The sequence below is a fragment of the Xenopus laevis genome, chromosome 2L (assembly GCF_017654675.1).
Source record: "Xenopus laevis strain J_2021 chromosome 2L, Xenopus_laevis_v10.1, whole genome shotgun sequence".
Lineage (NCBI taxonomy): Eukaryota > Metazoa > Chordata > Amphibia > Anura > Pipidae > Xenopus > Xenopus laevis.
Window position 1 is genome coordinate 143979839 of NC_054373.1, and position 122453 is coordinate 144102291.

The 122453-nt window shown below is 39.2% G+C and overlaps 4 protein-coding genes across 10 annotated transcripts; 3 read left to right on the forward strand and 1 right to left on the reverse strand.

Moving 5' to 3' along the window:
- Positions 1 to 2479: 2479 nt before the first annotated feature.
- Positions 2480 to 57487, forward strand: LOC108707547 (inactive dipeptidyl peptidase 10). The gene is made up of 26 exons (XM_041582496.1): positions 2480 to 2879; positions 20042 to 20156; positions 22946 to 23041; positions 24245 to 24339; positions 26291 to 26365; positions 33260 to 33312; positions 33844 to 33925; positions 35738 to 35858; positions 36221 to 36375; positions 38054 to 38151; positions 39357 to 39480; positions 40721 to 40759; positions 41195 to 41293; positions 41394 to 41485; positions 41721 to 41768; positions 42272 to 42390; positions 43973 to 44020; positions 44428 to 44526; positions 44961 to 45027; positions 45948 to 46142; positions 46369 to 46423; positions 47410 to 47509; positions 48698 to 48756; positions 48961 to 49033; positions 53671 to 53744; positions 56776 to 57487. The coding sequence occupies exons 1-26, from the start codon at positions 2841 to 2843 to the stop codon at positions 56896 to 56898; spliced, it is 2343 nt and encodes a 780-aa protein (XP_041438430.1). The 5' UTR covers positions 2480 to 2840; the 3' UTR covers positions 56899 to 57487.
- An 8172-nt stretch (positions 57488 to 65659) lies between these two features.
- wdr61.L (WD repeat domain 61 L homeolog) lies at positions 65660 to 74445 on the reverse strand. 3 transcript variants are annotated; one of them, XM_018245076.1, is made up of 11 exons: positions 74248 to 74445; positions 74101 to 74150; positions 73421 to 73448; positions 71027 to 71132; positions 70141 to 70313; positions 69241 to 69389; positions 69048 to 69141; positions 68680 to 68773; positions 67952 to 68044; positions 67152 to 67230; positions 65660 to 65987 (listed from the first exon to the last, which is right to left on the reverse strand). In XM_018245076.1, exons 2-11 carry the CDS (start codon positions 74110 to 74112, stop codon positions 65898 to 65900), a joined length of 918 nt encoding a protein of 305 aa, XP_018100565.1. In that variant the 5' UTR covers positions 74113 to 74150; positions 74248 to 74445; the 3' UTR covers positions 65660 to 65897.
- Positions 74446 to 74499: 54 nt separating this feature from the next.
- cnpy2.L (canopy FGF signaling regulator 2 L homeolog) lies at positions 74500 to 88373 on the forward strand. 5 transcript variants are annotated; one of them, XM_041581109.1, is made up of 7 exons: positions 74574 to 74781; positions 75520 to 75732; positions 77350 to 77470; positions 78047 to 78162; positions 81463 to 81660; positions 86985 to 87081; positions 87841 to 88373. In XM_041581109.1, the coding sequence occupies exons 2-7, from the start codon at positions 75673 to 75675 to the stop codon at positions 87882 to 87884; spliced, it is 636 nt and encodes a 211-aa protein (XP_041437043.1). In that variant the 5' UTR covers positions 74574 to 74781; positions 75520 to 75672; the 3' UTR covers positions 87885 to 88373.
- Positions 88374 to 95841: 7468 nt separating this feature from the next.
- cs.L (citrate synthase L homeolog) lies at positions 95842 to 117058 on the forward strand. Its single transcript, NM_001086725.1, is given in 12 exon segments — positions 95842 to 96008; positions 105106 to 105153; positions 105298 to 105405; positions 107881 to 107946; positions 108037 to 108168; positions 109632 to 109820; positions 113658 to 113857; positions 113943 to 114072; positions 114153 to 114254; positions 114338 to 114547; positions 115199 to 116222; positions 116257 to 117058. Coding segments are annotated over 11 exon segments (1407 nt in total). The 5' UTR covers positions 95842 to 95957; the 3' UTR covers positions 115370 to 116222; positions 116257 to 117058.
- The last annotated feature ends 5395 nt before the right edge of the window (positions 117059 to 122453 follow it).

Here is a 122453-nt window from a genome sequence, read left to right on the forward strand (position 1 = left end):
GATATCGACACTCTGAGGAGCGATGAACCCCTGGACTACTGGGTGCGCAGGCTTGATCTGTGGCCAGAGCTGTCACAATTTGCCATGAACCTCTTGTCTTGCCCAGCCTCAAGTGTGCTCTCAGAAAGGACCTTCAGTGCAGCAGGAGGGATTGTAACTGAGAAGAGAACTCGCCTAGGTCACAAAAGTGTCGATTACCTGACCTTTATTAAAATGAATGAGGGGTGGATCTCGGAGGGTTACTGCACGCCGGAAGACTTGTTCTGACTTCTATGCAGCTGTCCTTCTCTTCAAGCCTCATGACTCCACACACAGCTGTCCTTTAGCGTCCTCCTCCTCCCTCCGCCACCGTTACAAACTAGGGTGCAAACCCTACTGGTTTAATTTTTTCTGGCCTCTGTGCTTCAGTGGCTGCGACCAAAAAAATGCCTATTTTCTGCATTTATATGACATAATTTTTCTGGCCTCTGTGCTTCAGTGGCTGCAACCAAAAAAATTTATATTTTCAGCATTTATATGGCATAATTTTTCTGTCAACTGTGCTTCAGTGGCTGCGACCAAAAAAATGCATATTTTCTGCATTTATATGGCATAATTTTTCTGGCCTCTGTGCTTCAGTGGCTGCAACCAAAAAAATTACTATTTTCAGCATTTATATGGCATAATTTTTCTGGCAACTGTGCTTCAGTGGCTGCGACCAAAAAAATGCATATTTTCTGCATTTATATGGCATAATTTTTCTGGCCTCTGTGCTTCAGTGGCTGCAACCAAAAAAATTTATATTTTCAGCATTTATATGGCATAATTTTTCTGTCAACTGTGCTTCAGTGGCTGCGACCAAAAAAATGCATATTTTCTGCATTTATATGGCATAATTTTTCTGGCCTCTGTGCTTCAGTGGCTGCAACCAAAAAAATTACTATTTTCAGCATTTATATGGCATAATTTTTCTGGCAACTGTGCTTCAGTGGCTGCGACCAAAAAAATGCATATTTTCTGCATTTATATGGCATAATTTTTCTGGCCTCTGTGCTTCAGTGGCTGCAACCAAAAAAATTTATATTTTCAGCATTTATATGGCATAATTTTTCTGTCAACTGTGCTTCAGTGGCTGCGACCAAAAAAATGCATATTTTCTGCATTTATATGGCATAATTTTTCTGGCCTCTGTGCTTCAGTGGCTGCAACCAAAAAAATTACTATTTTCAGCATTTATATGGCATAATTTTTCTGGCAACTGTGCTTCAGTGGCTGCGACCAAAAAAATGACTATTTTCAGCATTTATATGGCATATTTTTTCTGGCCTCTGTGCTTCAGTGGCTGCAACCAAAAAAACTGGGCAAACAATGTCTACAAGGTCAACGTATGGCGAAAAATTACTATTTTCAGCATTTATATGGCATATTTTTTCTGGCAACTGTGCTTCAGTGGCTGCGTCCAAAAAAACTGGGCAAACAATGTCTACAAGGTCAACGTATGGCGAAAAATGACTATTTTCAGCATTTATATGGCATATTTTTTCTGGCAACTGTGCTTCAGTGGCTGCGTCCAAAAAAACTGGGCAAACAATGCCTACAAGGTCAACGTATGGCAGTTGTTTAAAGAGAACAGTAGATTACTAGCCAGCAAAGCTACCTAAGCTAAAATGTCCCTCAAATCCCTGCAGACTTCTGTCCCTCCAATACAGAGCAGTATCAAGCAGATTACTAGCCAGCAAACTTACTATCATCTGTCCCTGAAATCACTAACAGCTCTCCCCCTACATTATCTCTTCCAAGCACACACAGGCAGATTTTTCAGATACATTTTTGCCCTTGATCCCCCTCTGGCATGCCACTGTCCAGGTCGTTGCACCCTTTAAACAACTTTAAAATCATTTTTCTGGCCAGAAATGTCTTTTCTAGATGTTAAAGTTCGCCTTCCCATTGAAGTCTATGGGGTTCGCGAACCGTTCGCGAACCGCTCGCATTTTTGCGCAAGTTCGCGAATATGTTCGCGAACTTTTTTTCCGACGTTCGCTACATCCCTAATATGCAGTTGATATTTATTGCCAAAGGAGTGGATGAGATTTCCCAAAGACTAGCTATAAAGGTTGCATACATCTCCTCGTTGCTAATAAAAGTCAGGGGTATCTATCCTAGATGCCTCTAATTCAGAATTGTCTTTCTCATGTCCTCCTTCACTGCGTATAAGCTCAGTATAACTACTTTGTCTTCAGCTGGAGCTATGGTACATGGTGCAATAATTCTCTTTCTACAACCCCTCCTTTTTAATTCTCACCCTGATTCTGGAGCATTTAAGGAAGATAAGAGCCCCTTGACTTGCCCATCTTCAAAATTTATAGAAAAACAACTGCCTTCTGCTGGAGTCTTATATACAAATATATTCCATTTTGCTATCATAAGAATTTCCGTGGGCACATTTAGAATAATGTTGCTGCTGCTTTAAAAATAGCAAACCACTGTTCTTCAGCATGTCAATTTTACTACATTTTCTATTGAAAAAAAGTATTACTCTAGGGACTATTTATCAGTGGGGCATTCCCAGTAATATAAATCCTTCTGCAATAAGGCACTCCTGAGAGCTTCCCCTTACCCCCCTCCCTTCACTCCTTAGTATGGCAGTGCAGCTCCCCACCTCCTCCTCGCTATGGGTAATTTCGCTGAGAGTCAGGGTTTTGTGCTGTCTTTCTGATTAATTCCCTTGGTCAATATAAGATTGGCCTTCGCTAGTAGCGTGAGAGAGATACACACACACAGAGAGCTGTGAGGAGACATAACCGCTGCCTGCACTGCTGAGGGAGAGGAGACCAAGTCCAACTGCACTGCCTTCTGCCAGGATGATCGTCAGCACTCAGCAGAACCTGGGCACAGACCTGGTCAGTAAACTTCAACATTTGCTCACTTGCATGACTGTACAGAGTAGTGACTGGTGGGACCAACTGCAGTCATAGGAGGGCTACAATGGGGAGAATATAAAGTCTTTAAAGGGAACATTACTTGGATAATACTGATTGTGGTATCAAGACTAATGGGGGTTGGTATCAAGTTTAAAAATATTTACACTGGATGTGCTGAAACTGTGTTTTATTTATTTGACTGTCATTTCCATCCAACTTGTGTTGTTGTGTAATGCACAGTAATGACAAACGGATTTCTTGCTTGTTTGTTGCCCTTTTAGCCCGCTGGTATCTCGTAATTTCACTGAAATCTTGTAAGAAGTGCAGGTTATTGATTATGGATCTTCCCTGTCACTCAGTACCCTGTACATGTTTGACTCTATGACTGCTATTAGTATGCTGGGACACCGGCAGCTGTGCTTGGAAACATTTCAGCAGTGAATTGAAGTTCAGTGCTCTAGCGCAGGTTGACTAGCACCTATTATGTTGAAGATGTATAGCCACCACTTGTTCCGCAGCAGCCTCTCACTATAAATTATACAGCTTTCTGCCAGCCTTCAAGATGCATTTGCCTTGCTTTTTATTTTGCTCTCACTGCAAGGCACAATACATAACCACCTGCCTCTCCAATCTCTTTCCCTTGTGTGCAAACAGCCTGGCTGCGGCTCCCCAGAGAAAGGCAACGAAGATTGCCAGAGAATGCATTATTAGTGCTCCCAGTCATATACATTACAGCTTTGGAATGATATAAGTTAGTTATTTTGCTGCAGCCTCATGTATTTTGCTTGTGTATGCCTATCCCTGCACATGGTTCTTTGGTTCTTTTGGCAACAGAAAGCACACCAATTGTTGATCACAACTTACACATCCTTCTGACAGCCAAATGTCAGTTGAGAATAGTTGTTCAGCAGCATCTGGAGGTCCTCTGTTTGTCCATTCTGTTATTAGTTTTTTAGTATTTGTTATACCTACTAATACCTACATACATTGTGTATTAATTAACAGATATTATTTACTTTAGCAATGTCCAGCCTGCAGCTTTTGTGCAACTAAAACTGGTAGCTAACTGCAGGCAAACAAAGGTTATTATGGATGTGAGAGTTACTCCAACAGGACTGACTCAACAGAGAAGGAAACCTTAGAACAAAGGTCCCCAACCAGTGGTACATGAGCAACATGATGCTCCCCAACCCCTTGGATGTTGCTCCCAGTGGCCTCAAAGCAGGTGCTTATTTTTCACTTTCAGGCTTGGAGGCAAGTTTTGTATAAAAAACAGATGTACTGCCAAACAGAGCCTCCTGTTGGCTGCCAATCCACATAGGAGCTACCAGATAGGTAATCAATTTGGTACCCCAGAAAGTACTTTCATGCTTGTGTTGCTCCTTATTTCTTTTTACTTTTGAATGTGGCTCATGGGTAAAAAAAAATTGGGACCCCTAATTTAGAACAACCTGATGTTTTGCTTTGATGTCTACATTGTCTAGCTATCTGGATTACAGGCCAATTTATGACACTTGTGTCTTTTGTAACTGCTTTTAATTTTAAGTGTAGCCTGAGGGAGCCAAAACAACAATGGTTTCAGCACATTAAGTGTACCACAACCAGTGTCGGACTGGGATACCAGGGGCCCACACAAAACCTTAGGTTGAGGGCCCACTTTCCAAACTATTATACCTCCTCTGCTCACTCAACCACTTTATTCTCCTAGTCTCTTTTCTCTACATACTATTCTCTATTCTTCGATTATTAAGCCTCTTTATTCCCATAAAGAAATAGAGAATGACCATGAAATAGGCCAAAAGGTTAGAAGCAGGAGGGCCCACTGATACCTTGGCCCACCGGGAGTTTTCCTGGTATCCCGGTGGGCCAGTCCGACACTGACCACAACAATCTGTAGGGTTGCCACCTGTTTGAAAACCAAACTGTCCAGGTCAAAACTGCCTGCCTGGTTTTCCGAATTAGGAAAACTGGGCAGGACTCTCCTAGATTGACATGGCGGTCGTCCTATCATCACCCCCCGTCCCATGATGTTATCATCCCATCCCATGTTGTCAATGCCCATCCCCCTACCTGGCAACCTCAACAACCTGGCAGATTTATTGTACTCCCGGCAGTCACATCTCCAGACCCCATGGCAGTTTGGCAAATGATATGATAGCTAATACTTGTGTGAACACATTTAAACAATGCAAAGCACTTCTAGTGTACATCACTTCCAAATAATTACAGTTCTTGCACCATTCTACACATTTTTACACTCAATCCATCATAATACCGGTGGAAGTTTTTTTTTTATACATCTCACCCTTTCTTCCCTCAAGTATAATATGGCTTCTTTCTAGCAGTATCCTCTGAAAGTTATTCTCATGTATATTATATTGCACCAAAATATTACAGACATATACAGACATTGTTCATCATTCAATCCTTGCGCCAGTGCAGTTCATAATGTATGTTTCCTACCACTCCCACTATGGTATGATTGATCAATAGCCAATTCATCTGCCTGTATGTTTTTGGGGTGTAGGTGGAAACTGAGGAACAGGCCAACATGGGGGGAACATGCAGAGAGTCCCCTAGATCGAACTGAATTCCAGATGCCAGTGCAGTATGACAACCATACCACTAATGTGTAAATATGTTCTCCCCCACTTTTCCCCTCTTCCATCTATTTTTTCTGCAGATGAGGTGTAGATATTCTTTTCTTAGCTGTTTTATATGCAATTGCTATTTATCTCTCACAATGTTCTTTTCCATATACAGCAGGTCATAAATACACATGTACTGTATAAAATTGCTTACTGTGCATTTTCTGTAGATTTCTCTCAGATCATTTTTTTAATTTTAATTTGGATATGTAGATGTTCTTTAATAAAAGATGGATAAAAAAGAAGATTTAATTACTGTGCGGAATTGTTTTTAGAGTAAACACTTCCATGAGTTATTATGGAGTAGAATATTGGAAATGTATTGAACCTATAATTGTAAAATAACAGTGTTGTGATGCAAACCATTCCATTATCCAGTCTATTTCCTCCATCCTTCTGGTTTAATCCTTGCGCTTATGTCTCGCTTTCCTCTTTTTGTCTCCATTACACCCATCAAACTTCCAGCAGTTATCTGTTTTCCTTTACCCATTTTCCCTGTGTTTCTGGTGTCCTCTTACTTACCCCCTATCCCTTGCTCTAAATCCCCTATCATGTCATTTTATCAAAATCATTTTTTTTTGTTTTGGATAATATTTTTGGAGAAGTTTCTCTTTACCATTTGCAAAAAATAAGCTATCCTTCCTTTCAACCCTGCCTTACTGATAAAGCCTTCTCATTGCCTTCTTCAGCCCAGTGTAGCTGTCTCCTCCATGACTTTCTTTTTCATTTAATTTCTCTTTGCCATGCTTCGCCAATCCTTACACTCTCTTCACATCTATCATTATTCCCCATATTCTGTCCTACTCCCTAATTTTCAGATTTTATAACTCCCACCTCTTCTTTCCTCGGCCATTCTTTCTCTGCCCATTAGATCTGTCAATTTAACCACCCTTGTATTCCCAAAACAAAATGTATTTTCTTCTCTGTGTTATAGCCTTTTATGCTTTTATGCAGCAGTGGCTTCAATTTTTTTTTGGAACTTTGGCAAATATGTATGTAATAAAGTAGATGGACACATTTCTTAAATAGCTTTTTAAAATGGTATAGTTGTTTTTGTAAATAGTATGCACAAATCTCTGCACATTGCTACCAAGAGTTCTCCTTAAACGTATTTCTTAGTAAGCTAAAACATTTGTGCCATATTACTTTGGTGCCATCCATGTAAATATGATGTCCATGGTCTCTTATCAGGTTCATCATGCTTGGTTACTGCTGGCTGGGGGTGACTAGGACTAGATTGAAAATATATACTTTACATTAAAAAGAATGAACCTCAGTTGTCTTCATTGAGAATGTACAGTAGCCTTATATTTTTATTCAGACAATTTACTGTGTTTGGGCAGAACAAGGAAAGCTGAGTAAGGTAAGGATGATTTAATAGTTATCAGTAACTCCTACGCTCTCTGGCAGTCTATCAATAAACAGTAAATTCAACTGAACACAATGCAGAGTCCCCTGTGATAGACCTGACAGGTGCTTATAATGACCGGCACACTCCTGAGCAATAATATATACCACCCCTACATTTAACCATTAAATTATATGTGTGGCTGGTTTCTCATTGCAGTCTCAGCATGCAAAGGGGTCTTAGGAATAAGAAATCTTTGGTACTGACTACATGTCCCACTATGAAAAAGACTACTGGGCAGTTCAAGATCTGAATTGCAACATTCCATCATCGTCATTTTCATAAATAGTTGCAACAGGTAAAGGTAGGCTTGGAAGTAACACCTTCTCAAAGCAAGCTCCCTTGCATTCATGTGCCTTATACTTTGTACCTTTACCCTATTGTGAATAGCACTGCAATGTTTGCAAAATAGCATGTAATTTGCAATTTGCATTTATGCCTGCATTCATAAACGAGTCCTCACTACTCTAAAGGGCACCTTTTCGGATGCATAACATGTGCTTGCCGTGATGGAAAGCGTTGGCATACAATTCCTGCAAGTTGGTTACATGTGTATTACAACACGACATGGGAGCGATACAAGGGTTGCCTTCTCAAGCCAAGTGTTAATCATTGCATCTCTGTGTCTTGTTCTGTGCACCTTGCACTATTTTTCACTATTTTTGGTGCCTGTTTTTGATACATGGGGTTATATTTATGAAAGAGTGAAGTTAGAGGTTGCCACAATCCTTTAAAGTGACATTCCACCACTCTCCATTCATTTCTATGGGATTTTTAAAAGAGTATTTATCAATGGGTGTAAGTGAAAGTTTATCCCTGATAAATAAACCTTTCAAAATCAAAATCTCATAAAAATTAATGGAGAGTGGCAGAATTTCACTCTAGAGGACTGTGGTGATCTAACTAACTTCATTCTTTAATAAATATACCCCTTGGTTGGTAATTTACAAGTAAATTACTATGATAATATATATAAATAAAGAGTAGAGGAGGTATGGTCTTTCTCCCCCCAAGGAAAATACTCTCTTTTTTCACTTAGTTAGGACGGACACATGATGGACACTGCCTTGATGGGGCACATCAGCTTATGCATATTTTGTGCAGGCCCGGATTTGTGGCAAGGTCACAAAGGCGCTGGCCTAGGGCAGCAGAATTTCAGGGGCGACATGCCATCCAGCCAAATCCAAATGAGTGCACTGGAGATTGGCGTGCAGTTCTACACGTACATGTGCAATGGGGAGGACTAGGAGACTGGGAAGGGGAGGGGACGGGGAGGAGATGGGGATGGGACTGGGAAGCGGAGGGGACGGGGAGGAGATGAAGAAGGTGAAGGGGAGGGGACGGATAGGAGAAGGAGATGGGGATGATAAGGAGATGGGGAAGGGGAGGGGACAGGGTGGAGAAGGGGACAGGCAGGAGAAGGAGACAGGGAAGGGGAGGGGTCAGGGAGAAGAAGGAGACAGGATGGGGGAGGAGAAGGAGATGGGGAAGGGGAGGGGTCAACCTTAAAATTGTCTAAAGGCAGCAAAGCACACCACGGATCATAACAGTATTTGTTTTGTTTATGGTACATGGGACCTGTACACTTATGTCTGCTTGGACCAACAAAACAGCAGTTCCTGCTCAAGTAAACAAGCAGTAGTATCCATTCTAGGAATTTCTTAGGGGAAAGTTGTCAACAACAAACACTGTTACGATGCAATTTTTATATTTTATATGCCTGCATGTGGGTTGTAACAAGACAAGGGAACCAGAGTGCTTTACAGGTTTCGACCATCTTCCCATCTGTCTAGGTTTGCTAACTACCAACACTACAAGCTTATTAAGGTGGCAACTAGAAAAGATATTCTGTTGGACTTAGTACTGTCCAAGGTAGGACAACTGATCTTATCGTTAATTGTCAAAGAATTGTTTGTAAGGTAACTAAAAATAATGAAATGTCAGAATGCTGCGTAGAACCCTAACAAAAGAGCTTTGGATGGAAGGTGCTTTGGAGGGGTCACCACGATCCACCACGATCCACCTAAATACAATGACATTGGGGACAGACATTGCCATAACCTTGGTAGAAAATCACAGATATTGCACACATTTACAGTTCAAGTTGTATATCACTTAGTTTACATTCAGTGATTCGTTGCAGCCCCACTTGTCACAGTGCAGTGCAATCTTAATCTGCAACCCTATCCCCTATGGTCATTCATAGAAAACAACCGCACTGCTTCTAGTGATAGTCTCTGACGATGCACAGCCATAAGGAAACTCAAAAGGATTTCCTTGCTGTACTAAAGAAGTGATCCTACAGAAGCAGCACAAAAAGAGTATACCCCACGAGCTGGGTACATACATAGGTATGTACCTACAGTAACGTGCCAGTCACACTGGAGCAGGAGCAATAGTACAAGTTGTGTTGCTAATTTTCTTTATCAAGTCATGCAATTGAAAGTATTTATCGTGCCTGACATTATTTAATGATTGGGACTTTCATTATTTATAATTTGTCATTATTATTTATAAATCATTATTTATAACTGTATTTATTGTGTTTGCTATAAAAAAAATTCTCTGGTCTAAGAAAAGCATTAATTAAATGACATTTGAAAAAAATGCATGTTCTTAATTGATACCTAAATTGGATTAAGATATGATGTTCCAAGGACATAAAAAAACTTAATTTACATTTAAAGGGCTTTTGTCATGATTTTTATTGTGTAGTTTTTATTTCTACATTACACTGTTTACACTGCAAATAAAAATTAATTCCTGAAAAGATAGACTACAAAGAGTGGTGGTAAATGGAACATTTTCTAATTGGACCAGTGTTGTTAGTGGAGTACCGCAGGGCTCTGTACTAGGTCCCTTGCTTTTCAACTTGTTTATTAATGACCTGGAGGTGGGCATTGAAAGTAATGTTTCTATTTTTGCAGATGATACTAAATTGTGCAGAACTATAGGTTCCATGCAGGATGCTGCCACTCTGCAGAGTGATTTGTCTAAGTTGGAAAACTGGGCAGCAAACTGGAAAATGAGGTTCAATGTTGATAAATGCAAGGTTATGCACTTTGGCAAAAATAATATAAATGCAAGTTATACACTAAATGGCAGTGTGTTGGGAGTTTCCTTAAATGAGAAGGATCTAGGGATTTTTGTAGATAACAAGTTGTCTAATTCTGGGCAGTGTCATTCTGTGGCTACTAAAGCAAATAAAGTTCTGTCTTGCATAAAAAAGGGCATTAAGTCAAGGGATGAAAACATAATTATGCCTCTTTATAGGTCCCTGGTGAGGCCTCATCTGGAGTATGCAGTGCAGTTTTGGACTCCAGTCCTTAAGAGGATATAAATGAGCTGGAGAGAGTGCAGAGACGTGCAACTAAATTGGTTAGAGGGACGGAAGACTTAAATTATGAGGGTAGATTGTCAAGGTTGGGGTTGTTTTCTCTGGAAAAAAGGCACTTGCGAGGGGACATGATTACACTTTACAAGTACATTAGAGGACATTATAGACAAATGGCAGGGGACCTTTTTACCCATAAAGAGGATCACCGTACCAGAGGCCACCCCTTTAGACTAGAAGAAAAGAACTTTCATTTGAAGCAACCTAGCGGGTTCTTCACAGTCAGGACAGTGAGGTTGTGGAATACACTGCCGGGTGATGTTGTGATACTGATTCAGTTAATGCCTTTAAGAATGGCTTGGATGATTTTTTGGACAGACATAATATCAAAGGCTATTGTGATACTAAGCTCTATAGTTAGTATAGGTATGGGTATATAGAATTTAATTAAAAGTAGAGAGGGGTGTGTGTATGGATGCTGGGTTTTCATTTGGAGGGGTTGAACTTGATGGACTTTGTCTTTTTTCAACACAATTTAACTATGTAACTATGTAACCAGCAGTTCAGTTGTAATATTGGTGTGTAGGCAGCCATCTCAGGTCATTTTGCCTGGTCATGTGTTTTCAGAAAGAGCCAGCACTTTAGGATGGAACCATTTTCTGTCAGGCTGTTGTTTCTACTTCTCAATGTAACTGAATGTGTCTCAGTGGGACCTGGATTTTACTATTGAGTTTTGTTCTTAGATCTACCAGGCAGCTATCTTATGTTAGGGAGGTGTTATCTGGTTACCTTCCGATTGTTCTGTTGTTAGGCTGTTGGGGAGGATAGGGAGGGGGTGATATCACTCCAACTTGCAGTACAGCTGTAAAGAGTGACTTAAGTTTATCAGAGCACGTGACTGGGGGCAGCTGGGAAACTGAAAATATGTCTAGCCCCATGTCAGATTTCAAAATTAAATATAAAACAATCTGTTTGCTCTTTTGAGAAACTGATTTCAGTGCAGAATTCTGCTGGAGTAGCACTATTAACTGATGCATTTAGAAAAAAACATGTTTTCCCATGACAGTATCCCTTTAAATATAAGTACTCTTACCCTGTGTTTCATTATAAAACAAAAAACAGGTATATCTGCTTCAGCAGATACAAGGCTAATGGCACGTGGACAGCGATTTTCTCCACTTGCATTATTTATTCAGGCAGAGAAAAGCCAATCAGCTCTCATCAGTTCCTGTATGTACTGTATGAAGTGACAGGCACTGCGTCAGCCTGTGTGAACATGAGGCAGATTTTGCGGTAAAAGCTGTCAAGCAATCTGTTGCCTTTATACTTTGAGACCTTCTGTACCTACGATTGTATTGCCTGATTTGGTTGAGAATGGTCACTGGTGATGTTACTTATTTCCACCATTCTTAATGAGTTTGCTGATAGTAGATCAGTATTTATTATTCTCTCTGAGGTTTTGATTGTTCTTTTTAACATCTTAACCACACCACCATATTGCTGTACACCTTCAGCATCTGTGTTAAATGGCAAGTCAACCCCAAAATAACAATTTGCCTAATAAAAGAAAACATAATTCTAAGCAACTTTCTAATATACATTTATTATATATGTTCAGTGCTTTTAGTTCTTTGTAAAAACAATTGCTATTGAAAGCAGTTCTGTTAATTAGCTGCCTTGTCTAACATTGTATTAACAGAGCAGAGAATAGAAAGGAACACTCCTTTCAATAGCAATACATATAAAAATTACTTACGAACCATAAAAAATATGTAATGAATGTATATCGCAAAATTGCTTAGGATTATGTTTTCTTTTATTAGGCAAAATATTTTGTAGGGTTGACTTTCCCTTTAAAGGGATCCTGTCGTCGGAAAACATGTTTTTTTCAAAACGCATCAGTTAATAGTGCTACTCCCTCAGAATTCTGCTCTGAAATCCATTTCTCAAAAGAGCAAACCAATTTTTTTATATTCAATTTTGAAATCTGACATGGGGCTAGACATTTTTTCAATTTCCCAGCTGCCCCAAGTCATGTGACTTGTGCCTGCACTTTAGGAGAGAAATGCTTTCTGGCAGGCTGCTGTTTTTCCTTCTCAATGTAACTGAATGTATCTCAGTGGGACATTGGTTTTTACTATTGAGTGTTGTTCTTAGATCTACCAGGCAGCTGTTATCTTGTGTTAGGGAGCTGTTATTTGGTTACCTTCCCATTGTTCTTTTGTTTGGCTGCTGGGGGGGAAAAGGGAGGGGGGGTGATATCATTCTAACTTGCAGTACAGCAGTAAATAGTGATTGAAGTTTATCAGAGCACAAGTCACATGACTTGGGGCAGCTGGGAAATTAACAACATGTCAGATTTCAAAATTGAATATAAAAACATCTGTATGGATTTCAGTGCAGAATTCTGCTGGAGCAGCACTATTAACTGATTCATTTTGAAAATATTTTTTTTTCCTATGACAGTATCCCTTTATGCACCATAATACTTTAGTCTTCAAAGCAGGCGAAGATGCTGATGGGCTTTCATTAATTACAAATTCCTTTATTAATTAAAATGACTTTATTTCTTTCCATTTGAGTGAGTTGGAGTCCAGGGTACTTTATGATGTCAACCTGCTCAGTCTCTGTATCTTCAATCTTTCCTAACAACTTGGGATGGACAGTCATATGTGTGCTGGGATAAGCGTAGGCAGCATCCCAGATTGTGGAGAAGGTGAACCCCTCAAACAGACTGCGGTCTATTGGTGATGAAATAAAATAAACAGTTGGGCAGTAGTTTAGCCACATCAGTATCTGCACGATTAACAGTAATGTTGATAGGATCAAAACAAAACCAAGTTAAAGGCAGAACTATAATCTAGGACAAGGATTTAAATATGAGTATTTGGGTCTTCTATGGCTGAATGCAAAACTTGGGTTACTACATAATCTCTGCATCTATTGCAACGGTTAGTGAATTGCAGTGCAATCACAGAGTTTGGAATGATAGTGTTGATAAAGCTGTGAAACAGCTTTTCGAAATCAATTATTGATAAGAATTCTCAGTTTGGCTTTCCTTGAGACTGGCTTTCGTTGGGTCTTAAATGATTGTTGAGCATTTAACACAGGAGGGTACAATGTTTTTTTTAATATTTATTAACTCTTGTTACTATGTCCTTGTTCAAATGTTGCATAAAAATAGTTACAGTCTTATGTAAAGGTGGCACTTACTTTGATGTCAGTTAATTTGTTTTCTCTCTTTGTAAGAGATGATGTGCGTTTTTTGAGTATTTCTTATCCAGCTTATTTAGTAGGTTTTTCTTTACCTTCTGTTAGGTTACTGGTCGTACCTGCCAATGACATTACTTAGGGGTATTACCCCATTTTTAATAAAAGGCACTAAGTTTGCCCAGGAGCAGTAACCCATTGCAACCAATAAAATGTTTGCTTTTAAACAGGTGGCCAGTAAATTCTACCTGCTGATTGGCTGCTCAAGTGAAAAAGATGACTATTGTAGTCAATCCATTCTTTTATTGCAGTCTTCACCTCCTAACCATCTGAAACTGCTCAGGAAGAGTTGTCATACAAGCCAAAGTCACACAAACAGAGAGTAAAATATATGTAATATAAATTAATTTCTTCCAGCAAATTAAAACAAGGAGATTTGCTTCTATCAATAGATCTTTAATTTCAAATATCTATGCCTAATCCACAGAACAAGCCAGCCTTTGGCATCATTCTATTGCACCATCTATTCGTTTAGAAATCTCTAGATCTATTTTTCATGGTTTTAGTTACTTTTATGTGCAAGAACATTTGAAGTAATCATCTCCCAGAAAGGTCATGACTCTTGTTTTAATCAGTTAAATGAGTTCTAAAACATGTGCGTTTTGAGAATTTTGTTCAGCTCTGCCAAATACAGTTGCAGTATGACCCGTCTGTGGCGACAAATCTATCATAGACTGATGATATAGGCAAGCTACCATATCCTTACTGGCTAATGGCTGTCACTATCTGTCAGTGGCTGAGTTGCACCTAATCCATTTCTCACATATAGAGGCATATTTATTGAGGGTCGAATTTCAAATTCATGTGAGTTTTTTTAAACTCCATTAAATTCGAATATATATTTGAAATTCAACTGGGGGTTATTTAATAAAAAAATTGTATATCTAAATATGCTAAATTTTACCGACCCAAAAAACTCGAATTGAATTTGATTATAATTAGAACAAACTCGCTTCAAGTTTTTTCTCAGAGAAAAACTCGAAGATCAGGAAGGCTATAAACATCTCCAAATTGGTCAATGAACCTCTCCCATTGACTTATACAGTAATTAGGCAGGTTTTAGGTGGCGAATAGTTGAATAGTTGATAAATCTTAAAAATCTAATTTTTTTAAAAAGCTCGAATCGAGTTTGGATAATTCCCTAGTCAAATTTGAGTTTTGACAATAAAAAAAATTCGACCCTTAATAAATCTGCCCCTTAGAGTAAACTAGTAGGAATTATAAATGGTTTGACTACTTTCTCAACCTCATGCTAAGTCCCTACATCAGCAAAGCCCACTGTATATCATTGCCCTATAGATGTATTGCATTTGTTGCTGGACAGCTCCTGCAGAACACAGTACATATTATACACATACAGCCTGCAAACTTTCCACCATCTAAATAGACAGGTTCTGAATTATTGTTCCACCCTGATATTACATAATAAGCACAATAGGCAAACAAAGTAGCACACAATAAATGCTCTCAGATATAGTATCCAGCACATAATACCTGGTTTCAGTTGAATATACAAACACTTGACCTGTAAAGTAGCCCGTTAAAGTCACTCCATAAAGTGAGTGCACAGCTTCTGTAATGTTCTGGGAAGTTATCCAGCCCTTTTTATTGTGGAGAATTTATGACTGTGTGCAGCTTGCAGCATATTCCTTCTTTTTATTTTATGAGTTCCAAGTGAAAGACACATGCATTATGCATTATGTGTATCCAGTCTAAATATTATTAAGCAAATAACTGACCCTACCTGTAATGCAAATTGCATATAAAAATGCAGACTCAGATATTATTTTACTAGAACGATTCACTGATAAAACCATCAATGATAAATGAACAGCAAGTACATTCTTCTGCACTGTACTGTAGTTCAATAAATAACAAGGGAAAATACAAATACACTTACTTAAAAACAATGGGGCCATTACATGCTATTGTGAGGTTACAGTTCTTCTCCAATAATAACCATTTAGTTAAACAGAGCCAGCTGTACGTTTGCATCTGCATCGGTCAAGGTGCTGTCTATAAGTTAGAAGAAACCACATAATTCTTGATGATTCTTTGCTATATAACTGCTCTTTGGGGCAAATTCATTAAGGTGCAAAGTGGTGAACGCTGGCTAAAATTCGCCAGCATTAAGTAAGTTTCATACTTCACCTATTTACTAATAGGCGCTGGCGAAAATATGTGAAGGAGATAGACTCTAGCGCAACTTCACACTTTAACGCCAGGCGAATCTTCGCCAGGGCTAAAAATCGTTACTACACAAATTCACTAAGAAGTTGATTTTACTGAACGTTACCTCTTACGCCAGACTTGCCTTCGCCAGCTCAGACCTGGTGAAGTGCAATAGAGTAGATAGGCCTCAAAAAAAAGTCCCAAAAAACGCTGGTGTCTTTTCCATTTTCATGGGTGATAGGCTGCAAAAGGACGAAAAAATCTTTTGGGGGTACCCTGCTTCCCCCCTACTTTTCATAACATATGGCAAATACTCTGGGCACATGTGTAGGGCAATAAAACATCTCTATTTGCATTTATTAAGGTTCCCTGGGCTTGTGTAGTTTTATGTATGTGCTGTAACATATACGTCCATTCAGACTTTAAGATCCCAAATAGATATGCAAATTCCCCTTCGCTAGTGCAACTTCGCTTTGCCTGGCGAATTTTCACTAGTGCAACTTCGCTACCTTTCGCTTCGCTGAGCGCAGCTTCGCATTTTAGTAGGGATGCACCGAATCCAGGATTCAGTTCGGGATTCGGCCAGGATTCGGCCTTTTTCAGCAAGATTCGGATTCGGCCGAATCCTTCTGCCCAGCCGAACCAAATCCTAATTTGCCTATGCAAATAATTTGCCTATGCAAATAATTTGCCTATGCAAATAATTTGCCTATGCAAATAATTTGCCTATGCAAATAATTTGCCTATGCAAATAATTTGCCTATGCAAATAATTTGCCTATGCAAATAATTTGCCTATGCAAATTAGGGGCTGGGAGGGAAAACAGGTGACTTTTTGTCAGAAAGCAAGGAAGTAAAAAATATTTTCCCCTTCCCACCCCTAATTTGCATATGCAAATTAGGGTTCGGATTCGGTTCGGTATTCGGCCGAATCATTCGCAAAGGATTCGGGGGTTCGGCCAAATCCAAAATAGTGGATTCGGTGCATCCATACATTTTAGTGAATTTATGGAGCATTGGCGAAAATTCGCCAGGCGAAGTGCGGCGAAGCCATCGCTGGCGCAAGTCCGCAGGTTTGTGAATTTGCCCCTTTGACTTGCAGCCTGTACACATGAAATATTGTTTTGAGCAACTGAGCCTATGTGTAATGTGTGTGTGTGGGAAGGATGGGTCAGAATAAATATTATAACATAACTGCCCATCATTCTGCATAGGGTACATATAATGAACATTGTGTGAATCCCTAATTCAATCAGTGTGAATCATTTTATAACATGCAAGATCATAGTACTTTTCTATGCATGCTACAGAACAGGAATCTCTCTTTTTTGTTGTTGTTGTTAGGACAGGGTCCGGCTAACTAATTAGTATCAGGACCAATAATGATTTCTGATGGTGGCACTATCTACCTCTTTTGGTCATGTAGATTTGGCAGCTCAGTTTTTTTCACTTTGATTTTCAGGGAGAGAAAGCAGTCCCTGTGACTGCTGGGGAGAAGTTAAGGAGGTATACGGTCCAGAGCAATACAGATTCAACATATCAATTGCTGTGTGGCCCAGTAAATGGGGACATACATGGTTTATGCCCAATAATGGACAAATTATTGTCATACAACAAGTGGGAATACCCAGGAAGTAAAAGGGGGCTGCAATTCTACCATTTCCTCCTACTGATGGGGACAAACAGCTAACAGGGCACTTAAGTCCCAAAATATACTGGAAAACAGAATGGTAGGCCAAGGGCCCTGCACCAGAACAGAGAAGCAGCAAATCTGCATAGGGACAGTTTTGGATGCAGTTCAAACACCCAGTGTGCCAAGCTAGATCTTTTGCCTGCCTCTTCACCTCTTTTTTATTTGTATCCATCCATTAAGAGTTTTACATTTCCCCAAGAATTATAAAAGATAAACAATTACAGGATGCTCAGGAAACAGCCCAATAATCCGTCTAATAATAAAACCTAATAAGCGCCAGATTGTTTCCAAAGATCTGTTTTATTCTAATGGTGATGGATGTTATCAGCACTCTTAATTAGAAGTAACAATGTAATGGATTTCCCCTAAGAGTCCCATAGATTTACATTCCCAAACACTTTCACAGCCATTTATTCTTGCCGTATTCGAGCCTTTCCATTAGTCATGGCAGTACGAAGATAAAAATGTCTGTGCTGTAATTGTGCGCTTTAGAGGGAAATCAAGCAGTGAGATTTAAAAAAAAAACAATAAAAATAAATCTAAAAAAAGCAGCGAGTAGGCAATTTTCTTTAGTGTATTTTGATGTGGAAAAAAATGCAATTGGATTTAATATGATACAGGGTCTCAGAGAGAGAGAGATGGGCACCAACATTGAGAAAAAATACTAAGATGATGGATGTGTAGCCTGCAGCCCTCCTTCTGGGGCTCAGAACCCACAACACCAAACCAGCCCTGCAGCACTGAATAATACAAAAATGTCTCTTTATTTTATTTTTATACTTTTGTTTCTTATATTTTTTTATTTTCCTCTTCATAAACAAAGATGTCCAAGGTGCAAAAAAATTGGAACCCACTAGGCAACATTCTTCCCCAGAATTCCACCACAAATGTGTGCCAGGCAACAGAGGCACGATGATTTGTAATGGTTAGTAAATAGCATGCAAATGGACACACCTGGCAGATGTAAGGGGCTGCTCAGTCCAGACAGGTGAGAGCCTCCATTAGTTTTCATGGGACCCCATGCTACTAAAGTTCACAGAGCCTCCCTCTAGAGGTCCCAACTGGTCACTTGGGTCCATAGGTGGTGAGCCCTGCCAACAAGTAAGCTGGTTCAAATGAAAAAAGCACCCACAAATGCATACTCAAAGCTCTGATCTGCCCATCCATCATTATGCCAAACCCCCACCTATGATGCTCCCAAATCCTGCACAGACCTGCACCTTTCGATCTGCAATCCTCATCTTTGCATCAATTCTGGCCCCCTCTGCAATGGAGCCCCTAACTAGAGTGCCCTGCACCCCTCTAATGGATGGATGGATGCATACAGACCCTTCAATTCAGTGGCACAACATCAAGTATCTACAAATGTATATTTGTACATAGATTTCCTTTTTGCCAGTACATACTGGGCCATGCACCTCATCCACCAAAGTAAGCCCAAGTGGGAAACTGGTAAATGGCACAAATACAGATAAGAGCAAACAAGTGAAAGCAGTTTGCGGATGTTGCTTTAATGAGTGCAATTCTGCGCCAATGTTCTCATCTTTTATCGCACTTTTAAGTAACTATAGAAGACATAACAATAAAAACAAAATATTCTTTGTCAAGTCTCCGTATTTAGTCACATTTAGTCATAAGCAAAACTTTTCATTTGAAAAACCATGGAAAAATTGGTGAAATGGCGAAATTTTGACAAAAACACTCCAATGGGTGTTTCTTTTTGTGTTTTTTCTCACACCAGTTGGAGTCCATGGACTTTTTATTCTCTCACTAAATGCATTGGTGTCAATGGGTGTTTTTTCTCGAGTTTTTCAGGCAAAAATATTTGCTCATTTATACCCATATTATTTGATAAGTACCTAAAGTCAAATCTTTCCAATGCAGCTACAAGGAATGTTTGTTACCTGTTATAACCTAGCAATCAGTACCCCACAATGTCTTGCATGTCTCTTTCAAAAGTTTGATTCTGATACATATATTGCCAATCAATTGTGGCATTCTTAAGAAGGCCTTCTCAATACCTTCATAATATCCAGGGGTGGACAAGCACAGGCATAGGTCTCATATTTAAAAGACACTATTTATAGCCTATTTTTACAATTCTTTATTGTTACCCAACTTTGCACATCTAATCTGAACAGTTTTCATACCCAATAAAAACTGATGAAAGTCATTCAACTTTTGATTCCGAACAATTTTAAGAAAAAACTGGCACAGTTGCCATGGTATATTTTCCTTCTGAGCTAGGGCACAATGATCAAACTGCAACCTTGGAGTCCTCTGGGATTTGCAATGGTCCTAAACCTGCTTAAGGGCTCTACAGATGACTCTGTATGGCATGAACATTAAAATTGGGCCCCAGAACAAAAGCTGGATAAGGCTTCCAATATTTGTTTTCCTTTACCCTATTGATACCATTGGCATAAAGAATCCATTTTTACTGACTGGATAACATACTGTCCAGATGGCAACCATGCCCAGAACATGTAGTTTATTGCATGAATGGGCACTATATGAAAAATGTTTATAATATTTATATGTATGTAATAGAGAGGCCCAGTACTTTATACTTACATTACTACATGATATTAATTATTTTTGTTCTCTCTTTATTTAGGATATAGGAGGCTCAGACGCGCCCCCTCGAAACTGGCGTGGGATTGGCCTGGCAGTGCTGGTCATAACAATAGTAATGTCACTGGTGCTATTGGCCATTTTTCTGCTCTCTCCCGGTGAGTATTTGCACATTTTTATGCACTGTATCACAGTGTTTTCCTAGGCCACAGAGGTGACTTTTGTAGTAAAGAGAATCTTGTCTGACTCTCATCCATAGAACAGCAGCCATAGACTGCAGTGCAAATTATTTCACAGATTTTCTAGCATCATTTAAATGTTAATAGCCAGCTTTATCCAGGCTAATCACTCACTGAAATATGAGATAATATCTTTTACATCAGTAGGCTCTTTAGTAGCTGTGAAACCGGCCATATTGGAACTTCCAGTGCTCACTTTGCAAATATCTGATACTCTACTTGAGCACTTCTCCACTGGCTGAAATCTGTACAGGAACCCTTTGCTTTCTAATATTTATGCAAAGGTTTGGTTAGTGTTTCTGCAAACACTACAATGGCCAAATGAGACCTGCTTCTTTGTATCAAATAGATTATAATGAAAAATATACCCATAACTAAAATTGATAAATATATATATATAAATATATATATATATATATATATATATATATATATATATATATATATATATATATATATATATATATATATAGACAAACACTCGCACTCTGATCCAGTCTTGGAGATATTGTGGGTGCTGGGTCAAAGCTCCAGCATACAATCATTGGATAAGGACCCGCACTCCAATGTTTCGTGGAAAAAAAGGTTTTTATTTCAACTTGTGCATCCAACGTTTCGGCCCATGCCTGGGCCTTTATCAAGGATAAAATACAAGTGTTAGTAGGTGCATATTTATACACATGGCCCAACCCAAGAGGGGGCGCTCAATTAACGTCATAATTGAGCGCCCCCTGTGTATAAATATGCACCTACTAACACTTGTATTTTATCCTTGATAAAGGCCCAGGCATGGGCCGAAACGTTGGATGCACAAGTTGAAATAAAAACCTTTTTTCCACGAAACATTGGAGTGCGGGTCCTTATCCAATGATTATATATATATATATATATATATATATATATATATATATATATATATATATATATATAGGGCTGCCACCTGTCTGGTTTTTACCCAAACACCCAAAAGAGCTGCCTGGGTGAAAACTGACTGTCTGGATTTCTAGATTAGAAAATCTGGACAGGACTTGGAAGTGAATGGTGTGGCAATAAGCCAATCAGTGATCGGCATGTCATAACCCTGCCCTTGATGTCATAGACCCACCCCCAAACAGGATTGTGGGCCCCGCCGACCCAAACTCGCTCCTGATGAAACTCTGGATGCTGCCCCCGACCTCCCCCAAGGCCCGATTGCACCGCAATAAGCGACAAGGTATGCACAGGGGGAGAGTGGGGTCAGAGGGGGGTGGCGGCACCAAGTGGAGCTCATGGCTGGGGCATGGAGCTCAGGAAGGCCTCTAAGGTGTGAGCCCATTGGGCCTGGACCCCCCAGTCCAATGATACCCCTAAAACATTATGCACTTCATCCCTGACATCATCCACCCCTCCTCTTATCCAGGCTCCCCAGCTGCAAAAGATGGCAAACCTATATAAATTTAATTTTCTTGATAAATGTCAGTAGGGGGTTCATTATGCACTAAATATTTGCCAGAGGTTTTAGTCATGCCCTATACTACTTATTAATGACCATTGCATGAAGTGACCCAACCTACGCTGAACAGCCAAGCAGTGGTGAGCATGATTTCACTATGTATGTAACACATAATATTGGACGTCCATGAAACAGACTTTAGGCGTCCTCAGTGAGGTATATCTGTATCAAAGATGAGAGAATCATCTGCAAATTAAATCCTTAAGATTTACCACTCAAGGCCATCACAAAAGTTACTAATAAAATATTATTATCTGAAGTTCTATGTATTACATCAAGAATCCCCCTGTAAAAGTACCATGGAAATGTGTAGTGCTGGTGAGGCCAATGGCCTGGAGATGAAAAAAGCAGAAAGATCTCATAATTCCCTAGAAAGCAAGATATTAGCCCCCCTGAAGGCCACTTTTAAAACACCACTTATTAATATTCTGCAGAACTAATTGGGATCAAAGAAAAGTTAGTGAAATTTTTCAGGATAATTAATCTGCAACACAACTTGTCCCAGCCTATGACTAATGAAGTGCAATGCTCAGAGACAAAAATGTATTCCCAGTGTAGGCAATTAATTATGAGCTCTATGAAATGGATATAGTGCTACATGTCTGAAAAAGGTTCCACAAACTTGTGGGGGGGGGGTTAAAAAAGCTACACAGTGAGGCTTAATATAATATGTAAAGCTTTATTTTACCTAGATGTAATAATTATGATAATGTTATAATAATAAGGTTTTTATCTAAAATTATTGAGTTAGAATCACATGAAAATATGGTCACAGACAGGATATATCCAAGCAGAAATGTTTTTTTCTTTCATTAAAACCATGTAGATTTTTAGTTTTTAGTTTTATTTAGTCCCTGTACAACCACATAGCACACCTGTATCATGTGAGATATGTAATTTGCACCGAGTACTATGATGATAATATCAAGTAGCAATGTATACACTGTCCTTATCATATAAAGTATTACTCCCAAATCCCACAACAGTGATGACCATACCTATAAATTATTACTGCAGATAACCAAGCCATTGTATTTGTAAACCTTACTCCTGTGATCTTACACCTGTGTCTAGTTGAGTTGTTGCAGAACTAAAACTGCCAGGATCACGGCAATCATTGGCTGGAGAGTATTATAGCTCGTCGGCAACAGTCGAGACATTGGTTGTAGATCACAACCGTAGGTATTAATAAAAATATTGTCATTTTCCTTAACAGAGGATTCAAAGCAGCCTGTGAAATCATTCCTGACACTGTCTGATCTGGAGAATATGGATTATCAGGTCCATGTGCCCAGTTTGTCTTGGGCAAGTGGTAAGTGTAAAGCAGATTAAGTTTTCATACTCTGAGGCAGTGATCCCCAACCAGTAGCTCGCGAGCAACATGTTGCTCTCCAACCCCTTGGATGTTGCTCCCAGTGGCCTCAAAGCAGGAGCTTTTTTTTGAATTCCAGGCTTAGAGGCAAGTTTTGGTTGTATAAAAACCAGGTGCACTGCCAAACAAAGCCTCATTGTAGGTTGACAATCCACATAAGGGCTACAAAATGGCCAATCACAGCACATATTTGGCACCCCAAGAACATTTTTCATGCTAGCGTTGCTCCCCAACTCCTTGTACTTCTGAATGTTGCTCACGGGTTCAAAAGGTTGGGGATCCCTGCTCTGAGGTTATCTGAGCAGCAGTGATCTTCAATAGGAGGGGCAGTTACAGGCACATGCTGACATCACACACACAGATTACTAATCTGCTATCTGTAGTTTGCTTAAAATTGCCTTTTTGCAACTAGAGGTAAGAATTGATATCCACTTTACCCAGCAGCCACATATCTCCCTGAGGCTGATGCTAAACTGCACAAGTCTAGTTACCAATAGCAACCAATTAGATCTTTAGAATTTGATGCTGCTTTAATTTCAGTTGAAATCCACTAAAATGTCTTACTTTAATTTCCCTTTACCTGACTTTGTGTAGTACTCATTGGACTAGGCTGATTAGGGCTAAATGCTAATTGCTTGCTGCTGGCACTGTATGAGAATAACTTGAAAATGCCATATTGCTCTTTGGTGGGGTCATATAATAATAGGTGCAACGTTTGCAACTGGTATAGATAACTAAAGTAATTAATAGTGGTGTAAATACAAGAGGCCAGGCTCCCCCCCCACACACACAAAAATATCCTCTTGGGGGCCCGGTGCTTAGCCACCTGTATGCAAACTACCCCCACCCTGCAACTGGCTGTCGGCTTGCAACATACTTACTTGTGGTGAGCAGCAAACTTCAGTGGCATCAATGAGGGGTCTGCTGTATTGTAGCTACGTCTCTGAATACACACATAGCATTTACTGATAACCCTTTAAAAAAAGGTTTACAAAGGTTTACAGGACTTGGGCAAACTTTGTATCATTTATTACATGCCCCCATAAATATTAAATACGTAATAAATTAAACATTAGACCTGTCCCTGATTTGAAAGTGGAATTAACAATGCATGGCTATTTTATTTTATTCTTATTTGTATAGACTTTGAAATAATCCTGAAAACCAGAGAAGGAAATCTAATTCAACAGAATGTGAAGACAAAGGCGTTCAGTATCCTGCTGAGTAACACCACACTTGTGAGGATTTCTCCAACTTTATTAATCCTGATAACAAGACGTATCCTAGGATACATTTGGGTTACGTGCTCAGCATATATAATCATATTTAGGAAAGAGCATTAGACACTTAATTTAGGAACCTTCAGGATATATCATGTATGAAATGGTTTGAGGAAAAGATTTTTGGGGAATGTAATAAGGCTGTTTTGCCAATTGTGTCATGGGCAGCTCTGCAGCCAAATTTCGCTAGCAGTGTCCAGTGGTGGGATAAGGGGAATTTTCTTTTTGGTAGAGGTTGCCCAATAGGGCTGCTACGAAACATTCAGATGTAGTAAGAGGTCAACCAGCAGTAAAGCAGTAGCCAAAACTATTTTTATAAAAGTAAAAAAATCTTTATTAGGACATATGTAGGCCTGACGTGTTTCGTGCCTGAGATGGGCACTTAGTATGAGTATGAGGCACGAAACATATCAGGCCTATATATGTCCTAATAAAGATTTTTTTTTCTTTACTGTTGGATGACTTCTTACTACATCTGAATGCTTTGTATTTTCCCAAAAATTTGGCAAACCCTTGGACTGGGTTAACCCTAGTAAGAGACCATCTTTCAAAAATAATTTTGTGTTTTTTGTTTTTGAACTTTTTTTATCATTCATTATCTTAATTTTTAATTTTTTTGACTTCTGTCAAAAAAATGGAGCCATACACCAGTACTAGTATGACTTTAATAGGGCTGCTGCCCTAATCACACATCTCTATGTCTGTATAAACATACAGGGTGGTCATGTATTGGTCGACCATTCAACCAATCAGCTCACAGGCTGGAAGGACAGCTATCACTGACCATACACATGGATGGCCTTGTTGTATTTTGCTAAGCCTTTGCATTGCTGTTGTTGACAAGGAGAGTTTGTCTGTGTAGATGGGAAACTTGTACTGCATATGATTATTTATTTTATGTATAGATTGCTTCTTGACTGAAAAAGAATGTTGATGAGAAACATAAATTCACGATCTGTTGCATTAATATAAAACATTTATCAAAACACATTAAATCTTCACACTGTCTTCCAATTCCAGCCTTGATAAGGACCAAAGAGCCCAGCAAAGTTGAAAAGTTATTTTCTAATCAAAATATCTCCATTTCAAGACATTATGCCAAATATATCTTTTTGTGTATATTACTGGCAGCAGTGATATCTAAATGCCATCTATGGAGAAAGCCTCTGCTAAGGCCATCAATATGTCAGGCCTACCGGAGTGTATAAATTCTATTAGTATTAATGCAAATATATGCACACAGTAAAGCCGTGGCTTCATCCTTTCCTGTCTAAGTAAAAACACATGGATGATGAACAGTACTTAGCAATATCATCTGTTTTTCCTATAAATAACCTAAATACTGTAATATATAAAGGAACAGTGTCAGATGATATTAAATTCAGACAGCGGAGATGTTTCATTCATTTTTATGCAGAGAGCCTTTAATTCTCCTGAGAGCTACATGATGTACATTTATTTTGCAAATATAATTTCACAGCAATTTTTGGGCTACTTGTGGGTTTTGCCTCTAATACATATGTACAATTTAATTTCAATGGTGTCTGACTTTTTATATACATGAAATGATCCGTGTAGAAAAAAAGAATTCTTGTTACCAAGGTCATGGTAACTTAACCTCTCTTTGCTTTTTATATCGTCTTCCTTTAAGAGGGGCTCAGATGATTTCTTGGACATGCATAGGCTATGGTTATATTAAAATCTACAATAAGTATAGATATTGGTATGCATAGTTTATGTGAGTGTATAGATAGGGTGGTATGAGTGTGTTTACTGTATGCTTGGATGCTGGGTTTCATTTGGAAGGGTTGAACTTGATGGAGTTTGGCCTTTTTTTATGTAACTATGTAACTACCCCCTGCGGTATTTCAGAACTATTCCTTTATCGCTTTGCCTCCTGTTTTGGCAGATGTCTCTAAGAGCATCCCATGCAGAGCTGTCTCCAGACCTACAATATGTCCTTCTCATCTTCAACAAGCAGCAGGTAATATGGCGTTTTATACAGCCAAATTTCTTTTCATGTTTGTGAAATGTAAGTTCTGATTTCAGAAGGTCATTAAAGCAATTGAATTCGGATAAACAATAAGGCTATGAACAGTTTCTAACCTAGATTACGCTGTCAAGAATTTAATAATCGTAATTAAAAGAGGCTTGAATGACTGCGAATATGGACAGTTTTATGTTAGATGTGGGCACCTGGAAAGAGGTCATGTCTGTACATAATTAATACCTTTTAAGGGGTTTTATTGTGTTGTGATATTTTTTCACATAGAGTTTCAGATTTCATATCTTTATATATTATATAGTTATATCTTTGCTGCTTAGGCTGCAGAACCTATTTGTAGCCTCATTATATATATATATATATATATATATATATATATATATATATATATATATATATATATATATATATATATATATATATATACAGTATATATATATATAGTACGATGGATCAGCACACACTGTTTTTTATCCAACGTTTCGCTCCCACCTGAAAAAGGTCCCCAGGTGGGACCGAAACGTCGGATAAAAATGTGTTTTGCTTGAAATAAACACTACTACTTCAAAATCAAAACAGTGTGTGCTGATCCATTGTACTACATACATGCTTTATTGATACATCTGTTTGAGTGCTGGTACTGTGGGATTTTATATATATATATATATATTTTTTTTTTTTTATTATTATTATTTTTTTTTTATTATTATTATATATTTTATATAAAATTATATATTATATAATTTTTTTAATTTTAACCAGTAAAATACCAAGGCTACTTCTACAACTTAAAAATCCGTAGAAAATCCAAGTAGAAGGGCTGAAATGATTGCACTGCCATTAAAGTCAGTAGCAGGCAAAAGTGTGTCATTAGCCTTCTGCCTACTTTGCCTCAGCCGACCTTCATCCCTTTTCATCCTCATTGTTAAATAGGCCAGATACAGTATTTAGGATGGAAGCTGAGCATTTTTAGATAAGCACACAACCAATTGTGGGTCACACAGAAAATGCACATCATACAGAATTTACATGCCATAATAATATAACACAAATTTAACCCTCACACACGCTTTGCATCTTGCGCTTAAAGGATTGTTCAGCTTTAGATTAACTTTTAGTATGAAGTAGAGAGTGAAATTCTGAGATAATGTGCAATTGGTTTTTATTTTTGTTTGCTATTTGTGTTTTTAGATATCTAGCTTTTCATTCAGAAGCTCTCCAGAAGCTCTCCATTCCGACAATCTGTAATTTGGACCCTAGCAACTGACAGTGAAATTTGATGTCTGGAATGGTCTAAATCCTAAGACGGACGAATGGCTAGTGTCAGAGGGTTGATAGTTGTCACCCCCGCCCTCTATGACGCTATAACGCTATATGGCCCAAGGCAGGATGGACTAAAAAGGGCTAAATGGTCTACTGTGGACAATGGTCACTAATATAGCTTATACTAGGCCATACAAATAAAAGATCACCACTCTGTTACTTAAATTCCAGAGTGTCAGCACAATGCCAGCTTGCCTTTTGCATAAGTGTTGCTCAAACTTACTGGAAATAACCACAAAGGCTATGTTTAGCCAATAGCTGATTGCGAGACCGTGGACCGTTGGAGCTAAGAACAATATGTTGCAATATTGTCTGAAATACTTGTAAGACTAAGCAAATTATCTAGACATTAATCGTACAAGGAGGAGTCAGACCATGTATGGTATTGGCATACCCCCATTTGTTATCACCCCCATCTATGACATCAAGATGGGTATATAAACTTATGTTATGTGGGAGTATCTTTGGAAAGCATTCGGGTACCACCCAGGTGACACACGACCGCTTCCCCAGGCAAAATCTATTGTCTTATATTTTGGACACAATAAACTACCTCATTGTATTTGAACTTGCACTATTTCGTGGTTTTGCTTTACGTACGAGGTCATAGAGGTACAAATATAACAACACAACCAAGCATTGAATTAAAAAAGAGACTGGAATGTGAATAAGGAGGGGCCTGAATAGAAAGATGAGTAATTAAAAAGTAGCAATAACAATAAAACAGTATCCTCACAGAGCATTTGGTTTTTAGATTGGAAAGAGTCAAAAGAAGTAGGCAAATAATTCAAAAACTATAAAAACCAAAGAAAAAGTGAAGGCCAGTTGAAACGTTGCTTAGAATTAGCCATTCTATAACATACTACAAGTTAGTTTAAAGGTAAACCATCCCTTTAATCAGTGACATCTCTATGGGTTTATTTCTAAAAGTACCAAAGAGACCCTTTACCTATACTGTCTGCTCCCAAATGCTAAATGTGTTGGCTGTTTTATTATGGTAAGGGCAGCCATCTTGTTCTCATGGGGGTATAGTTGTTAGTTATATAGGCATATTTTTAGTTATAGTTAGGTGAGCCTGAATTGGATTTCGTAAAATGCAAATACAAAACCAACAGACTGCATGCTTCAACAGTATCCATATTATGAGTTGGCAACCCAGAGTAATGGGATAAAGAGATGCACAGTGCACAGTGGAATAGAAGATGTTGCCCTACAGAACGTACAGTGTAACTCGCACCAGGCAGATTTATAGTACCTGGAGGGCATGAATGTTGAGGTGTTCAACCTAGATAATTGTTTTTGCTCGTTTACCTTCTGCCAGAGTTATAGAGACAGGCTATGTGCAAACTTACTGCCGTCTTGGTGATTTATGAATAGGAGATGTAGCCGCAAGCACAGGGCAAATTGTATATACTCTGCAGGATAATAATTGATGGAACTTGCAGCAGTGAGAGCCAAGCCTGGACTCTGTTATCTGATCATTAATCCCACAAACAATCCCCTTCCTTTTGTAATGGTTCTAATATATTGTATCAATAAATGAGATTGCCTGTGTGTACTGCATGCATCCAGGAAAATCATCTCCTCTCATTTAATCAGTTGTGATCCAGCAAAGCACAAACCAATGTTAGATGTTCTTATACTAATAGCACGTGGAATGTATTCTCTGCTGGCAAAGAAGCTCCTTATTTTGGCAGAGGGGTTTTTCATTAGTATTAATAGAAACTGCCTGTTATATTTTTCAAATGCTGAGCTTTAGATGCTGCACATTGTAACAAGCTCCACTGTGGCCTTCCACCTGCTGTATTATATAAAGTAAATGAATACAATGCTGTTGCTGTGAATGTAATTGATTAATCAGTTGATTGTGGTTAGTTACACTTGAGTACTCTTTGTGTGTTTTCTCCAGATCCAGATGGGTTAATTGACTTCTAAGGGCAGAGACACGCTCAGATTCGGGGAGATTAGTCGCCCAGCGACAAATCTCCTCTTCTTTGGGCGACTAATCTTCCCTAACTGCCTCCCGCCGGCTAGAATGTTAATCGCCAGCGGGATGGCAATCGGAGCGCTTCTAATAATTAAGCCATTGTTGTCTCTAAAGAAGAATTGGTGACAAATGAAAGTGGAAAACTTACAGGATTCTGGTTCTTTAGACCACAAGCAATTAACTGGGTTACAAGTAATCTGCAAACAATATAGGGCTCCTGGCATTTCTTGTGTAAAGCTATAGTAAGGGAGGCTACCAGGGCTCTCAAATTACTAGGGATGCACCAAATCCAGGATTCAGTTCAGGATTTTGCCTTTTTCTGCAGGATTCAGATTCAGCCAAATCCTTGTGCCTGGCCAATACGAATCCTAATTTGCATATGTACATTATGGTAGGAAGGGAAATTGTATGACTTTTGTCACAAAGCAAGTAAGTAAATAAAGTTTCCACTTGTTCCTTTACTGCCATTAATTTGCAAATGCAAATTAGGATTCTGATTCAGTTCGGTATTCAGCCAAATCTTTCACGAAGGATTCGGGGATTCTAAATAGTGGATTCAGTACATCCCTACAAATTACCATGAGCTCTATGAATACATTTCCAAATGAAACTTTCCGTCTATAGTGAGAGCCCTCTGTATTTTGGAGGCAGGGTGCTTTTAAATTGTGATTACCTAGTATTACAGTATTATTACAGTAGAAATGGGTGCCAGTGGTTCTTATAACTTAACCAGAACTTGTTTTATTGAGAACAATGCACAAAGAAGATCACAGAAATACATAGAATACATAGGTGGGCATAAGTTGTAGGTTTATAAATACTCGTGATACTGCTCTGTGAGAATAGTATTCACACTTATAAAGCAATCAAGGGTAAGCAAATCAATTCACTTAAGATTTTCTCCCCTTCTCTTGTAACCCAAATGGAACTATATAGCTCCTTAAGCCTATATGCTGGCTCCCTCTATGAGCAACAATGTCAACAGGAACCTAGTCCCTCTAACACTCCTTGATGGAGCTCAAACTGCTCAGCTATATAGCAATGAGATTAATTGTCTCTCCTATATAGGAAATAGCTGACCACTCACTAGATCCTGCACTTATCTGGTATACACAAGTCCAGTAGGTACCCGCACTCTGACTCCAATATTCACGTATCCTTGATAAAGGTCCCAACGAGGGCCAAAACGTTGGGTGCACGAGTGATGAATTAATAAAAATTGTGTGGGTCCTTCTATAAGAATTATATATAATATATATATATATATATATATATATATATATATATATATATATATATATATATATATACACACACCAAGGTTTGACACATGAAAAGGAGCCTTTTTCCTTCTATGGTCAAACTTTAGGGGACTACACAATAAAAAGGGAAAACTATTTAATAGTCTGCATACACTGGGTTGATAAATGACATACACATGTACCACTATAAATCAATGGCTACCCAGATTATCTGTTCTGATCAGCCAGATATGATCCTAAGGCAACCCAAAACAGTCACAGCACAGATATGTTATGACAAGTTAACTCGGAAATAACAAATGACCAACGTACAACTGGCCAAATTAAGGTTAGCAAAATAGTACTGAAAGCATTAAAGTAAGACCAAGCAGAGAGAAAGCTAAAGTGCAGGGCTTATATCCAGATACAGGCTTATGAGTATATCACCCAGGAAAATGGGCTTTCAGAATGTATTCTCTGAACTATGTCACTTCTACTAACTTGTCCATCGAAGATGCCACATTTTAACAAACATATACATAGGTCATGCCAGCAGAAGGCACATAGATGAGTTGTACCAACCCAAATAGAAAAGGTAAATTACACAGAAAGCTGTTTATCAGAGAATAGGGGGTTCAGTGAAAGTGTGTTACATCCTACATTTGAACTGGGGACCTGCTGTCTTCTATGCAGCCTACACTCCACTGCTCTATCTGAGCAGCAGGCAGACTCTCAGTTAAGCTTTGGTCACCTTTAGTTTCTAGGTAAGGCATAGTGTATTCACCTGTTGTCAATTTGGAATTATGTGTTCAGAGTTTGCCATGAGCATAGCTATAAAAACCCCTGTTCTGAACTTACACATTGCCTGTCAAGCTTGCCTGTTCCTCTGTCCTAATTTCCTGGTCCTGATTCTTGCTTCTGGTGGTACTTTCTGGTTCTGACCTCGGCCTGTTTTTGAGCTAGCATTTGTCTCACGTCTCAGTCGTCGTTTTCCTGGTACTGACCCGGCCTGTCTGACTACAGTTATTAGTTCTCTACTGGCTCTTACCCTGCCGTAATGCTTGGCTCCCTTACTTGCCCCTATGGGAGTACTGGATTGTCGTGAGGTAAGACCTAGCGGCACCTGAGTAGCTAAGGGCTAGACCCAAGGCCAAACGTGGTTGTTATAGGCAGAAGATCACGCCTAGGACAGAATTCAGTGACTCCCCCTGGGGTTTGGGTTTGCCAAATGTGACAAAGTGCTGATTTGAAACCGTTCTCCTGTTTAGTCAGTGTTTCTGTTTCCCCATAGATGAAGCTCCTCTTGGCTGAATTAAAGCAGTGTAAGCTGTAAGGGGAATCCAAACTTTTTAACTACTTCTTTTCAAACTTTATTTGCAAAAGAAAATGTATTTTTATATTTACAGTATGGGAGGTGCTAAATGCAGGCCATGCTGCAAATAGAATGCCTTCTTGTATGCAAACTCCACTCAATGCTTCTGCAAAAATCGAAAACGCTTCTTTATTTAAGTGAGATCCCAGCAAATGTTTCGGGGACAAGCCCCTTCAAGTGTGTTTTCGATTTTTGCAGAAGCATTAAGTGGAGTAAGCTGTAAGGGACTTTAAAGTCAAATTAGTCATAATATAACTTTAAAATGTATTTTGTAAATGTTTCAGAAACCATGTTTGCAAACACTACAAAAGTCCTTAAGAAGCAACTAGTACATAATGGGCTTCCATTCATAAACACAAGTGTCTTTGCACTTGGCTTTCAGTGTTTTCATTCGTATTTTTATGTTTTCTTGCCTTGTTCTACTTTTATTTTTGATTCTGGTTAAAATCTATGTTTTCATTTTAATTAAATGTACCACAAGCCTTTATTTATACCAGAAGCGTAGTAACGGACATAGATTTGCTTCACTAATAGCTCATTGTAGATTCTAGGAAGAGACACCACAATATTTCTGAGACTGCAATAATTGGAAAGAACATAGTTTGATCCAACAGTAATGAGTTGGAATCACAGGCAAAACCTTGTGTTCTGTTCTAATAAATCAAGTTGAATGCTGCAGCAATTCCCAAATTCACTGACTCATTAATGAAATGGATATCCAGGAATCCCACCCCTCTAGGAATCATTCATTCTTGCAGTGCTTCCCGCAGAACTAGAATTAAATCCGCTGAGCACAGCTTGTATCTGTGGCAGAAACTGCAAGCAGTATCTTTTCCTTTGACCCTGATTGCAATTGTGTATTTTTCAAATAACAATTTCTGTGCAATGAAGCCTGAAAGTTCTGACATCTGACGGGCAGTTGTTCTTTTTGTTCCCTGGTCATGCTGCAGATTTCAGGAGTAGCCGCTACTGCTTCCTACTCTGTGTACAATATCCGGACAAGGTGAGATACTCCGGCTATGCACGAGCACCCTGTTTCATGGAAAGAAAATGACATTTCCAGTTTATGAGCTGTGCTAGGGACCATGCCACTTCTAATGCATTCTTCTTGCTGCCAGTGCATAAAACATGTTCTTACAAGTGTCATAATTGTGAGTAAATGAATCATGTCCACTCTATCGTGTTAGCTATGTGTCTTTTCTAATGGTTACTGGGCCATGACAGTTCTTCGTTCTTTGCCAACAAGTCCATTGTCATTGAGTTGTCTCTGAGACCTTGTAAATATGTGCTATTAATTCAATTCCAGCAGAGTTTAGAATTTCTAAGAGTACCCCCTCTTGTTCCCCTGCCAAAATTCTGTATATCTATTATTATTATTATTATTTGCAGGCAGATATGTAGCTCATTGACAGAATAACAGTGCTAATTGATTCACAGGCAATGGGATGATATGTATTATAATATGGCAGCTTTGTCCTTTCTGGATATAGTAATCCAATTATCTATTAATAATGCTACATCTTTCCTTTTACAGAGAAGTTTGGGACTTGAAGCCTCCTGGAAAAAATGGAACCTTACTGCAGTATGCATCATGGGGACCACATGGGAGTCAAGTGGTAGGTCAATAAGAATGTATAGTGTATACATATATATATCTATATAGATAGACATGTCCCAAAAGTGCACTCCGTTTCCTGTGTAAATGCCCGGGTGCCAGCAAACATGTAATAGTATATCTGCAGGAATAGCGACACTCACAGGACTCCTCTGAAGCTTTGTTCTGTATTCTCCTGACGAAGATCCCTGTGGGGGATCGAAACGTTGAGTCTCCAATAAAGTATCACATTTGTTAAGCTTCAGAGGAGTCCCTTGAGTGTCGCTATTCCTGCAGCAAAAAGAGTTTTGGGGCCTACTGCGCTTTGTATTATTGATAATGACCTGCCCCTCTCGGTAGGGTATAAGGTCACCTGTACTACACAGGCACAGCACCCCTGATTTTGAATGTGTGATATATGTGTATATAAATATATATATATATATATATATATATATATATATATATATATATATATATATATATATATATATACATATTTATATACACATATATCACACATTCAAAATCAGGGGTGCTGTGCCTGTGTAGTACAGGTGACCTTATACCCTACCGAGAGGGGCAGGTCATTATCAATAATACAAAGCGCAGTGGGCCCCAAAACTCTTTTTGCTGTGGGGCTCTGGTTGACTCACATTATGCCACTGGGGAAAACAAAGCTCCTTAATATTTTTAATAGGCTAATCCATAGAGATAATATCAAATGAAGTTAAAGTTGCACTTTACAATCATTTCCTTATGAATAACTGTCATTAAATGGGCAGATTTATAGCTCTATTGGGAGATATCTGTGAAGTTTTTCTTTTCCTTCCTCTCATGGAGAGAATAGCCTGCAGACAAACTTTGACAATGTGGCCATAAATAATTGTCCCCTGTGTGATTTATTGCTAACGTACATTGGGATCTGTCTCTCCTTTTCACCCAGCTGTAATGCATCATAGGAAGAACTGCCAAAATATTTAAGTGAATTGCATTAATTGGATCCAATGCTTTTCATTAGTTTTTCCTTTTATTCTGCAATGTTCAGCAGTTTTGTTAAACTGACAACTAACAATAGTTTAGGCATGTGAGAATTTTTATCAATGCTGGTGTCAGGGAGCTGGTATCTTGTTCCCTTTATATTGATCTGTTGATAGGCTCCTGGGGGGAAGGAGGGGGGTAAAATCACTCCAACTTGCAATTCAGCAGTAAAGGGTGATGGAAGCTTATCAGAGCTCAAGTCACATGACTGAGGGATCCGATGAAGTAAGAGCACATCAAATTTCAAAATTAAATATTTTTTGCTCTTTTGAAAAATTTTTTTTTTTTTTTTGGAGGAGCTCTATTAGCTGATGTGTTTTGTAATAATGAAAATAAGTTGTGTCCAATGTAATTTAAAAAATTCAAAGTTTGCTGCAGGTCTAGTTATTTATAGCAACCAATCGGGTGCCTGTTTTGTGAGTTTGTAATTAATGTAATTGCCCCACGCCCTCACCTAAAGCGCACAAGCCCTGAATAGGCGCTGGGTCCCCTGTTCCTGCATTGTAACTGCAGCTGTTCTTATTGCAGATGTAGTGGGAAGGCTGTATTCTACCCCTAAAATCTTGCTGCCCTAGACCTTTGTGGCCTTCCCACAAATCTAGGCCTCAGGCCTGCCTGCAATCCAATTCATTGACAATTTATTACATCTATGCTTTATTACATTCAGTCTGTGTTGGTCAATGATTACTCATTGTGTGGGGGCTGTAAACTACTTTTCTTCTAATTTAAGAAATAATGATATGCAAAAATCTGTACCAAATATGTCCAATAACTTTAGGCTTCTTTCACCCAGATATTCATCTTTCAAAATGATATTTACTATCAGCAGTCCGCTTCATCCCCTGCTCTCCGGCTCACTTCATCTGGAGACCCAGAGACTGTCCTCAATGGCATCGCTGACTGGACTTATCAAGGTTAGGGATAAGGTGAAGAAGCATTAACTGCTGGCTCTACAGGTGTTGCCAAACTACAGCTTCATTAGCTTCACTGGAACGCTGGGAGGTGTCTTTTCCATAACATTTGCAGAGCAATGTGATACTTGGATTAGTTGGAAAAGTTTAATTCTTAAATGCTGACATAATTAGATGGAAATGTATATGCCAGACAGTATGTTACACATATTTCATGTTATATGTGTTACGCTTAACACATTACAGAGCTTATTTACAGCCACAAGTGCAGTGAGCAAAATGTTATTCCAAACACAGTTGTTGTGTTTATTTCCCATAATGCAGAGTGTTTGTAGTTCAGAATATATTTGTGATGTTTATCGCAGAGGAGGTGTTACATTCTTATGCTGTTCACTGGTGGTCTCCGGATGGAACAAGACTTGCCTATCTCTCTATCAACAACACCCTTGTACCTAAAATGGAACTGACATATTTCTTGGGTTCTGACTACCCCACCAGCAGGAAATACGCCTACCCTAAGGTCTGTCATTTCTTTGTCTAATATATATAATAGCTCTTTATTTTCTTCTTTTAGCATTCAGCAGTCTATGCAATATTCCAACTGAAAATGCCCCCATGTAACTTTGTTATTTCAAAGATTCATGGACTTAGGAACGTCAGTTCAGTTAAACTGTGGAACACCCTTTTCTTATGCTGACTGCACTTTTATACTACTTAACTGGAAACAATTAGTTCAGCACAATGTTGCCATTTACTGTATAACATGAGGGGCCTCCTCACATAATATTTAAGCTTTTACATTATCACTTTTATGGCCAGTAAAGTATGTCTCAGGGGAGCTACATATAAGAGGTGATTTCTCTTAAAGGTGTTGTTCACTTTTAAATTAATTTTTATTATGATGTAGAGAGTGATATTCTGAGACAATTTGCAACTGGTTTTAATTTTTTATTATTTGTGGGTTTTGGGCTCCGCAAATTACCTCTTTCGCCAGAGTTTCCTTCGCCAGCTTAGACCTGGCAAACTGATAAAAGTAAGCTACATCCTCCTCAATCTTATGTCAGTGACATCATATCCTGTTTGCTGGAAAGTAGGGATGCACCGAATCCAGGATTCAGTTCGGGATTCGGCCAGGATTCGCCTTTTTCAGCAGGATTCGGATTCGGCCGAATCCTTCTGCCTGGCCGAACCGAATCCGAATCCTAATTTGCATATGCAAATTAGGGGCGGGAGGGAAATTGTGTGACTTTTTGTCAGAAAACAAGGAAGTAAAAAATGTTTTCCCCTTCCCACCCCTAATTTGCATATGCAAATTAGGGTTCGGATTTGGTTCGGTATTCGGCCGAATCTTTCGTGAAGGATTCGGGGGTTCGGACGAATCCAAAAAAGTGGATTCGGTGCATCCCTACTGGAAAGTAAAAAACGCTGATGAAAAAGGCTGAATCCTGGCCAAATCCCGAATCTAATCCTGGATTCGGTGCATCTCTAATTTTTTGTAACCAATTTGAGGGGCATACCACAATTGTTTTAGGGTGGGCTCATGTCTAGGGTATTAGAGGATCTCTTTTGTCTTTATTTTTCTTGGAAATTTGTAATAAGTGGCCACTTCAAGCATTTGCACCAACATCTCTAATAAAGACAAATATAAGACCTATATGTACCTGCCCTATTCAAATTGACCTAAGCGTAAGAGTACTAACAAAGTTTCGCTAGGCAGAATTGAACGCTAGTGAAAGTTCGTTATGAAGTGCTCGCATTGACTTTGTCAGCGTTCGGTTACAGAGACGGAACTTCACATTCTAGTGAATTAATGTAGTGGTAATGAATTTGCACCTGGCGAAGTGGCGTGAAGTGTGACGGAGCCTTCGCTTTTAAAAATTTGCCCTTGCCCCAGAGAGAGAGAGAGATTCATACATACAGTATAGAATACATATATACAATTTAGAGTGTTCATTAAAGTATTTGGTAATGCACCAGTTTGAACAGACTCTAAAACAAAACAATGAAGAAAGCGCAGAAATGGATACCCTTAAAATAATATTTTCATTTCCTCAGACATATAGGCTTCTGGTTAACACAATTTTAATGGTAGTAAACATTAGAAAATACAATACTGATCTGTATTTACGTACACAATGACACTGAATAACCTGTTGGTCAGCCTCATGCATGTACCACCTCTTCTTGTTCTTTTTTAGGCTGGACAGCATATTCCCACAGTGAAAGTCCTTGTTGTTAACCTGTATGGTCCTTCCCACACACTTGAGCTGCTTCTTCCTGATACTTTTCAATACAGGTACAATTAGCACTCAGCCCACTTACAACACAATTTCAAACTTGAAGGAAATGAGTATTTTTTCAACCTCGTCTACTTTGTTACTTTATAACAGGTGCAAGCGCAAAATATGACACGATTCTGAGCACAACATAAATCCATGGGTGTGTGTATGTTACATTAATGTATAGTGTTTATGAAAATCCTTTGTAATTTTATTCATCAATAAATACAGATTCATGCACTAGAACAAGCATTAAGATTTAAGGAACCCACAGCAGAAAAATAAGGAGAAAACTTCATAGGGGCCGTTTAGAGTTCACTGCCATAAATAAGCCCTCAAATATGATGTGAACATACGGCTAAAGGCATTTTCTCTTCCAGTCTATATGTAAATTTGTTAACACCAACCAATTAAGCAGCATTTTACATTGGGGCAGAGTTTAGGTGGCCATAGACGCAAAGATTTGATAGCACAAATCTTCGCTTCATACGATTTTTGGGCCGTATGTGGAGAGTCCCGTCGTTCCACGGTGATTGGCGGTCGTTCAGACGATCGGACAGGTTAGAAAATTTCTGTCTGCTATCGATAATATCTCTGCATGTATTGCTGACAATATCAGAGGGAGACTGTCACTAGCTTTGGTCGGACATAACTTTTGTACGATTGCCGTCAGGGGCAGAACATCGGCTGGTCTGTTGTTTTTTACTATTTTATTTGATCTGAATTTTTAGTGGCAGGTTGGGAGATGGCACCGAACGATCATTCGTCCAATATGAAGGCCACCTTAACAAACATCGGTGCTGAACTGCATTAGTGCAGTTGCCAGCAGCAGCCAATCAGCAATTAGCTCTGAACAGAACAATACACGTTTAAAAATGGAAACGAACGCCTGATTGGTTGCTACAGGCACAATTTAGCACCTATGTTAGCAATGAGCATTTAATCTTTCCATTGTTCCTCATATTAGGTATTGGAATACACAATATATACTATGATGTATGTTCAGAAGTACAAGGAAAGCAGAGGGTTTTTTTCTATTCATATAATTAGGAATGAGAAACTAACCATGCACAAACCAATTTTATTTTGTAAGTGTTTTGTATCAAAGCTTTACTTATAATGGTTCACCTTCCAACACTTTTTTCAGGAACATTATATCTTAAATGTCTGTTTTTGTAACAATGTAATCCATAGCTACAGCTTTATTTGTATTTTCTTTTAGGGAGTTCTATATTACCATGGTAATCTGGGTTACAAATACTCGCCTTGCTGTGAAATGGTTAAATCGATCCCAGAATCTCTCTGTGCTCACTTTTTGTGATGCAACCACAGGAGCCTGTATAGAGGTAAATTGTCCCTCTTCATTACATGCCCTTGCAGAATTGCTGCTATTCACACACATAGAATTACTCTGTTTTGCTTATGCAGTGCCTTTAGCAATTAATTCCATCCTGGGAAGTGTACTGAAGCAGATGCAGCTGGGCTATACAGCGTCCTGCACTGCTTCTGATTGTCTGCCATGACAGCAGGAATCACTCCTAAGGGGCAAATGTCTGCCAATAAGCCTCCTTAGAGAGAGGAAGATTATCTGCATCAAGAACTGGTATAATAAGAGCAAGTTACTACCCTTTATTCTCATATGCATATACACTTCCTACTTGCCAAACAGCCAAGCCGCACCAATGGAACACTTGGATCTTGCTTCAACAATGAAACCCAATATTTTATTTACACTTTAATGAATGGTCCCTCCATAATAACTTTATTACTGCATTCATTTCAACCAACCTATAATCTGATCACATTAATAACACATTAATAACAATTAACTCAATTGGCATCAATGAATTGAACAGGAATTGGATCCCTTATCCGGGAAACCATTATCCAGAAAGCTCTGAATTACAGAAATTCCAGACCTCAGACCAGGCGAAGTGTAATGTACGGTAATGTATTTTGCAACGCTAGCACAACTTCGATTTGCTTGGCGCAGTAACGCTAGCGCAACTTCACCAGTGTTCGTCGCCCTGGACGCAGGATTTTAGTGAATTAGCATTGACCCTGGCGAATCTACGCTTAGCGAAGTGTTGCGCTGTGAGCGAAGCAGTCGCTGGAGAATTTTCGGAGGTTAGTAAATTTGCCCCCATGATAGATGGCCTTCTGTTTATTTGGAGCTTTCTGGAAAACAGGTTTCCAGATAATGGATTCCATACCTGTACTTATATGTACTTATATGGGGGAAAGACCCTGCAACAAAACAGATTTAGATAATAGATTGTACTGCCTGTGAAATTGGGTTTTTTTTTTTACTGAAAATCATGAATAATTCTGGCCAACAGCTTATTTTTTTTTCATTATCACCAGCAGATAAACTGCTATCAGCTTTGCCATCCACAGAACCATTATCCCATTGCCTTCATTATCAGCAGAGGAAAAACCTCACCCATGGTCATACCAAGGAGAATGACACAAGCAAAGTCTTTATTGTAAGCAAGAGGCTCACCACCACCAGTGCTCCATAGATATCTGTGTGCATGCTATGCCTAACACCTGAGATAGTAACAGCATTGCTTATTGTGTGTTTAGAAGTACAGATCCTCGTCAGATGTGTGGATCACTATGCAGGTAAAGTAATTATCACTCACTATGTGCTTTGCAATATGCCAGGCAGTTCTGCTAATTTAAAGAATTCAAATAGTCATCAGATCTGGTATTGCAAGTATGTACCAGTATGCTATTATATTGTTTAATGCTCTAAATCAACTGTATGCACAACAAAAGCTTTCCAATGGTGTTCTGCATGCTATTCTCACCTAATAAGTCTTCAGCTCAATATAATATTTATTTATTATTTCCTGATATATATTCTGTATAATATGTCATTTACAGTTGATGCACTTGAGGGCCAAATTAAATTAGGAAATGTAGCCCCGTTTTGTCATAGACAATACTCACTTGATTCTCTTTCACCCCTTTACCAATGTTTTAATTCCTTTACCATGCATGTGATTGTTTCCCTTAGAAAATGTTCTTACAAATCTCATTGCCTTTTCTGAGCAGGGGGAGACTCTGTTCTCTTCCGATGCAGCTTTCTTTCCTGTTCCTGTGAAACAAGGGGCGAGTGGGGAGTTCCTCCATGTTGCCATGTTATCCACTCAGGTAATGATCTTCTAGCTTAATTTGCAGACATTATAGGCATATTATTTCTCACTACATACTATTTTAGAAGAAAAATATATGTGCGTGTGCTTCTCTATAGATTAGCAGCATGGAGACCAGTTTACGGATTCTGACCTCTGGAAACTGGGATGTGACAAAGGTGGTGGCATATAACCCAGAAAACAAGACTGTGTGAGTTAATACAAAATGGGAATAGTTCCTGGTGAAAGGTAAAGATAATGACCATTCAATAGAGACGGGAGATCATTCTCAGTTCTTTTAATAGAATAAATCTATATATCCATATCTGGAACTATGTTTGGAGGTTTTATTCATATATGTCACAGTAGACCTTTAAATGTTTCCAATATTATGCTCTATAGACAGAACCCAAAACTCAGTAAATGCAAATTTCCTCTCATTTTAGTTACTTTTTGAGTACGGAGGATATACCCAGGAGAAGACACCTTTATAGGTAAGTACAAATAACACAATACTGCCCTCTAATGGGCTCGATGGCCACTGCTCAATAGAGTACTGGAGGGAGTGCTCTGGTATATACAAGGTGGGGCCCTCAAATCTCTCAGGGTGCTGAAATGAGTAGGGGATACTGTGTTCTGCAGGGTGCACCCGGGGCAACGATTAGAAAAAAATTGCAGTGAAAAAAATCTTAATTAGAGCTATGATCATTTATTCTAATAGAAATTCAATGTCTCCATTTATAACTTGGATCTAGAACCATATCTCTGCTGATAAATCATGTATGACTACCCTTAATCAGGTGATACAGATTATAGAACAATACTTAAAGGCAGTGGCTGCATTTGATGTAAAGTCAAATTAAGCCATAGAGGGTCACATGAGGCATCATAGCCCCAGCTTGACATCTCTCAGTTAAAGTGTTAAAAACATTACTTTTGTTTTGTTTTAAAGTCTTTATTCTCTTCACTTTCTTAATTTTGGTCTTCCTGAATGTAGTGTAGAAACATCAGGGACCTTAAACCGGACTTGTGTGAGCTGTGATCTCATTCCTGACTGTCATTTTGTGGATGCAGAATTCAGCCCTGGATCCAGCTACTTCATCCTCTACTGCAAGGGTAAATACAAATATAAACTCAAACATTCATCACTGTATAGCATGGGTCACCAACCTTTTCTACCTGTGAGCCACATTCAAATGTAAAAAGAGTTGGGGAGCAACACAAGTATGAATTAAGTTTCTAGGGTGCCAAATAAGGCATGCAATTGGCAGCCCCTATTTGGTAGCCCCTATGAGGGCTGGCAGTCTACAGAAAGCTCTCTTTGGCAGTATACCTGTTTTTTATGTAACCAAAACTTGCCTCCTTGCCTGGAATTAAAAAAGTAGCACCTGTTTTGAGGCCACTGGGAGCAACAGCCAAGGAGGTTGGTGAGCAATATGTTGCTCACAAGCCACTGGTTGTGTTCACTCAGTGGCGTAACTACAGAGGAAGCAGACCCTGTGGCTGCAGGGGGGCCCAGAAGGTAAAGGGGGCCCTATGAGGCTCTAATTAATGAGCAATTTCAATATATGTTGGAAATATGTTGCCACTTTTTCTGGAAAAAAATACCGGTCTTCCTATATATTTATCTTTTTTCCCTATTAATAACATTGGGATCAACCATCATTTCTACCGGCCAGGCCTGTAAAATACCAGCCAGGTGGCAACCCTAATTGGAAACTTGATAGATTGGGGGCCCTAAAACTAATTTGCTGTTGGGCCGAGTAACATCTAGTTATGCTACTGACCTTAACCCACTCACAGTTATTCAGTTTGTCGGATCTGCAGCTGCCGACATAAACCATACACCTAATAATGACTGCCTCTCCACCTACACATCACAGCACCAACCTAGGTGCCCACCTCCAGCACAGGGAGGCACTGAAGTCTATACATGTTTCATATTCCACATAACAGACCTGTGATTAAGTACAATGCTGTGTAGCGATACTCCCAGACAGGGGTGTAACTATAGTGGAAGCAGACCCTGCGGCTGTAGGGGGGCCCAGGAGATATAGGGGCCCATGAGGCCCAAATAAAGTGCAATTTCAACATATATTGATGAAACATATGAGGGCCCTAAAATGAATTTGCTGTGGGGCCCAGTAACATCTAGTTACGCCACTGTGTTCACTACTGTACAGTGTCATTTATAGGTGTCTGATTTGAGAGGCGCCCACTGGCTGAAAAGTTTACACCCCATGCAGCACACAAAGGTACATTAAATGTACAGTTCTCCAGTTACTTTCAATGGAACCTATCTGTATCTTAAGCTTGGAAATGTAGGTCCCACATGGAGCGACAAAAGTATAACATTGCCATGTTCAAAAATAAAACTTGGGTAAAATATGGAACGTGTAGCCTATGCACTGTTTTAATAAACTGCAATAGCTGCTTCTCCCCAATCAAACAGAGGTGATAACATTAAGTGACATCAGTGAGCATCCTGCAACCCCTAAGGCTGCAGCCTGGAGAACAGTCAGTTAGTGGAAAGTGTTCAACCTGTCATGATATGGACCAGAATTCACACATCAACAATTGATTCCTAGGTCCCTGTATTAATACTGAATTTTGGTCCCTAATGTTAAGCAACTTTCTGTTACTTTGGGTCATCCTGGAGATCAGTGTACATGATGTACTTTTTATTTATCTTGTCCAGGCCCAGGAGTCCCTCTGGTCTCAGTACACCAGACCCAAAATCCTCAAGGTGAGTGGTTCAGTTTGTTCTATCATAGAAGCCCTGTTATTACTATTATTCATTTGCAGGACTCGACAACAAATTCAGGCAATTATATATTTTAATATACCAGTACAGGTATGGAATCACTTATCAGGAAACCCAAATGGCTGGCTCCATTTTATCCAAATTTTTAGAAATTATTTCTTTTTTTCTTTGTAATAATAAAACAGTACCTCGATGTGATCCCAACTAAGATATAGTTAATCCTTATTGGAAGCCTATTGGGTTTATTTAATGGTAACATGATTTTCTTCTAGATTTAAGATATGAAGATCCAAGTTAAGGAAAGATATATTATCCAGAATACCCTAGGTTTACGTAAAACAGAGATCACTGATGCAGAGATTAATAAAGTACTCTTTTCCCTGCCATAGATTTCATAATCCTGGAGGAGAATAAGATACTGAAGGCTTTCCTTAGCAAAAATGATATACCAGAGACTGTATTTAAAAAGATTAATATTGAGGGATACGGTAAGTTGCATGTTTTATATAAGTTGCATTGCATATAAAATATAATAGAGGTGTGCTATTTCTGGAGACAGGGCGGCTCCTGGCATGAGACAAGGGGAGAACCTAGCCTGGCATTGTAGCATGTGGCAAGTTAATGGGGGAGGCAAAAATTCACCCTGTTCACTTTAAAAACCGAAACTCTATTTTTGTAATCCAGAAATTCATCTTTTCCAGTGCGTAGAGTTTAACTGTGCTCTCTGCACTAGTGATGCAGACCCTCCTCTCCCTGTCAGACAGCAGGGAGTAAAAATCCACCACCTCTAGATATTGGAAATAAATGAACAATAATATAATAACTTGGTATATCACCCATTAAACTGATGCACTGAAATTGCATAAACAAATTTGCACAAGATTTTAACAACCATTGTATTTTCCCTTTGTTTACTTACTAGACCTCCCACTGCGCCTGACCCTTCCCTCCAACTATGAGAACGCAGAGCTCCCTTTGGTTCTGTGGCTGTAAGTAGCTCATATGAAATATAGAGTACATAAGTGTGCATGTGCCCTTTAACCAAATACATTAAACTGGAACATTTCCATTACATTTGGGTTGGCAAAATATACAATTAAATTAATTAACTTTTAGACATTTTTGCCTTTATGTGATAAATACATAAAAATATGGTCATTACATCCATATAGCTATTGTTCTAGGAATATACAATATACAACAAGATTCAGAATGTCACTGTAATTAGCCTTTAGGCTTGGTCCGTGTCTATCATTTTATGCTCTGCTGGTGGAGACAGTTCCATTCCGGGTTTTGTTCTTTATTGCTTTAAAAAGGCAGTTCACTTTATAGTTTTTATCTTAGCACACCACATATAATGACTTTTTTATTTCTAATCTCTATTTCTTACTGATTTCCCTGATCTGATTCGTGGTTCTTCAGTGCAGTGAGCTGTGATGCATGGGTGAAACACAAGTACTACCAGAGTAGATTATGATGGTGGAGAAGATATATAAACAACATATATTTTCTGTCATTTTGGCCCCATGCAATATTTAAAAAGGGAACAGAACAACATGTAGCACTACTACGGAAAACAATGTAGTGTTAGGACAGCAATAAGAATGCAAAATTATGCAAATTGATATTGCATAGATCTGTAAACTTTACACCCATAGATTTGCACCCATTGATAATACCTCCAATCAAAAGCTGGTGCACACGAAAATCCAAATGAATCCAAATATGGTTGCTGGTTAAAAAATATGTAAATGCTCAATGTATACTATTTGTCAAAGTACTTAAGCCAACTACACTCTGAGATTTATCTAAGATTTAATCTAAGATTTGTTTTGCTGCCAATTTGTATTCTGGACATAATAGGTCACTGAGCAAAAGATGGTTTTTGGATGTTTTTTTCCCTCTCTAGACCAGAGCTTCCGGGGTATCAGCAGGTCACAGAAGAATTCTTTCTTGGATGGGAATCTGCACTTGTAAGCTCCTTACAAATTATTTTAGCACATGTCGATGGCAGAGGATCAAGGAACCAGGGGCTGCATTTGCTCCATGAAACAGATCACAGACTGGGCTCTATTGAGATTAAAGACTACATACCTGTTGTACAGTAAGATTAATATGTTCCTTTCAGATATATCTGTAGATTAAGGCAACAAATTAAATAATATTTAGCATGTAATTACTGTACCCCTTCTCCCTGAACCTCTCAGTTACAAAATGTAACAATTTATCTTCTTTAAGCAGCACCATGACATCATGCCCATCACCTTTAAATCTTTCTATCCTTTTGCACACGCACCTTACTTAACCCATTAACATGTATTTCTTTATAGGCACCTCAAACAACTTCCATTTGTGGATAAAAAACGCATTGGAGTGTTCGGTAAGGTAGGTAGTAAAACAGTTCTGCGCATTAGTGTGGGCCTGAGATTTAGTAAAGAGCAATTTTGATATTTTTTTTCTTCTATATTTATGAAATCCAAAGCTGTTTATATATTCAGTAAGATATAATCATATTTGTTATTGTGACTAGTGGTAGGATATGTTTATCTTGTCGCCGTACATATGTCTAGGAATTATCATCTATATCAGGGATCCCCAACCTTTTGAACTCGTGAGCAACATTTAGAAGTAAAAGGAGTTAGGGAGCAACGCAAGCATGAAAAATGTTCTTGGGGTGCCAAATAAGGGCTGTGATTGGCCATTTGGTAGACCCTATGTGGATTGTCAACCTACATTGAGGCTCTGTTTGGCAATGCACCTGGTATTTATGCAACCACAACTTCTCCTCCAGGTCACCAAGCCTGGAATTCGAAAATAAGCACCTGCTTTAAGGCCACTGGGAGCAACATAAAAGGGGTTGAAGATCAACATGTTGCTCACGAGCTACTGGTTGGGGACCACTGATCTATATAATTCACTGACAAGGTTACAGTTATGTACAATATAATTGTATGTACACTATAAGGCATGCATTTATTCATAGTTCATGGTGCTGCCTGTTTTTAATTTGTTTTGATCAATTAAGCTGTAAACATTGTCTGCCATAAAAAATAAGAAAAGTATAGTGTTTAGTGAGGCGTGGGGAACCCAGTAACGAATCCATTGCAATTCATTTCTGAAAAGAGCAGTTGTGTTTTTGTTTCCCCTTCAAACAAAATGTAATGTTAATATTAAGATAGAGCCCCATAGAATTCGAATCTCTTTAAAAAGGCCGTGCAGTCTTGTGATTGGACATTATATTAGCTATGGTATTGTCTACAGGGCAAAAAAACAATGCATTAGCTTTTGTTTACTAAATATCCATTAAAACTCAATACATGGACTATCTCAATCTAGCCAGTAGTTTGATAAAGCGTTTCGTTGATTTTCAGGCATACGGTGGATTTTTGGCCCTGAAGCTGCTGTCTCTACCTGAGCAGTTGTTTGCGTGTGGTGTGGCTGTCTCTCCTATCACCAGCTTCCACCTGCATTGTGAGTATTCTGTAGAGCAGTCTCAGTGCCTGTGTGTGGGCTCAGGGTGGCTGCATTGCAGCGATGAAAGAGTACAGGTATGGTCCATTATCCGGAAACCTGTTATCCAGAAAGTTACAAATTACAGGAAGGTGATCTCCCTTAGACTCAATTTTATTAATTTTAAAATAACTCAGATTTTTAAAATTCATTTTCTTTTTCTCTGTAATAATAAAAGAGTAGCTTGTACTTGATCCAAACTAAGATATAACTCATCCTTATTAAAGGCAAAACCATCCTATTGGGTTTATTTAATGTTTTAATTGATTTTAATTAGACTTAGGGGATTATTTACTAAACTCCGAATGCAAAAATAACGAAAAATTGATTTTTTTTTTTTTCATAAAATCGGACACATTTTTTCGGAACTTATTAAACCCAGAGGATGGAAACGACAGAATCTGAAAATCCGCGTCTCAGACCTGTCGAGGTTGCATATAAGTCAATGGGAGAAGTCCCAATGATTTTTTGATGTGCGCTGGGTTTCATGCAATACCCCGAAGTTTTCAGTCATCATTCTAATAGACATTTAAAACAATGTAACAGCAGATTTGCAAATGAACAGGCAAGACCGACTTCTGCTACATATTGTTTCAAGAAACATAACTAGCAGTTCAGCTAGGGTACTGTTTTCAATTACATTTACATTTACTAAAAACCTTAAAACCAATGGAAAATGGTAATGAATGTTTATTGGAAATGAGCTTTCCTTAAAAGGGTGGTTCACCTTTAAAGTTAACTTTTAGTATGTTATAGAATGGCCCTTTCTAAGAAACTTTTCAATTGGCCTTCACTATTTATTTGTGTATATATTTTTTTAATTATTTGCTTTCCTCTTCTGACTCTTTACAGCTTTCAAATGCTCTGTAAAGCTACACATTAATTGTTATTGCTGTTTTTATTACTCAAATTTCTGTTTAAATTGATATTTATATTCCAGCCTCATTTTCAAATCAATGCATGGTTGTTAGGGTAATTTTGGACCATAGCAACCAGACTACTGATACTACAAATTGGAGAGCTGCTGAATGAAAAGCTAAATAACTAATAAAAACCAATTGCAAATTGTCTCAGACTATCACTCTCTACATTATACAAAAGTTAACTCATTGGTGAAGATTTACAAATGCCCTTTCTTTTCTGATACAGCTGCAGTGGTTTCCGAGCGGTACCTGGGACTGCCATCCCAAGAGGCCTCTGCCTATACGGTAGGTCAACAGAGAATGAAGCCATTCCTAAGGTACTTTCTATGATGCATTTTCTGTTAGGGATGTACCAACCGCAGGATATGGCCCTGTTTTATATTGCACATATAGAAATGTACTGCAAGTAAAAATGCTAAAGAAGTAGCTAACTAAAACTCAAAGGGTATATGACTTTCCCATGTGGATCTCTTGAACCCCTTTTCTCAGATGGCCTCTGTACTGAATGATGTTCAGAGGCTGCAGGAACAGAACTTTCTCCTGGTCCATGGCACGTCAGATGGTGAGATTTCCGTCCATGAACTGCACAGCTGCATGTCGGACAACCTCATCTGAAGGTTATTATAACAGCCCAATGCATATGCTTAGATTTGAAAAGTTGGTCTTCAAGCCTTACTAGCAATGCAGGATTTAAGGATGCAATGGTATTAGCAACAAAAAATGTTAAATAGTCCGATTGGCTGATCCACAGATACAGAGAATTCTTAAAACCTGCACTATTGAGGCTAGAGTTTGATTTGGAGTTTGGAGTTTGGGATAACATTGAACTGCATGGTGTAAAGTATCAACTTGATTGTATGGTATGATATAACAAAGATTTGTTTTTAACCAGAGAATGTGGTTCTAAAAAAACAATCTTCTCGGTATGAATTAAATGGTTGATGCTTCCTGCATGAGCTTGTGGTATGGTGAGGTGATTAGTGATTCGTGCTAAGTAGTATAAGGGCAATGACACACATGATGATATCAGGTGCTTTGAGGGCAGCATTTTTAAAGGGGCAGTTCACCTTTAAATTTACTTTTTTTAGTATGATGTAGCCATTCATTATTATGGTTTTTCAGTTATTTAGCTTTTTTGTTCAACTGCTTTCCAATTTGGTTGCTAGGGTTTTATTTAACCTAGTAAATGGGTGTGAATTGGAGAGGGCCTGCACAGAATAATATGTAATAAAAAGTAACAATATCTATAAAATTGTAGCCTCACAGAGCACTGGCTGCTGAGTGACCCCCCATTAGAAAGCTGGAAAGAAGCCGAAGAGTAAGGCAAATAACTCAAAAACGAGAACAATAAATAATGAAAACCAGTTATGAAGGAATATAGCTAGGGATATGACGTTCTATAACATAATGTAAACAGGGTCGGACTGGCCAGACCCCCTCCCCTGATCTCCTGGCCCGACAAAAAAAAAAAAACAATTTGCTTTGCGGCACACTGCTGTTCATGCATGAGCGTGGCTCCTTTTGCTCATGCGCGGCGTCCAAAAATGTGGTGCACAAATTGCTCATTTACCTTGCATGGAAATTTCCTTATGCAATCACTTGTTATATGTTAATTAATAGTTGCTTTGTAAATGAGACTGATGCATTTTTAAGTAGCACCAAAACATATCTCTCAAAGTGCTTGAAATCAGCCCTTGTATCATCGCCCTTAGTAGGTTATGCTGTATGCACAGACTTAGCACAACACACAGGGTCATTTATTAGTCTCACACTTTGGGGGGGGGTAATATAATGTGTATCTAGTACAGGTCTGAATGATACCCGGATAATGCCATGGAGAACAATCATAACACCAATACCAATACAGATTATATAAACTTTTAATAGGGAACCCCATAAATTTATTTACTATTATTTGTGTTCCAGGGTGCACCCCACACTGTTTTCACAAATGAGCCTTCTCACATTCCTTTATTACTTTCCCATATATCAGAGATGGAAGTACCTGGTTCATAAGACTTCTACAGCGAAAGATGAGTTTGTATAGAACTCACACATTTATTTGATATGGGGAATGGATTATATTCACACGTTTCCAGCAAAATAATATTGGTCGGCCTTGTGGCATGATCTGTGTGTTTTGATAACAGAGGCAATGCTTTGTAGTAAAGACTTTGTATTTTCTGTATACTTTGCATAAGGGTTTTGGTTTGGTTTTTAGGCTTGATTATACCAGTGAAATGCAATGATGTGCATCTGGAGCTGTGCTGCATGCAAGCAATATCCTGTAACAGTGCTGTATAATGAGCAATATCTGACTCCTATACTTTCACAACCTGCACCCTCAGAGGAGCAAATTAATTAATGGACCTATACATAAAACTGTTCAACTCTGTTCAATTGTCTCAACTACTTAAAGAAATGTTTTTTCTGACTTCTGGGTTCAAAACCCACTTTCTCAAGGTCCCTTTTAAAAGATATATACATACAGTATATTAGAGTTATTTTTAATTGGAATGAACTCAAATGACCTCAAAATTTGAATAGTATCTTATTTAAGAAAAAAACAGAATATCTAAAATTGGAACTTCAACTGAAATTCAACTAAACCCGAATCAAGTTTTTTCTCTGAAAAAAACTTGAACATCAGGAAGGCTATTAACATCTTCAAATGGGTCACTGGACCTCTGCCATTGACTTCTACATAGGGATGCACCAAATCCACTATTTTGGATTCGGCCGAACCCCCGAATCCTTTGTGAAAGATTCGGGCGAATACCGAACCGAATCCAACCCCTAATTTGCAAATGCAAATTAGGGGTGGGAAAACATTTTTTACTTCCTTATTTTCTGACAAAAAGTCATGTGATTTCCCTCCCCGCTCCTAATTTGCATATGCAAATAAGGGTTCGGATTCGGTTCGGCCGGGCAGAAGGATTCGGCAAATCCGAATCCTGCTGAAAAAGGCCGAATCCCAAACCGAATCCTGGATTCGGTGTATCCATACTTCTACATGAACTCGGCAGGTTTTAGGTGGCAAATAGTCGAATTTGAATTGTTCCCAGGGTCCAGGTATGATCAATCTTGAATTCGAATTTGGATTATTCCCAAATCGAATTTCCAAGCTTTGATCAAAAATCCAACACGAAAATTTGAATTTACAGTTCGAATCTTAAAGGAGAAGGAAAGGTTAAAACTAAGTAAGCCTTATCAGAAAGGTCCACCTAAATATACCATTAAACCCCCAAGTAATGTTGCTCTGAGTCCCCTGTCAAAAGAAATACTGCATTTCTTTCCTTCTATTGTGTACACATGGGCTTCTGTATAAGACTTCCTGCCTTCAGCTTAAACCGCCTTGTCCTGGGCAAGTATATTTTCTGTATACTTTGCATAAGGGTTTTGGTTTGGTTTTTAGGCTTGATTATACCAGTGAAATGCAATGATGTGCATCTGGAGCTGTGCTGCATGCAAGCAATATCCTGTAACAGTGCTGTATAATGAGCAATATCTGACTCCTATACTTTCACAACCTGCACCCTCAGAGGAGCAAATTAATTAATGGACCTATACATAAAACTGTTCAACTCTGTTCAATTGTCTCAACTACTTAAAGAAATGTTTTTTCTGACTTCTGGGTTCAAAACCCACTTTCTCAAGGTCCCTTTTAAAAGATATATACATACAGTATATTAGAGTTATTTTTAATTGGAATGAACTCAAATGACCTCAAAATTTGAATAGTATCTTATTTAAGAAAAAAACAGAATATCTAAAATTGGAACTTCAACTGAAATTCAACTAAACCCGAATCAAGTTTTTTCTCTGAAAAAAACTTGAACATCAGGAAGGCTATTAACATCTTCAAATGGGTCACTGGACCTCTGCCATTGACTTCTACATAGGGATGCACCAAATCCACTATTTTGGATTCGGCCGAACCCCCGAATCCTTTGTGAAAGATTCGGGCGAATACCGAACCGAATCCAACCCCTAATTTGCAAATGCAAATTAGGGGTGGGAAAACATTTTTTACTTCCTTATTTTCTGACAAAAAGTCATGTGATTTCCCTCCCCGCTCCTAATTTGCATATGCAAATAAGGGTTCGGATTCGGTTCGGCCGGGCAGAAGGATTCGGCAAATCCGAATCCTGCTGAAAAAGGCCGAATCCCAAACCGAATCCTGGATTCGGTGTATCCATACTTCTACATGAACTCGGCAGGTTTTAGGTGGCAAATAGTCGAATTTGAATTGTTCCCAGGGTCCAGGTATGATCAATCTTGAATTCGAATTTGGATTATTCCCAAATCGAATTTCCAAGCTTTGATCAAAAATCCAACACGAAAATTTGAATTTACAGTTCGAATCTTAAAGGAGAAGGAAAGGTTAAAACTAAGTAAGCCTTATCAGAAAGGTCCACCTAAATATACCATTAAACCCCCAAGTAATGTTGCTCTGAGTCCCCTGTCAAAAGAAATACTGCATTTCTTTCCTTCTATTGTGTACACATGGGCTTCTGTATAAGACTTCCTGCCTTCAGCTTAAACCGCCTTGTCCTGGGCAAGAGCAAGCTCCGTTTGCTCTTCTCCCCCCACCCCTCCCTTCTCTACTGTAATCTGAGCCCAGAGCAGGGAGAGACTCAGGCAGGAAGTGATGTCACACCACATTAATACTGCAGCTCCTATTCTAAACAAACAGAGAGTTTCTAGAGCTTTTTACTCAGGTATGGTAAAACATTCTACAGAATAAATATAGCATTCTAGCTTGCACTATTGCAGCTAATCTATTGGCAATAAAATGCCTCCGTAGGTTTCCTTCTCCTTTAATAAATCTGCCCCTTAGTATGTATTATTGTTATGAAGAAACCAATAAAAACAGTTGAGCGCAATACTGTTGATGGATTATGGAGGTTGTATTGGTGTGGAACTTCACTATTAATACTTTACAAATTTACTTTTGGAATTCTTAAATAAAAATAGAAAATTATCCATCAATAGTCTAAATTATTTCCAAATGCAGAAAGCTTTAAAATATTGCTTGTCTGTTGCAAGGTAGCTACCCCAGCCAAAGCCAGCTCTTGCATCTAGTCTGTCGGTGCATGTCTCACATCTGTCGGCGCATGTCTCACACACTTCTGTCAGTCACTGTAAGTCTCTCTTTCCTGCACACGTGTATCTGCACCTTCAATGCATCTGTAAAAGCCCATGTGCATTTCCAGCACACGGCAGAACTACTGAGTCGACTGATTCACATAGGATCGAATGTTAACAGCAGAGTAAGTGCCGCACTGTTATTCTTTGCTTATATGGGTATTGGATCTGAAAATGCTTAGGACCTGGGGTTTTCCAGATAAGGTATATTTCCATTAATTTGATAATATCTCAGGTCTGCTGATGGCCTTACTGTAATTGAGATCTCTGAATAACAGTTTTCTAGATGACAGATCCTATACCTGTATTTTTTTTTATTATTATTAAACGTCTTTATAAGATAATTTCAGTCATGAGGCAAGATAAGAATTTCATGCAGCTAGGGGGCTGCGCCAATTAGGCGATTCAAGAAACTCGCCTCAGGCAGCAGCGCCCCATTGGTTACCAGGGGCAACAAAAAAACTTCAAGAGCAATTGCACTTCTCTATGCTAGCGATTGGAGGGGGCAGCAGCAGTGAGCCGTCCCAGGCGGGAAAGGGTCTGGGATCGCAACTGCTGTTGAGCAAGGAGCCTCTATTAGGGAAAAGATGTGAGCTACACCGGAGGGCTTGTTTAAGAGCGTAACCTTCTGCTTTAAGCTCATATGGGCTAATCCTGGCCCCTCATAGAGCCCAGACTGATATCTAGATAAGTGGAGGATAACCTAAGGCAGCAAGATGCAGGCCCGGACTGGCAATCTGTGGGTTCTGGCAAATGCCAGAAGGGCTGCTGTAAAATGTCATAGACACACACTATTTGGTGGGGCGGTGTTTGGGACTCTGTGTGCTTGAAATGGAAGGGCCTATTTTGACTCCCTGTCCAGATCTGGCCGAACAACCCAGATAGCAGCTGGGTATACAGACAGATATTTAATGTTCCTTAGGGCAGTGACAAAGACGGCTATTGCATCTAGAATAAAGAAATTAACTAAAGCTGAAAAGTTAAAGGGATACTGTCATGGGAAAAAAAATTTTTTCAAAATGAATCAGTTGATAGTGCTGCTCTAGCAGAATTCTGCACTGAAATCCATTTCTCAAAAGAGCAAACAGATTTTTTTATATTCAATTTTGAAAACTGACATGGGGCTAGACATTTTGTCAATTTCCCAGCTGCCCCCAGTCATGTGACTAGTGCCTGCACTTTCTGGCAGGCTGCTGTTTTTCCTTCTCAATGTAACTGAATGTGTCTCAGTGGGACATGGGATTTTACTATTGAGTGCTGTTCTTAAGGTCCCCATACACTGAGAGATCCGCTCGTTTGGCAATGTCGCCAAACGAGCGGATCTCCCTCCGATATGTCCACCTTGAGGTGGGCAATATCGGGCTGATCCGATCATGGGCCCTAGGGCCCAACAATCGGATCCTAACGATGCCTTAACGGGCGGTCGGATCGCGGGACCGCATCAACGAATAGATGTGGTCGCGATCCGACGGGATTTTCTGTGCCATCCGATCGAGATCTGGCCGACTTTCGGGCAGATCTCGATCGGTGAAGCCCGTCGGGGGGCCCCATACACGGGCCAATATGCTGCCGACACGGTCTGTCGGCAGCTTTTATCGGCCCGTGTATGGCCACCTTTGGATCTTCCAGGCAGCTGTTATCTTGTGTTAGGGAGCTGCTATCTGGTTACTTTCCCATTGTTATTTTGTTTGGCTGCTGGGGGGGAAAAGGAAGGGGGTAATATCACTCTAAAGGTGCCCATACATGGAGAGATCCGCTCGTTTGGCAGTTGCCAAACGAGCGGATCTCCCTCCGATATGCCCACCCTGAGGTGGGCAATATCGGCTGATCCGATCGTGGGCCCTAGGGCCCAACGATCGGATCCTAACGATGCCCAAACGGGCGGTCGGATCGCGGGACCGCATCAACGAATAGATGCGGCCGCGATCCGACGGGATTTTCTGTCCCATCCGATCGAGATCTGGCCAACTTTCGTGCAGATCTCGATCGGTGAAGCCCGTCGGGGGGCCCCATACACGGGCCAATATGCTGCCGACACGGTCTGTCGGCAGCTTTTATCGGCCCGTGTATGGCCACCTTTAGATCTTCCAGGCAGCTGTTATCTTGTGTTAGGGAGCTGCTATCTGGTTACTTTCCCATTGTTATTTTGTTTGGCTGCTGGGGGGAAAAAGGAAGGGGGTAATATCACTCTAAAGGTGCCCATACATGGAGAGATCCGCTCAATCTCCCTCCGATATGCCCACCTTGAGGTGGGCAATATCGGCTGATCCGATCGTGGGCCCTAGGGCCCAACGATCGGATCCTAACGATCGCGGGACCGCATCAACGAATAGATGCGGCCGCGATCCGATGGGATTTTCTGTCCCATCCGATCGAGATCTGGCCAACTTTCGGGCAGATCTCGATCGGTGAAGCCCGTTGTGGGGCCTCATACACGAGCCAATATGCTGCCGACACGGTCTGTCGGCAGCTTTTATCGGCCCGTGTATGGCAACCTTAACTTGCAGTACAGTAGTAAAGAGTGATTGAAGCACAAGTCACATGACTTGGGGCAGCTGCGAAATTTACAATATGTCTAGCCCCATGTCACATTTCAAAATTGAATATAAAAACATCTGTTTGCTCTTTTGAGAAATGGATGTCAGTGCAGAATTCTGCTGGAGCAGGACTATTAACTGATTCATTTTGAAAAAAAATGTTTTCCCATGACAGTATCCCTTTAATGTAAGTGTCTACGGCTTAGAATTTTAAGGTTGTTTTTTAGTTCTGTAAAATGCTATTTTTATGTTACAGTATAATCCCCATTTTATGTTTTTAAGGGGACCAGAAACAAATGTAAATATGTAAAAGCTAAAAAATTTTCAAGCATTCAAATGTTATAAGCACCGGAGTAAATTATTCTTTGTAATAAATTATTTAATATGTTACTGACAATGTTTTAGCAGTACAGCATTAATGTTACACTGTGGTTTATGCAAAACCTCTCTGAAAGTAGGTTTCACCCAGACATTTCCAGGTAGACTAGGGCAAAATTTTGGTGTAAAATGTGGGGAAAAGCACCCAATGAAGACCCCGTTATAAAGCTGTGCGACTGCAAACAAAAAAAATGAAATATCTATAATGAAATATAGGTTTGATTGTAATTTTATTTGACAGGTTTATCCTGATGAAGATCATTTTTTCATGTCCAGAGGAAGTCAGCATCACTTAGAGCAGTCACTTACTTCTTACCTGCACGGCTGTCTGCAAGCTGGAGGTGGAAGGAAGACGTCCCATTGAGCACAGAGGAGTCATACGGGTTAGAGGAGTCGGCACTGCCTACAGTCAGAAGCACCTGTGTGAATAAATGGGCGTTGCATGGCACTTGTTCTAGCAATTTGTGCCTCAAAAGCCTGTCTGAACACACACAGTTGTGACGTGGGAAAACCAGCTGAGGACTGAAATACTAACTGCCGATTGTTCCACCCAATACTTAGAGATCAACAGTTATAATAAAAGCAACATTTCTTTGTTTTAATAATTAATTATATTGCAAGACCTTATGCAGTTTTCATGCATTTTTCATCCAGTTTATTGGTGTTGCAGAGAGCTCTGCTTCAGGCAACAGCTTGTTTGATCCACAACCACTCTGAGCTCTCAATAAACATAAGGAAAGAAACAATTCGGAATGTAAAAAGGTTACTATTTCATTTCATCCTACTGGGACCATTATTATATCACCAATTTCTACTTCTGAACAAGGACCCAGAAGGGCAGTATTGGTTTAAGTTTTCCTTGGAGGTTGATTCTTTTGCGAGACCCCTATATCTTTAGCAGTAGAGGACGTAAATGAATCCTTGAGCAAATAAAATCCATGTTTGTCCTGTGACTGCAATTTTTTTTTGCCTGTGAAACTATACAATACTGGGGTGAAAGAGAGGTGTGGGTTAATAGAGGCCTAGGCATGTGCCTACCCTGCCTACAAATCACTCTTTGCAGCAAGACCCAGGGTAAAATATGCATGTGGTTAGTATTCTGAACAGCTTCATTTAAATAAAAAAATAACTTTCACTAGTGATGTGTGGGCTGGGTCGATCCAGGACCAGCTGGACCGGTAGGTTCAGGCCAACTCTGTCGGCTTCCACCTTTGGAAGCCCCTATTTATAGGCATTAATGTTCCACCCCCTTTTGTGACATCAGAGATGGGCGGGTCAGGAGCAGGTTTATAAATAGAGCAGCCATGCCAGGTCGCGTAAGGTTTGGGTTGGAAGGGCTCGGTTAGGGTAGATTTTTTGTTGACCAGTACATCACTAATATTCACAGAAAACAAACAGGTAGCTGGGCGCATTCCTCCAACCAGCTAGTAGTATGAGGTTAAATTACCTCTATAGGCTCTGCTCTATTCTGAAGCACAATGTAATATATATAACCTTAAAAAAAAACTTGCGTTTTATGGAAAAAAGGTATCAAATGACTAGCCAATAGTTATAGTTATATATAAAGAGATGTCCATTAGCATAGCACTGTGAAACGATCTGAATATGTAAGAGTTGGTACAACAGACCTTTTAGTACAATTGCCTGCAAAAATATATCATTCATTCTAAAATGCTCATATTTTATCTTGTATTTATAAAGGCAAATGATATACAAACATACAGACTGTACACTGTGTGAATAAAGTCTGCACTGTATGGCTATAAACATTAACAAGTCTTAACCCAAGGTGTATTGAGGCACAAGAACCCTTTATTGCATGTTGCTTACCCCTAAGACTGCTTGCAATTCTTGAATGCGGGATATAATCTGTATTTCAGTGTTCTGGAGAGAAGATAAACTTTTTGAACTTTCATTAGCTTTGTACGGACACCGATGGGTGCTATTGGGTAACTGCTGGAACATATAAAGTGCTTTTTCATCAAGTGCATTGCCTAACAGAAGAACTGCGCTTTGTGATCAAGAAATGAGACAAGGGATTTTATAATGTAGAGTAGTCCTGTTCCTATCCAAGAAATGCAGATGGTACGTCTTGCTTCACTGCATTGTTCCCTATGCTGTTAGCTGTACAGAACACATTCATAAAATACTGAAATGTCAGCGTTTCAGTTCACTTAACAAAAATACAATTTTCTGCACCATTTTCTATAGAAAAAGCCACAATGCCCTTTATTTTAGAGAGTTACCGGAGATGTATGTTAGTACAAAACCTGTGGCCTCTACAAGCCTGGGACTCAAACTCAACGTATACCTCTGCTCATTAGCCTGGTGTAGGTTTGATGGTTGTTTTATTCATAACTAAGGTCTATTTCATTACCATTTCTTCTGTCTTTTAAAGAGTAACCAATAATTGTTATTCTCTCCCATGTATTCTTGATCTTTTGAATGAGAAATCCTGGACTAAATATACATTTCTTCAAAATAAAAGCATTTTTGTACCATTTCCCATATGAAATGCACAGCTGATTACCAGTTTGAATACATAGTGCATGGCTGCTTATGAGCCAGGGTAGTCTTGTTATGCTCATGTGCCAGATAGTAATCTGCCAGGTATCATGCTGATTTCCTATATAGCCAGCATTATAAGGGTTACAGTGGCAACCTTATTTTCAACATTTACTGTAATATAATTGAATTTTAAAAGGTAGAGTTGTATAATTGTGTTGATTTTTTGAAGATTTCCCTGGCCTCTGAAAATAAAAATAAATCTATTAAAGTAGGAAAAGTTTTTTCATGTTATCTTAACATTTATTGCTCCTTTTTCACTGATTATTCCCAGATGCCTTTTCCTCACTCTAGTATTCTGCATGTGATTCCATGCATGAAATCTAGCATAAGGTCTGGCTGGGATTGTAATACAGGCATGGCGTCTGTTATCTGGAAACTGTCCAGAAAGATCCAAATAAAATAATTCATATTTTTAAAAATGATTTCCTTTTTCTCTGGAATAATGAAACAGTACCTTGTACTTGATCCCAATTAGGATATAATTAATCCTTATTAGAGGCAGAACAATCCTATTGGGTTTATATATTTTAATGTATTTTTAGTAGACAAGGTATTGAGATCCAAATTATGATAACAAGCCCTACACCTGTATTAGGAGGAAAAAACAAGTCATTATATTAATACTTCTAGGACAGATCTAGAGGTACAAGTAACAATGTTCCAATTACTTTTAGCCAAAATGAGGGTCCCAGAATAACCAGGTTTAGGGTTGAAAGAAAGCCCAGTATTATTCTTTCGCTAAAGCTTAAAATGAAGAAAAAGTACTGTGAATTGACTGTCTGGGTTTGAAGTCCACCCCAACAGGTATATCCAAATAGTTGCCATAAATGGCAATCAGCAAGAAGCACTCTTCAGCACTAGCATGGTGACATTAGGGGGTTAATTATTAAAGGTTGAGTTGTGTTTTCTCAAAAAGTTGTAGGTTTAGCTTTCACTAAAAAACTAAAATTTTTAGAGATTTATTATGTCCAGAAGCTACTAAAAACCTGAATCCAAAAATACTCCAGCTAAAACCTGTCGAAGTTAATAGCAGAGGTCCCTTTAACCATTTGAAGATGTTTTTTGCCTTCATGATTTTTGGGTGTTTTACACTGGTTTGTGCTTGAGAACTCAATAAATTCAACTTTTTTTAGCCTATAAAATCGATAAATTTGAGGTATTCAAGTTTTTGCCCTGCTGTCAATTTTTTTTACATTCAGATTTTTTTCATAACTAAGCAAATATTCGAGTTGAGTTTTTTTAATATATAACCCCCTAAAAGTCATTTTATAAAGGGCTATAAAGCCCTCTGTGGATGTTTCAGTGGTAAACCCCCTTCTTCATAGGCAAATTGCAGAATTTGCAGTGAGAATCCCATTAAAAGGTGAAGGATGATCATACCCCCCCCCCCACATTTCATTTTGTGAAAATCAATGAAAATGTACAAAAGTAGCAACGAAGAGCATATTCAAATAATCATCTGTAACATGAAAGAGGACTTACCACAGTCTGTTGTCCAGGCCACTATTTCAGTTGCTAGAACCAGTGTTAGAAATGGAGTTAGTGGAGAATAGTGAACTAAAAATTTGGAAGATATAATCATATTCAGTAATTACTCTCCTGGGAGGGAAAAACCCTTCTGTGTACAAATCAGATGTTTTAATAAAAGCGGTGGTGGTTATGAATAATCATGTATTTCCCTTATACTGCTGAAAGCTAAGCTGCTAGTATAAAAGTTTAATACATACACTTTTTCCAAGTAATGTAATACAGTTTTACACACAAGGGACTTTTTAATTCTTGCACATCAGTTTTTCATTGCATAGTACACTTAAAGGGATACTGTCATGGGGAAAAAAAAATTTCAAAATGAATCTGTTAATATTGCTGCTCCAGTAGAATTCTGCACTGAAATCCATTTCTCAAAAGAGCAAACATATTTTTTTTATATTCAATTTTGAAATCAGACATGGGGCTAGACATTTTGTCAATTTCCCAGCTGCCCCTGGTCATGTGACTTGTGCCTGCACGTTAGGAGAGAAATGCTTTCTGGCAGGCTGCTGTTTTTCCTTCTCAATGTAACTGAATGTGTCTCAGTGAGACATGGGTTTTTACTATCGAGTGTTGTTCTTAGATCTACCAGGCAGCTGTTATCTTGTGTTAGGGAGCTGTTATCTGGTTTCCTTCCCATTGTTCTTTTGTTTGGCTGCTGGGGGTGAAAAGGGAGGGGGTGATATCACTCCAACTTGCAGTACAGCAGTAAAGAGTGATTGAAGTTTATCAGAGCACAAGTCACATTACTTGGGGCAGCTGGGAAATTGACAATATGCCTAGCCCCATGTCAGATTTCAAAATTGAATATAAAAAAAATCTGTTTGCTCTTTTGAGAAAAGGAATTTGCTCTTTTGAGAAAATTGATTCATTTTGGAAAAAAATTTTTTTTTCCTATGACAGTATCCCTTTAAATGCAGATTTAGTATTAAGTAAGTTCAGGTTCTTTTTTGCCATTCACAGAAATTGTAGGGAAAGTTATTTTAACTATTTTTATGATCAAGTCTTTTTAGTCAAAACATATTAAAAAAGACCCCCAAAAAACTCAAATGTTAATTACATCACTAATGATGAGCAAATCTTTTTGCCACAGATTTAACTGTGGAATTCTGCATTTCGCCATAGCCAAATATTTTCACGACACTTGCAAATATTCTAAATAAATAAATTAATGTAAAAAAAACAAACAAAAAAAAAAAAAAACAAGAAAAGATGTCCATTCACTTTAATGAAAAACCACCCATTGACTTTAAAGGAGAAGGAAAGTGTTCTTGCACTTCGGATGGCAAATGTTAGGCACCCCCAAGTGATTTTATGGACTTGCCTGAAACCCCGGGCCGGTGCTCCTATCAGCAGAAAATTGCACTGGCCCAGGGTTATTCCAGTGAGCACCACAGATCGATCCTCTTCAGTATTCCTCTTTCTTTGCGTGGCTGCGCAGTAAAGTGAAAAGTCGAACTTTAACTAAAAATTCGGCTATTTCATTCTACTGCGCATGCGTCTGCCCCAGGAAATTTGAAGAAAGAAGAAGCCGGAAGAGAGAAGATCACTCCGTGGTGCTCGCTGGAATAACCCTGGGTCGGTGCAGTTTTCTGCTGATAGGAGCACCGGCCCGGGGTTTCAGTTAAAGGAGAAGGAAAAGTTAAAACTAAGTAAGCTTTATAAGAAAGGTCCATCTAAATACACCAGTAAGCCTCCAAAGTAATGTTGCTCTGAGTCCTCTGTCAAAAGAAACACTGCATTTCTTTCCTTCTATTGTGTACTCATGGGCTTCTGTATCAGACTTCCTGCTATCAGCTTAAACCTCATTGCCCTGGGCGTGAGCATGCTCAGTTTGCTCCTCTTCCCCCACCCTTCTCTACTGTAATCTGAGCCCAGAGCAGGGAGAGACTCAGGCAGGAAGTGATGTCACACCATGTTAATACTGCAGCTCCTATCCTAAACAAACAGAGAGTTTCTAGAGCTTTTTACTCAGGTATGGTAAAACATTCTACAGAATAAATAAAGCATTCTAGCTTGCACTATTGCAGCTAATCTATTGGCAATAAAATACCTCCGTAGCTTTCCTTCTCCTTTAAGTCAATACAATCACTTGGAGGTGCCTAACATTTGGCTCCCCCAAGTGCAAGACAACTTTCCTTCTCCTTTAATGTGTTTAGAGTGAGAAAAAACAGTGCATTTGGAGTGAGAGAAAGAAAAAACTTGAGGGGGGGGGGAAAAAAAGTTGTTTTGTGAAATTTTCAGTGATTTCCCAATTTGTTTTGCGAAGTGAAACAGAGCAGATTCGCTTATCACTACACATCACCCAAAACCTGCTGGGATGTCATAAAAATCAATAGGAATAGTACCTTATGTATTCAGGCAAGTTAAGGTTTCCTTTGCATATGAGGTTTTTACCATGACTTCATGTCATCGCAGTTAACCAGTAAAGTGTTTTATTCTGAAGTTGCAGTTCTGCATTCTGGTAAAAAATTCTAAATATTTGTAAATAGTCGTTTCTAAGGAAAGAAAGTGTAATGAACTAGTGATTAGAACCGACTATTTGTGGATATTTCTAGCAAATGATTCACTCTCATTAATTTCGTCTCAACGGCCTCTGAGTAGACAAACAGTCAGATTCACGTGAGCAATTAACGAGTTACTGGAAATGAAATTGAACTATACGGCACGGTTTTGCCATTCACATTTCACGGGTCTGAACCAGCGGAGCTTCTCCAAGGAGACCAGCAAATCCATTCACATTTCATTAAAGGCAGAACAATCTATTTACAGAATCCCTTGGTGCCAATGTAAGCAGATTCATTTAAAAACCATTAGTTGGTTGTGATCAATGAAATCAGCAAAGAAAGGGGAATTAAAAAGGTCTCGGTGTCAAAGCAGCGAAGATAAAGGACAGTGTTCGGATATTGTTTCTGAAGGCCACGGCTAATCGCTAATGGATTAAGTTAAAATATTGTATTTATACATATATTAGTTAGAATAAATACAAAGGTGCATTAGTGTACAGAGAAATGCAAGAGACACAAACACGGGTACTGAACTGAAAGCCCAAGGGTTTAGAAGTGAATAGTAAATGGAATGCAGCCGAGATACACTACAACATTCAGCATTTTCACCAGTAAAGCATTATAAGAACGGACTGTCTCATCCATTCAGCCTGGTCCACTTTTATTAACAATTTTTTTTTGTTTTTTTTCTTAAAGATGTTTAAAAGACTTTCATGGGTTAAACAGACCAGATGATTTTTATTTATTAAGAACTGTAACTAAAAGATAGACCATTTTGTTGGAGACAAGGTGCTGTGAAGTAAAATCTTAAAGGAGAAATCAACCCTAAAGTTAAAAAACCCCTACCCCACTTCCCTACATAGACCCGGCTCCCCCCCAGCCTGTGTTACCCCGGGCAAATGCCCCTAATGTTTTACTTAGCAGAAGGGTAAGTAAAACGTTTGGGGCATTTGCCCGGGGTAACACTTAGGCTGGGGGGGAGGTGTTTATTTAGGGAAGGGGGGAGGGTTTTTTTTTTTTTAAGTTTAGGGTTGAATTCTCCTTTAAAGGGGTTGTTCACCTTTAAATTAACTTTTAGTATGACGTAGACCAGTGGTACCCAACCAGTGGCTTGTGACTTAACATGTTATTCACCAACCGCTTGCATGTTGCTCCCAGTGGCCCCATAGCAGGTGCTTATTTTTGAATAGTTAGCTTGGAAGAAAGTTTTAGTTGCATAAAATCAAGTGTACAGCCAAACAGAAAAAGGTTGGGGACCCCTGATGTAGAGAGTGATACGCGGAGATAATTTTGCAATTGGTTTTCATTTTTTATTATTTGTGGTATTTGAGTTATTTAGTTTTTCAGTTTCAATTTCAGCAACTTAGTTGCTAGGTACCAAATTATCCTTGCAACCATGACTAGAATATGATTAGGAGAGGACTGAATAGAAAAAATGAGTAATAAATAGTAGCAATAACAACTTTGTAGCCTTACAGTGTATTTGTCATTAGCTGGGGTCAGTCACCCCCCATTTGAAAGCTGGAAAAAGAAGGCAAATAATGAATATGAAGACGAATTAAAAGGTGCATTGAGCTGGCCATTCTATAACATAATAATAGTTAACTTTAATGTAACCGACCCCTTTAGGGCGATTTTCATAGCTTATATAAATACCCAAATCCAGTTTAGTCGTTTGAAGCAGAAAGGGTGTATTTTCCCAAACACGTTTGGTTTTCACTACATGTATGGAGTGTGTTTTGGAACAGAAATTGCAGTGGAATATTTTGCAGTTCTTAGAATATCTGTGGGACCATTGGATGAATGTTCTAAAACAGCATGCAAAGCTGGTGTGTACTTTTCCTAAGATATTCAAAGGGGTAGGTCACCATTAAATAAAAATGTTCTAGATCCATTTCCATTAATTTATTATTTTTAGTTGTTACGGTAGCTTTCAAATAGGGGTCACTAACCAGAGGCTAAAAAATGATTGCTTTGGGAGGCAACAATTTGATGGTTTTTGTTACTTTTTATTACGGATGTTTCTCTTCAGGCCCTCTCATATTTATCTCCCAGTCTCTCAGTCTGGCTGGTTGCTAGGGTAAAATCATGGAAAGGCATTATATATTGGTGGAACCACAATAAAATGGTGTAAACTGAGGGGGAAATTTAAAATAAGATTGAAACAGACTAAATAAGAGATTGAAAATAAGAGATTGTGACCCAGGTGCTCCCACCCTGAGTCCGTCACTAAGAAGAACATCTATATCCACTGTACACCTCTATTCACGCAGCGGCGCACTCAAAGGTCAGAGCGATTCTTGTGACCTTTGAGTGCGCCGCTCATGAATAGTGGCACAGCCTATAACCAATACAATTCAGTAAAGATGAAAACAACAACAACCTTCAAGCGTCGGGTAAAAAAAAAAAAAAAATATATATATATATATATATATATATATATATATATATATATATATATATATATATATATATATATATATATATATATATAAACAGTTTACTCATACAATCTCAGAATGTACTTAAAAATCCATTTATTTGGATAAATCATGGTCAAATCATTAGGGAAATGGTCTGCTTCAATGCAGAAATTGTATTTACACAAGTATAGCCGTAGCATGTTAAAGGTGCAAAGAAAAACTAAGATAACTTGCTTGTGAGTGCACCCAATGCTTAACAGCAATAGACAGTTTCATAGAGTGAAGAGGAGAGCATATACAATGATGTGTGTGTCCAGAACTCCTCCCATGGAGCATCAGATAGGACAATCATACACATGGATTTCCTGATCATCACCGACAGAGACAATTTTAGATCCATTTCTGTTGTATTTTACACCCCAAACCTAAAAAAAAAAAAAAAAGAGTCAGTGCTAATAGGCAGTTTATGAGAGTATCTGTGTCGTGTGCACTGTTCACCCTATACTCGATGGTGGTGTATAGCCATAATGTTCTACTATCCAGCATCTGGAAAATGTATTAAGTACCCAGCTCCTCATTCTACCACTGTGCAATGGGAACTGGCACTGCTCTTCATGTGTGGGTATACAACCATGTGAGAACTATTGAAAAAATGTTAGCTACACCACAAAAGGAGCAACCGGCAGATCACAAATCAATACCACTTCCCTGGGCATCTTTTGAAGAAGAAAAAATGTCCAGTGTCTTATACAGTATGCTTTCCACAATTTTTAATATTCATTCAGAACCTGCAACCTATGTTCCCTCTAATTTGGGTGCAAAACCTCTTTTTTTTGTACAATTTTGAAAGCCTATCATGAGCAGAGATGCAGGAAGGTGAGAATAAGTACAATAACTTATATGACATAGGGCTGCTGTAACAGGTTACATATATAACAGAATGGATAGCAACAAAAGAGCCACCAATAAATCCCTCACCTGCATGCACCTTACTTTCTTCTGCTTTTGTCAAATTAAAGGGGAAGGAAAGTCACAAACACTGGGGGTGCCAAAAATTAGCCATGCGCTCAGTGGTTCTTGCTTAAAAGAAACCTGGGTCAGCACAGTTTTCTGCCGATAGAAGTAGGGATGCACCTAATCCACTATTTTGGATTAAGCGAACCCCGAATCTTTCGCGATAGATTTGGCCGAATACCGAACCAAATTTGTGTATGCAAATTAGGGGTGGGAAGGGGAAAACATTTTTAACTTTCTTGTTTTGTGACAAATAGTCACACGATTTCCTTCCCTTAATTTGCATATGCAAATTAGGATTCCGTTCAGCCGGACAGAAGGATTCAACCTAATCCGAATCCTGCTGAAAAAGGCCAAATCCTGGATATGGTGCATCCCTAGATAGAAGCACCGACCCAGGGTTTCTGGTAAGTGAATACAATCACTGGGGGTGCCTAACTTTCCTTTTATTTAGAAAAGCTTGTGTCTCTTAGCAACAGAGGTATACTTTCATGGGGTAAAATCTCCAAATTTGTCAGTTATGTTACCCTGTAATACCCTGCTCTGGGGAAAAAGTCATCACAAATGTATCTCACCTGGTCTTGGTGATCTAGGAAAGTGTGCACACACGTTCTGGCAGATACATCCCACACCTTTACGCTTTTGTCAGAGGAGCTGTGGAGAAACAGTAACAAACGGCCCCAGTAAATTCTTCAACATATTTTCTAACATGTCTAATATTAAAGTCGTAAAGGCGAACTCTCTCAGGCAAGTTGCAGCCCATACATTCAAGAGTACCACAATAAGGTTTCATAACCACTTTCAGTTTGAAGAGAATGCATTTTGAAGAGTTGGACAGTCTCACAGTCGGTCTATCAGCCCTGCTGTGCTCTAATTTGTTAATGCTTATAATGTATTCTCAGAAGAATCAATACGGCTTGAGACACTATAGGACTGAAACTTTTAAACATGCAAATGTGCCACAGAAACCTATTCAGAAGCCGTAGTGGCTGTCTTATGATCATTGTTTTCCATGCTTAAGTCAGCAGCCTCTCACTACTGTTAAAAATGTAACCCATCCACTCACGGTTTTCTTGTTATGCAAGTTTATTCTCTGTTTATAACCCCAATTAAAGATGTCAGTAAAAAAAGAAAACGTAACCCACGTCTTTAGCAATATTCTTTAACCATAATCGGATTGGTTGCTAGTACCTAAACCATGGCAAACTTGCCCTGTCTGTTACATTAGCCTGGTAAATATTAATATCAGTAGATTTACAGTATCTATGTGGAATTAAACTTAAGTCAACACAAAATTATTCGTCCACGTCCTGTACACTAATAATATGCCCTTAGGGACCAAGGTTGGGAACCCTGCCCTATAATCTGCTCTTACCTGGAAACAAAATGAGCATCATCCGGAGAGAATGCCACATTCAGCACCCAGGAACCATGCCCGCTCAAGGTGGCAGCCAAGCTGGCATGTTGTCTGTTAGAAGGAACACATATTACATCAAAATTATACACAGATACAAAACTAATCTGATGATGCTAAATGAATGCATTTGTTTCTACAGACAATTAAATGTGAATTTTACATGCCTAGTCCTTGGGTAACTCTGAAAGATTTCCATCTATATATTACATTTATACAGTGGTTATTTCAAGATATATCAGTGAGTCAAAGCAGCAGAAGTTCCAGAGCTCATATGCTAAAGGAGCCATTATAGCCCATTCATTTTATAGCAAAAATTGAAAAGAAGAATCTGTAGTGCTAATAGTCAGGTACTTGACAGCAAGTGCTGTAGATTCTACAATATATTGCAGGTTAATGGTAGTGGTTAGTAAAGAGGCCCAGACTGGAGGTCAGTTGAGGTTACATGTTGAGAGAATGCTTCTCTTCACTCCTAGTAATTCAAACTCAGGATGATGGTCAGTTAGAGAGATGGTGTGACTATGCATTTGCTGTTCTAGATAGTTGTAGAATTTTGATTGAATGACTTAATGAGTCAAAAGGGACTTTGACCAAATGTTGAACCTCAAGGGGTGCTTCAAGCTTAAGTCTGAAAACCACTAGCAGGACACTCTGCACACTTAACTCTGCAAATTAACAGAAACACTTACACATCATAAATCTTGATATAGCCATCATCTGATGCTGTAACCAGCAGCTGGGAGTCAGTGGAGAAAGTCAGGGATCTTATAGGCATGGCATGTCCTGAAAAAGCAAAGGAAGTCAAATTAATACTAAATTTGGCAACAACGGTCATGGTACATTTCCAAAATCTTCATTCCTGGAATTTAATATTCCAACGTAATGACAGAAACAAATACACAGTGCATTCAAAATGGAACAGTAGGGCTTGCTGGTTGGAGTGAACACATTTACACACACAAAAAAAACAAAAAGTATTGGAACAACAAGGATTCAGCAAAATATGACCAGTGCTGGATGCTGTTGGACCAATAAATCAACAGAATGAGATTTTTACCTTCCAACGTGTGGAGGAGTTTCCCAGTAGCAATATCAAATATGTTTATGATCCCATCAATGGCTCCACTGGCTAAGTATTTCCCATCTGGGCTCTGTTGGGGTCAGACAAACAAAATCTTTAATTTACATTCCACAAACTGAACTACAGCCCATAAGCACTGTACTGAAGGTTATATCTCACTGAAACTTACATATGCAATGCTTAGGATAAACTTCCCTCTTGTGTCCAGTGAATATTCCTTCTTCCCTGTCTCCACACCAAAAATGTTTACTTTTCCTACATGGCTTCCAGTTGCAAGGTGTTGGGAGTCGGGTGAAAATGCTACAGACCAAGCATCCACTATGGAAACAGAGAAATGGTTGTGAAGTTGCTAATGCTACTTATTTGCTGAGCACCAGACAGATGCATAGTATTGTCCAAATCCAATCTTTCAGGAAGAGGCTACATAATTATGGAAATACAAAAACAATGCCTACTTGAATTGCTCAAAAAGAAAAAGACTGTACAGTTAGGGTTGCCACCTGGCCGGTATTTTACCAGCCTGGCCGGTAAAAATTATGGTTGATCCCAATGTTATTAATAAGGAAAAAAATCTATAGGAAGGCCTGTATTTTTTTCCAGAAAAGGTGACAACCCTATGTACAGTGGACATTGGGCGGCTACGCCTATGGTTGAAGGTAATAAATGGCTTTTAGATGGCACCGGAATCAGAATTAGCACAGACAACTAGAGTGAGTCGGAAAAATCTATTGGATGTTAAAGGGAGAGATTTGAGGAATTATCACGATTGGCATTCCATCTGGTTTACTGGGTGCAAGAATATAAGACAGGGCGACAATGAAGGCAGGCCAGTAATGGCAGGCAGTTCTAAGGACATTTTCAGAAATAATATAAACTCAATTGTGAAAACCTGGACCAATGATAACTTCCATATTTCATCCACATCCCCTGGAAAGATTTTGTGACAGTATTGCTTCCCTTACAGCGATACAAATAATGTGTATTCAGCAAACATTAACCAGATAATGTCTGTACTCTTGTACTTTTATTTACAGATCATCAACTTCTAATTGTACTCATTAGGGATTACCTGGTCCTGCATCAATGGAGCGGATCTGCTTCCCACTTTCAAGATCCCACAGGCGAATGTGAGCATCTAAGGAACTGGAAGCCATTATGTTCCCACTAGGGCTAACATCCACGGATACCACACCGAGCTGATGGCCTTCCAATGCCCATTGCATCTCCAACCGTTCATCAGACCTATACAGACAACAAAAGATACCTAAATTAGTCACTGTTTCCTTTTAATTAGGCTTTAATACCTTCTGAATGTGGGAAAAAAAAAACTACAATATGTTAAAGTTCACAGCATATTTAACTTTTTTTTGTTTTAAATTTTTCATAGAATTTCACAAATCAATGTCACATAAAAAGTAGTGCTTTACATTTAGAGTACAAATGTGTACAGTATTGTTTTTGAATTTTATCAAAATATCCTTCTCAATCAAACAGATTTTTTGAGATTTTTAATATTTGGTTTCCTGATGCTCTCCTACGCAGAGGGGAGCGCTTATGTTATAGTCAGTTATGATGTACAGAAATGTTGAATAATACATTCATAGGTAAAGTATAAATAAACTAAGTTGAAAAATAAAATTGAACAATAAAGATAACATATTAAATCATACAATCTCCGTGATTAAAAATGAATAGTTTCAGGTTCTATATTTAGTTTAGTTTTGGGATAAAACGCACCAAAACAGAAGCTCCACAGCAAGCCTACTTTTTATGGGAATTCGGATTAATTTCGACCCTTTGTTTAATACAAAAGAAAAGGATTTTTACATATTAGCCCTGCCGTTTCTATTTACTCTAAATGCACTAATTTGAGTTAAATTGATGCAAGTCAATAGGTTGGTTCCCTATGGTAGTACACCATAAAATAACATAAATTTGGAATACAGTGAACTTACCATTTCCACACCTTTACCAAATCATCCAGGGAACCACTGATCACCAACTCAGACCCATCATTTGAGTTTTTACCCCATCCTACTGACCATATTGCATCTTCATGGGCTGGAGAAAAAGAAACATATATACATTGGATCCCATGTTTGTATGCTTTCACAATGCAATAATAGCAAAAGAAAATAGACAGCTGACTGATCTTATACTTTAAGGATTAGTCATGCTTTAGCTGCTTATTACGACACTGCAAGGAATATGTTTAAACTCATTTTCCCCTGAAAAAATATAGAGAATATAGATAATATTCTTATAACAAACCAGCTCAAGAATGTAATTTATAAAAGTGTTCAAATGCATATGCCTTAAACACAACATAGGCTTCACTTCCTTTATATCACATGTAACTGAGCACTTATGTATTAAGTTTTTTTTAACTTCGACCTTCGATCTCCCAAACTCCCCCAATTGCCTCCACATAGGTTGTAGGAGGCCCCCAATAGGCTAAAACAGCACTTCGGCAGCTTTTAGGTGGCGAATGGTCGAAGTTTTAAAAAGACAGTAATTCGAAAAAAATTCGACCTAGGACTATCGAAGTAGGACTATTCCCCAGTCGAAGTACACAAAAAAATAGCTTGCAATTCGAAGTTTTTCCCTTTCAAAACTTCACCTCGACAGTTGATAAATCTGCTGCCGTCAAGCTGCATTTTTTTTTTACAGGCTAAGAGAGTAGATCTGGTCCCATCCCCAACTCTATTGATCTGCATTGAAAAGTATAGCATCTGCTTGCATGAAGGCACATGGAGCGAGGTCACCACCAAAATTGCCTACTTTCGAAAGCGGAAATTGTACATTTCAGTGAAGATCAACAGAGCTGGGGAGCGAGGTCACCCACCAAAATGCCTGCTTAAAAGGGTGTTTCACCTTTAAATTAATCATTGATGTTCCTTATTTACTTTTAATAGTTTTTTTTTTTAAATTATTTGCCTTTTTCTTCTGAATCTTTTCAAGTTTCTAACGGGGGCCACTGAACCCATCAAAAAACAAATGCTCTGTAAGGCTACAAATGTATTGTTATTGTTACTTTTTATTACTCATCTTTCTATTCAGGCCCTCTCCTATTCATATTCTAGTCATTTATTCAAATCAATCCATGTTGCTAGGATAATCTGGACCCTAGCAACCAGAAACTGCAAACTTGAGAGCTGCTGGATAAGAAGCTAAATAACCACATATAAAAAGTGAAAACCAATTGCAAATTGTCTGGGAATATCTCTCCCTACATCATACTAAAAGTTACCTCAAAGGTGAACAGCCCCTTTAAAGCAGCACTCTGTGTGTCCACCTGGAGCCCCTTGCATTGGCCTGGGTGCAGGCACAGAGAGCGGATTCCAGGTCTGAAATTTATACTCCGCTGCTTTAAGCATTTATCTGCTGGCCGAGAATCAGCCCAGTGTTGCCAGGCCTACCGTCAGCAGTACTGAGGAATCCTGATGTCTCTTTTGATGTTGGCCATATCTCACAACAGCACTACGGTAATCATAAAGCACCACTCCAGGGGGCAGATCAGATGAGCTTTTAGGGGGAAATCTTTGAGGTGGCCTAAGGGCACAGATAGCTTAATATGTATGCAGCAAATTTCTTGTAAATCTTGACTAGAGGCACTCTTTCAAGGGGAACTAAAGTCTAAAATAGAATAATGCTAGAAATGCTGTACTTTGTATACTAAACATAAACTTACTGCACCAGAAGCTGAATTAAACAAATGATTTATGTTTTCAAAGTTGGCAGCAGGGGGTCATCATCTTGTAACTTTGTTAAACATCTTTGCAAGACCAAGACCATGCACATGCACATGCTCAGTGTGGTTTGGGCTTCAGTTGGGAGGTTAAGCTTAGGGATTGTCATAAATTATCAAAACAGCACAAGTCAAATAATATCTGCCATAGAAGCCAATACAGCAAGAAGGATTAATAATCAGAATATGCAGATTGCACTGGGTCTGTGGATACAAATCTCTACACAATTACCAGCTGCCTTATAGGGAAACAAACAAAGTTGCTTAAGGTCAGGGAAGTAAGGTGGGGAGCTCCCCCTGCTGTTTGAAAGTATGATTGTTTCCCTGCAGAGCAGTTAGGGACCGTCTGAAGTTTCCTATCTGCAGCGGTCAGAGCAAGTGAAACAAAGGAGGCATTTCACTGCAGACAGTCAGGTTTATTATAAAAACGGAACATTGAAGTATATTGGAGATAGATTTCTTTTTCATTAAAGAAAGTAAAAATTGGATTTTATTTTATTTGCCTTTACATCCCCTATAATGAAACATAAAAAAAAAAAATAGAAGAAAGATTATGTTTGCAGTCACTGCATACAACAGTGATATGGTAACGAAAGCTTACCGTGTTCTTGCTTGAAAAGAATGCTGTACTGTAGAGAGAAAATACAAAGGTCAGAATTCAAAGAGATGGGTGATGATTTGGATGGTAATACAAACCATGGTCTATTTGATGTGTTACCAAGAAAAGTGCAAAGTGGACTATGACTATTCCCTGTGACTATAAAATCTTAGTTATTGACACCAATGTTCTCTGTGGGCCAGACCTCTTACATGTACAACTGTCAATAGTACTAGTGGCTCTTTATATGTATTATGGCCTGCAGATAAAGCAGTAACGCTGTGGGGAAATTCACAAAAATGCTGTAAGGCCACTCCAGAGAAGACCCACCAAGCAGCCTATCAGTAGTTAAATGACATCATTGAGCAGCTGCAAGATTAATAAAACTAAATATCCTATGGGCTTCCATTCCAGGATGCAATGTCTATTCTCTAAATAACGCATGTGTGTCTTCTAGTGATAAAATATCACGAATTATTTCTGTGAATAAGACATTATATAAATAAACCTTACAGCGTGTATATCATGTTGATAACAAACACATTGGATGCATTAATACTGCTCATAAGCAATAAAACATACAGTTGTTGCACCCTTGGCGCTATGTATTTTGATCATTAGCGATCAATGACATTCATGTACATCACAGTGTGTATGCAGAGACATATTGCTTATACACCTACCTGTGTGCTCATATTTGCAGCTCACAGTCGAAAACGATCTAGCAAATGATCTAGGAAATGAAACGCCAGAGTAAACTATAGAATTAGATATAAATAGACACAACCGCCGCTTGATGCAACGTTAATCGAAGTGTTCTTCCGCGGTACCTCCACACTTATCTCCCTTAGTTTTCATACAGTTCCTCGTTGCTGTTTCTGGTCTCCAAGTTTCCCCGCAGCCATCGACGTCGCGCTTAGATGACGCCAACAAGCACTAGCGATTGGCTGTAGACGCCATATTGTGTTTGGCGTAAATTAACCCGCTTCCTGGTAGGCCGGAACGTGTAACGTGTCTTGCATCTGAACGTCATGCAGCCAGATCAATGAATTAACAGTTGGCAGTTGTAGCCACGCCCACTTGTAGCACACTTGAAAGGCTCGCCACGCAACAAATGAAACCGGTTTTAGCTGCCCTTTGTATGCCTGTTTGTGTTTAAATCATCCCTTAAAATAGCCCAGAAGAGGTGCATAGGTTCCTTCACGATGAAAGACTATCCTGATAAAAAAGGCAAAATATAACGTATGGATTTATGCTACAGTAGTTTATGCTACACACTTTCTCAGGCAAGGTACGAAGCGGCCCAGACTAGGGGACCTCAGGTTCTTACATTGGTTGGAGCTGCCTATGCGGATTGATCGCAGGTATTGATAACAATCCTGTTCTGGGAGAGGGAGGGTTTGGTTGGGGTTTCATTGTTATGAAGTGCTCGAGTGTTGGTGAGAAAGTGTTTAGTGAAAACAAACTGCACACAGCTTTCAATCATCCTCTGTATCTTCCTCTGAGACTGGGAGTTGCACCAATGCAGTTACTGCTGCACAGTTTCAAGTTCATGGCACCTTCACTCAATTTGGAATCATTACATATAAACTCATACTTCTCAAATGTTAAATACATATTAAAAGGGTTTTTAACGTTTAGTATTGTGTAGAGACAATTTGCAATTGCTGTTTATTTTTTATCATTTGTAGTTTTTTGAGTTATTCCGCTTTTTGTTCCGCAGCAGCTCCTGAGTTTGGCATTTCAGCAGCTATCTGGTGGCTAGGGTCTTATTTACCATGCCAACCAGGCAATGAGTTGCATGAGACTAAATAATAAAAATTTTAGCCTCCGAGAGCAATCGTTTTTTGTCTCTCTGAGTGACCCCCATTTGAAAGCTAAAAAGAGGCATAAAACAAAGTTAAATAATTAAAAAAAAAACTATATAAAATAACCAATTGCAGTGTTGCTAGGAACAGGGCATTCTATAACATACTAAAAGTTAACTTAAAGCAGAATTCAACCCTTAATTAAAAAAAAACCATACCCTACGTAGACCCCCCTCCTCCCCCAGCCTAGCTGCCCCCCTGGGAAATGCTCCTAACTTTTTACTTACCCCTCAGTGCAGATTCAGGAATCGCAGTTCGCGGCAGCCATTTTCCGGGTCTTCAGTAATCTGAGACTGAGACAGGGGAAGCAGTGCATGCACAGTTGGAGCAATTTCCCGGTTGGAGACAACTGCGAATGCCCCGAAATGGACGGAAATTGCAGAAATTATGGACAAAGACCCGGAAGATGGCTGCCGTGAACTGCAATCCCGGAATCTGCACCGAGGGGTAAGTAAAAAGTTAGGGGCATTTCCCGGGGGGGGGGGCAGCTAGGCAGGAGGGAGGGGGGTCTACATAGGATAGGGTTAGGGTTTTTTTTAATTAAGGGTTGAATTCTCCTTTAAAGGTAAACCACACCTTTAAAGGGGATCTTCACTCAGTAACTGAAGAAAATTCATTTTTTTCTGACTCATGCAGCAATGTATCAGAAGCCAGCTGATTAACAGCACTGCAGAACTGTCTTGTGTTACATTGTTTCAGTGCAGAAAGGGATAAAGAAACACTGCTTTTGATAACAATTATATTTACAAGAAACTTCAAACCCACTGATATTTCTAATATATTGTGGGAAGTTGTTTATAATTACATTTGTATGCAAAAAATAATTTTTTGACTGTAGTTAACGAACCAAGAAACTATAGTTATTTGACATGATACCATCAAAGGGGTAGATATAAGAGTCCTGTTCACAAAGCACTGTTTCTATGAATGCAGCATTTGTAACCATAATCCAGTAGATTGTAAAATAATTTTACTATAGCATTGTAAGCCTCTTGTCTGCAACCAATGCTGCTAAATAATATAGTGCATAAAGTACCCTTTCTTGTAAAATACTTTATTTATTATAATACACAAGTTTCAATGAATCATGTGACAGAAATGATATCACTAAGCTCCGATTATAACCGATGACTTCACTAAGCACCGTTTATAAGGATATAATTTACAGGATATTCATGGCTCTTGTGTATTATAATTTTATAAAGCATTGCATAACTTGGTAGTACTATATAAATAAATCACGAGAGCCTAAAAGAATAAAACATTCATATGAATTGAAGAAACTTTAGATCTCTCTGTACTGTCAGAGAACAAATACAACAACAGGGGAAACTATGCAAAAATTTAAAATTTATGTAACGTTAGCATACTGAAATACAGAAACATTCAAAATCTAATCAATTAAGAATATCTTCTAGGCAAAAGGAACACCCCTCCAAAGGCTATTGTCCGTGCTCTTCCCAGGGCCGGATTTATATTGTGGGCGTCCCTAGGCCCACTGCTGTTTGCTGCCCCGTTCCCTCGATTTTATTTGCACAAATTTTCATCATCATGGGAATTGGTGCACTGGAGATTTAAAAAACAATTGTATCCCCTGTGTTTCTGAATCTATGTGGGTGTGGTTGGGCAGCATGCTGTCCCCTAAAATCCGGGCCTAGTTCTTCCCATAAAAAAAGTGGTTCCTGCTTGATGAAGTCTTGGTCACCTTGATGGTTTGTTAATGATCTTCATCGTATATAAATAGCTGATACTTTTGTTCAACACTTGCCTACACAGAAAACCACCCCATTCTGAAAATAGCCATCCATGTGCCTATATAAGATGCCAACTTGGCCCTTCCAGGCTGGGTGGGCAGCTTATTGGTCTGTGTATAGGGGCCTCCCGTCGGAATGTGCTGTGAATGAAAAAGCTGCAGTGTAACTGTAAATAAAAGGTTCAAGCCAGTGTAGTTTAATATATAAAAGGTATGGCATAAGTGACTATTGAAGTGACTATTGAACAGTAGCAAATGATTTCGCATAGAGATGTTGAAATGTGCTATATTACATAAGCACTGTCTTCTAGGATTTGAGAGAGAGTGTTGCAATGATTTCCCGGATATTCAGCTGCCTTTTCCTCCCAATCGTGTTGGTTTCACTTGTTGGCTGTGTCTGTGCTAGGAGGGGCCAGGATGTACATTGTGGAGGTAAATTTAATTTTCAAGCATGCTTCTTATTCACCGTCTTGTTTTTCATTCATTTCATTCATTACAGTGCTACGCAATATGTTGGCGCTATATAAATACATGCTAATAATAATTATTCGCCATGGTAGCTGTGCCGACGGCTGCCTGTTTTGCTAACAGAGTTTGGTAATGCTGCTTTCTAAGTATCTCAATCTCCATTCTGGTGCCACCTCATACAATCTTCTGTGTACCAGCCTGTACCTAGCCACATGCTAATTGAATATCCCAACAAGAATTCATTTTCCACTGGCTTATTTTTTTTTTTTTTTTTTATATGGTCTGTTTCCCTTTCCTAAATATTATCTTATGGGAAATTTGCAGCTGGTGTAATAAGCCAGGCAGTGTCTGCAGCCCAATTTATAACTAAAATAAATGACAGTTCTAGATAGAGGTCCCAAACACAATATTGACGCTTTTGTAAAAAAAAATCTAATTGTTTTTGCAAACTTCAATATACTTTGAACATTCTGTATCTTATTAATGTAACCTCCATTCAGTTGTCGGAAATAAAAGCATATCTGTTTGTTTTTTTGCCAGCATGCCGTGCGCTTGTTGATGAGCTAGAGTGGGAAATATCACAGGTGGATCCCAAAAAGACAATCCAAAAAGGATCTTTTCGCATAAACCCTGATGGAACGCAGTCAGTTATTGAGGTAATGACCTTGTAAGAAATGTGAACTGATATTTTTAGTATAAAATGTATTATCCAGAAAGCTAGTAATATTTTTCTAACAATCTTTCTTTAATTTTTAATAAATACACAGTACCTTGTATCTGATGGTAATTACTGTTGGCATTATGCCATACTGATGGAAAAGCCAACTTTGTTTTAAATGTTTTTGTTTATTTTTGTAGCTTTAAAAAGGGGCTGTTCACCTTCCAACACTTTTTCAGTTCAGTTGGTTTTAGATAGTTCACCAGAAATAAAGACTTTTTCCAATTACTTTCTATGTGCGACTGTTCTAATATTTAATGTAAATCAAATTTTTCACCTTTAAAAAGCATCTTTAGGAGGTGGGGTCACCGACCATGTAAACTGTTCTAAATTGAGAATTTATTTGATACATTTCTTATCTTTGTCCCTAATGAGCAGAATCCCTGAGTTTCATTAAAGGTAACTCCATAAAAACATATTTTTCAAGCAATTTACGTCAATTAAAAAAAATATGCAGACTTTTCATGATTACCAGTATTAATGGTTTCTGACAGTTCCCTAAGCCTAGCCTCCTGCTGATCTTTCTGACTACTTTGCTGATCTGGCTGACTACTGTTACTTTGTGTCAACAGCCAGCTGTCCTTATCCTGCATCCTCCAAACCCCACAATTTCCTGCACACATAATTTCAATAAGGAACAGAACATCCCAGTGCAATGCATTTTGGGTTATGTAGTTCCTGCATGCTGTCTGTAAACTGTGGAGAAGTTGTTACAATTTGTAACATAAGTGTTTAGTCCCTCCTTCCCTGCCAGGACTTCAAATGATGCAGAAAGAGAACTGTTAAACAGATGGATTTCAGCATAGAAAATGGCATTTATTCATACTTTTTGAATAAACAGGTAACTGTGATGGGTATATTAGGGGTTTCTGTGTTATGTGGGCCTCTATCAAATTTTGGTTTGGAAGCCAGAGTTCCCCTTTAAAGGCAGTTAGAATTGATACAATAGTTGCTAATACTCCAGAGATGCTGCTGAGAAATAAATGTTGCAAAATTGTAACTGTTTAGAGTCTGCACCTGAATTACTGAGCTGTCAGACTAAAACACCAGAGACGGGGACATTCAGCTTTAAACTTAGATTTTGGAAAAATGGTAAAAAATAAAAAATGGAAAGTAATTGAAAAAAGACTTAATTTCTGGAGAACAATCTGAAACAAGTCCACTGAAAAAGTGTTTGGCAGATGAACAACCCCTTTAAAGCACAGTGCTTCAAACTACAGAAAACCCATTATCCGGAAAACCCCAGGTTCCAAGCATTTCAGACAATAATAATCCCCGTCTCATTAATATATTTTTTTTATGAATGCAAGACTTTAAAGAGAGACCTTTGTTGACCTCATAGTATTGATTTAACTATGTAATTTTGTCTCTGAGTCTACTATCCTGTAAATCCTATTTACTTAATTATAACTATTGACATATCAGGGCAATGGCATGCATGAAGGTTTTTCAAAGGTCGAATTTGAAATTCATGTGAGTTTTTTTTTAAAAAATTCCCCTATAATCCCATAAATTCGACCAATCGAAATTTATTAAAATTTAAACTTGGATGAATGGAATCGACCCGAAAACTCTAATCAAATTCGATTTGAATTTTAAAAACTCGATTTCAGGTTTTTTTCTCCAAAAAAACTCGAAAGGAAGGCTGCAAACAACTCAAAATTGAACCCTGGACCTCTCCCATTGATTGAATAGTTTAAAGGGCTAGAGTATGAATCAATAAACAAATGAATTTTTTTTAAGAAATTTGAATAACTCCCCAGTTTTGATCATAAAAAAAATGTAAAATTCGAATTTCGATTTTCAATTCAACCCATGATAAATCTGCCCCTTGGAATCACTTTTCATTCATTTCAGTTGCAACCACAATTAATGCTTAAAAATACTCTCTGGCAGATTGCCTGACCCAAGAATGTGCCAGAGAGTCCAAAGCAGTTGTGATGGAGATGAATGGATGGTGACAGGTAATTGAAATGAACGGATGATCTGTCTTGTGGCAGGAACTTTGGCAGCAAAACAGCTTGAATTGCTCCACCTGCCATTGCCCTTACATATCCACTAACACAACAGTGCCACCAGGAAATAAAAATTACGTAAATACCATTTTTTTCAAAATATGCCTATCTACTGATGCATCAAATCCAGAATTGGCTTAATCCCAATACAGCACTTTGCAAGATTCATATTCAACTGAATCCTGACTGACTAGCCAAATCAAAGCCAAACCCTTAATGGCACATGCATTTAAAACAATGTATAGCTGAAGGAGACACCTTGTTTTTAGAATTTTATTTTCAGATTATTATGTGAAAATTAGGGTACTCATTCAGTATTCATACAGATCTTCTGCAGAGGATTTGGTATTCAGCTGCAGCCAAAAAATGATTAATAAGTTCAAAGAAAAACTACATATTGTCACTTCAGCTTGCATTTATGTTATAGTTCACCTTGTTCTAATAAATGGACAAACAAATGATTTTTTTAAGGGTCCTGTTGGACTAGGATGGAGGTAAACTGTTGCCAGTAGGACCCTTTTCAAATTTTTTATTGGTTTGTTATTTTCTATGTTCCTTGTATATTCACTGCTATTAACTCTAAATTGCTAAAAAAAAAATACTATTTGGAAATACTCAATGATAATGCTTTGATGGGGGTTTCTCTTATTGGAGAATGAGGCTGACACTAGAAGTTTAATTTCTGTTGGGAAAAGACCCCCCACCCAACCTAACCGTGCCTTCTTACCAGCACACTGCATTTGTACATGCTGATTTTATATGACCACACCAGTAAGGCACATCACCTGATGTCCACAACCTTTAACATATTAAATGGATTTTATTTATTTAATCTAAATTAATTTAAAATTGTTTCATTAAATCTATTCGTATTATAATCTCCAGTTGGTCTTGGATTAATATAGGCATAAGGTATTGGCTCAATCCAAACGCTACACATAAAGCGCTTCCATTCTATGCCATCACACTGCTCACCATTAATCAAGTGATACTTATGTCCAAAGTTTTGCTTCTCCCTTTTTTTCTCCACTACTCTGCCAGACGTACGGTTAGATTAGGTTAAGGGTCTTTTCCAACCCAAATTAAATTCTGTATGTATTTGTAGCCTTCAGCACACCCTTGATATAGGGATAAGGTGCATATGCAGTGTATAATTGGTGAAAAACTGTGCTGTCCAAAATGAGATGTTCTAATTTTGTGTGCACATATTGTTCTCCCTTAAGGTACCATATGCAAGGTCAGAAGCACATCTAATGGAGGTACTTGAGCAAATATGTGAGAAAATGACAGAATATGGGGAGAAAATAGACCCAACAACAGAACGCAAAATGTACGTTCGTGTTTTGTCTCGCGATGGCAAAAAAATGGATGCATCTGGGATCAACATTGACGGAGAAGTGACATCAAACTTGAAATTTACTGTGAGTGAGACATTTGTTAAAAACTGGTTTCCAAGAAGGAAAGATTTAGTTTTATTAGATTATATCTGCCAGTTACTGTGGTCATAGTTTAACAGATATGGTTTGGTAGTTTAGGTGATTTAAATGTTAATGTCTACTGTCATATCAGTGCTATGAGCATAGTCACCACAAGAGGTCATTTGGGCACAGCTGATCTGTCAAGAAAGATAATTTGGCCAACCAGTGCCCAGCTCCTGGTCTTGATCAGTGCTAATTGTCTGTTTGTCTGTTCAAGTTTGTCTGTTCAAATTTCAGTTAAAGGTGCACTGTACATAACTATATTCAACATAACTAGTATTGAAATGTGTATATTAATTTGTATTTGCTAAATTGAACAGTGCAGCTGAAAGTAGTTTGTTTCATTGACTTAGATAAGAAGTTTGTTTCATTGGTTTGCTTTCCACCAGTTTTGGATGAGGGCAGTTAATTACTTCTACTAGTTAGGCTTGTGACACACAAGAAAATAGTTTTTTATTTCATGAAAATACTAAAACTAACTAAGCATTTAAAACACAATCTTTATTGTACTCATCCTAAATACTTGACGTATATGTTGCCACTCTAAACATAGTAATAAATCTATGCTGGAACTTTAAGTGTTTGAGAGACAACAGTAAGAAAATAAATCTTTGTAACCATTAGAGGTGGTGGTGTTAGTGTCATCTATTTAGAACCTTTCAGCAGTGTCAAGCAACATACAAGGATAATTGTCCCCAGGAGTATTGTTTGTAACCGAGTTATTTACACTTCAGATAGGATGTTTATTTTCCACTTTTAGAACCTATCCTATAATTATTGAGGGTACAGAACAGTTTACCAGTGTGAGTGGGCAGTGGGAGACATGCACTTGGAGAAGACAGAGCTGTGGAGTCCTGAGTCGTGGAGTCGAATTCAGGAGCAATTTTGGGTATCTGGAGTCGCCATAAATGTTCAGACTAATAACTTTATAAGCACTGAAAAGAATCAGATCAGATTAAGAGCTTCTATAAAGGAGGATGCGGCAGAAGCAATTCTATTTCTAGGGACAATACTTTAGTTAATTTTGGATTGTATTTAACAGCTTTATGCCAGGGTCAATTAATATGTACATTGTTTTAGGTTTTCCAATATGTAGTTATAACTTTGATTTTGGTTTAGAATTACCAAAGAATGTGGTTTATATTTTTGATCTTTGGCAGTGATAAAATGCCTTGTAAGTTGTGTACTTAATGGCATTCTGTCATGATTTTATGATGTATTTTTTTATTTCTAAATTACACTGGAAATGATTCACTCTACAATATAAAATCTCATTCCTGAACCAACAAGTGTATTTTTTTAAGTTGTAATATTGGTGTGTAGACAGCCATCTCGGGTCATTTTGCCTGGTCAGTTTTATCTGTTATCTGCTATGTAACCTGTGCCTTTTTTCCACCTTGAATGGCTGCCCCCATGGCTACACAGCAGCTTGTTTATATAAACTATAGTTGTGTTTCTGAGGCAAACACACCGCTTTTACCAGTGCAGAGCAACAGCACATTATATCTTAAATGACTTTGATAAACTTTCAGTTATTGGTGTTACTGTTCCTTAAAGAACAGGAGTCTGAGTCAGAGGTACCATAAACTGAGGAGTCAAAGAATTTATGCACAGGTATGGGATCTGTTATTCAGAATGCTCGGGACCTGGGGTTCTCCGGATAACAGATCTTTCATAATTTGGCTCTTCACACCTTAAGTCTACTAAAAAATTATGTAAGCATTAAATAAACCGAATAGGCTAGTTTTAACTCCAATAAGGATTAGTTATATCTTAGTTTGGATCTAGTACAAGGTAGTGTTTTATCATTACAGAGAAAATTGGATTATTTGGATAAAATAGAGTCTATGGGAGACAAACTTTCCGTAATTCTGAGCTTTCTGGATAACTGTTTTCCGGATAACAGATCCTGTACCGGCTCCACATCCCTGGGAGAAGGAATTAGAAGCCAGAGAACAACCTAGTGCTGTTATAGACTTATAGACAAAATCTGAACACTTTAGCAGATAGGGGTTAGAGCCTTTTAAATGGTTATTTTTATCAAAATGTAAAAATAAATTTTTATGTCAATCCATGCACAAAAATGTACAAAAATATTATTCCTTTGCTTGTGCAGAAATGTTACTCGTGATTGCTTTGCTAAACACCAGAAGTAAACTTGACAAATAGCCAGAGAACTTTACCATGAGGAAATTATCTTGGTTATAGCAACCTTAATACTTGCAAGGGTCAGCCAAGTGCAGGTTAATAAATAATTACAACTCCACATGTTTTAAAGGAGACATGTAAAAAAACAAGAATGTGCCAGTGCATTAAACTTTTATATATAGAAGGAATGTGCTTTTAAAACGTTGATTTTCTGGTTGCTTTATTGAAAATTTCTGAAAAACCCTACTAGTCCCGACTATTTGTTCCATTTCCTGCTGCCTCCTTTCCCATGCTGTGCACAGAGAAGGCGGCACTCGGCACACTGCACTGCACTGTAGGATAGGAACCAATCAGTAGCTAGGCTGACCTGATAGGGAACTGAAGCCTGTCTTTGCTTGTGTGACTGCAGGGCTGTGATTGGCTCTCCCCTCCTACTGTGTTTCTGACAGGGACCGCTAGGACACGCCCACCCTTTATTTGAAACTCTGACAGGGACCAGAAAACATCTATGGGGAGCTCCAATAGAGGGGGCATTCTTTAGTAGTATGTGTCAATGGGGAATTCTAAATAGAAATTTACCATTTTAAGCATTAAAGGAATTGTTCAGTATAAAAATAAAAACTGGGTAAATAGATAGGTACAAAATAAAAAATGTTTCTAATATAGTTATTTAGCCAAAAATGCAATGTATAAAGGCTGGAGTGATTTGATGTATAATAAGTCAGTCAGGACACTACTTCCTGCATTTCAGCTCTCTTAGTTTACACTGACTGGTTACCCGGCAGTAACCAATCAGAGATTTGAACGGGGGGCCACATGGGTCATATCTGTTGCTTTTGAATCTGAGCTGAATGCTGAGGATCAATTACAAACTCACTGAACAGAAATGTACCATGTGGCCCCCCTTAAAGTCGCTGACTAGCTCAGAGTTATAGAGCTGAAAAGCAGGAAGTTGGATTCTGGCTGTTTTATTAGACATCTGTTCACTCCAGCCTTTATACATTACATTTTTGGCTAAATAACTATATTAGAAACATTTTTTATTTTGCACAGCCTATCTATTTACCCAGTTTTTATTTTCACACTGAACTATTCCTTTAAGGGCTGCCCCCAGGGACCATAGATTCACAGTGTGCACAAAAAAACCAAGGGCACACGTATGTTAAGTCACATTTGCCAATTCAAAGAAAAAGTTCTGTCTTTTACTCCCACACTTCTTCCTGTTCCAGTTAGAGCTGCATTATTTCTGGTCAGGTGATTTCTGGGGGAGCACACAGACCATCACAAAATGGTGGCTACAGGTAAAAGATGTATGCGGGCAAGATTTAGTGATATCTATATTCCAGTTTGGTAAAATTCTTTAACAGGCCACTTAATATAATATAAACTCTCTGTTGTACAAACCAACACAACTTTTTTGCCCTCCAGGGTTAGCTCGCGCATCGCTAAGACAGAAGATGTAATTAACAGGTCAAGCGCCCCAGTAGATCATCCATAAAGGAAATCTGGGAGAGAGAGGATTGGTGTGTGGGTGCGTGATCACAGGGATGCTCCGTTTTGTTAAAAGGAAGAACATGGTTTAGTTTTAAATAAGCATTGGGGAAATTTTACAAGTGCATTGTGAAAAACATATAGGAAAGTAGGCAGGTGTACCATTTTGATGAGGTTGATGTGGCTTTATAGTGTAAGGTCAGTCTGGTCACTTTCTATTAGCTGCTAGAGCTGACATTGTCATCTGTAGGTTGGCCAATGTGTTTTGGACTAATTAAGACTGGATGTTTATGTCTAGGTACTTTAAAGGAATTTACCTATAAGCATATCCATATGTCATCTATTTTGTCCTGAGTATTTCCCAAAGGTATTAACCATTTTTATTAAGGATACTAGTGACTTGTGGGAGTCTGCTTGATATATCGGGAGATAATCCACTTAGATCAGCTGTGGTATCATATGTGAGGCCCTTGATATGTATGTGGGTATTCTTTAAATGAAAATGGCTGAAAGAGCTTTGTTTGTCATCCTACACGATGGGAATGGTGTAAAAAAAAGATTCCATTAATTCTAGCAGTTAGTGGCTTTTCCTATACAGCACCTTGACACACAGAATAATTTATCCCCAAGCCAAATCAAGTACCTCCCAGAGGTATTCCCATTGAACAGAACCAAATGCTTGTACCAAATCAAGGGAAGTCATGACCCTGGATCCATTTCCTTGGTGATTACATTGAGGATTGGTCGGCAGTTGTTTCCATATAGAACCAAATAAATTTCAAGTTAATAGAACATATTCCTTGATTACTTGCTTTCAGAAAGCATCTGTACCTATTTGCCATTTACAAACAGTAAAGATCATATCCCAAGAAACAGTATTGTTGTTATTTAAAGGAAAACTATACCCCCAAAATGAATGAATATATATATATAAATATATATTTAAGTAAATATTGACCTTTTACATCTATTCCCTTGAGGCACCATTTTGTGATGGTCTGTGTGCTGCCTCGGAGATCACCTGAGCAGAAACACAAATACAACTCTGAATGCAACAGGAAGAAGTGTGGAAGAAATAGACAGAACTCTGTCTGTTAATTGGCTCATGTGACCGAACATGTATAGTTTATTTGGTATGTTTGTGTGCACTGTGAATCGTATGATCCCAGAGGGCAGCCCTTATTTTTTAAAATGGCAATTTTCTATTTATGATTACCCAATGGCACATACTACTAAAAAGTATATTATTATGAAAATGGTTTATTTACATGAAGCAGGGTTTTACATATAAGCTGTTTGATGCAATATATCTTTATATAGACTTACATTGTTTGAGGGGCATTGATGTTGCATTGATTTGGGTGCACTTGATTGAACATTGAACTAAAACATTAGAGGGGAGAAGTACACCTTGAACTAACGTTGCAAATCCTTGATTAAAGTGTAGATACTGAAATATATCTTCAGCAGGTACTGTAGCACACTCTGTTCCATTTGGCAGAGTAACCTCCATTGCTGATTTATTTTGTCACAAAATGTGTTCAACAATACAGTGTAATGCTTGGCTATTTTCTTTCTCTTGTTCTATCAAGGTTAATGGGCCTTTTTTTTGTGTGTTTCTTTTACAGTGTGAACGTATTGTGGAGGAATATGAGGATGAACTGATTGAATTCTTCTCTCATGAAAGAGAAAATGTAAAAGACAAATTGTGCAGCAAACGTACAGGTAACTGCCCATTTGTTCTAAAGGTTTACAAACTGGTATAAAGACTGGTTCATTAACATACAATGCAAAGTGGTTGTGTACAGTTTTACACATTAGCATAAAACAGTTGTGCCTTGTAGTATTTCATCACAGAAAGGGCTAGAATATCTTTAGTCCTCTCTGCGTTGGCTTAAAGAGCCTGTTCTCTTTGGGTGTATTTCAGCTAAAAACATCCAATGAATGGTCAGCGTTTAGGTAGCCCAGGAGAAGACAAACAAATGCAGAGAAGATTATAATGTGCAATATTTTACGTTTTTTTTTTTTGACGGTATACCTTTTTGTGATATTAAAAGCTATATTAAAGGGGTGTTTTAGAATTGCACCAACTTTCATATTACCAAGAGGAGGGTTATGCTTCCATTTAGACCAATATTGAAAAAGTGTATGGGGGTGATAGATGGGTACTCACAGACACTAAAAATCAGGAATGCAACTTCCGTATAGCTCCAGGCTGCAGCTCCACTAAGGAAGTTGACCTTAAAATTCAAGGAAAAAATAAAACTGTTTCTATTCCTGGTGGTGTTGAACCTAAAATTATGTTATCTAGAATGGTGTTTCTAGGTGACAGTCATTAGACATTTATTGCCCCAACAGATGCTTTCTGTATTTGTTTGGGCAGAGGGCAGGGATATTTATAGGCAGTCAACGGGGTGCATGGGTTTAATTTATAATTGGATTAGCAACAAACTAATAATTTGATGGTCTTATCTTTGCTTACAGATTTATGTGACCATGCTGTGCATATAGCTCACGATGAACTTTGATCTGCTGTAGCCTTTATCCTTTTCTTTTGGACCATGGAGCTTCACTTGTTTACAATGGACAAAATAAGAATCTTAATGTGAACAGGGATGTAGAACAATTTTGTTATATTTTTTACATTAAAAAACTTAAGTACTTTGCATCAGCTTGTGGATGTTTGTGCTCCTAAAAGAACACAAGGATTATCATTTCCATTTACTGCTATTCAGTTAAAAACGGGTAGGTATTAAGTGATGTGGGATGGTTTAAAAATTGATTCAGAAAGCCTTAAAAAAAAATTGCTTTAAAAATCCATTTTTTTCTATACCTCTGAAAAATGTATACATTTTCTATATATCTTCTAATTTCACTGACCAAGCTTTCAGTAAGTGAAACTTTTTCAGGCCTCTGCACACAGCAAATGGTTTCTTCTTTTGAGTTGCTGTAACAGATACAATGTTTTCACATTAAGGCTGACTGTAACCATAAATAAATAGTGCATGTTTCTTGTATAAAATGATTTCCTTCCAACTTTATTCTGGACAAAAACATGGTCACATGTCTGAACCCAGACAAAAGGATGCATTATGTAAACTAAAATGTAACTGTCCATCCCAGACACCTTTTTTCATGCCCTCATTTGATGTTTGTGGTGGTCTCTTCCTTGAGCTTGCCATGGGTAACAATGATTACTGTATGCAATGCTGAGGGGTCTCTTAGATGTCCGCATTGGTAATTGGCAAACAAGTGTTTAATCAACATTTTCCATTGGAAAGTAGCAGTGACAAAACACAGGTTTTTTTTGGTGTGTCATTACGCTAAGATAATTTACGCTTTTTGCATACACAATACAATTAGATGCTTGCAGCACAAAAACACACACATAAAAAGTAGAATGTGGAAAGAAAAGTTGCTCTGTCAGACAGATGGTCTCTGCAAATGAAAACATTGCAGAGACCTTATGCCGCATCTAATTTCCCAACTGGGTACAATGGAAACTGACTTTCAGCACTTTTAGAGCATTTTTAAGGCTGCAAATCATCTGTATCATCAGTTTCCATTATGTTCAACAAGAGGTGGCATGGGTGTTTGCAGACATTTTCTACTGGCAAAAATATACCAGCAGAGAAACCTCCTGGTCTTGCCTTAACCTTTGAATTTCAAATATATTTTGTTCTGTTATCATAAAGATATGTGTATTGTAAATTGGAGTAGAATATGTGGATGATGTGTATTTCTTTTAATGGCAAACCCACAATTTGCTTTTTTCTGTATAACCATAAATGATAAAATGGGACCACTGCGTTTAGATTTTTCACTCCTATCTGTGCAGGGATGATTTCTGCATACTGTACAATGCAGGCCTGGACTGATATTCAAAATAGGCCCTGGCATTTCAGGTACACAGAGGCCCAAACAGGCCACACAGCAGCCCAAACAGCATCCCACCAGCCCAAAATATAGTGACTGCCTATAGCAACTTATAGCAGCCCCTCTGGCATTTGCCAGAACCCACAGATTGCCAGTCCGGGCCTGGTACAATGTAACTGCAGAATGTGCAACTGGAATTGCCAAAACATTGAAGCATGAGAGCATTTTTCATTTCCCTTTGTACAGTTTCTCCAATAAAGAACATTGATTCAGTTGGTTAAAATCCACAAAAGTTTTCAGGAGTGCAATTAAGAGTGCCACTAAATGAACACTGTAAGTAAATCAATAGTTACAGTATGAGCAGGTTCACGTCCTTTGTCCGTGGTAATGTGTATTTTCACAATGAGGGGAACTGTTCAATGGCATCTATTCCATGGTATACTAATCTATTATATGTTTGAACACTTGGTTGTTTAACATCAGTAACATTTGTAGAGCTATTAAATGGCAGTATACCCACTCTTTCAAGGTTAGTTCAATGAATAGGGCTTGTTGAACATACCCATTGCCAATCATTTTAATAAAGAAGATATTTATGGTTTTTGTTTTTTCTTTCAATAAAATGGCCGATATCTGAAACTGAAAATAATGTTTTACTTCCCTGATTTGAATGAGTACAATCAAATGAGGAGTCCACCGAGAAGCCCGCTGTATAAACAAACCCCTTGTTTCCTCCACCTGCTTTTCTGTGAACTGCTCAGTTGTTTGTGCTCAGAGGAACAAAAAATAGAATGTGACTTTGCTTTCCATTTTAGGTTTTACTAAACAGGTCCTGTTTAGTACAAGAAAAAACAAAAACCATAAGTTTTTTTATTAAACAACCATATCTTCAGCACAAGCTCTATATATTGATCCAATGTTCAAATAGGAGGGTACACTTCCCCTTTAAATGTTTGTTTGCGGGGCAAAGGACGTGAGTATCAAATGAAGGGAATGTCACGTTTCTGTGGGAATTTAGGGCCATCTTAGCACAGCTGATAACAGATACACTAATTAGAAATCATTAGGTAATGATAACCAGGAGTCAAATTCCATCTAGATTTCTATACACACAGAAGGAATGAAAATCTTTCTTCACAAAATAAGACTTTGTGCCAGTGTATATTTTATTTGCAAATATTGGACTGGATAATAACATCCATTAACAGGACCGCTATCAGAAATCACAGGCCCCATACGACTAAATTTCCTGGGCCCCCTGGGCTGCGCCCACCGCAAGCCCCACCTACAGGTCCGCCCTCCCCTCCCCACAGGTCCGCCCCCACCACACAGTTAAAAAAACAAAAAAAATATTGGTGGCTAGGGTTCCCACATGTTAATAAAAAATAAAAAGATATTGGTGGTCAGGGCCCCCCCATTAAAAAATATTGGTGGCTAGGACCCCACGTGAGAAAAAAAATTGGTGGCCAGGGCCCCCCCCCCCCCACATTATAAGAAAATTGGTGGCCAGGGCCCCTTAAACATCCATGCATTCCCAAAGTCAGCAGCTCTCAGAAAGATGTGGGGCCCAGCTAATCAAGTAAGTGTGGCGGGGCCGGGCCCCCCTTACCCTTGGGCCCCCTACAACTCTCCCCCCTGATGGCCGCCCTGTCCATTAATGTATATGAATGACCAGTCTGGGGAATATACACAATTTTAAAGTGGGGGTTGCTCTCTTTTTATATAAGCATTCACTATTCTGTCTGGTAGCCTTATTTTGTTTTTTTGAAGGAGAGGTGGTTGTTCATATAATTAGTGAGGATAAAGGGAGCTTTATGTTGGTCCATGATGCAAAATATGGAACAATTAAATGCAGCACCACTCAAACCTGCTCCTTTAAAATCCACTTTTAAGATGCCAAACACTAGAGGGGCCCAAGAGCATCAGAATTCTGTTTTAAAAGGAACAAGGTCATCTGTAAATATCTGACCTTGGAAAAAAATGGAGTCCCAACTACCAAACTAGACTGTAACCTTTGTAAAAAGTTGCTCTTGCTTTCTTATCAGCTATGTGTATACATTGAAATATGTGCCCATTAAACAATTAAACCTGCCCCATTGCATTCCAAGGCTCCACAGATATAATCATTAACTTTACTTGAATGGACTGGTTACGTTGTTCATGGACATATCAGAAATGCACGTACATGTTTTACTATATGTACCTAAAATTAATAACAAAAAAAGGCATGTGACAGAATTTTTATTCTCACCATATAACTTATTTTACTACCATCACTCAGTCTAGTGAAATGTTCAGTTTTACATAAACATTATGAAAGAACAAGACAAAGTCATAAGAGGAGATTATTGTACTTACAGTAATTTCCTTTTCTGACTTTCACTATTGCAGCACCTAGACATGTTATGCCTGTCCCAAATTTGCCAGAACACACCATTAATGAGTCTTAAACCTATAACAAAATATAGAAAAATCCAAGTAAAAAAAAAAGGGTAATTCATCCTTTCAATTAACCTTTAAGTTAACTTTATGCTTCATTCAAGGTCTGGGGGTCACTGACCCCAGCAGTCAAAAAAAGATTGGTCTCTACGGCTGCAACTGTATTGTTCTAGCTGTGATTTTATTACTAGCAACCAGACAGCTGCTGAAATTCCAAGCTTGAGAACTGCTGAACAAAAAGCTTTGCACAAAAAAATTACATTTATTTCTGTAACCGTTATAGTGACTTTTTTGGACTTCCATGCCTTTGGTAATACTTGACTGCCTGTGCCTTCTTTCTGGCAGAATACAGGAGGCCCCTTTAGCTTTACGATAGAGTTGAAAAAAAAAAAGGCACAAGACAAATGGCAGGGTGAATTGCCTGTTTAGCAGAAAGCCTCAATTACGTTAACCATATTACTGCTTGTAGAGGACTCTGTCTCATTGTGCACTGGAAGAAGACCAGCTTGAAAGAATCCTATAGAAAAGAACAAACCAAAATATTTAAAAGACACACATAAATGAAAATCAACAATACTATTACAGGTTGCACCAAATTCTACGGGTTAGAAAAATGGGTGACAAAAACCTTCCTGTGCATTTCACTTTAATTGTAAAAAAAGAGTTCCTATTCTATTAAAGGGGTTGTTCACCTTTGAGATAACTTTTAGTATGATGTAGAGAGTGATATTCTGAGACAATTTGTTTTCGATTTTTGAGCTTTTAATTCAGCAACTCTTCAATTTGCATCTTAAGCAATCTGGTAACTAGGGTCCAAATTACCCTAGCAACCATGCATTGATTTGAATAAGAGACCGGAATATGAATAGAAGAGGGCCTGAATAGAAGGATCAGTAATAAAAAGTAACAATACATTTGTAACCTTACAGAGCATTCATTTTTTTTAAGAAGGGAGTCAGTGACGCCCATTTGAAAGTCAGAAGAAAAAGGCAAATAACTATAAAAAATAAATAATAAAAAACCAATCAAAAAGTTGCTTAGAATTGGAAGTTCTATAACGTAATAAAAGTTACCTTAAAGGCGAACCACCCCTTTAAAATATTTCACAATCTGTCTGCTCCAGAGATGTTTATCTTACCTTGCCAGCTAAGAGAAACCAGGCAAGAGAAGAATCTGATTTGTGTAATTCTTTTATTAGATGGTGGAGCTAATTTTATACCTAGTTGTTTGTTGACTTTTAAAAGCTACCTATGCTTTAGCTAGCACATGTTGTTGCCATCTTGAGTCTAGGAATGCACTGAATACAGATTTGTATGAATACTGAATCCTCTACAAAAGATTTGGCCTAATACTAAAGCAAATGTGGTCCTTAATTTGCACATTTGAATTTGAGAAACTTAGTTTTGGATACAATTCAGTTGCATGCTTCAGCTAGTTGTACACTGCCAGCTCTTCTCATTTGGAGAGGTCACCAAATGAGTGGATCTGAGGTCTATTTTTACCACCCACATGCAGGAGCCTTTGGGGCCTACAGAGACCCATTAGACAAAGACTACACCAACATTCCTCGTCCAAAGGCATTGTCATACCTGCCTGACTGATATATCGACACTTTTCAGTTCCATATCAGTTGGCATACTCGTTGGTGGACACAATACACAGGATAATATCCAGCTGATTCAGTCTGGAGGGACCGTCACAGAGTCAGCAGATTTTATCATCCACCTTTTGGGTGGATTTATCACATTTGAATACTTAACTTGATACTTCTCACCGTATCTACATATTTATTCAACACACAAAACAATAGTCTGAATTGTTGAACCCTGCATGCAGTAAACAATTGGGTTATTAATGCTCAGTGCTACTGTGCTTAAATGCCTTAAAAAAGTAAGTATTTTGTCATTTGAGCTCTATATATATATTTCTCAGTCATAAATCGAGCTGTGGTGGCAGTAAGGTTATTTAGAAATAAGATGCTAATTCGGAATCACACACAATATTTAAATTCCAACAAACACAAGTATCATTTACAAGTAGGTGAGTGCATGCCTGTAGAATACTAACTGCCTGTATATCATCAAAACATTCTCTATATCACGTGTGCCCCAGCTCCATACAACTGAGTCACTGCCACGCAATCACATGCAGTTGAGTGGAGGTCAGCCCAAATACGCAAGAGCAGGCATTTTCAGGTTGACCTTTGCTCCATTGAGTATGACTGCACACTAGCAGATCTTATTCAAGTCAACGGAGATGGGATGTGGAGCGCATTCGCTTCTCTCAGCCTGAAAAAAATACGCAGGCTAAGAGAAATGGAACCAACGCTTCTTCAAGCCCTTGGCCTTAGCCTCTTAACAGGACTCACCTCTGAAGGCCAATATTTGAGCAGAGCCACCCGTAGCTCATGAAATGAGTACAAACATTAAAGACTTTGCTGTATCAGTCATTCCATCATAGTTTCAAAAATATCCAGGACTGCAAATACATATTCATTCAAAATTTCACCCTAAATGACCCGCAAGCTGGGTTTTTAGGTATAGCTAGGAAAGTGAAGTAATGAGCATGCACTCCTGATGCACACTGATGTAAATGAAACTTGATTTTATTCTATAAATGAAAACAACCTTGTAAGGACGAGGTTGTTTTAAATTATGGAATAAAATTGAGTTTTATTTTCATCGGTGTGCATCAGGAGTGCGTGCTCATTTCTTCAGTTGTCTGCATCTTCACCCCAGGCTACGGGTTCGGGCGCTGCACCAGAGCCACCATTTTATACCGGTGAGTGCGAATCACACGTTTTAATTTGCCGTGTAAATTGTCAGAGTCATGGCTAAACTTTTTCGCTGATTTAATTAATTAAACATATAGAGGATGTAGTTTTACTTATTCGAACAATTTTATATAGTCAGCATTGTTTCACTTTTTTCGATAGAGCCGCATAGAACCGTTGCCTTTTGATAGCTAGGAAAGAAAGGACATCTTCCATGGTTTATATAGCACAGTAGCAATCCAAGGAACGTGTGTTTTGTTTCTGTTCTACAGCCTATGAGATTTTGGTACAGTTTTATAAAGCCTTCCTTTATATGCCCACACTTTATTGTATGTGCCATTTCGATGCATAACAGAATAATGTGTCAAATTCTAAGGTACTTCCTTCTAGTTGAGCATTCCATATAAAAGCATACCTCCCAACATTTTGGAAGTAAAAAGAGGGACAAAAATTTTTTTCCCGCACGTAGCGCAGCAATTTTCTGTGGCCACACCCCCTAATTACCATGTTTGTTTTACAAAATTTGGCAGGTTATGAAAGTTTGAAAATATTTCTCCTTATCTAAACTGTGTTTTTGTGTCTCAAAATTGTTACAAAGTATCTTATTTGCACCTGTTAGCTGTTTTGGGCTCTCTGCTAAAAGCTAATTAAGTGAGAAACTTTGTTTCTTTTTCTGGCTGTTCAGTGCAGAGAAAAGAGGGACTTTCCAGTACAAATGAGGGACTGCAGGTTGAGCTGTCAAAAGAGGGACTGTCCCTCCGAAAAAGGGACAGTTGGGAGGTATGTAAAAGCAGGTATGATCAAGCTCATTATTTGCTTGAAATCATCATCATTTATTTATATAGCGCTGTCAAGATACGCAGTGCTTTATATGGTTACTAATGGAGCTGCTGACGAAGCACTCACTCATCATGAGGAAATAAGGTTAGTTCCTAATGCAAATAATGCCCCAGGGACCGGATGTGAGCTACTTGTTTCACACAATGCCTCCATTTCCCGCCATTAATGACATCTGCCTCAGAACCAATGATCGTCACGTGATAAAGGATCCCCCTTAGCATCAGTTCTCTTTTAAAGCTTTCGCACCACGTCCACATAACATATTAGACTCTGCGCTGCTCCACATTCCCAGGCTAACCTTGCCCGTGTTCTACAGAAACAGGTGCTATGGACAGAACATCCCCTAATCTTGCCAATAACAATGTTAGGCCGGTCCAGTTGGCATGGAACTACAACTACCAGCATACTTCAATTTACGGAGCTGCAGTATCGTAAAATCAAGTAAATCCACCGCCCGAACGTAGAGAGAAAACTGTAGTGCGCTTGCGCATAGCTTAGTCTGGCGTGACATCACCAGCTTGGGGCGGAGTAAGAGTCTTCCTTTTCAACCTTGTCCCGGCTCCGGCCTTTCAGGCGCCTTCGGCTTTGCCGGTTCCTGTAGAAGACAGCGCTCAGCTCCGGTCACTCTTCCCAGATCTTTCCTCCTCCCTACTGAGATCTCCGTTATAGAGACATGTCGCTCATTAGCGCTGGACGTGTGTGCGCCCGTATCCTCGGAGCCAAGGTGAGACAGTCCGGCTTGGGTATTGAGCAGCGCAGGAATACTGGGAGGGGATGAGGCGCGGTCTTGCTCCTGACTTGTGACCGGCTCTTGTAGCGCATCACATTGGCCATATGTACGAACTTCCTCATACACCTATATATACACACATGGAAATACACACATACATACATTTAAATATACACACACACACACACACATACTTACACACACACATATGGAGTGAATGTGCAGAAACCTACTGTAGCCTGGCTGATAGTGTGTCCATACTCCCCGATCACTAACTCTATGTTCCTTGTATAGACATCTCCATATTTGCTGTGTGGCTACAATTCCATATCTATCTCTCCTTTTGTCCTCTGTGCTCCGCATGAGACTAAATCGCGTCCCCCTCCCCCGTCTGGCCTGGCTCATTCACTCCATATCGCATTACAGCCAGTTGCCCTGCTTGTACCTAAGCTTGCCAACGCCTGCTGTCTCTTTAATTACTAATAGTAGTGCATGGCTTCTGCTGCACTGCCTTCTGATCCCAATTAAAGCACAAGATAAACCAGTCGAGCTGCAGGATATGCACCAGAAGCCAGAACCTATTATTGTGGTCATATCACTCAAATCCTGCTTCAGGAGGTGTTGTGTTGGTTCGAGCCTTATGACCTCTACCTGATGGTGTATACAGACAGGGGAGCCGGACAGGGCATGGAAATTACCAGTTGCATGCAGATTGGGGTGCAGATACAGATTCTGGTGCAGATGCAGATTGGGGTGCAGGTTGTATGCAGATTGGGGTGCAGCTGCAGATTGAGGTGCAGATGCAGGTTGCATGCAGATTGGGGTGCAGATGCTGGTTGCATGCAGATTGGGGTGCAAATGCAGGTTGCATGCAGATTGGGGTGCACAGGCCCGGATTTGTGGAAAGGCCACCAAGGCCCTGGCCTAGAGTGGCAGGATTTTAGGGGGCGGCATGCTGCCCAACCACACCCACATTGGTTCAGAAACACTAGAGATCCGCAGCAGATGCAATAGTTTTTTAAATTTCCAGTGCGCCCATTGCTCCGGTCCTGATGATGAAAATTTGCACAAATAAAGGGACGGGGTGTCGAACGGCAGTGTGCCTAAGGGCGCCCACTATGTAAAACCGGCCCTGGGGGTGCAGATGTAGGGGATGGGCATTACAGGTTGCAGGCAGAAACATTTAAACAGGTGACATATCCTCAGCTGCTGTGCTACTCCCTATAGCATTTCTTTACATAAGTGTTTCTTACTGCCTTTCCAAGGAGATTCCTAGGAGGCATTTATGGAGACAGCCTGTGCCCTGCACCCATTACTATTGTCTAATGTAGGAGAAAAATTGCCCAGGGGAACACGGAGGCCTGTATTCTTGGATTCTAACTCCATTGATTAGGAGACATGTTGGCTCTGTGACCTTGTGAGGAAGCAGGAGTCCTCATTATTTAACTGCAAGGCTGCCCAGCCAAAGGCCTAGACAAATGTGACCTCTAGGGCAGTGTCATCAGCTGTGATTGTCATTAACAATTATGCTTAGGCCTGAATTAACTAAAAGGTGTCTGTCTCCTCCTGCACTGAAATCACACATTGCTCAAGGTTATATGCTGCAATATGCTGCAAAAAATACTATTTGTATTTCTCAGATGAATAAAGATATGTGATCTATCATCTGAATCACATGGGACTCGGGGATTTCTGTACAATGGATCTTTTTATAAGCAATATTTTAAAATAAATACTAACCAAAAGAATTGTTATGCCACCAACAAAGGTTTATGCTAGTTTATTTACCATCATGTAATACAGTACTGCCCTACTCGTACAGACTCAAAGTAAGTCAGTGAAACATAAATGATTATTTAACTAGGACTAGTTATTTGTGTAATATGGAACCTAGTACTGCTAGTACCTATAATTAAAATTATTTGCCCTATTCAGTGTTTGCAGGCATCTGTCACTAAACATAGTAGTGGTGTTAAAAACAGGTGATGGCTACAATATGTGTAGGAGCCCTTTGTGGAAAGCACATTGAGAGCCTCTGCTTTAAGGGTAATGGCACTTTCAGTAGTTTGCTGCTATTTACCCACTACACTATTCAACTTCTGCTGGGTAATGCAAGGATACTTGTTAAAATGCCTCCATGTGGGGGCAGCTGAAACTCTGCCTTTGTTGGTTAAATTGGCACTCCTTTTGCTCATGGATGGGCAATTTATCATCCTGAACAACGTTATCCGGGTTCAGTCAGGCCTTTGTAATTTTCTGTTGGTCATAGACCGTAACAGGCTCTGGAATTTGGTGATGGTTATGCAAGAGCCCTCCATGTCATCTAGTAGTTCGCCCTAGGGCTAAACAACCACAGCTCAGTTACGTCTACTGCCTAGGTATTTCAATCAAGCAAATATCTTTTTGCCTTGAGTGACTAATTTACACAAGGTATATTTTGCCTGCTGTTGACCGCCTTCTTAGGACAAGAATGGTCCGCCATCACCAATGCTAGCCGTGAATTCCACGGCTGAGACTGACAGAGCTCCGCATCAAATGCTTTGTGTGCCAGTTCTTCAAATAGAACATGGTGTGCCAATATGTTTTAAAGATAGTAAATAGAAAGACTTGGTAATAAACTACTAAATGAAAAAAAGGATCTCGTGAGCATAAAGATGTCTGGGAAGTTAAATCAGGCAAATATTCTATCTTTTGGCAACACTGCTAAAAGAGTGGGTCTATCTGCTTAAATCTGGATGCACAAAGGCAGAGCCAGGTTTTCAATAAGAACAGTTACAAGTGTGGAGGCAAGATTGCCCATTGGTACTCATGAGCTCAGGTGGATTATGAATAAGTGCAACTGGAAACCATTCACTTTAAAGTATGTTCTAGTTGAAATTTTGAGGCAGAGTCTGAAGTCAGGTCAGTTTGATTCACCATACTTGTGTGATATAATCCCTAAACATAACTCCAATTAGTTATATGAAATATATGAATTTCCATTGAAGTTATTATCCAGTACATTAAAATGTATTATGAGTATTTTAGCAGTTTGGATTGCTGTCAGCTCTGCTGTCTGAAGATATTTCAGGCCTGGCCTGGACTGGATTGAGAATTAAAAAAGGCCCTGGCATTTCAGGTACACAGAGACCCACTCAGCCCACACAGAGGCCCACACAGCCACCACCAGCCCACTAAATACTGACTTTCTATGGCACCTTATAGCAGCCCCTCTGGCATTTGCCAGAACCCACAGATTGCTAGTACGGCCCTGCCGGGCCCACCTCCTATCCGCCCCAAAGTCTTCTCCTTGCTCTCCTCAACCCTGCCAACTCGTCTAATCTGAAGCGCAGCAGTCCTTTCTTGGTCCAGCCAGCCCCCGGATTGTCACAATCCCACACCGAAACGGCACAATCCCACACTGGCAAAATAGCATTGTTCCTTTCAGGTATTTGGCCTACTCCATTCACATGCAGATGCCACATCCACTCACTGAGATCTGTCCGATGTTCAGAAGGAAAGAGCCACAACTCATTGGCTGATTGTTCATTTGTCGCAGCAGCCTGATTGGAACAATGCTATTTACTCACCAGCTGATTGGTCAGATAAACCTCAGGTCAACCATTGTGTAACTACGTATACTAGTGTTTCTCAGGCATGGAAAAGTTGACTGTTATTTTTCCAGGCATCTGTCATCTGACAAACAATAGCATTAGTGCTTACAGGCATTTGCCATGCAGGCTAATAGAGGTCACAAAAAAAGTAAAGTCAGCTGTTAGTTAGCAGGGTCAGTTTTTTTTGTTTTTTTGCAGCCTCGGGTATCTTCCTCACACTGACTCCTGAGGAAGGGTTTTTATCTTTTAGCCGCAGTGTGGCTGGTGGGAAATGTGAATATTAGCAGTGGAGAACTGGCAAGGAGGGGTGCCTAGCACGTGTCTTATCACTGCATTTGCATAGTGTGTGGCAAGGATTTTATTTTTAATCTTTGTAAAATGCTGTGGAATATGTCAGTGCTATGTAAATAATACTTGTGTGAAGGAGCTCTATGTTTCTCCATAGACACTTATTGGATGTCTGCATCTAACAGTCAAAATGAGACTGTTGTCTGTGCTGTGGATGCAAGCAATATGGCAGCCGCCTCTGCCAAAGATCACCTAACCTGCCAGTCCCAACCCAGCCCAATGCTCCGGCAGGTTTTTTCAGCTGCTCCTCCCTGCACCCATTGGCCATGCAGGAGAAGGACTGGGCATTGATGTGGGGCAGACAGGGCAAGAGAGACTTTTGTTGCGAGTGCTGCAACACTAGGGGGATTTTAGCAGTGGGGACTGGGAAGGCCTATTACTTACTACAGGATTTATTGGCCAGCCTGCCAGGCAAAATCATTTGTTCAGGACCAAGCTGCAAGTTAAGGAAAAAAACCTGGGGCAATAAAAAACATCTGATGTTGCTCCACCTGGAGCCAGACTTCTCCTCTGATGAGCCCAGTGCCACCCATTTCCATGTTTAGGTGAAGACAGGTGCTGATACTTGATCTATAACAGTACTCAGTATTTCATGCTGGAGAAGTGCCAGAAGTGTAATCTTAAGGTGGCCATACACGGATAGATCCGCTCGTTTGGCGATGTCGCCAAACGAGCGGATCTCCCTCCGATATGCCCACCTTGAGGTGGGCAATATCGGGCTGATCCGATCGTGGGCCCTAGGGCCCAACGATCGGATCCTAGCGTTCACCAAACGGGCGGTCGGATCGCGGGACCGCATCAACGAACAGATGCGGCCGCGATCTGACGGGATTTTTAATCCCATCCGATCGAGATCTGGCCGACTTTCGGCCAGATCTCGATCGGGGAAGCCCGTCGGGGGCCCCCATACACGGGCCAATAAGCTGCCGACACGGTCTGTCGGCAGCTTTTATCGGCCCGTGTATGGCCACCTTTACACAGAGAAAAGTGAAGCGCAATATCCTACTTTCTATCTAGAGGTATGAGATCCATTATCCATTAGTGAGCTCCCATTATAATGAAATAATTCCATTATAATGAAATGATTTCCTTTTGCTCTGTAATAATAAAACACTCAGCAAATTGAGTGTCTTTGGCCACATGACTGTTTTAATTCTCTGGAGGAAAGGTCATTAGGGAGAGAACACCTTTATCTTAATGAGCTGGAAGGAAGGATCACCTTACATCTATGCCTGAAAATCATTGAGATGCCATTAAATAGTATGAATATTAGACGTGGCAATGCCATGCTTGCGCCCACAAAAACAAATACAAAGAAATATATATACATACCTGAGCAGTGTCATGTAAAAGACAGAGTACCTGTACATTTGTGATATTTAGCTTTACATATTCCTAACACCCACACACAAGACTGATTAAAGAATATACAGGTATGGGACCTTTTATCCAGAATGCTTGGGACCTGGGGTTTTACGGATTATGGATCTTTGCGTAATTAGGATCTTCATACCTTAGGGTGAAGGCACACAGAGCTAGTAGTAGCAGCTAAAAAATACCCAGCCATAGACAATACTCAGAATTGCTTCTGCTAGAACACACAGTGGGGTCATTTATCAACACTGGGCAAATTTGCCCATGGGCAGTAACCCAGGGCAACCAATCAAATTGCTGCATTCATTGATCTACTTGCAGCTGGCTTTAAAAAGCTATTCACTGATTGGTTGCTATGGGTATCTGTCCATTGGCAAATTTGCCCAGTGTTGATAAATGAGCCCCACAGGGTCTTAGAAGAGTCAATTATCACTATTGTCTATTTTGTAGCCGTGACAAGTAGCTGCTACTGGCAGCTCTGAGTGTCTTCACCCTCAAGTCTACCAGAAAATCATGTAAACATTAAATAAAGCCAATAGGCTGGTTTTGCATCCAATAAGGATTAATTATATCTTGCAGATAATTTGTTGTGCATGCTGGAAAATCCTGATTGTCAAGCACCACATAGAGCTGTAGCTATGGCTCTTGGTCGGCTCCAGTTCCAACCTGATTGGATAGACCATCATTTGATCCTATTCACAAATTGGTGAAGTCTTATTATGCAATGTGTAGTCAGACTGAAGCCTCTAGATTACATTATGAGCAAGCCTATGCGCTATGGAATGTCTTATGTTTTATTGGCCCAGTTGCCTAAATCCCATTTCATTTAGCCCCTGTACAATGACCACACGTGCATGGGTAGGTTCCTAAACTAGGAAGCCTCTGCTTGCTATCTGTTCAGTCAGAGCAGGTTCTTTTCCTGGCTTACACATTGTCCATATTTGATCTGTCCTGTTATAAGCTGCCCAGTGCAGAAACAACCAGTAAAACGCGTCAGGCAACCTGTTCTGCCATTAGTTTTGTTTGGAATTCCTAGTCTGCTAATCATGGCAGCAACACACCCTCGTGTACGTTTTAGATACATGAATTTTTTTCTAAGCAACAGTATGTGTTGCTGAAGGTAAACCATCCAAATCCTTGTTTTTCTAGTCTGGTTTTGTAACCTTAGGAGACAGAGTGGTGGAACTGGATAGTTCATTGGAAATTCTATTACATAACACTAGAATATTTCTGTACATTCAGGTTAAAATGTTGGTTGGAAATACTGTAAATGTTTGTTACATGAATATATATTAGCTGGGAAGTATTTAAGCTGGAGTGTTTTATATGGGCATGTGCATGGGGCTGTGCATACAACCCAAAAATACCTGCTTAATTAAAGTGACCGTGGGCTGCAAATTGCTCACACCAGTGGTAACCACCAGCTTCCATGAAAGCCTATGGGAGGCAAGACAGACAGTTTCTCCTTAAATGGGTGATTCACCTGTAGGTTAACTTTTAGTATGATATAGAAGAAGAAATTCTAAGCAACTTTTCAATTGGCTTTCATTTCTTTCTTACTCTTTACATCTTTCAAATGGGGGTCACTGACCCCATATAAAAAAAATGCTCCTACCTACAAAGGTATTATTATTGCTACTTTGTATTGCTCATCTTTCTATTCAGGCCTCTCCTATTCATATTCCAATCTCTTATTCAAATCAATGCATGGTTGCTAGGGTAATTTGGACCCTAGCAAACGGATTGCTAAAATTGCAAACTGGAGAGCTGCTGAATAAAAAGAAAAAAAAAACTTTATGTACAGAGAATCGTGTAAAATGTCATTTTGTACGATTTTATTGGTGTATGACCACCTTAGGGCTCAAGCAAGCTCCTGTGTGTACATATATGTAATCTGAATAGGAAAGATGGCCTTATCCATGTTTGGCTAAATATTGATATTATAAATATTAATAGACACATTTCTTATAAATATGTTGGTATATTTAGCTTGGTTTTCCTTCAGCATGGCCATGTAATCACATACAGCATATCAATCTATAAATACAATGACTCAGATTAAAAAAAACAAAAAAACATTACAAGTCAATCATTTTATTTGAATCCTCTTATTTGATATGGTTTACATCTCTTACTGTAACTATATGAAAACTGAACTAAATAACCTTTATTGCTATAATATATCATAAAGCTACAGATTATTAGCAAATTAACCGACCTTGAGTTTTATGACCCACAGTCTTAAGTGTTTATGGTCAGGGAGCAGCTTTGTCCAACACCTAATTTATTTTTTTCGTTTTTTAATATTCGTTAGGGTGCCAAAATTTTCTGTGACCTCTGGACCCAGTGGTGTGATAGCATATCATTTGAGAGTTAAGATGTTTGCAATGGGTTGAAAGTACAGTAAAATTAATTATTAATACTATCTGCATTATCATTGTAATCTTTGTGAAATGCCATAGAAAAGCTGTGTGACACTGAAGTCATGTGCAATAGTTGGAAGTATATCATTAGTAGGGCACTTGAACACTTGATTTAATATGCAGTGGAACATATGAAAATTCCCAGCACATGAAATGCAATTTAAACATCAGTGGCTAGGCTAAAACCGACTTCATCTCAAGATTTATATATCTGCATTTAAGGGTATATCTGTTGTAAAGTTTATGGTCTTCTTTTTTTCTTTCTTATAAATTAAGATGTCTTCCTACAGATGAATAAAGTAATTTTAGTAAGGCGCATAGCTGGGCTTGACCTCGATATTTGGGCTGATTTAAGGAAATTTTAAACAAGAATTTGTTAAAGGAGGACAACAACCATTGAAGCACCCTTCAATCTCCACAACCCTTACCCGTTCACTTGAGTTTATGCCAATATATAGGCTTTGCAAAGCAACACCCCTTGTGTTAATACCCATAAACATATGTTGCCAACCAGCCCTAGGATCCACAGCAGGATTTATGCAGGGTTTCTGTATTTTTTTGCGGGAAACCTTGGGCCCCAAGCATTCTGGTTAACAGGGCACATACCATCGTTATTTTGGCTGAAATTCGTAGTAGTGTAATAACTGGGGCATTGCTCCAGTTCTTGTAGCCCATAGCAGCATGCACGTTCATTTTTTGCTGCTCTGGGATACTCAACCTGCAGCAAAACCTGTGCTTATAATTGCAGCTATCCCAAGCAAGCAGTGAGGTCTGTAATCTGCAATAAGACTCTCCGTGTTTAAAGACCTAAAAATAAAGCCAACCCCATAGTTTGCCCAGGTCCAGTAACTCTTGGCAACCAATAAAAAGTTTGCTTTTAAACAGGTGACCAATAAATGGTTATTGGTTGCTGGAGATGAGTCCACCAATAGCAGTCTTTTCACCTTTTATTGCATAACCCCCCTTACCTTACTGTGTGGGTCATAGCAAGGGGCAAGAAGAATTTGTTCTCTTGTCAAGGTGGTAGATCAGCTACCCTGCCAGATTGTATTGTATTCCTATGGCCAGGTAGGTCCCCCCACCCACTTTACCATCAAGTTCTGCCAGGATCCTTTAAATGGAAGAACATTGCATCCCCTTTACTAAATTCTGCTCCATTGTAGGGAGTTTCAGCGTCCTGTTCTACTGGATACAGCAGCCTTTTTTAATGTATTTAAACCTTTGCTATCCATGGGCTACTTCTCATTGTGGACCACTTGTTATGTAAGCACATTGGCAAGCAGCAACACTTTTCCTTTCTGTTGTCTAAACATCTGAATAATGACTTGAATCTCTCCTTTCTTCTCCACACAGAACTCCCCTTGTGCTCTGATTGCTGCACGACAGGCAAGCTCTTCCACGGTAAGTCCTTGGTCACTTTGTGCTCTTTTGTGCTTGTCAAATTCAAATTGTGTCCAGCGATGTATTGCTTCCACTTGGCAGACTTTCATAATGTGCTCACCATATTCCTCCTTATTCTTTCTTTTTTTTTTTTTGCTCATTTAGAATCTAAAAGATGTCCTGTCAGATTTAATTCCCAAAGAACAAACTAGAATCAAGAACTTTAAGCAGCAGCATGGAAAGACGGTGATTGGGCAGGTCACTGTTGACATGGTAAGTAAAAAACTATTTTCCCATACATGCTACAGGCTAAAAAAAACTCTGACAGTATTTCTTGCTATTCTTACTTGGAAAATTATTTTTACTTCCTCTAGAAGGTCACTGACCTTCTAACAGTTGTACATTAGTGGTGAGAAAAACTCAACCTGACCCTAACCCTCCGTGCTCCCCTATTTATATACCCACACTCGCCCAGCCCCAGAGTGATGTCACGGAAGGGGGCGGGGCATGCCAGCATACAAGTATATAAAAAGGAGCATGTTAGACGGAAGTGGGGCAATAGGAGGTCCCGCAAACTTTGTGCAGAAGTCACACATCACTATTGCATATCTAAAACATGATGCATTTCTCAGCAGCATCAGAGAATCTCCAGCAATTAATGTATTAGTTGTAACCGTTACTCTGCAAAAAATTTGCAGTAAAGCTCAGGGAGCATGCTCAGTTGGGGCTGAAACTTGTGCTGCAGAGAATCGTCCCAAATGTATTAAACTATGAGGTTAAAACATCATTCATCTGACTTACTGAAAATGCAATGAAATGGTTAAAAAAAGAGAAAGCAATTGAAAAGTTATCTGCAATTATTTTCTACAAAATGGACTGCTCTTTTAAATGGCCCTTTACAACTCCGTCTCATAACCTTTTCAACATCACTATTGCCTCATTTACCTATTACCCAATAGATGCAGAAAAGTATATAGTGATTACCGATGAGGCTGTTCCGTTTGAGGCTCTTAAGCTGGCCATAGACTCAAAGATGCCGCCAAACGAGCGGAGCTTTCCCCGATATGCCACTAACGGCATGGCTATATCGGGGTAATCCGAACGTTCGGCCGTATGGTTGAACGATTGGATTGCGATACGCCAAGGGGCTCTGACAGGTCGGTAGGGTAAAAATCAAACCTTTCCGATCGATATTGTGGCCATATATCGATCGGGAAGACCCATCGTAAGGCCCATACACAGGCAGATAAGCTGTCAAATTGGTTTAAACGACCAATATCGGCAGCTTTATCTGCCCGTGTATGGCCACCTTTACATAGCTATAACTTATTATACCCTAACGCAAAGTAATCTTTGTGCAGCCATCCATATTTACCTTTGGGAGGATGGCTGTTCTGCAATCATACAGTGAAACAGTCTGAAGTCTGGGCCCTACATTATGCTTTTCTCTGTTGGCTACTCATAACAACTGCCTGGTCTGATATGCCTATTGCTGTGACCCTGGTTTGAACACCATATATATTCCATTGTATATTGCATAACTGCAGAATTCCATAAATGCAGGAAAGTTCATCTGTTAAAGTATTTTTTTTGTTACAGCAGCTGAAATACTGGAAAAGGCACAATCCTGTAGAAAAGTTTATTTATTGTCAAAGTGAAACAGTTTTTCCTGTGTCCTCCTTTCTAAGAATATAATTATTGGGTCATCATTTTCTACATTCCTTTCTGCTCGAGATTTCCGATTGCTTAGCAAAGCCATGTGCCTCGCAGGAAGCTAAAAAAGGAAGGGTATGCAGTGTAATTCATTGCAACCATATCAGCTGACTTCCATCATGGAATGGCTCTGCTCCCTCTTGGGGCCTGTAATTATTATGATGCATAGTTATCAGGTGTTTTTCACAGCTGAAACAAAAGGTTGCATAAAAGCAATCTGTGTCTATTTTCAAATTTTTTAAATAGAAGTTAGACACAAATAGTCTGTGTTTGGCTTGCATTGACAACCCTGCAAGCCAATGTGATACACCTTTTTTTCACTTTTCTTTAACTGAATGATCTTATTTCAAAAAGGGAGGTATATTTTCACTTACTTGTTATTGCGGTCGCTAATCATAGTAACCATATAGTAGTATAGAGACGGAAAATGAGAAGGGCAGTGTTGCTTGGCGTTATGTTGACTGGAAGATGTTAAAAGATAATTCTTTGAATGTATAGAAAAAATTGCTGTTTTACAGCATACCTAAGCATCCTGAAAAATCCTGCTTATTTTGTATGGCCTGAAGTGTTATAGTGGCCCTAACTAGTTCTCTCTGCCTGCTGCCTGTGCTCTGAAGCTGTTGCACCATGTCAGAACTGCTGTGTTTTGCCTGCAGTGTTGCTAAACCTCCTTAGTCACTAAGCAATTATCTTGCTAAAAGGAGAAGGAAAGGCTTCATACACTTGGGGCTCCAAATGTTAGGCACCCCCAAGTGATTGTATTACCAGAAACCCCGGGCCGGTGCTCCTATCAGCAGAAAACTGCACCGGCCTGCGATTATTCCAGTGAGCACCACGGATCGATCCTCTTCTGCCGTCTTCATATAAAGCAACAGGTTGCTCATGCTATAAGGCCAAGATCCCTCCTATACTTATAAAATCATTGGTTCAACCGTGAAGGATTCTGAGTGACTGAAGTAAAATGTAGCAAGATTATAATCTGAAATAATTTCTGTTTTAAAACATGCAATGATGTTTTAAATGCCTCTGTTCCAGGTATATGGTGGTATGCGAGGCATGAAGGGGTTGGTCTATGAAACATCTGTGCTTGACCCTGATGAGGTAAGAAAGGAATCAATATGATCACTATTTATGGGGAAAAATTGGCCACTTTCTTTTCCCAGTGTCATTTGTTGGTCTGTCTATCTCCAGGGTATCCGTTTCCGAGGCTACAGCATTCCAGAGTGTCAGAAGTTGCTCCCCAAGGCTCCAGGAGGGGAAGAGCCATTGCCTGAGGGACTCTTCTGGCTTTTGGTGACTGGGGAGGTGCCCAATCAAGACCAGGTAAAGTCTGATGCATGTTGTATGGAGCAATTGCTTGTATTGAATGCTAATATTTTTGGAATGATTCCCCAGGAAATTGATTAGGTCCTGTATTTTCTTCAGATAACATTTAAACTGAGTGTAAAGGGTGAAATCCTTTAATAGACCTCATGCATGTGTTTATATGAATTGGAGTTTATCACCACATAGGCCTATAAGCCTAGTGAACAGCACCATCTAGTATCTGTTTAGTCCAGCCTACTATATAAAAGATCTGATCATGTGCCACCTCTTCCCCAAAGGCAGACTGAAGGCATGATGTTGTGTTTGTATATTTAAATTGGTAAATGTAATATTGTTTACAACCAATTGATTTGACTTCTGGAATGAGGCTCCAGAATAATGAGTCGGAGCCATCATTAGTTGTGCAGTAGCACGCTTGGATAGTTGCCAGTACTTTAATGACCACTTTTTTGGTATTAGCCATTAAAACACTACAAGAAGAGGCCTGAGCCCAGAAAAGCCGTTGTGTGCATTATTTATTGGCCTCTAGAGCATGGATCGCCAACCTTTAGAACCCGTGAGCAACATTCAGAAGCAAAAGGAGTTTGGGAGCAACACAAGCATGAAAATGTTCCTGGGGTGCCAAATAAGGGCTGTGATTGGCCATTTGGTAGCCCCTATGTGGATTGTCAACCTACATTGAGGCTCTGTTTGGCAGCGCACCTGGTTTTTATGCAGCCAAAACTTGCCTCCAAGCCTGGAATTCAAAAATAAGCATCTACTTTGAGGCCACTGGGAGCAACGCCCAAGGGGTTGGAGAGCAACATGTTGCTCACGAGCTACTGGTTGGGGATCACTGCTCTAGAGTATCACTTGATTTTATAGTTGTTCCCCAAGGGTCTATTTGTCTCGGGTTGTGTAGCTTTCCCACAATAAAACATCTTCCCGTCTGACCTTAGCCTAAGAGTGGCATTTGTTATCTTTAAAACTTTTTCCTTTGTGATCACCCTCGCATAATATGATTCCTGTATACCACTTGTGTAATTCTTCTTCCTCAAAGCTCAGGTAATTGGCACGATTGGCCTCTATTAATCCCTTTAAGCCCTTGCATTCCCTTTGTTCTTTTTATTATGTGTAGAAGACTGTTCCAATGAATGGAGTCTATGGAGCCTTCGACAAGGCTGGTGGCCTAAAAAAATTCCTTGTCGGACAGCATCTTTCCAGTTGGGGCAGTCCTATTTTAGTTTCTCCACACATTATTATCCAGACTGATCTAGTTCTGAATATTTCAGAGAAAGGGTCAGTGACCCTAGTGTTAACTTGCTGACACGCTAGTGGGGCTCATTTAGCAACGCTGGCCAAATTGAACAATGAAAACAAAGCATCACCAGTTAGTGCAGTGCTTTATGAATCATGCAAGGATGGTTAGCCATAATTTTTTAAATTCATAACAATACACAAAACTGTGTCTCTTTTTCCAGGTGAACTGGATTTCCAAGGAATGGGCAAAGAGGGCTGCTCTTCCTTCCCATGTGGTCACCATGCTGGACAACTTCCCCACCAACCTGCACCCCATGTCACAACTCAGTGCGGCCATCACTGCATTGAACAGTGAGAGCAATTTTGCACGGGCCTATGCTGAAGGGGTCAACAAAGCCAAGTACTGGGAGGTAAGTGATGTGGATACTCCTCAGACACCATTGTATATTTAAAAGCATCTCACCCTAAAACTTTTATATTGTTGTTTTTTTTTTAAAAAATACGTTACAATATTTATTAATAAAGAAATGTTTAATGGTTTTAAAATTACATTTTGTCTGCATTGTGGATGCGCCTAAGCTTAATTTTTGGTTTTGGATTGGGCTGAATCAAATCCAGACATGTCTTAAAAGCTCTGGACAACTGAGCGCAACTTTTTTATTTTTAATGGTTTCGATTAGGTTTAGTATTCCACCAAACTCTGCAAAGTACTGGGCCATATCATAAAATGATACATTCTGTGTATCCCTACTTTAAAGGGTTACTGTCATGGGAAAAAAAAAGTTTTCAAAAATGAACCAGTTAATAGTGCTGCTCCAGCAGAATTCTGCACTGAAATCCATTTCTCAAGAGAGCAAACAGATTTTTTTATATTCAATTTTGAAATCTGACATGGGGCTAGACATTTTGTCAATTTCCCAGCTGCCCCTGGTCATGTGACTTGTGCCTGCACTTTAGGAGAGAAATGCTTTCTGGCAGGCTGCTGTTTTTCCTTCTCAATGTAACTGAATGTGTCTCAGTGAAACATGGGTTTTTACTATTGAGTGTTGTTCTTAGATCTACCAGGCAGCTGTTATCTTGTGTTAGGGAGCTGCTATCTGGTTACCTTCCCATTGTTCTTTTGTTTGGCTGCTGGGGGGGGAAGGGGAGGGGGTGATATCACTCCAACTTGCAGTACAGCAGTAAAGAGTGATTGAATATAACAAAATCTGTTTGCTCTTTTGAGAAATGGATTTCAGTGCAGAATTCTGCTGGAGCAGCACTATTAACTGATTCATTTTGAAAAAATGTTTCTTTCCCATGACAGTATCCCTTTAAGTCACGAATTATGTAGCTATACCTAGAAAGTATTGATAACATTGGGAATCCCTGTGAGGCATTTTATTAGACTAAAACGGAAAGCCATGAAAGTAGTAGTTCCCCACAAATGACTGAAGAAATGTCACGTATGAATTATTTTTTTTTCTTTCATGCACGATAATTCTGGTTTATCACTAATTGAGAGGAAAAAGTGCAGCATCAAATCTCCTCTTTTTGATAAACCACATAATGAAAAACATGCCTCAAGGTTGATCAAAATGCTATTTCTTAAAGCTGCGCTGTTTTTCAGTGATTCAGAACTTTCAATGCAATATAAACATTGTAGCTGAATTTAGTTCCAGTTAGTATGACCCAAATGGACTACGAATGGTGCTTGCTGGAGAATCCTGCCCTCTACAGGAGAATGTGCGCTATGGCTGAACGTTCCCTTCCCAGCTCCTTTTCACTGAGACAATGACAGTTACTGCCATATGGTTTTTTTTTTTTTTACAAAGGAACGTTAAATATAAACTTGATTGATACTTTTACTACTTTTTGGGCTGCCTCTCTGTCGCGTGCTGCTGTTACGCAATTTCTTTTACGTGAAGGTCACACGGCGCCGTCCTTGGATTGCCTTGGACTAATTCTGTCTGGTTTGGGGTGGGGCTAGGATTTTCCATCCCTGATTTCCTTTACACTCATTAATGTCCTTGGCCAAGTGACAAGCCTTGTGCACTTACCCACATTGCGCATGAGGATTGCTTTGGCATTAACACTTTTATAGCTGGTGGAATTTGAAGCGCTTTCTTTAGTACAGGGAAGCACTTAAGCTCTCTGTTTGTAAATGTAACTGAGCCAAATATGCCTGTGAGTTTTCAAGGTTGTTAAAGACTTTTCTGAGCAGATGAAATCCATCCACCTGACTTGGCATGCACACGCTCAGCAGGACAAGCAAGGCATTTAATGTATGTGTTGGGCAGCTATGCTTGACGCACCAAAGCAGGGCCCTTGGGTTGACACTAATGGAATCTTCCAAGAATAGCTCTATCTAAACACTGCCTGGTAAACTGTACAAGACAGGAACCCACACCGGCGAGAACCAGTTACAGGGATGTGTTGCACTGAGACAAAGTCATTATTAGTGCCTGCAGCGTGCACAATGTATTTTTTAAAGGAATTTTAAATAAAGTCTAAAATAGAATAAGGCTGGAAATGCTTTATTTTGTATACTAAACATAAGCATGAACTTACTGAACCAGAAGCCTAATAAAACAAAAATGAATTATGCTTTCAAAGTTGGCCACAGGGGGTCACCATCTTGTAACTTTGTAAAACATCTTTATCAAGACTGTGCACATGCTCAGTGTGGTCTGGGCTGCTTAGGGATCGTCATAAATGATCAAAACAGCACAAGTCAAATAATATTTGCCAGAAGCCGATACAGCAGGTTAATAATCAGAATAGGCACTGGCTCCTGTGTTGTCTTGTAATCTAATGTGGATTTTATAGTTGTTGTATTGTTTAATACACACTTTCTCCAACTCTGCAGAACCAGTGGCTGCAGCAAAATAATCCTCCAAATAGAATCCCAGTTTATTTTTTTAAATCTTTGTCCCTGCAGCTGCAGTTGGAAACAGTAAAGGGGATGTAAAGGCAAAAATAAAATCCAATACAAATCTCTACACAGTCGCCGACTGCTCTACAGGGAAACAAACAAAGCTGCTTGAGTTCTGCATGGCTGGGAAGTAAGGGTCGGGGAGAGGCTGGGAAAGGCAGTTCGGGAGATTCTCGCCCCGAAGAAGAGGCGATTTGTCGCTGGGGCGACTAATCTCCCCGAATCTGCTCGTGTGGACTGGCCCTTAGGCGGGGGCTCCCCCTGTTGTTCATAAGTAAGATTGTTTCCCTGCCGTACAGTTAGGGACCATCTGACAATTCCTATCCACAGCAGTGAAGGGAGAATTTCACTGCATACAGTCAGGTTTCTTATAAAAACGGTAGACATTTTTTAATTAAAGTATTTTGGAGATAGGTATTTTTTTCATTAAAGAAAGTAAAAATGAGATTTTATTTTTTTGCCTTTACATGCCCTTTAAGTCACGAGGACTCATTTTTAAGACTAGGAATACACCAAATCCCCTATTTTGGGATTCAGTCAAATCTTTCATGAAGGATCCGGGTAACTCAGAAACCAAATACAAACCATACCGCAATTTGCATATGCACATGGAGGAGCAGAAGGGCCAAACAGGACCATACACTAGGCATACAAAGGACATGGCAAAAATAATTAGGTATTTCCTTGTTAACATATATAATAACACAATTTCAAGGGTTTGGATTCAGTGCATACAGTCGCTTGAATCCAGCAGAAGAAGGCTTTACCAGATCCTGAACCGGATCTAGCATACTCATTGCCCGCCAATCCATGACAAGTGTTTCTCTCCTGGAGGAGCAAATGCCTGATGTGTGGTTACAAAAATCCTTCTTTGGCTAACTTTATCTAGAAGTGTTGGTTTGACTGTGTAGAGCTATTGACTTAAAGGAACAGTTAACATAAAAAATAAGTGTGCCATTCAAAGCTTAGACAGATCAGTTTTACAAGTACAGGGCAACAGTACATGATATTTTCATTACTTTAAAACACTTATTTTTTGGTTTTACTGTTCCTTTAAAATAAAGTGCTGAACAAAGATTTGCCAGTACTGAATTACAGACTTTCCAGTGACGTGGTTGAGCTTCACTCTCCTTGTTCCTTTAAGCAATGGATTTTGTGACTATACATTTACATTCCTCTGTGAATATTCTCTGTAAATCAATTTACATGCCATAGAATATACCAGTCTACAATTAAACATTGTGTTGCCTATATCCTAATATGTGTATAGACTATGGGAAAGTGTCATGTGGCATGACTCTCTTTTTATAACCATTTGCATGTCTTATTGCAGTTGGTTTACGAAGATTCCATGGATCTGATTGCCAAACTGCCTTGCGTTGCTGCAAAGATCTACCGCAATCTTTACCGCGAGGGAAGTAGCATCGGCGCCATTGATTCCAATCTAGACTGGTCTCATAACTTTACCAACATGCTGGGTTACACAGATCAACAATTCACAGAGCTGATGAGACTTTACCTGACGATCCATAGGTGGGTTTTTTCTGCTCAATGTACATTCAAACTGCGGCACAAAAAATGGGTCAAATGTCTAAGTCCCATGCTTTCTCCTTTACAGTGACCACGAAGGAGGCAACGTAAGTGCTCACACAAGCCACTTGGTGGGTAGTGCTCTTTCTGATCCTTACCTTTCATTTTCTGCTGCCATGAACGGATTGGCAGGCCCTCTTCATGGTCTGGCTAACCAGGTATGTGCTTGTGCTTTAATCTCTTGGTATGTAGCATGTGCTTCGTATCTATTGTTAGTCTGACACTTTGTCGTTTTCAGGAAGTTCTTGTGTGGCTCACAAGTCTGCAGAAGGATCTTGGTGGAGAGGTGTCGGATGAGAAACTGAGAGATTACATCTGGAACACTCTGAACTCTGGCAGGGTATGAGCCACCTTTAACATGTTTCACTATTGCCAGTAGTCTGGTCCTTTACATATCTAATTCCCTATTATTCTTTATACAAGGTTGTCCCTGGATATGGTCATGCTGTGTTGCGAAAAACCGACCCACGCTACACTTGCCAAAGAGAATTTGCTCTGAAACACCTGCCAGACGACCCTATGTTCAAACTGGTGGCTCAGCTTTACAAGATTGTTCCCAATATATTACTGGAGCAAGGCAAAGCCAAGAACCCCTGGCCTAATGTGGATGCTCACAGTGGAGTCCTCCTACAGGTAAGGATAAACCAAAAACTATTCAGATATATTAAACTCACAGATAAGTGTCTGTGTGAGAGCATAATTGTATGCTGCCACTTGCTTGGCGGAAACCAAGTTCTGAGTTTGTGTTTGTAAATAAAAATAAAAAATTGAGCTGGGAGATTTGTAATCTACTGTTGTCTTGCAATGGTAAAACTAGTGTGTTTGCTTCAGAAAGACTACTATAGTTTATATAAATGAGCTGCTGTGTAGCAATGGGGCAGCCATTCAAGCTAAAAAAAAAAAAGAAAAGAGGTTACATAGCAGATGAGCTCTGCAGAATACAATGGATTTAGATTTCCGTGTAAGAACTAAACCATTGTATTCTGTAGAGCTTATTTATTATCTGCTGTTTTACCTGTGTCATTGAGCCCTATCTCACATTGAATGGCTGCCCCCATGGTTATGCAGCAGCTTGTTTATATGAACTATAATAGTGTTTCTGAAGCAAACACACCAGTTTTACCAGACCAGGGCGACATAACGTAATTTTTTTTAATAATGTTAAAATGATTTCATTTTTTTTTTAAATATTGTCCAATAGACAAATGCAAAGACAACGTAGCCATTGAAAATAAAATCCTTTATAACAGGGCTTAACCTGTCTTACCATTTTTCCTCCCACAGTATTACGGCATGAAGGAGATGAACTACTACACCGTTCTCTTTGGTGTATCGCGGGCGCTGGGTGTTCTGTCTCAACTTATCTGGAGCAGAGCTCTTGGATTCCCCCTGGAAAGACCTAAATCAATGAGCACAGATGGCCTCATGCAGCTTGTCGGTTCAAAGTCTGGCTGATCACAACAGGAAGCGCCAGGGCTCCTCCATTTTGTATGGAGGGCTCTTAAAAACACAAAGAAAAAAAACAAAAAAAAAAACAGACAGTACACCTTTTATTTCAACGGACTGCTTTGCACCCCACTGTTTTCTGAATTACGATGAGGAAACGTCTGTTTATTTTTGCTGAACGTCCATCTTGCAGCTCAGCCTGAGCCCCTTTCCTTACTGAAGAGATCTCTATTCAGTTCTCCATCAGGAAATGGGTTCCAGTGCTGCTGGTTAGAATCAGAACTCTGGAACCCCCCTCAGTCACAACCTATTAATTCACAGACCCCATTGTTCTGCTTATTTATAATTCTGCCAAGGGCAGTCATTGCCTCCTAATATTGTTACTTTACTGCAGAAGCAGTGGCCCCTATGTTATTATACACAGGCTTGTATGGCACCCCCTTATAAGTCTAGTTCTGAAACACCAAGCCTGAACAGACCTAACTTCATATCTTCAGGAGTGTGTGGGTATTGTTCTCTTAAATTTTGGGAAATGTGATTCTGTTGCAGCAACCTTTAACCTGCTGTAGGTTGGCTGAAGGGCCTGCGAGGCAGTTGATATAAGTCAGAAGTATTGGACTTTGGTGGCCCAGGAACATCCAAACTGACTGTCAGGCAAGGCTTTGGCATTGTATCATCCCTGTTCTTATCCTGTGGATGCTCCCCCGTCTGTCACTCCCTTGTACAAACTTTGTTTTTAAGATTTAGGTTTTTATGTAGGTGGACAGTTCATCCTGCCTGCTGATCACAATGACATTATAAGGGAGTCCAGGAGCAAGAATTATTGTGGATGGTGTCCTGCTTTTAATGTCCCTCAACTGTCGTTATGCTTTTATTTGCAGCTTTTTTTTTTAAGTGTTAAGCCACTTCCTGTGGTCTATTGGGCCTTACAAGTGTATAATCAATGTAACCTTTTTGTGCTTTACACACACACAACTGTGAATTCAGATTGTTTAGTTATCCGAGGTGGTCTCTGTTTCTGTTTTTTCTTTTTTAAAGCTGCCTTTAGTTTTGCCCTTCCCTTGCTTGTGGCAGCAGTCTAGGTTTTCTTGCAGCAGTGTCTGAGCTCCCAGCATCCCAAGCACTGCAAAAGCCTGGGAGCCACAGGTTGAGTTTTGCTACCTAATAGAATCCTGTTTAGCCTACAGGGTTCTGCATTTCAAAGGCCATGGCTCTTTAGCTTTCTTACAGAATAGACAATGACTGAGTAAATGTTGATTATACAGTATCCGTATGCCTGTTTCCCAGTCCTCCTGCACTAATTTATTGATTATCATGCGAGTGCACTTTCCCAAGCTGCTAAATTAGTCTTCCTCCCGTGCAGGAATGTCAGGCTTCCAGCCCTTCAGCAGAGTCTAGTGAATGATATTAGGAATCCTAATTCTCAGATGCTGGAGGGTTGCAGTTTGGCATCTCTACTCTACAGCATGACTGTCCATCTATAGGCCCAAAAAGGGAAACCAACAAGATTGTAACCCATTAGTTAATACACTCCTGTTCACTGGTCAACCTTTTCCGTGTGGTATTGCCTAACCTGTTCTTGTCAGTGCAGACTAATCGGCCATCAAATGCTCTGTAAACTATGGATTCATATTCCAATTTACAACAGACTTAAGGTTGTTCTGTATAAATGCAAAATAAATGTTTTTATTACCTATATACCTCTCTAGAATTTTGTAAAGAGTACACAAACTCCAAATATAATGTTACATAGTAAGTTAGGTTGAAAAAAGAAAAACAAACCCGTCCATCAAGTTAAACATTTTGTCTATATATAATCTGTCTAACTGCCAGTTGATCCAGAGGAAGGCAAAAAACCCAATTTGAAGCCTCTCCAATTTGCCTCAGAGGGGGGAAGAATTCCTTCCTGACTCCAAGATGGAAATTGGACAAGTCCCTGGATCAACTTGTACTATCAGCTATCTCCCATAATCCTGTATTAACTCACTTGCTAATGGGAAAGCTGTAAAGATGCGTCATGAAGGGGATACAGAGGAATTCAGGTATGGAATAACAGAGAAGGAGCAGGCTGGGGATCCTTAACGAGCACATACCATCACAACCAGATGGGTAGAAATACTCCATCTATATACAGGTATGGGACCTGTTATTCAGAATGCTCAGGACCAGGGGTACCCTGGATAAGGGGTCTTTCCGTAATTTGGATCTCAATACCATAAGTCTTCTAAAAAAAATTATATAAACATTAATTAAACCTAGTAGAATTATTTGTTGTAGGATAATAAGGATTAACTAGATGGTGTCGTTTCTGAAGAAACCACAAGATGTTGGCTTTGAAACGCAAGAGGTGTTGGGGCCAGTCGCCTCTGGTGCATAGAGAGTACACAAAGTTGGTAGAATCGGGTTTAAAATGGAAAAAATTGAAGCAGATCAAATTGTACCATTAAAATCAATCAAAAAACCTGCTGTTTTTGGCTCCACCCACTTTTAAAATTTGAATCCCAGTCCCCCTGTGACCAACTGTGCCAAGTTTGATGTCCCTGCCATTAACTGTGAAAGAATGGCAGCAACTTATATATTGACATTTTAGGTAAAGTAATGATAATGGGGGATTTTAATACCCAGATATTGACTGGAGCAACGGTACTGCTAGATCAGTTAATGGGAACAAGTTTATAAACTTATTGCACGACAGTTTTTTAGCACAGGTTGTTGAGGAGTCTACCAGAAAAAATGCTATTCTTGATTTAGTGATCTCAAATGACCCAGAACTTATAGCAAATGTGCAAGTCATTGAACCCCTGGGTAATAGTGACCATAATGTTATATCTTTTAATGTCTGGTGCAAAAAACAAGAATATACTGGGGCAACAAAAACCATGAATTTTGCAAAAGCTAATTTTAGTGACTTGAGGGCTGCCCTACAGAGCATTGATTGGGGCATTAGGTTTTCAGCTAAAAACACAGAACAGAAATGGTTGTCCTTTAAAATGATATTAAATCATTACTGTTCTCAATTTATTCCCTTAAGGACTAAACGTAGAAGCTCTAAGAATCATCCTGTGTGGCTTAATACAGAAGTAAAGAAGTTAATGGGAAAGAAGAGAAAGGCATTTAAAAACTACAAATCTGTAGGGACAGAAGCTGCATTTAATGAATATAAACACTGTAATAAATGTTGTAAATCAGCAATCCGGAAGGCTAAGAAAATAAATGAAGAGTTAATTGCGGTGGAGGTGAAAACTAACCCTAAAAAGTTTTTTAAATATATTAATAGTAAAAAGATGCAGGTTGAGAGTGTTGCTCCATTAAATAATGGTACCAGTATGGTTGTAACAGATACAGATAAGGCAAATGTGTTAAATCAGTTCTTTTCATCAGTGTATACAATAGAGGATTCTGGGTTCACAGGCTCACTTAATAACTGCACGAATGGTTCAGCTCAATCTAGTCAGTGGCTGACTCAGGATATGATTCAAAAAGCTTTAATACAAATTAATGTAAACAAGGCTCCAGGGCCTGATGGCATACACCCCCGGGTTCTAAGAGAGCTTAGTTCAGTTTTAGACCAACCCTTATTTCTGATTTTCTCAGATTCACTGTCATCTGGTATGGTGCCTATGGATTGGAGAAAAGCTGATGTTATTCCAATATTTAAAAAGTGATTACGATCTCAACCTGGCAATTATAGGCCAGTAAGCTTGACATCTGTGGTGGGCAAATTATTTGAAGGCTTGTTAAGGGATCACATTCAAAATTTTGTCCTAATGAATGGCATTATGAGCAGCAATCAGCATGGCTTTATGAAGGATAGGTCATGTCAGACGAATTTGATTGCATTTTATGATGTGGTAAGTAAGATTCTGGATAGTGGGGGGGCAGTAGATGTGATCTATTTGGATTTTGCCAAAGCGTTTGATACTGTGCCCCACAAACGACTGCTTTCTAAACTAAGGTCTGTTGGGCTTAATGAAGTCGTTTGCACGTGGATAGGAAACTGGCTACAGGATCGGGTACAGAGGGTGGTTGTTAATGGGACATTCTCTACTTGGAGTAAGGTTCTTAGTGGGGTCCCCCAGGGCTCAGTATTGGGTCCACTTTTATTTAACTTGTTCATTAATGACTTAGGGGAGGGTGTTGTAAGTAATGTATCAGTGTTTGCAGATGACACAAAATTATCCAGCCCAATTAATTCCATCCAGGATGTGGCATCCTTGCAACATGATCTTGACAAACTGGCAATCTGGGCAGCTAAGTGGCAAATGAGATTCAATGTTGATAAATGTAAAGTCATGCACCTGGGATGTAAAAATATCCAGCCACTTATACCCTTAATGGGACTGCACTAGGCAAATCCATTATGGAAAAGGACCTTGGAGTCCTTGTAGATGATAAACTTGGCTGTAGCAAGCAATGCCAGTCAGCAGCATCAAGGGCAAATAAGGTCTTGAGCTGTATTAAAAGGGGCATAGAGTCAAGGGAGGAGGGGGTCATTCTTCCACTGTATAGAGCACTTGTAAGGCCCCATCTAGAATATGCCGTACAGTTTTGGTCTCCATCACTCAAACAGGACATTATTGTATTAGAGAGGGTACAGAGAAGGGCAACTAAGCTGGTAAAAGGTATTGAAAATCTTAGCTATGAGGAAAGACTGGCCAAATTGGGGATGTTCACGCTGGAGAAGAGGCGCTTAAGGGGTGATATGATGACTATGTATAAATATATAAGGGGATCATATAATAATCTCTCTAATGCTTTATTTACCAGTAGGTCCTTCCAGCTGACACGAGGTCACCCATTCCGATTAGAAGAAAAGAGGTTCCGCCTAAATATTCGGAAGGGGTTTTTTACAGTGAGAGCTGTGAAGATGTGGAATTCTCTCCCTGAATCAGTTGTACAGGCTCATACATTAGATAGCTTTAAGAAGGGGTTGGATTGCTTTTTAGCAAGTGAGGGAATACAGGGTTATGGGAGATAGCTCATAGTCCAAGTTGATCCAGGGACTAGTCCGATTGCCATTTTGGAGTCAGGAAGGAATTTTTCCCCCTCTAAGGCAAATTGGAGAGGCTTCAGATGGGTTTTTTGCCTTCCTCTGGATCAACTGGCAGATAGGTAGTTAATAAAAAAAAAAAAAAAAAAGGTTGAACGCGATGGACATGTGTCTTTTTTCAACCTTACTTACTATGTTACTATGTTACTATGTTACTATGACATTGATTAGCAATAGGTAACATTTGATTGGCTGTTTTAAGCTCCACCCAGTTTTCCGAATTTTAACCCCAGTCACCCAGTCATGGTCTGTACCAAGTTTAGGGCCTCTGGCTTTAAAACTGTGAGAATGGCAGTATTTGAAACTTTTACATTGAAGTCAATAGGTAAAATCTGATTGGCTGTTATTGGCTCCGCCCACTTTTCCTAAATTTTGACCACAGTCACCCAGTGAGTAATTGTGCTGAGTTTGGGGCAGCAATTTGGCGTTTTTCATTAAGGTCAATGGCTGAAATCCAATTGGTTGTTGTTGCCCCGCCCCCTTTTTTTCCTAATTTTGAACCAGAGTCACCAAGTGACTAACACTTTAAGGTTTCGGAATCATGACATTTAACATGTGAAAATGGCAGCAATTTTATGTTTTTCTATTGAAAATCAATGAATGACATTTGATTGGTTGTTGGTGGCTCCACCCACTTTTCCTAAATTTGAAGTGCAAACACCCAGTGAGCACATTTGTGATATTCGAGGTCCATGACATCAATAACGTGCAAATGGCAGCAATTTTAATTTTTCCCATTTAAATCATCAAAGAAATCTGATTGGTTGTTTTTAGCTCCACCCACTTTTCCAGATTTTGATCCCGGTCCTCCAGTGACCAACTGTGCCAAGTTTGAGGACCCTCCCATGAACAATCTAAGAGCGGCGACAGTTTTAACTTTTCCCATTTAAACAAATGGCTAACATTTGATTGGCTGCGGTAGACTCCGCCCACTTTTCAAAATTTTAACCCCAGTGACCCATGGTGCCAAGTTTTGGGTCTCTGGCTTTAACACTGTGGGAATGACAGTGTTTGACATTTTCTCATTGAAGTCAATAGGGAAAATCTGATTGGCTGTTTGTTGCTCCGCCCACTTTTTGGAGTCCCCAAAATGTGACAGAACTTTTCAGGTTGACCCCATGACTAAGTGACCCAAGTTTGGTGAGTGTAACTTTAATGCTCTACGAGTGGCAAAAGTTTCAAATTTTCCAATGAAAGTCTATGGGAAAAAATGGGGTCTTTGGGGGGCCGCCACAGGGCCACGGAGGGATTGCTTAACAGAGCACAAGCAACCTATTCGGGTATGAGCTGAACAAGTGTGCAAGTGTGCAAAGTTTCATAATTGTACTCCTAAAACTCTGGGAGGAGTAGCGTTTAGAAAATTGCTAAAATTTCATTGGCTGTTGGTAGCTCCGCCCCCCCAAAATACATATTTTTATTCGGGGTGGCACCAACAATATGCGGTCCGAGTTTGGGGAGTGTTGCTTCAAAACTGTACGAGCGGCAGCGATTTGAAAATTTTCCCTGTCAAAGTCAATACGAAAAAAGGCGTCTTCGGTGGTCCGCCGCACGGGCGCAGTGGGTGGGATCGCTTACTAAAGCACAAGCAAGGTACTTTGCTATAAGGCCAATAGGTGTGGAAAGTTTGGCGCTTGTACCCCTAAAACTGTAGGAGGAGTAGCGTTTAGAAAATGGGGGGGCGCTAATAATAAGAATAAGAACTAGAGGGTGTCGTTTCTGAAGAAACCACGGGATGTTGGCTATGAAATGCTATAGGTGTCTTGCCCAGTCGCCCCCGGTGCCTAGAGAGTACACAAAGTCGGTAGAATCCGGATTAAAACGGTGAAATTTAAAGCCAATCCAATTTTACCATTGAAATCCATTCAAACAAACTGGCTATTTTTGGCTCCGCCCACTTTTAAAAATTTGCATCCCAGTCACCCCTTCACCAAATGGACCAAGTTTGAGCACTCTTACATTAACAGTGTAAGATTGACAGGAATTTAAATATTCCCATTGAATAGCGTTTGGTAAAATGTGATTGGCTGTCTTAAGCTCCGCCCA

Coding starts and splice junctions, on each gene's coding strand:
- LOC108707547 (XM_041582496.1), top strand. CDS start 2,841: ATGATCGTCAGCACTCAGCAGAACCTGGGCACAGACCTG. Junction 24,340..26,290: donor TGCTGAGTAACACCACACTT/GTGAGGATTTCT, acceptor CTGTTTTGGCAG/ATGTCTCTAAGAGCATCCCA. Junction 40,760..41,194: donor ATGTGTGGATCACTATGCAG/GTAAAGTAATTA, acceptor TTTTCTGAGCAG/GGGGAGACTCTGTTCTCTTC.
- wdr61.L (XM_018245076.1), bottom strand. Junction 67,231..67,951: donor GATGCTCATTTTGTTTCCAG/GTAAGAGCAGAT, acceptor GTTTCTCCACAG/CTCCTCTGACAAAAGCGTAA. Junction 65,988..67,151: donor TCCTAGATCACCAAGACCAG/GTGAGATACATT, acceptor TTTTTTTTTTAG/GTTTGGGGTGTAAAATACAA.
- cnpy2.L (XM_041581109.1), top strand. CDS start 75,673: ATGGACAAAGACCCGGAAGATGGCTGCCGTGAACTGCAATCCCGGAAT. Junction 75,733..77,349: donor CCCGGAATCTGCACCGAGGG/GTAAGTAAAAAG, acceptor ACTGTCTTCTAG/GATTTGAGAGAGAGTGTTGC. Junction 81,661..86,984: donor CATCAAACTTGAAATTTACT/GTGAGTGAGACA, acceptor TTTCTTTTACAG/TGTGAACGTATTGTGGAGGA.